Raw genomic sequence first — 144,179 nt, 5'->3', positions numbered from 1 at the left:
AGTTAGTGTTGCCTCTGTTCATAGTATTTCTCCTTGACACATTCAATTTGACTAAAATGATTAAAGTAAGTTCCATTTTTTTTTTTTGGTGAAGTTATTACTAGGGCATCATAGAGAGAAGGCTCTGTATTGAGAAGGTTGAAAAGCTGATGTTCTAAACATGCCAATGAAGTGCTAGGATTTTCTATGCCAGAGAGGCAAGAAAAAAATCATCAGTGAGTGTGGCCTGATACTCAAACATTGTTACATTCATTCTTCTTTTTCTAATTTCAACTGTATTCAATACAGATGACTTTAATAACTTACCAAAATTTCCAAGATTCCTATGTACAGATTAATAGGGAGATATATTGGATTTAAGACAATGGCATCAGCAATAAAATTTTTAAAGATCAAGGTGACAGGATTTGTTTACCCAATTTAACACACACACACACACACACACACACAGGTCTTAAGACTTTAGCAGGAGTTTATTGTTCATTATTCAATAGTCTCTTGGGATTTTCTAATTTGGCATCTATGTCTTTGATCATTTGCCAGAAACCCCAAAGGTCCAAGACACATAGTAATAAGACATTTTGTTGAAGTATAAATTTGAACCACAGAGTTGATGAGAAATATAATTTGTAGAATAAATTATATACCTAGAAGTGAGGTCAGCCTGAAGCTTAATATTTGCATCTTGACCTGGCTGTGTTTTGTACTCTTCACCTCAGCATATAGAAATAACAAAGCAAATTATATTCTATAGTAGCAACTGAGAATTGGTGAATTAAATCTATCCTTATTTCTTTTCATATTGTTCACCAGTGGATATGGAAAAAGTATTTAGGACTTTTACTAATATTTCTGTTTTAATTCAGGGGTTGACAAAATGTGGCCCACAGGCTGAATTCAACCCACCACTTGTCTTTGTAAAAAAAGGTTTTTTGGAATATAGCCATGCCTATTTGTTTACATATTGTCAATGGCTGCATTCATGCAACACTGGCAGAGTTAGTGGTTGTAGCAAAGATCATAGGGCCTGCAAAGCCTGGAATATTTACTATTTGATGTTTTTTTAAAAATAAATAATTTATTCATGAGAGACACATAGAGAGAGGCAGAGCCATAGGCAGAGGGAGAAGAAGGCTCCTTGCGGGGAGCCTGATAGAAGATTCAATCCCAGGACTCTGGGATCACAGCCTGAACTAAGGGCAGATGCTTGACCACTGAGCTACCCAAGTGCCCCTGCTATCTGGTGTTTTTTTATTTTTATTTTTTTATTTTTATTTTTTTAAATTTTTATTTATTTATGATAGTCACACAGAGAGAGAGAGAGGGAGAGAGAGAGAGAGAGGCAGAGACACAGGCAGAGGGAGAAGCAGACTCCATGCACCGGGAGCCCGACGTGGGACTTGATCCCGGGTCTCCAGGATCGTGCCCTGGGCCAAAGGCAGGCGCCAAACCGCTGCGCCACCCAGGGATCCCCCTATCTGGTGTTTTAAGAAAAAGTTTGCTGGGATGCCTGGGTGGCTCAGCGGTTGAGTGTCTGCCTTTGGCCCAGGGTGTATTCCTGGAGTCCTGGGCTCTAGTCCCATGCCAGGCTTCTTACGTGGAGCCTGCTTCTCCCTCTGCCTGTGTCTCTGCCTCTCTCTCTCTGTCTCTCTCTCTGTGTCTCTCATGAATAAATAAAATCTTTTTTAAAAAAGAAAAAGTTTGCTGTACCCTGTTTTAGTTTTATTCTTTAAGTTTTTTGACTGTTTTATATTGTGTTTTCTATAGCATATAATAATAGTATCTGTACATAATTTACAAAAATATATATATATATATACATACTGGAGGTACATTTAAACATCATTTACTTATATGCAGGCATGTTCAAGAAAGTTTGGAGACCACAGGTTTGGGCTAACTATTTAAGGGATGAATGATTGACTTTGTTGTGGCGATTGGTGTCATTAAAGACCCACATCTGGTTTTGTGAGATGTTTGTATTTTTATTATGCAAATTCTATGGGAGAAAGAATGAGTAGAGTGGCACATGAAGAGTGGCTAATATGAGATGGGAGGGAGGGAGGGGAGAGAAGAAGAGAGGGAGAGAGGGAAAGAGATTGAGAGAGAGAAAAAAGGAAAAAGGAAGGGAAATAATGAAAAGAGACAGGCTACCTGCCATCAGCAGTGCCTGTTCAGAGCTGTTGAATACACCTGTGTTAGGTTCAAAGTCAAAATCAGCTCTAATCTGATTGCAGTATGCGCTGCCTGCATGGTGCGATTTGAAGCATTTCTGAAACATTTGAAAAGCTCCTTCTGTCCACAAAGAAAGAAAAAAAAATCTTCAATTGCTTTTTCTCAAAACCTGAAATTTTCCCAGTTAGTCTACCTCTCAGATTATGGGATTTAGGGCTCTCTTAAAAATACATTTGTATGCTGATACTGAGGGACAACACAGTGCATATTCAGCCATGAACTCCTTTTGTTAATTAGCTCATTGGATTACTTGGTGTTCACTTGCTTAGTTGAAAAGTAGCTGAAGAGGCCCTGAATACAAATCCTTCTTTAGTTTTGGTAAGAACAAACCAGTTTAGGATGGCAGAGTTGGACCAGAGGTGTGGTCGCTGGGGGCAGAGAGTTGGATGGGGAAGCATGTTCCAGATAGCTCTGATCCCTGGTCCATCTGCAATGGAACGTGGATGATCACAAGTTGCTTCTCCTGAGCTTGAAGGTTCATTAGTCAGCGAGGTAATAAGGACTATATATCACCAAGGACTCAAGGCCCACTGAGAATTTCTTCTGTATGTATTCATCTCGGCAAAGCAAAGCCATGCACAGCTTAAAACTAATCTGCATTAATGAACAGCCTCCTTGATTTCCATTTTTATGATGTGTACGGCGTGGAGATTTGTTTCCCCCCTGCTCGCAATGGGATGGCTGACTGATGAATCACCTTCTCTGAGAAGATTGTCTGTGCACAGTAACGTTGCAAATGGGTGCAAATCAAAAAATCTTTTATTATTTCATTAAAATGATAACACAGGCTCCTAGTTTCCAAAATTATCTTGTCTCTTCACATGACCACCTGAGGTTTCTGTCTTGTTGTATGGGTGGGTGTTGAATGAGCCTCTGAGCTAGTGCCGTATGTCAGAAGATGCAGCTACTTGGGATGGTTTTGACACATCCTAATTTTGCTAGTGAAGCAGGAGAGGAGGCTGTCAGAGATTATTAAGAGTAAGATGCAGGTATCTGGAATGAATTGGAAAGAACAGTTTGGAACTAGGGCCAGATCCAGAAAGGCTGGGAACAGTGCGACGGGATTGTGGGGAGAAAGAGAAGGGGAAAAAAAAAGAAAGCAAAATGCACATGGATCACTCATAGGTTTAACATTTAGGCCTTAAGCCTGTGAGCACAAGATCCTCCCTGAGATGATGACCCCACCACCACCGCCACCATGATCATCGCCACCGTTATCATGCATTCTGGCACTGTGCTAATTGCTTAATAGGTCTTTATTTTTAGTCTTCACAGCAACCTTTTGAGAGAGATGCTGCTATTATTCATATTTCTTTCATTCTTTAAAAAGTTGAGATATAATTCACAAATCATAAAATTCATTCTTTTAAAGTGTGCATTTCAGTAGTTTACTGTATTTACAGAGTTGTGCAACCATCACCACTATCTGATTCCAGAACACTTTCATCACTCCAAAAGAAACCCTGCACCTGTTAGCAGTCATTCCTCATCTTTCCTACCCACAGCCTTGCGTAACCACTCATCTATTTTCTGTTTCTATAGATTTGCCTATCTGGACATTTCATATAAATGTAACCATGTAATATGTGAGTTTTTGTAACTGACGTCTTTCACCTAGCATAATGTTTTTAAGGTTCATCTATGCTGTGGCCTGTATCAGTACTTTGTTCTTTTTATGATGAATAATATTCCATTGTGAGAATATATCATATTTTGTTTATGGATTCACTGATGAGCATTTTGGTTTTCCCCTCTTTTTGGCCATTGTGAAATGATATAAACATGATATAAACATGTGCTAATATAAACATGAATGGACAAGTTTCCGAGTAGACATATGCTTTCAGTTCTCTGGGGTATATACCTAAGAGAGGAATTACATCATATGGTAATCCATGTTTGACTTTTTGTGAAAAAGCCAAAATGTTTTCCATAGTTGTTGCACCATTTTACATTTCCACCAGCAGTGTATGAGAGTTTTAAGTTCTTCACATCCTTTCTGGTATTTGCTATTGTCTTTTTCTTATTATAGCCATCTGCGTGGATGTGAGGTGGTATCTTATGGTTTTGACTTGCATTTCCCTAGTAACTAATCACATGGAGCATCTTTTCATGTCTTATTGGCCATTTTTATATGTTATTTAAAGAAATAATAATATAATTTAGATTATTTGCCCACTTTGTAATTGCGTTATTTACCTTTTTATCATTGAGTCATAATAGTTCTTTATGTTTTATGTATACTAGATCTTTATCCATTATGTGACGGTCAATTATTTTCTCCCATTCTGTGGGTCTTTTCATTTTTTTTCCTTTTTTTTTTTAAATAGGAAGTATTCTTTGAGCAAAGAAGTTTTTTAATTTTTGTGATGTCTATTTGTTGTTTTCTTTTGTTACTTGTGTTTTTGGTGTCATGTCTCAGAAACCTAATCTAATATGAGGTCACAAAGACTTGCTCCTATGCTTTTTTGTAACTGTTCTACACTTTTAGCTCTTCCATTTACATCTTTGACACCTTTTGATGTACTTCTAATATGGTATGTATATAATTTTTGCATATGGTGTGAGGTAGAAGTCCAATTTCATTTTTTTTTGCATATGGATATTCAGTTGTTTTAGCCCTATTTGTTGATAAGACTTGTCTTGGCATTTTGTTGAAAGTCAATTGACCATAAATGTATGTATTCATTTCTGGATTCTGGATTCTATTCCATTTATTTATCATTATGTCAGCATCAAGCAGTGTTGATTACTGGACCTTTGTTACAAGTTTTGAAATTGGGACATTTGGGTCTTCCAAATTTTTTTTTTTTCAAAGTTGTTTCAGTTATTCTGAGTTCTTTGGATTTCTGCATAGATTTTAAGATCAGCTTGTTAATTTCTCCAAAACAGCAGCTGAGACTTTGATAGGGATTGTGCTGAATCTGCAAACCAATTTGGGGAGTATTGCTGTCTTAGTAATATTGTCTTTCTCTCCATGAACATTGGATGTGTTTCCACTGATTTATGTGTTCTTTAATTTTTCTCAATTATATTTTGTAGTTTACCAGTGCAAAGGTTTTACTTTTTGGTTAAATTTTATTTCTAAGTATTTTATTCCTTTTGATAATTTTAGAGATGGAAGTGTTTTTTAAATTTTATTTTTGGATTGTTCATTGGTAGTGTATGGAAATACAGTTGATTTTTGTACATTGATCTTGTATTCTGTAATTGTGCTGAACTCATTTATTAACTCCAGGAGTCTTTTTATTTTGTGCACTTCATAGAATTTTCTATGTGCAATTTTCTAATATGAATGTTTTTTGTATCTATTTCTTGCCTAATAGTCTTCACTACAACTCCAGTACAATGTTGAATAGAAATAGTGAGAGCAGAAATCCTTGTCATCTTCACCAATGCCTTTTAGCTTTTTACTTTGCCACCTAGCCCTATTGTCTCATAAATTATATATGTATATGTATAAGTTATATATAAAATATATGGTTTAGAGACTGCTATATAATTATGTACATAAGATGATATGATTATGTATATATTTGTACTAATGACTCCACAGAGCTCTACTAGCTTGAAAAACAATTTTTTTCTGGGAAAATATGCTTAAATTTCTTATTAATACTGAGTAAGAATTTCTTCTAACCCCAACTTGTTGATGATTAGGTTCATGGCTTAGGGCTGGGATTTAGGAATGGAAGGACTGAGGAGTAGGTTTATTTTTAACACACACACACATACACACACTCACAGAGTCAGGCATGGTTTTGGCACTTAGTTGCAGTCTATCATTAATTTATATATATAAAAAATAAGTTAGATACGATATAAATTAGATATTATATTATATATAATATTGTATCTATTATATTTATTACATATATGTTATATATAAATTTGTGATAGACTGCAACTAAGTATAATTTGTATATACACCAAATCACCTACTTCTCAGTTAATACCCTCTTCCTGTTGTCATCCCATGGAGTCAGCTCTCGAACATGCAGGTTTTACCAGACCTAAAGGAAATTGCAAGGTGTTGTACTCTGACCTAAGAAAATGTATGAGAGGGCAGCCCCGGTGGCTCAGTGGTTTAGCGCCTGCCTTCAGCCCGGGGTGTGATCCTGGAGTCCCAGAATCGAGTCCCATGTCAGGCTCCCTGCATGGAGCCTGCTTCTCCCTCTCTCTCTGTGTGTGTCTGTCATGAATAAGTAAATAAAATCTTTTAAAAAAAAAGAAAATGTATGAGAAAACTATAACTAAGGCTTTTATATGTGTGGTGACCATATAATTTGTAATCAAACTGGCAGTTCTAAGCATGAAAGGGGAAATTAGTAATAATTAACAGGTGGCAGCGGATGAAAGGCAGGGCTTTTGGAAGAAAATAGACATAAGTTAAGGCTACTTATAAAGAAAAAATAAAATGTGTTTTAAATATCTATTTAATGGGGATCCCTGGGTGGCGCAGCGGTTTGGCGCCTGCCTTTGGCCCAGGGCGCGATCCTGGAGACCCGAGATCGAATCCCACGTCGGGCTACCGGTGCATGGAGCCTGCTTCTCCCTCTGCCTATGTCTCTGCCTCTCTCTCTCTCTCTGTGTGTGACTATCATAAATAAATAAAAATTAAAAAAAAATATCTATTTAATGATTTGATTTGATGTCATAAATGTATGTCACATGCTTTATCATACCAAGCCCCATTGTTTGATGAGATGTGAGTCCAGAATGATGTTCTAGCTTATATAAATCTGAGGGAGAATTTCCAGGAGTGGTTCAACCTGCCCCCTTGCATAACAGTCTTAGATGTATGTGTGCTTCTTGAGCAATGTGATGCACTGATTTGGATTCTCAATATGGTACTCAGTGATATGCTTATTGAGACATTTATTTTTTCTTTTCTTTTTTTAATTGGAGTTCAATTTGCCAACATATAGCATAACACCCAGTGCTCATCCCATCAAGTGCCCCCCTCAGTGCCTGTCACCCAGTCACCCAACCCCCACCCACCTCCCTTTCTGCCACCCCTTGTTCGTTTCCCAGAATTAAGAGTCTCATGTTCTGTCTCCCTTTCTGATATTTCCCACTCATTTTTTCTCCCCCTCCCCTTTATTCCCTTTCACTATTTTCCATATTCCCCAAACGAATGAGACCATATAATGTTTGTCCTTCTCCAATTGATTTATTTCACTCAGCATAATACCCTCCAGTTCCATCCACGTCGAAGCAAGAGACTTTTTTTCTTAAGGAAATGTCCTGTCTGGGCCTAAGGTTCATGCTGTGTTCAGGCCTCTGCTAAAGCAGATGTTTTTTCTGAACTAGATCACGAGCCAGGATTTTTTCCCCTTAGGATTATAAACTTTTAGACATCAATAGTGATTTGGCCTCCTGCATGTCTGGAGTCTGAAACTGACAGCTCTCATTTAACCATCTGCATAGATCACAGACACCATGCAATCTACCAATGTGAGGGATTCCAAATATTCATTAGAAAGTAAACTGTTTGGCACTATTTATCTTCTCAAAAACAATGATAGTTGGGTTCCCAGGCTTGCCAACAGAGTTCTTTAAAGCCCAAATGTGCTATATTATTGGGCCCACAGAACCCTGCTAGCTAGCCCCATTTGGACAACACAGTTTTTTTTGTGAAAATGTGATCAAGGGTTTCATCTAGTTCCAAGTTGCTGATGATAGGGGTTATATTTTGGGGCTGGGGACTTAGGAAGACAAGGCTGTGGGGTCTTGGGTGCTGTGTTAGTTTTCTACTGCCATGGTAGCAATTTAACACAAAGTAGTGTCTTAAAGCCACACAAATTTACTATCTTACAGTTCCTGGCATCAGAAGTCCTGCACAGGTCTCCCTGGGCTCAAATCAAGGGGCCCACAGGGCTGCATTCTTTTGAAAGCTCTAAGGGAGAATTTGATTCCTTGCCTTCTCTAGCTTCTAGAGGCCACCCACGTTCCTTGGCTCAGAGAATCCTCCTCTATCTTCAAATCCAGCAATAGCAAATGAAGTCCTCCCCAAGCTGCCATCTCTCTGGGCTTCTTGTGTGTGCTTTCCCCTTCTCCTCAGAAGGAACTCTGTGATTACATTGGACCTGCTTGGATAATTGAGGTTCATCTCCCCATTCGAAGATTAGTTGAATAGCGGCCTTACCTCCATCTGAAACTTTAATTCCTCTTTGCCATGGAAAGTAACATATTCACAGTTCGCAGGGATAAGAACATTGACACATTTGAGGGGCCATTATTCTGTCACAGGTAACTAGGGACAAGGGTCCTGTCTGAGTATTGGATTCAAGTAGTGGTTCAATGTTACCAATATTTTGCAACTCTATGTAGAACCATCCCTACCTTTTAGTTCTTTCTGGATGTTATTGCCTTATTGCCTCTCACCTAATTTCATAATTTTCCAATAAGTTAATAGCTATGGAAGTCCAGCTTTTGGAAAAAGTAAAAATTCTTGTATGCTCTAAAGTGACCTAGGTAGGCTCATGGAGGAGACTGGTCTTAAAGAGGAATGATGAGTATGTGGGAGAATTTTCCAGGGGGTAATTTAGGACCATTTGTTGGGAATGATGAGGGGTAGGTAGGTGATGAGAAGAGAGAGGCTGATGTCTCTTTTGCCATGTATAAGAGATGATTCTGGACACTCTTGAGTTCCATTCTTACTGTTTTGGGTTTGATATGTAAACTTTCTGGCATCAGAGAGAAAATACATCCTGAAGAGCCTCCGATTATGCTGTGTTCTGGCCAACCTAATCCTGCCTGGGAAGAGGAACTGCAAGGCCCTAATACTGCTCTGTTTTGCGCCTCAGATATGGAATGGAAATGTATTATGAACCTTTAGCTTTATAAAGAGCCTGCTTTGTAAGCTACCCTGAGGCCCATGCTCTTTGTGGCATCTCATTCAAAGAAATTCCGGTCCAACATATAATAATACTTGAAAAGCAATTAAATCTTGACTTCTCTCTTGAGAACATGCCAGAGAAGGATTACCTCCAATGCACAGTGCCGAATTTTCAGAGCCCTGTTCCATTTCCTTCTCTTTCTCTGACTCCTGTGCAGAGACTCGTTCTCCCCCTCCTGCTTCAGTTCAGAGGACTCTTTTAGGTCACATAGACTTTTTTTCCATGTCCTTTTCTCTCTCTTTCCTGTTTCTCTCCAGTTTGGTGAAAATCCAGCTAGACTCTTGCTTCTTGATCCAAGGAAACAAAGCCAGATTCTCCTTAGTAGGTGGCAAGGGGACAGGCTGGTGACACTCATACATTAATTTTCCTGCCACATTTAGTTCTTTCAATCAAGGGAGAGAGCAGGGAGGCTAGGGTTGGTGGGTATGCAGGGCCATTGGCAGGGCAGTCCCCAGGCAGCAGTGGCCTTCTTGGGCTAATGGAATCAGTGTTGTGAAGCAAGGGGGCTCCACAGGAGCGGAACGAAGGCATCACAGACGGGACTGCAGGAAGAAGCTGACCCTTGCTGGGGGTTCATTTAAATGGATGCACTTTACAAATATTGGATTTTAGCTCACTCAAGAAACAATTAAACTCCAACTCTGGTTGTACATATTAAATTATAACAGTGGTAAGGCAAATGAAGAGGTACTTAGCAGATTTAAGTAAAGAATTAACAGAACAGAAATTGGTAGCGTGAAATGAGGGCCACGTTGATCTAATATAATGGTGCATTACCCACAGCACCAAAATAGATACAGTAGGCATAGCACTTATCTTCCTTGTGGCACCTGATGGCTGGAGGTCTTAAAGAACTTTGCAAATTACCCTTCTAAATTAATTAAATCTCTGCCTGGAAGTAGGGGGAGGAAGGAGAAGCCATCTGTAAAATAAAATGCAAAGACTTTCACTTTCTCTGTCCTTTTTAAATATAGGCAGGAGTGTTTGTCTCTCTGTCCCAGCGTGCATTTTTGTGGAGCTGAGAGGTGATCCCTAAGCTTGGGTTGCATTCTTTGGGACTATAATGAATCCTACCTAATGGAGTTTTGTTCATCAACCCTTCTAGAAGTGATCACCTCTTCTGACCCAATGAAATATTTAATACACAGAAGTAAATATTAAATATCTTGTGTTATTATTGATGATCTGAGTTCCCTTAATCAGGCTCCTATGTTTCTGGGAATGTGGGCCCCGTCTTACAGATCTCTTTTTTCCCCCTGTAGTCCCAGTACCATATTTCACACATAAATGGTATCATGTAGAAACTCAAAAATATTTAATGACTACTGCAATTGGGGACCAACCACCCAGAGCAGATGCTGGAGACTGACACCCAGTATAGCTGTGCCCCACAAACTCACTGACTTCAGCCCTGTGGGTACAGAATTGTTCATTAGCTCATAGCGTCAACCCAGGCCATGATCAACTTCTTCTGGAGCGGAGGGTGTTGCCAATGTGATTAATATGGTTGGAATTATGTAGCACCCTGATGTTATAAACAGACAAACATTTTAAACTAACTTCCTGAAATTATACTGAGGCTTGAAAATTGCATTTAAGTATCATACTTAATAATAATGAGATGGTGACACTAATAATGACAATGCCATGCATTTTTTACGGTTCTTTATGCACTTTAAAAAAAAATGTTCCCACCCATGATGTCGTTTTATTTTCTTAGCAACTCTGAGATAAATAGGACAGGTATTGGAATTCTCAAATTACAGAGGAAGAAACAGATCCTCATAAAGTTTTTGCCCTGCATATTGCATCATGAACATATACACATGTCCCCGTGTGCACTTGTGTGCATGTACACGCACACACACACACAGACCTATGCATAGAAGAAGAGATGCCTCTGCTCAGGAAGCAGGACAGAAAGCTAAGTAATTACTGGATTATTGAGAATATGTACAAAATAACACATGAAAATTTTGAGGATGCACAGAAACATTAGACTTCATCTCAGGTTGATGGAGCTTCTTACAAAAGGTATATGTAGAATAGAATTTTTGAGAACCTCAAGACTAGAACAACTTCAGGACTTCGGGGTATATATTTATACTATAAAATTGGTTAAAACTACTCAGTCTAGTGCAAGGTCCCACATTCTGGGATCTAGTGATAAACTTTCAAAAGGGTCTTTGAATACCCTGAAAATATATACAGTTACTTTATGTATATGTGTCCATATGAACTTATCTAGGGACTGGATCCACAGCTTTCATTGCATTTGCAAAGAATCAGTCATCCAAAATAGTTTACTAATCACTGCTTCATGGAGTCTCAATTATTATCTGAAATGAAAACTAGAGAAGCATAAATTACAGTTGAGAATTACCACCACTCATTTGCAAACCCATAATGACGTATGAGTTTAAGTATTTCATTAACCTGTATACTTCTTATGACCTAAGAATGTATTGATCTTTTAATCTACATCCTTTTCATGTTACTTTTTTTTTTTTATCATTTCATGCATCCTCAAATCTTTTTTTTTCCAAAGTCTTAATTTTACAATCTTCATTACCTTCAGGCTGTCTTCCTCTTATAAGTTGGGTATCCGAAGAGCTTGGGTGACCAGAGTAGAGAAAAACCATGTGATTGTACCATAAGCATTTTGCTAAGAAAATACCATCACTCAGACTCTCTGATTCTCACCTGGCCTTTCCTGTCTATATTGTGCACACGAGTAGAATGGGCTGCACGTTTCTTTCCATATTACCCAACTCATTAATTTTCTGATCAAAAGTAACTGCTACCAAATGATCACCTTGCTGGTGACAGTAACATATTGATTGGCTTAGCTTTCAAGTGGGAAGTAATAGAGGTTAATGGCCCACGTTTGATTATATCTTGTTAATAGGTGAGTCTATGGGGGATTGTGGAAAAGACTAGAAATCAAGGTATTTGGGTTTCATCCCAGCTTTACCACTGCATGCCCTCACTGTGACGTTTAACCTCTTCTTATCTGTGAAATGGTGAAAGGTCCCTTCTGGCATACCATTATACGATTCTTTAATAGGCCACTGAAGCAGATTGGCAATCATATTGGATAGATCCTCAATAAATCAGAGATATTTTAGAGTTTTCAAGATGGTTGCCTCATCTATCACTTCATCCGTGGTTTATACGAAATCACTGTGATTATCGAAACCCAGGGCACCGTTTTTACAACTTCCATTAAGGAGTGAAGCCAGGCTGTGGCCAGACTGGCTCAGTAAATCATTTGTATTGGGAATATATTTGTCAGTTTTCCTGCAGATTGTGTAATTATTGCATCGTTTTATTTCTAGCGCTCATAAGTGGGGATTAGAGCTGACATTTGGTAATTGAAAGACCCTTCTCCCTTTCATGGCATAGTTAGCAGTGATTGGTAAGAACTTGATTTCCCTTGGAGGGATTTTCTCTTGCCTCTACCTCTGAGTTCCTGGACTATCATCAGGTCTGCTCTGAGCGAGCTCTCTGGGCTCTCTCTCTCACCAGCAACAGCCACTACAAGTTTAGAGCATTTAGAAGAAGGAACAGATTACAGTTTTCTCTTGAGTTTGTTCCCTAAATTTTGGAAATGTTGAGAGACACAGAGTAAAACAATTTTAAGATTTTAAGTCTGTCAATGCCTACCTTCTTCAGGTCTGAGGGGAAGGGAGTGAGGTGTTCTTTTCCTTTAGTATTCCTTATTGCTGGCCCCTGCCCTGCCAGCATATTCGAGGCCAACATTCATTAAGCCCTCGCTGTGCGCCAGACCCAGGGCCAACCCAGTCAGTATTCAGAACAATGACCCTCCGAGGTACCCAATACAATCGTCTGAATTTTCTAGGAGTGTGAGCTGATTGGCCTCAAATCAGGAGTCTGCTTTTCCTACTGGCACCCTATTGCTTCACACATTCATACCACTTTTAGAGGGATTTCTTTTCTCATTTTTGTTAATGCCTTTCTACCTATAATGGCATTAGAGTTGACAGTTATTCCCAATGCCATTTCATCTCACCCTCACCACACACATGAACATGCACACAGGCGCATATATAATCCCTCACACACAGACATAAGCACAGATCCACATGGAAATAAAATATCATTGAGGCTCTAATGCTTGCACATTCGTGCATGAGTGTGTGTGTGTGCATGCTGACACACCTACAAATAAAACCCGCAGAGTCTCAAGTGGTGAAGATTCCCAAGACTTCTTTTTCCTCTGGCCCTGGACTGTGACTCCGCATGTGATCGAAGCCACCCCCTCCCATCCCTGCTTCTCCTTTTTTGAACATGCTAAGGATGGAGGCATGAGGCTGAGGGGTTAAGACCAAAGGCTCTGTCTACGTGCATGTGAGAGTTTTTAGGGAGGTTCAGATTAGGGATGAGGTTGACTGTGCTGCTCGTAGGCCAACACTGGAACATAAAATATTCTACTCAGAAACTCTAGGAATAGGGCTGGCCCAGCAACCTGAGTTGTGCGCAGGCCTGGGGATACATGGAAAAGAACCCTTGGCTGTTTGTCCCACTCCGCTGGTCCACCTTCTTCTCCAGAGGTGCTCCACATTGACTTGGCAATAACAACACAAGATTCATAAAGGTATGATTTTAGAAGCAAACACTTCTCCCTCTAGATGACTGATGTCAGAAATTCCCTTTGATATGAACAAAGTCCTACACCTGAACCCAAGTTTAAAGGTGGGGGGAAGCATGTGAGTATCCTTGGAGAGTTGACAAAGTCGCTTTCATATGCATCAAAGAGCACCAGGGTGTGAACTCAGAGCGATGGCTGGGGCTGGAGACAAGGGTGTCATCTCTGGCAGCCTTGGCCAAGTCACCATCCTCTTTCTGTGTCAATTTTTCCCATCCTTAAAAAAATAAAAGGGTTGAATTTGAAAATCTCAAAAGCTCTCCATTGCTAACTCCAGATATGTGTATAAGGATAAATTGATAATGCAGCACAGGTATATATTATTGTGGAGATAGGGATGAGGTGAGAACACAGGGAACCAGCACCTGAAAGGGACCCAGATGAAGTAGGGTCATTGGCTTTGAGGTCAGCCAATTCAGGCATGTTCCTATCTCCATGGGGAGATGGCTGCTAATGTTTGATGGGGAGCAGAGGCTCTGGAAGGGTAGGAAAGGGACAAGAATAAGAGCCTATTTCACCGTTTCATCAAGAGTCTCCTAGATGCATTACATTAGGCACCATAAGAATTACAGGCATGTGTGACTCCTGCCCAGTGGGTTCTCACAAGCTGTGTGACCCTGGGAAAGCTAGTTAACCTCTCTGAGCCTCAAATGGTTCATTTCTAACGTGGGGATAATAATTCCTACTTGAGAGGTTGCGCGAGCTAGAGTCTGCAAATGCACCAATTGGTGAGCAGAGCATAGAAGAGGCTCTTTGTGAATGATCTCACAGGGACGGAGCCACGGCACAGATGCTTGACCTGGGATTGCAGCAAATTCCATAGAGCAGAAAAGAACACGAATGGGTAACATTTAGCTCTTTGGTACTTGGAAAGTATTTTGCTTTTAAATGTTTCTGCTTGCAAGAGGATTTCTAAAGGTCAGCTCTTCCCAGCTTAATAAGGAAGATGATTAAATCATCTGGCAGTTTGAGGAAAAAAAAAAAAAAAAAGCAGTTGGAGTTAAACATCACCCTACCTGTGATTGACGTTTTCTTTTACAAATCAAGGTGAGATTTGCTTATGTTACTCTCCAGAGGAGACTATGGCAGTGCTTGACCATGGCTTGGGTAGCTTGTTCCCTGTTTACTCCCAACTATTAGCCTTGTTCTGTCCCTGTCAGTTACTGAAGAATCCATCATGCCTGTGACTCATGAGGGGGCTTCATTTCCACTTCCCAAAGAGGAGTGGCAGGGGGCAGATAACTTCAGGAGGTGAGCAAATTGGATTGATTACCGTCTGCAGACAAGGTGAGAGCCTTGGTCCTAATCATGCTGGTGGGACTGCCAGGCTGTCTGGTTCACTCAGAAAAAGCCCCGAGACCACACACAGGGTTAGACTTCCATATGCTCACCTGGACGTTGGCAGCCACTCAGGGTTGAGCAGGACTTCAGAAACATGGAGAGCATCTGTACTACTCATAAAACCCCACAAACGTTATAACCAAGGCTCTGGATTATGTGCTTTGCTTTATAAGAGACATCCAGAAATCCACTTCTGTGTACTTGGATGTGTGATTTGTCTGATTTCGATGGAGATATTAATTGGTTCCTGTCTTCCTTTTTGTACTCCCCTTCTTGCAAGCAAATGGCTCAGCGCTTCATTGATTCAGGAGAGCCACAATGTGATTTTTTTTTTTTTAAACTTAATTTCTCAGGAGAATCTATAGGGTTTGTTGAGGAGACAGAAGGAAAGGAGAAGTAGTTTTTGAGAATCTTAGAGAAACAAGAGGGATCACAAGACTCTCCCCACTGATCCCCACCCATTCTCTCTGTTACTAAGCTGGGGGATGAGGGAGATGGCGTCTTGGATGCATTGAGATAATTTACCCACTAATCCTGATTCGCTTTTGCTCCAGGGTATATATTCCACTCTCTCCTTTCTGTGACCAATGCCTTTGGCCCTCCTCAAGAACGTATGTATTGTCTAGTTACTCTGTTTCTGGCAGATAGTGGTTTTATGAAATCTCTAGAATTTCTTGTATTGCAGAGAAGGAATGCTCATTTCTCAGAATGACCAGGGGGTCTGTATCACATGGTACTGAGCATTACTGGAGATATTAGAACAGAAGACATGCATAAAGTGCTTTTAAAGTAAGATTTTATTTTAAGGTGGAATGAATAACAAAACGTACAATGTTTCTTATGGACTCCAGCATTTCAATTTCATTATAACTTTATTGAATATTCAGTAAAAGAATATGACACCCTTTCAAACTGTGTTCTTGTAACCTGCTGGGAAGCTAAATGAAGACAGCAGATCTGTGTTATCAGCACAAGTGGCATTAAACTAATTCAAGGACTTGTAGTTTTCCTGTACTGAGCATATTTTCAACGTACAGCATTAAAGTCCTTGGTTCCTGGTGGCTCAGTAATTTCACTTGCATATTACATAGCATTCGACACTTTAGCATTTTTGTTTTAGAACATGTATGGACTCCAATTGGTTCTATTGTTGGCTAGTAATGATACTATTTCCTTCATTCATTCCACAAAAATTTATTGAGTCGTACTTATTGCCAGGCACTGCATTTGGCAGTAGAGATGAATAAGACATATTATCTTCATTGTCAATGATTTTTCAGTCAACCAGGTAAGACAAACTCAGCTGATTCCATCCTAATGATCCTTTCTAAGCTCTCTAGCAGTGTAAGGCAGAGGGTGATGTGATGGTCACCCAATCCTGGCTTGTGCGGGGCAGGCAGGGAAGGCTTCCCAAGGGAGAGGAGTGGGAGTTACCCAGGGGCAGGGAGAAAAGGGAAAGAACAAGAACATGTTTCCTTAGGTACCTGATGATTGGCTAGGACAGTGTGACTGAGGGACATTTTCAGATTTCAAAACTCAAATCAGTAACTTTTGGCTGAGTACTCTATGTGATAGACAACCCAATCCCAGGCCCTAACCAAGTTCGTAGTCCAGACTCTATCAATTAAATCATACTTTCTTTACATAAAAGGAATAAAAAGACTTTGAAAAAAAATGTGTGTGTCAACATGCAGCATTTAACGTTTTAGGATGATGACTACTTTGTCTCAGCTTCCTGGAAAATTGTAATGCTTGCTCCATAGAACAAAGCCTCGAGGGATTCCAAGTCTGGAGCCCTCCTGCCCCTTCCAGCCACTGGAGATGGAAGTTATTCTTGCCCTCCACAAGCCTGAAGTAAATCTTTAATTTCATGATAGGGAAAGTCTCCCTTGAACTGTCAAGTTTCCCAAAATCAGAAGCATGTCAATGGAGTCTTTGAAATACAACAGAAATGGCAACTAGAACAAATATGTTTACTGGATCTGACAGTTAGAAGGCCATCAGTGACCTTGGCTCAGAGAAGCCAGAGTGGGGTGCGATGAGGAATGAATGAGAGATGTGGAAGTGGGAACTATGAATAGGAGTTTCTTAGTCAGGACTTGGCTTGATATAGGGCAGTGGAAAGGCATCGGGAAAACAATTATAGACGTTCCCCGCGGTACCTGCTGCAACTGTCACGTTCTTAAACCTGAAAGCCACTAAAAATATGCATACATTTCAATTTCCCCTTACTCTCCACTTTTCCTAAACAGAAAAAACAGTAACACATGTTGCCTATCATTGACATCCGGAAAGAAAATGTGGTTCCTTTTTTCCCCTTCCGAATCATTAGGAGTAATACTTCAGAAAAATTGTTGTTGCTGTCAGCTTGCTTAAACAGGCTGTCGTTTTGCAAATGGGCATCGTGTTAGTGCATGCATTTATCCTGTCTGCTCATACGCAGGGATCCCGGGATGCCTGTTTCTGCACAATCTGCCTGTCATCTCTTATGGGACCTTCACACATCAGTGGCACCGATTATCTCACGTCACAGCCCATCAGTTGGCTGAACTCCAGAAGAATGTGAAATTGTCTAACAAGCCTCCAAATGTGAATGGCTCCATGTTGGCCTAATCACACATAATGTTCGCCTTTGTCATCCGTTCCCAAAGAGTGGCTGCAGTGCTCATCTGTTAGACAAATACAATTTCTAGAGCTCTTCGCCATGCCTGTTGTAAGGGTTTTTTTTTTTTTTTTTTTTTTAATCCCCATTCCCTTCTTCCGGGGGTGAATTCCATTCATTCTTCTGACTACACTCTGCTGTGCCCTTCTTCCCATCCTATAATCATGACTTCTTTCCATGGCCTCATTCCTTAAAATTGATCTAGGTAATTGCCAAAATTGTTTTAAGCACAGGCTTTTAACTGTGTTTGGAGCAACAAAGCATACTGAGACACGAACATCAACATGGAATAATTCATATGTCCACGTATATATATGTCCAATAAATGTTGCCAGTTTGAGAGTATATATACTACTCCCTTGGTGCCTACCCTCTCTTGCAGAACTCTCATGCCAGGGTCTTGTATGATCCACCAGCTGTCAGTAGGGATGGTTGTGGTCAGAACTGCCTCCTTTGAAGAGGTGCACATTGTATGAAGTGCAAGGAGCTATGGTGGGTGCAAAGATGATTAAATGGTGAGCCCCCTTAGTTCAGAGGCAAATCAGCAAGGCAGGGGCCATAGATTGTGTCAGAGTTGCATATGTTACATGAAAATTGGAAATCTGGGAACATAGTATCCTGAAGGAGACCAAAAGGGTTAGTCTGACCATTTCTTTTTTTTTTTTTTTAAATTTTTATTTATTTATGATAGGCACACAGTGAGAGACAGAGAGGCAGAGACACAGGCAGAGGGAGAAGCAGGCTCCATGCACCGGGAGCCCGACGTGGGATTCGATCCCGAGTCTCCAGGATCGCGCCCTGGGCCAAAGGCAGGCGCCAAACCGCTGTACCACCCAGGGATCCCTGTCTGACCATTTCTTAAGAGAAAGAGACAAGCATGCCTAGGATAAGTACATGCTTGTCCTGTGGTCCAGGGGGCAGCTGTTTCTTCACAGAGATTGTGTTAACTACGTTTTCTCATTTTCTCTATTCTTGATGATCTGGTGTTTGAGGCCTCACTGACTGGGGAGAGACTGCCCCTTCCAGGGCTAGTCAATTCTTAGAGATGCCAAAGGGCTCACCCCAAAGAGCATGATTTTCATTTGCCAACTAGCTAGTCTAGAGCCCTCACTGAGAACCACCTCTTCTATCTGACTGTTACATTCCAGGTGGTAAGAGTCCTCTGCCTTAATCAGTCAAGGCCAAGAGCCAGACAACTATAGATGACCTCTATAACTCATAATATCCCACTGATATTATTCAAATGAGTTAATCCTAACCTGTTCCTGTGGAAAACACAATAAAGCTCTGGGTCATGCTTTCTACTTGCCCCTTTGGATTCCTGGCCAGAACTGGTCCTTCTTCATGTGGCCCTGCGTGGTGTGGCATGCCCTATCCCCTTGAGAAATGTGAATAATGAGATAAAAATTCTATATTGAATTCTTTTGACAGCATTAGCCTCTGTGTTGTCACTCAGTCGTGTCTATAAATTAAAATCCTACAGGTACATTTTGAGACAGAAGTGGTTCTGAGGAGGAGGGTGACTGCCTAAATTGGAAAGATGCTTGGATCTTGGGCCATCTGCTTCTTAGAGCCTGTGGGGGTGAATCTTTCCTCTTATCATTAAGTTCTTTACAAAAACATGATTTCTGGCAGTGGCAAAATATTATGCCAACATTTATACAATAATTTGTTTAATCAGCCTCTTGATTTATATAGTGGCATGTTTTCATTTTTTTCACTCCTATATATCTCTGTGATAAGCATACTTTTAGATAAAATGTGAACATTTCTTGCTTATTTCTTTGAAAAATTTTAGAGGTAAAAATGACTGGATCCGAAGATATGTTTTTGCTGAGATGGAATGAGCTGAGAAGAGGTGTGTTCCCAGAAAAATTCTGAAGATGTAGTCTATTTTTGTTATTGTTTCTTATTTTTAAAATAAAACTTAAAATCATGGTTTCCTCGGTAAGAAAAACAAGTTTCACACTCCCCATCTCCCTATAAACTGGGCTAATTGCCAGTGGACAATTTAAAGAGTCACATATTTGAGTTTTAATAGTTAAATCAGTGTATGCAAGATATGGCCACTTTCCATGTGTTCAAAAACAGAGAGGAAAATGTTAGACGGCAATTTCATCCTTGTCACCACAGTTATTTTAAACGTCTCTGTGGGCAGACCTTGAAGACTGTGCTATTTGATGCAGACATTGTTGGGAAAGCAGAGGCAAGATAACAACAATGGTCAGTACTCTGGAAAGGTGTAGAAATAAAATGAGGTCCACAATGTGACTATGCCATGGCAGGAGATGTTTTCTGGAAGCACAGACACTAGAAATTCTACATCCAAGTGAACATGATCTCATTAACAAAGATTCCTTAGAGGCTGTGTACCCAGAAGAGTGGCACTGTTGTTCTTTTGGGAGCATCCACGTGGCCTGCAACATCTATAGCCACATTTCCTTGATGGTCTTTAGTTGCAGCAAATCTTTGTCCTTTCAGGGTGTATTGCTTATTGACAAATGCCATTTGTCATCTGGACCTCAGTCTGAAGTCATTCTGGTTGAAAAGAATCATGACTTCTTGAAAGGCAAAATCATTGGTTTTTCTTACAGCTTATAAATTGACTCTAATGACTGTTCCCAAAGAAAAGATTTCCAAACTATTTTATGCAGTGGCAGCATTGCTGGCATGAACCTTTGAACTCCCAAAAGGGTGACCTCAGATGTAACATTTTTGAACACATGCACATACAGGGTTATTGACCAAAGGGCCAAGGAAGTGGACTGGATATCTGCTAAGGGCCTTTTAAACTCTAAGATTCTTGGTTTCTCTTCTCAATTTGGTTAGTCAAAGAAAGTATAGAAAGTGTCAAAGCTAGCTGTGTGCCATCTACCATCCCCGTTTGTTTCTATAATTAGCACTAGAGGGCATTTCCTTTGTGGTAGGTAACCCAGATGATAAAATCCCGTGGGAATAATTTCTGGATATTAGTAGAAACTGGTTTTGCCTAACATAAGCTGTGAGTGTTATTTCCAATTTCAGATCATTGTCTATGTGAAATGGCTAAAATGAGATTTTCTTAAGTATCACAGGAATTCACGTGTCCTCCAGAGGAAGAGTCTGTGAGGGAAATGGCTTATACTCCAAGTCTGAGACACCCAGGTTTGAGTTAGCTAAGGCTCTCAGAGAAGCCGTGTTTAGTCTCCCCAACTAGTCAGACCAGCAACTGCTCATTTTACTGTTGACTGAAAGAGTTGGTTGTATCCTTAAGCCACCAACAGGGAATAAATCCCGGTCTTGCCTACCTCGTGGTGTTATTGTGAATGTCAAGGGAGGAAACACAGATAAAAGGCCATTTTAAAGTGTTTTATATTTATATTATCTTTATTATGTTATGAGTTATCTTCTAGTATTAAGAGCATTTTATAGTTTGGGACATGGACTAGTAGAATGTTAAATGTCCATCTGAGAATCTAGAAAAGGTGCTAACAACTTGGGGAAATCATAGCCAACATGGTTTATGAGATGGATGCAAATGGCACAGCAGCAGGTGTTATAGAGAAAACTCAGTTCAAAGACATGAAATCCATTCCTCAAGGCTTCACCTTCTTGTGACTGCTCATTCTCATACTGGCTTTGTATATTTAAGGTTAATGCTTGGGGGTAGGGATAGGGGACCCTCCTCCACCCCTCAGGAATCTCCAGTTGTGATCTTAGGGCCACTAGGCCAGTTCTGTGACCTCTGTGTGTGTGCCTATGTGGTGCAATGTAGGATGAATTGAATTGGAAGAATTTTATGGTGCAGGGAAGAGCATAATGAAAGTGGGAACTACTCATTCATAACACAAATAGACGTGGAGCCTTTATTGTAAAGTATAGTACTAAAAGCTGGTCCTGCAGTGGGGAGCATTAAGCAGGCAAAAAAATCGATGTAGATGGAAGTAAAGCTATTTAGAAGGGAGGAATGGAGGGTGTGGGTTGGGCAATATGGAAGTGGCCAGGAGAAACTGTCTCACGTCCACCCACCTTCTGCTACTTCTACTTCTAGTCTAAGCTACCATCATCTTTTGCCTGGGCTCTGAACCTTCTAACTGATCCACTCATGGACACTCTTCCCCCCCGCCCCCCACTTTTTAAAAATATTTTATTTATTTATTCATGAGAGACACATTGAGAGAGAGAGAGAGAGAGAGGCAGGCAGAGACACAGTCAGAGGGAGAAGCAGACTCCATGCAGGGAACCCGATGTGGCACTCAATCCCAGTCTCTAGGATCAGGCCCTGGGCTGAAGGCTGCACTAAACCGTTGAGCCACCCAGGTTGCCCACTCTGACCCCCCTTTAATCTCTTCTCCTACCTACAACCATCTTTAAAATTTCAGGGCTGTTCATGATACCACCATCCCTATAACCATTGGTGGATTCCCACTGCTGCTGAATTGAAGACAAAATTCTTAAGCAGATTAGTAAGGCCTGCATGGTCTAGTTTCTCCCCATCTCCACCTCACCTTGTACCATGCTTTCCTTCCCAGGTTGTGTTTTAGCCCCACATCGGTCCCCTTTTTGTCCCTGGTAGTCACCATGCTCTTTCCAGTGATGGACACTTGTACCTCTAGTTCCTTCTGCTTCAGCGCTCTTTACATGCTTCATTTCCACATCTCCAGAGTTAACGACCAGAGTCCCTTCTTGATCTCCTTGTCTTGGTCAAATCCCCAATCATGGGTCTGCCCTACAGCATCTCTACAACAGTTTTACATGCTGGACTATGGTGTTTGGTTAGGATTCTCTCCCCACTGATATGTTAGTTCCCTGATGGGAGGGACCTCATCTGGTTGGGGTCACTGTGGTATTCCCAGCACCTGGTACATAGTAGGCTCTCAAATATATATGTTTAAAAAATAAATTAAAATGAAAAATGAGAAATAATGAAATGTTACTGTAAGATTAGGCCAGAGAAATCTTCTCAGAGGTGTTGTCCTGACAGGGATGTTGGTAAGTTTATAAGGTAACTCAGCTGTCTGCCCTTTCTGCTTCGGGTGAGCAGAAATTCTATTTTCTAACTTTGAGTCTTTCTCCTGTATCAGAATTTATTGCTAAAATGGCACTTTTAAAATTCTTTATTAAAACAGCTTAAAGTTCTGGGTGGAAAGTCTTTTTTTATGAAAGCAAATAATTTATTTTAGATGATATTCAATTTGACCTGCAAACCAAGAAAATGCCCAGACTCACTCAGACTTATCCAGGGCTCACTGGTGGTTTTTCTCCAAAGCTGTTTGTTTCTCTTTCTTTGGCCTCACAGATGTGACCATGGACAGACACCGATATGATAATACAGAGTGAAATTCATGTACTGCAAACAGATTTAGCTGTTTGCTTGCCAAATGCTGTCATGTCCATTAAGACTGAGCTATCAACAAAACCAAAGAAGAGTCATTCGAGAGGCAAGTTTGAAACACAACCTGGTACAGACTGTTCCTTTGATGGTTAGACTTACGACTTTTGATTTTACAATGGTGATACCCATTCAGTAGAAACTGTACTTGGAATTTTGAATTTGGATAGTGATGTGTGGTAAGATGTTCTCCTTATGCTGGGCAGTGGCAGCTCCCAGGCCGTCATGTGATCATGAGGACAAACAACCAATACACTTACAGCCACTCTGTACCCACACAACTGGTCTGTTGCTGACTTTCAATAACAATACTCAGTTACATGAGATAGCCAACACTGTTATAAAGTAGGCTTCATGTTAGATGATTTTGCCCAGCTGTGGGCTAATATAAGTGTTTTGAGCATGTTTAAGGTATGCGAGGCTAAGCTTTGTTGTTTGGGGGGGTTAGATGTAGTAAATGTATTTTCATCTTATGGTATTTTCAACGCACAATTGGTTTATTGGGACATAACCCCATCTTAAGTTGAGGAAGATCTGCATTATATTTCTGATAACAAGAATAAATCCCCATTCTGACAAGTCCCAGTAAATAGGTTTTGACTTCCTTTGTAATTTTTGAATGGCGCCCTTAACTTATTACTTACATGTGATTTATTTGAAGGGATTACTACCAATATATTAAAGACTCTGAGTATGAGAATCTTTAATCATCTCCCATGTCATCAATCACTAAGACAGGATGTTGAGAGAAAGCGCGTACTGCTTTCTAATAAACCTTCTGAAGGCCTGGAGAAGCTGTGGAGGCAGCAGCTTTGGGCTTTTATATGGCATTTGCTCAATTCAGTAAGCACTTGTGGGGTACCATTAAGTAGAAATCACTATGCTATCAAAGAGGGAGGTAAGCAAGACTTGCAGTCCTAGCATGACCTGAAGTAGCTTCTTAAGGATTATTTCATGGACTTGGGTTTCATAATCTTCTCACACTTTGGTCCCAATGCTGTCATAGCTTAGACTACACTAACACTAGTTTCTTAGGACTGATGGCCTAATGCGTGAGAAAGCACCCAGCACATTCCCTGGCACCTGGTAATAGTAAAAGTTGATCATAAATGTTAAGAGCTAGAATTTGATGGCAGCTTCTTGTACCAATTTCCCCAAGGTTTATTTTAGGGGTTTTTTAACCTAGGAAATCATACTAAGGTCCTTTTTTTTTTCCTTATAAATCAATTTCTCTAAAAATGGGAGCTTGCAGATTCATATCTTTTTCAAAACTTAACTTTGCTTCTAAAGAATTATGATTTTCTCTGATGAAGGAAACCTTAAACATACAGAACTAATTGCAGACCGGATTTTGCAGTATTCACTAAAGTCCAAAGTTTTAAATCATTTTCTAAATTATAGTGGAATAAAGGAAGGGAAATGATGTGAGGACAGAGATGGTTATTTTTGTGACTTATATGAAAAGTGTTTTATTCTTCACAATTACTCATCCTTTGGAAGCAGGATCATTCCTTTATATGGGAAAGGTAGCCAATCATAGTGTGTAAATGGAAGGGCACAGACAGGTCTCTTTCCTACCTCAATCAAGAAATAGCCTTCTGATTGGTCTGCTACCATCTCTGAAATTCAAACTATGAGGACTGAATCTAAAGACAAGAATATGTTATAAAAATGTAAATATACTCTCTAGGAAAGGTAGTACGTTATATCTGTCCTGGATACAAAGGAAAAAAAAACCCCTCATATTAATGTTGGTTCATTAGGTTTTCCCTGAGGAAATATGTTCCAGAGGAAGATCCAGTCCTTATACTGGATTTAATCACAGCTGGATCACCACTCATTAATGATATTACAAGGATGACTCTTGCAGTGATCAGGACATTATCTGTGATTCCATGAGTACTAGCCTGTGTGTTCTGAGGAGGGGGCCCCTATCTGGCATCCCCAACACATAGCCTATGGTTTGGTGCACATAGTAGGCTCTTTAGTCATTAAAAAAATACTATTTTTTTAGAGAAGTTCCTGGTTTAGAGTAAAATTAAGAGGAAGACACACAGATACTCCCAGCCCTTACGTATGGATAGCCTTCCCTTCTTATCAATGCCATTCACCAGAATTGTATTTTTTTTTTTTAAATCAAGGATGAACCTACATTGATGCATTGTAACCATGCAAAGTCCATTGTTGACCTTAGAGTTCATTCTTGGTCGTGTACATTCTATAGGTTTGGACAAATGTATCATGACATATATCCGCCATTATAATATCACACGGAGTATTTTCACTGCCCTAAAAATCTTGTGTGTTCTGCTCACTCATTCTCATCCTTCCTTCCTCTAATCCCTGGTAACATTTGACCTTTTTACTCTCTCCATAGTTTTGCATTTTCCAGAATGTTGTATAATTGGAATCATTCAGTATGTAGCCTTTTCAGATTGGCTTCTTTCACTTAGTAATATACATATTCATTTTTTCCGTATCTTGTCATGGTTTGATAGCTCATTTATTTTTAGTGCTGAGTAATATTCCATTGTCTACATGTACCACTGTGATCCTTTTTCTCAAGTGAAAACGAAACTAATAAATTCAGTTGGTGCATGTTAAATTTTCTACTTTTTAAAGAAATTCATTGCTTTTCTTCAAACTAGTTTATGTGCATACATGCAATCTCCTGTTCCTTGCCACACCACCTTTCTAAGCATAAGGTAAATTTAAAAAATTGATGTAAGTAAATGTGGTATGATTAGAAACACTTCACAGCGCTGTTATTGTTTGCTGCATATTTAAGGTCACTTGGTATAATCAGTGTGCTGAGTATGTGGCTGGTTGACAATCTTGTCAGGAATCCACTTTCCAGAAGTGGACCCTTCAAAAGCTTCAAATATTGCTATTTCTGACCTGCACTGGGGAGTTTCATTTGCCTGGGGAACGCTAGAAGAAATTTTTCACTGGGGTAATGATTTGTGTTCCAGGAATGTGATCGGCTAGAAAGTATAAGAATCTGGCAAATTCAGTAATGCATTACTTATGCTCTGAAATAAAAGAGCCCTGAAATAAAAGACCACCTACTGGAACTAAAATAAAAAGAGTCTTTGCTCATTGCTACCTGGAGGGTATCTGAAAGGAAAGAGCCCTCTTTTCTGGTGTTAGCACAGTTTCATGGGGGTTATGGTCTCCCAAGTTAGGAAAGGAAACAACAAAACAAAAATGTGGTATGTGGAGCAAGACAAATGTTCAGTTTTCATTTCTTAGAAGTGGATGGTCTGAGGATAAGAAAATTGAGGGAAGTATACTCTGTGGGTTCAAGTTTACTGAGGAAAGTGGGCATTTGAGGAAGTACAGGAGAGCACATTTCTGGGTTTTGAGTTTAGTAAGAAACACTTACGTTACAGTCTTGCAAATCTTGGTGATGGTGATGGTTGTTGCTGTGGTGGGGGCATTGCAAATATGTATGTTTTAACCCTTTACGCACCATGCAAGGTTTGGTTCTAGGTCTGGATTGGTCTTGGTCTTGGTCTTGCGCTTTCCTCCCCTCCTGGGCATTGTCACCTGATCTGACAAGATTAGCAGATCCTGCTTTCGGAGCACTGTTGAGTCTGACTGGGATTTCCACTCTCCATTCTGGGGACTTGACAGATTGCTCTACGATAGAAGCAGGGACATCCCCAATTTTACAGAAACAGAAAGTGAGATTGATTTTGTATTTACTTACTATATTCACATGAGTAACAGAATTCCATCTGAAACCTTTGCTTTTCCTATAGCATAGCCCCAGGTGACAATTTGTCTGGAGCAGCGGACATATTTATGTCCAATCACTGGAGGGTCCTGGTATTTCACAGAAAGCCTGCACATGATTGTGGGTCAGTTCACAGCCAATATGGCAAGGGAAAAGACACTAAGAGACAGTGGGTTTAACTGATGCTGACACTCTTCTTAGACTATTAGAGTCTTCATAATCACCCTAATGATAAGAATTATAACCCCATTTTACAGGTGAGAAAATCCAGACAGAGAGGTTAAGTAATCTTTGAAGGGAAAGTAGCAGAATTATAGCTTGAAACGAGTTCAGTTTAACATTCTCTTATTCCAAAGCCTAAGCACTTCCTGTAACAACACTTTCCCCCTCAGTCTATAGAATAAGTGATGTTGATGATGTCATCTTGTAGAATAAAATTATGTAAAGCCTAGAAGGCATTCTGATTGTACTGTTCACCCTTACTTTTAAGATATTTATTCTCCATGTAAATGATATTATGAAAAAGAAAGTTATAGCTAATTTCATGTTTGTTGGCTTGTTGACATTTCATGATGTGGTTAAAAATAAACTGTGTTATTTTACTATTTATGGTTTGAATTTAAGTTGTTTGGGAAGTCTGAATTGTTTGTGGTTTACAAAGCCCTTGATTCTTTCTTGCTCATTTTCACTAGGTTTGAAATTGAAATTATCCAGAGCAGCAATAGCCTTGAAGTATATTCTGTATTCCATCAAGAAACACAACATGTCCTTTCAAAACTTAATTGAGCAGCACAAAGCTAATTAGATGTCCGAAGACACGCCATTTAATTCACAATCCAGCATTAATTTGTTCAACACAATGAGCTTATCTTCCATATAAATGCCTTTGCCCTATGGCTTCTCAAGCAGCTGCAATATACAAGAATGACTGATAACTCTTTTCATTTAAATGTGATGGTTGTTTTTTATTCTCTCTTTCTTCATTTGGCCAAAGGGATGAATAACGTGACAATTGTAACGGGAGGGTTTGTGTGTGTGTGTGTGTGTGTGTGTGTGGCAAACTTAAAGAAAATAGATGGCTAGAAGATCATAGCATGTAGTCATCAGAGAATTAACAAAACTGTTAGGGGATGCAGTGTCCTGCATGGAGCAGACTAGGAAATTGATGCTTAAATGAATTATGAGTGTTGCCCAAGGTCACTTAATAGGGTGTGACATATACATATTACAGACTTTTCCCCCTTGGAAATAAGAAATTGCTTTACTCTAAAATAAAGACCTAGTTTATTGTTTATTAGTTGGTAACTAAATATATGGGCATATTGAGAAACTAGAGAGAATGGTCCAAAAGTGTTCATAGCCAGCAGAGTGATGTCTGTAAATGCCATAAGCTCACATCTCCCCATCCTTCAAGCCGTAGTGTGAGGCGTCTCTAGTTTCTGCATCTTCATTAATTTCACCTCCTCAATGTTTTAACTACTCACTATGGAGCTAAAAAGATGCTGGGAGCCAATTTCAATGTGGGGGAGGGAGGGTTCCCCACACCAGCAAGCAATTATTGGACACCAGCTGGGTGTCCCAGAATTCAATTCCATTCTAACACTATTTACCCAGAGATGGCATCAGGTCTGACAGTTTGAGGGCTCAGTCCTGTAAGACTTACCTCACCTCCCTTCAGATGTCAGTCTAGGTTGCTCCTGTTCTTCTGACCGGCTGGCTATAAGTCAGATGTTCTTATGATCCCCTCTTTGAGTTCAATTAATTTTCTAGAACAGCTCACAGAACTCAGGAAAACACTTTACTTACTAGATTAAAGGCTATAACTCAGGAGCAGCCAGATGGAAGAGATGCACAGGGCAAGTCATGAGGAAGGTGTGCCATTCTTCTCAAATCTTCCTGTGTTCACCGACCTGGCAGGTCTCCTAATTGTATCCTTTTGGGTTTTTATGGAGTCTTCATTACATAGAAATGGTTGATTAAATTATTGATTTAACATTGGGCTCAACCACTAGCCCCTGTCTTCTCTAAGAGGTGGGGGCTAGTTTGGACTCACATAGTTCGGTTTCCTGGCAACCAGCCCCCATCCTTAGGTGTGGTCCAAAAGGCACCTCATTAATATAACAAAAGACCTCCGTGTTGCTCTCCTCACTTCAGAAATTCCAAGGCTTTCAGAAGCTCTATGTCCCAAATGGGGATGAAGACCATATATATTTTTCTTACTATAAATCACAACATCAAAGGAACCTAATCCCCAATTTTGTTAATAATCAATTGTGTATGTGTGCATGCACATGTGTACCAGATTTTAGTAAAAGTTTGGAGTTTATAATGCACGTCATTACAACCAGCCCAGTTCAACTCACAGGAATAAGCTTTTGGCAAAGTTCTTATGTATATCCAAACCCCTTAATGAGCTTAGCATCTTATGTCTGACAATAAGCAGAGGTAATGCTCAGGGTCAACAAACAGGAGACAAGTGCGTATGGACCAGCAGGGCAGGCTTGGCAGAGAAGGGAACACAAGCCTGCTGTGATACTGCCTACACAACCTTTGCACTCAGGTAGAAAGTTTGCTTCACATGTCAAAAATTACCTGCTGGTGGCCCAATTCAGTGGAAGTTCTCAAGCCCCTTTTTTTTCCTTGCCATAAGCTGTGACTTTTGCCAATAAGACTCCTACACTGAGTCTCTGTTCTTCATAGAATTCAATGCACTTTTCTGCACGTACACACACAGTAATGCTTCCAAAGTACTTGTGGAATCGAGCATGGAGCCGATGGAATCTGCCAACATTCTAACAGTAGGGTCTGTTCAAAGCTCAATTAGTCACCAAGAGGTTTGTTTATGTCATGTCCTATGACCTCATTGATAGCTATTAGACAAAATCAAGAGCTGGGTTTTACTGTTTGAAAGGACTGCTTAAAGAAAGCATTGGTGATGATGCAATTAGGCAAAATTATGCTACAGTAACCTACCGAATCCTAGAGGCGTTTTACTGCAAAATTTGATCTCTCGTTAGTGCTCCATCAGCATTGACGTTCAGCTTGGGTGCTCTACTCCACGTCTTCTCACTCCAGGACAGCCATTATACATAGTTTCTGTCCACCACATGGGAAGAAAAAGCTCCAGAGGGCATTTCACTGGCCATTTAATGTTTAGCCTGGAGGTGACACATGCCCCTTCTTACAGTTCACTGGCCAGGACTATATAGTCTCCCCCAGTACAAGGGGCCAGGAAGTGCCAGGAGGCCCTGGGCCCAGGTGGCAGAGAACTAGTCATACTCGATTGGCAGCAGCAGTAGCTACTGTACTGGCTGCGGGCTGATTCGCCGTGGACTGGTCAGGTCCCCCATACTCCAGTCTCCTTGTGTTTCAACAAAAAGTATTCTCACTCTCGCAACTTTTTGGCTCAGCTTTGACTCCACTGGAACCATACCATCGGGGGGAAGCAATGGAAGTTGCAAATATCGGAATCATTTAAGGCCAAAACTGGGGCCCCCCATCTCTTGGGATACTGGTGGCAGTATCCAAGAAAAGAAGTCCTTGTCAGAATACAGGCAGGCAGGATTTTGGCCCGGTCCATTCGAATAGACAGGAAGTAGACAAGATATCATTACTCCAAATTGATATTTTTATATCCTCTTGTAAAACCATAGTCAATATACCTAGTTATTTTTCTTTACATTAAAGAAAATATAGGTTGAAGTTCTTTTTTAAAGGTAGATTTCAAATAGTCATCGGTGTTCACAGAGATTATATTAATATTCCCAGAGAGGGGGAAATAGATTTTGAATTTAGATGTTTTTGAACCACTCAAACTTGAACAGAGAATAGAAATGCTAAAGTGCAGCCACGGAATTTGCCTGTAGGCTTTTTTTCTGCGTAAGTCACACATTTCATCTCCTAGGACACCTATTGTGGATAAAAACCATGGTGCCTCGCTTAACCTAACCAGATGTGTCACAGCCAAACTGATTGGTAGGGCACTGGTAATTTAATGACATAGGCCTGCAATGTAAAAATCTGTTTTGCTTTATGTCTGGGTGATCCTATAATGCTAATTGCAAGTGATTTGTGGCAATTGTCAAGTGCATTTGATCTGGGTAGATCATTCCTTTCATCTTGTTAAATTGAGAGCTTTTCAGCCTTTAATCTCACATCCTGCCTGACAATTGCCTTAAAATCTAATTCTCTGGGTATTCCTTAGTAGACATTCTGATATATACCCATAGACATTGGTCATGCTACACTGAACACTTCGGTGTGCTGCTTTGCCATTTCTTCCGTCATATTTGTAAACGCTTTCAACTTCTTCTGAGATGCTGAACTTTGTGAGCTTGTCTTCTGTTGATCTCGTATGCCTTTGGGAGCTAAAACATCCTTCAATCACAACGGAGAGCAAGTCATGTTGTTAAGTGTTTTTCTAGTTGCAGAGCATCAGATACTCTGGCCAACTTTAACAGAAAAGTAATTTACTGCCAGGATATTGGATAACTCATAGAAAAGATAGGAAAGCTGGAGAAAAGGGTTTAAAATGGCAGGGATTGAGGTAGATTTGGAGACCCAGAGGGAGAAACAAGTTGTCTCTGCAGAGCCCCACTGCCGGGGATGAATGAGATTCAAAAGATATCTTTTCTTTCTATCACAGTTCAAAGCCCTTGGAGAGTTCGTCTCAATCATCCAAGTTCAGTCAACTGCTCAAGCTTCGTCTGGAGGTCAGGAGGCACCTGGTTTTATAGCACCACCAGGATTACACACGGTTAGGGAGAGTGAGGCCCCCCAAGGAAAGCTGGGGTACTGTTACTGGGAAAGAGAAGAGAACAAAAACAACAAATGCTTATTACAGGAGTGAGAGGTTTGAGGATAAATGATTTAATCTGACTGTCTGCAGAGTAACAGGTCTACCCGCTTCAGCCCTGCAGACCGCACTGGGGAAAACGAGTGGGCTCTGGCCCAAACTTGATATTTAGCCAGATTTGATTTTCCAATTAGTGATGATTTCGATTGGTCTGTGATTTGACTTTGCTGCCACCCTTGTGATAAATTTATGTTAGTGATGGTACTATCTAGAAAGCCGCAGAGTTATTTGGTTATAAATGAACACTTTTCATTAATATTTAGAGATTAAACTCATTTTTTATAAGCAGATAGAAACAAATGATAGCTTGGCCTTTATTGTGCAAAATTAATAGCAATTTATCAACGTTTGGACAAACTTGAGGCAGGTTCTAAGCGCTAGAAATTGTTGATTAACATCGTTTTCTTTTGTTAAATGACTCTTTAGACAACAGAGGTCCATTTCGGTGACTGTTTTCTGAGGATGTGGCTGTATCAGGGTCTTCAGTGTTTCCTGGAAACAACAGCTGTGTCGGCTCTGAGATTAATGAGTGAAAAGAACCGTTTCCAGCAAAGGCACTGGTGGGTGATCTCTGACAGAGAGCTTGAGATTCAAGGTTGATTGTCCTGAGCATTCGAATTAGCATATAGGCTGTCATTTCCGATTTATACAACACAATAGCATTATTTTAAAAAATATTTTATGTATTTATTCATGAGAGACACAGAGAGAGGCGGAGACATAGGCAAAGGGAGAAGCAGGCTCCATGCCAGGAGCCTGATGTGGGACTTGGTTCCAGGACTCCAGGATCACTCCCTGAGCCAAAGACAAATGCTCCACCACTGAGCCACCCAGGTCCCCACACAGTAGCATTATTATATTCCATAGGATTTTTTTTGGCCTGCCAGTCATGGTTTCTGCACAGTCTTATCGGCCAATTTGTGTGTGTGTGTTTGATCAACAGAACTTGATTTCTCTTTTTCAGGGAAGATAGGAAATTGGGCCAGTTTTACAGTCCTGGGACCTTGTGGTCCCAAGGAATCTCATGCTCTAGAGGGTCTCACATGCAGTTTAATGCTCTGCTATTGCCATCTTGACATGCTTAGTGATTTTTGAACAAGAGGCCCTGTGTTATCATTTTTCGCTGGGCCCTGCACATTCTTTGGTTAATCTTGCTAAAATAAAGGCAGGAAAAATTGCAGTGTTCTTCTCCCATTTGTGTTTTCTAGTTTGAAACGTGTACCGGGTTCCCTCAGGTACCTCCCTCTCTTGCTGCCATCATGGGTCTCTGGAATTTCTCCAGGTTCCCAGAATCCTTGACTTAGGTGTAGAAGCAGTTCTTCCCCTGCAGTTCTTGAAATTTGAAACAAATTTCAAAATTTGTTGAAAACTTCAACAAGTTTTCATTGTTGTGGTTTTTGTGTTCATGGCTGTTGTTTAGGGAACAAGAAGGTTACAGGAAAAAAAGACAGATGGAAAATAAAGAAAGTATAAGAAAACAGTGAGGACAAGCCAAGTATCCATACACTGAAGTACTTGAATAAGATTAATGTTAAAACCCAGCTGCAGGTTCCTCGGGCTGGCACATGTTTATAGGGCATCGGGCCCCATTTCTTTTCATTCTGGGGCCATCACTAGACAAAGCTTCTCAGCGTCTCAGCTGTGGGTGCAATCATGTCAGGAGAGATTAAGGCCTTGGGTTCTTGGGGCAGAGAGACCTGCATTACATCTAGGTTTTTCATGAGTCTTTTCCTTATCTGGAAAATCTGGCTTTTATGGAACCATGTGACATAAATCAGATAGAATGCTACACATAGTGCTGCAGGTGGATGTTCTTCATGAATGGTAGCTTTATTGCTGGTCCTGCCCCTCCAGACTTCTTTTCCCTCTAAAGAATCAGTTCTTTCGCTCCTTAGCCAGAGACCCTACACTCTGCTCCCTGGGCAGTCTCTGCAGCTCCAGGAGGTGGAAAGGCAACTGCTTTTACTGTCATTTATACCCTTGCTCCTCTCTTGGCCTTCTTTGACCTCAGTGCCCACCTCTTGCTATCAAGAATCTTGTTAAGGGTGCCTGGGTGGCTCAGTCGGTTAGGCATCTGCCTTTTGCTCAGGACCTGGAATCAAGCTCTGTTTTGGGCTCCCTGCTTAGTGGGAGTCTGTTTCTCCCTCTCGGTCTGCCCCTCCCCCTGTTTGTGCTCTCTCCCTCTTCTCTCTCTCAAATAAATAAATAAATAAATAAATAAATAAATAAATAAATATCTTTTTTGAAAAACTTAAAAAAATAAAAAAAAATAAAAATCTTGTGACATGTGGTATAGTCCTCTGGTGTCCTGGTCAGGATTCTGACAAGATTAAACAAAGGAACCAAGGAGAGCTTAAAGATTGTGTGGCTGAAGTGCAGGCAGTTCTCAGAGATACCAGCAACGGGTAGTGAAAAATGCTGAGCTAGCACAGTGGGGAGCTGACACTAGCCCAGGGCTGAAGGGGAGGGAGGCACCAGTCACAGGGTGGGACAGGCACCAGATGACAGCTGCCCTGCAGGTGCTATGCCACATCCTAGGGGTCCTAGGGTGAACACCAGGAACTCACCTTCCTGGCTCCCAGCATCCTGTCAATGCCTGTGGACAGGATAGGAAGCTGGAAGGCAAGAGAGGCCTTTGGGTTAGTCCATCAAAAGTCAGCCTCCAGGGCATTGGATAGCAAGGGATGGAGGCTGGCTCTTCAGGGACAGAGGAGGGGCATCTCACAGGGGGAACCAGGTCTCCTCTCCCTGGCCACCACCTTTCTTTACCCCAAACTCACATACACTTTTGTTTGTTTATTTGAAATACATTTGACACATAACATTGTGTAAGATTTGGTGAGATTAAGATTCGATACATTTACATATTGTGGTAGGATTGCCATTGTCAGTACCTTGATCAAATCACACAATTAGAATTTCTTTTTTGTGGTGGGAATAATTAAGATCTAGTCCCTTAGCAAGTTTGGTGATAGTTAAACAATATTTCTATCTCTGTTTGCTATACTGTGCATTAGAAGTCCAGGATATACATTTTTTTAGAATGAAATAGGAGAGCAGGAAATGAAGTAGCAGAATTTTACTTGTAATTGCTTTGAAGTCTATATTTTTTATTTATATCAGTTTTGACTATAGGTTAGATGTTAATTAATATGATACTGTGTGTGTGTGTATGTGGCCAACTCTCAGGTTATTTATGTGAAGAAAAATAAGAACAAGAGAAAACCTATCATCACAGTTTCTCATAAGGTGCATTTTTTCCCTCATATACATCTCTATTGAGTTGATCTGCTTCTTGTTTTGTGGGGAGACTGTTCTTGTTTTGGGGGGTGCTTTACAGCTCAAGCAGACGCTCCCTTCCCTACTTCCCCATATGCAGGCTCGGAATCCCTGTGGGATTACCCACATCCATTCCGACACTTCTGGGGCTGGTGGCTTGTGGGTCTGTGGGCCTGCCTCTCTGATGAAAGTCCTCCAGGTCTCTCTTGAAAGCTCCCCAGGGCAGCCCTGGTGGCTCAGCAGTTTAGCGCCGCCTTCAGTCCAGGGCCTGATCCTGGAGACCTGGGATCGAGTCCCATGTTGGGCTCCCTGCATGGAGCCTGCTTCTCCCTCTGCCTGTGTCTCTGCCTTTCTCTCTGTGTCTCTCATGAATAAATAAATAAAATCTTAAAAAAAAAAAAAAGAAAGCTCCCCAGACCTCAGACTTGCTAGGCTGACATCTACCTCTGGCAAGTGTCTAGAAGTTCAGTTATGATGAAGATTGTCAGCAGGTCAATGGTTAAGCAGATTCTTTTCCTTACTGGAGCTCCACTTTATGGCCTGTGCTTTCAGACAGGTGTCTGGGACTAGGCTCTTTCAAGGTCACGTTGTGAGGGTTCTTCATGACTTAATGAATGTCTATTTGACCTAGGTTTTGCCTAAATATCACTTCCTCAGAGGAGTCTTCCTTAATCCTCCAAACTAGGCGAAAACCATGGTTTTCGTGGTTATCACAATCCCCATATTTCCCTGTATTGTAGTTACACTTTCTATGTTGGACTTTTTGGCATTTGAAGTCCACAAGGGCCGTGTCAGTGTCTGTTTGTTCACTGCTGGATCAGGCTGTCTTGGCGAACCCCTGTGATTTAACAAATAATTGTGCTTGCTTGACTGACTTTTGTCTCCTGGAGTCTATCTGAATCCTATCAGCTGCTTTCACTGGCCACAAGCAGCATCTCTGTTTTTGCCAGTATCAAAGTTGCTTCCCCGGCTAGACCGCCCTCCTCAGTTTCTGTTTCTTGTTTGATGGTCGCTGCTTCTTTAGCTCATACACAGAGCAGACATGCTTGACAAACTCGCTGAGCTCCACGATTCTCAGAACTTGGCTGGCCAAGGTTATGACTTTGTCAGGTGCTCTGGGTTTGGATGATTAATCTTCAGGTCTCCTCAGATCCCTTGCTGGGTTAGGAGGCAGGGAGGTCTAGCAGTCCAGAACTATCTTAACCAAAGAAGATGGTGTCTCTCAGAGGTAAGCAGAGCTGTTGTTTTACACGTTTGCTGGATGGGGAAGGAAAGCAGTTTATCCTACATCCGGGGCATTGACAAAGTGATGAACTAGTGCAGGTGCTCTTCTCTCTCTCTCTCTCTCTCTCTCTCTCTCTCCCTTCTGCCCTCCCTCCCTCTCTCCCTCCCTCTCTCCCTGTTTTGCTGATTCTAGCAACCACTCCAAGCTTGACATGCTCAAGGCTCATTGGCTCTCAGTTCCTCAGTATGACATTGTACTGGAGTAGCCTCTTGTCCAATAAATGGATGTCTTAGATTAAGATGATTTGTGATAGACTTTTAATAGACTTTAATAGACTTTTCAGATTATCAAACAGGGATAAAGAAAGCTGAATATTAATTTATAAAGAATAAATAGGAAGCTAAATTTTGGGGGACTGCTGTCCTGAAAGGATGCCTTGGCATATGGTGTTGTCATTCATGTACATGTTTGAGCCCTCTATAAGCTCCTTGAAGGCAGGGACCATTACTTGTATTTCTAGTGTTGAGAGTGGCTCCTAATATACAGCAGGTGTTCAGTACATGCATACCAATTTGACTCAAACTGAACTCCCCCAGATCAGATATGCTCATGGATGAAATGCTATGAAAAACCAAATGTTCTCTAAAAACACCTGCTTTTCTCAGTAGGCTATATCGCCATTCCTATGTTGGACATTGAAGAAAATAAAGGAGCAGATGAATCTAGCGTTTTATAATTATGGATATCTTTGAAAGTGGACTAACAGGAAAGCCATACTGGGAACTTAGTTTTCTTTGGAGGCAATATAAGTAAGATTCTTTCTTTGTGGTCTTAAACCTCCTACTTCTCTTTATGATCGCCCTATTCAAGACAGCTAGAATCATGAGTTTGGAGTGCTGTATCAGTTCCTCACTGCTAACTCACCTCTAGGGTCGATACCTAGCTCAAAATCTCAATACTCCCTGGAAATCTCTGATTTATTCCAGTTTGTTTCATTCATTTCTTTTCTCCCTGGTCCCCAGCATTTAAGTACTGTGTTTATTGATAATCATTAAAAATAGTCTATGTATATAAGCATATTCTAATATTTAGTCTAGTATTTAAACACTTCTTTGTAAGTTTAATTGCCTTTTTAATGTGTAAATATTAAATCGATCATACTAGTGATGCTAGGTATTGTGATTGTTCTCAAGTTGCTGAAACTTTCTCTATTTCTTGGCTTCTATTTCTTCTAAGGAGGATTTCCATCCATTTATTTATCTGCCCATCTATCTATCCACCCAACCAACCATTCATACACCTACCAACCCACCCATTTACCCATCAGTCTATCCATCCATCCCTCTGTTATCTAACACATCTATGTCAGGTTGCTTCTCTGTGCTGGCACTACTGGGTGTTAGGAATACACCTACCTATAAATGAAAAGGGAAAATCTTTCCCATTCAGAATATTTGGGAGAAGTTGTCCAGAAGTTAAGCCCTGATGTTGATTCCTGGATCTCTTTGATGATCCAGGGAAATTTGATGTCCCTATTGTAGCACTAGCCTTTAATTTATTTATACAAGCACTTTTGGGAAGCTCTTCCTTCTGTAGAAACCATCCCCATTTATGCCCCTATGCTGCACCCCCCCCCCCCCCCCCCAGTGAGTTGAATTTGCCTAAGATTGATGAAAAAGGTTCCTAGAATAGGTGTGTTGGATGGGAGGGTAAACATTTCTGGTACAGAGTAGGAGAAGCTTTTTTTTATTCCCAGATGATGCTTAATATTGTTTCTCTGGGATAGCAGTTCAGAAAAGTTTCATTTTCAGGAATCATTACACTTTTAAAAGTTATTAAGGAAATTGAAGAGTTTTTGTTTTATGTAGGCTGCACAAAATTTACTGTTAGAAACCAAAATGGAAAAATGACATATTTATTAATTTATTAAAATAATGAGTTAGGGTGTGCTATTTTTAAAATAAAAATTTTAAATATAAAATAACTGTAAAACAAAAAATATACTGCAAGGAATGGCATTATTTTACTTTAATGAAAATCTTTACTATTTGGCTTCATAGAAGACAGCTGTATTCTTACATCTGTTTCTGCGTTCAATCTAGTGAAGTAGGTTGATTTGATTGAATCAAATGCAGAAAATCTGGCCTCACACAGATATGTAGTTGGAAAAGAAGTGTTTTCACAGGTTTTTTAGATTGTTGTGGATGTTCTTTGATATTATATCAAAAGTCAACCACTGGTAATTTCTCAAAGATTAGTTGCAATGTAGTATCTGAAACTATCGATCTGTAAATGTTGGGAAGCTGTTAAGCTCATAGAGATGGATACAAGTTTTCCAAATTCTAATTTTTATTTGAAAACTAAATTTAATCATCAGCACCAAATACATTAATTATTTTGCTGGAAGTGTAACTTCATTCAGTTTTGAGAAAATATCTGCTGGATACCCAGGTCTGAATAATCACATATGCCAGTTGTTCTTTTCTCCTTGAAAACAGTGGCTAGTTCACTTGTAATTTGAGCAATTACACATGTATTTTGTTGTTCTTGTTGTTGTTTTTGCTTTTTTTTTTCATGGAGACAACTGTTGTACTTTGGTGTGTAGCAAAAGTGCTTAATGCATACTTCCCATTTCGTTACATAGAATATTAAAAAGATGTGCCCTCAGAGTTGTGACTTAATAAAATGAATAATGTTTACAGCTTCCTCGTGAACAAATGAAGCCTGTGTTTTTGTTTTAACATGTGTGAATGGTAGGGAAGGATATAAAACTACAAGTTCATTGCCATTGCCCTGGTTTGGGCTAAACTATTGGTAGTTTATTTGGGACCATCAGAGCAAATGTTGACACAGTGAAAATGTCAAAAATGTCTTAGTGTGATTGTGAAAATAGTTTTGATCTTGAAAACCCCTTGGAAGTGTCTCATTAGTGTTTCCTAGGATCTATAGGACTACACTGGACTACACTTTGAGAACAACTGTTCTAGGAAAACAATTTCATAAGTGTTAATTGGGTAGAAAGATTTTTATTGGATCTAGACAACCAACCACCTTGTGTAACAAATATTCATGGGAAAAAATATGCTCTGAATGCTCAACACCTGACTTACTAAGAAACTTTGAGAACTTGCTTGATTTGTAAATTGGGGATGGCCTGCATGCCAATAGTTTGCATAATGCACCTGTCTCCTAATTTAAAAGATGCTTAGGTTTTTGAAAGGAAGCAGGTAATTAAAAAACACTTAAAATAAAATCAATTTTCTCATAAGAATTAAAGGAAGAGAAACAAATTTCACTGAGTTAGACAAAAATCAAGTCATATACATTAGTCATATGCTAAAATTCTTAGTAAAGATTTCTAGATAGAGTTTACATGGTAAAAAATGATTTATTTAGGAAGTAACAAATTTACTGAAAATGTTCAGTTAAGTCCCCCAAGACATTAACCTGCAGGTATTATAAATTCTATTCTCCATCCTCTTTATTTATAGGAATTGTTGCATACAAAGTTTTTGTCATATTCGCTCAGTGATGGCCCAGATTTAGTATATTCTTCAATCTTGGCTGTGTTACCTCATAGTGCTCTCTGACTCCCCATGTTTATTGAACATCTGCTGCTTATATGTCACCTTTCATATGGAATTAGAGATTGCATGCAGGCTGTTGGTGCCCACACAAGTAGAGTTTATTGTGTAATTGGCAGCTGAACTAATAATTTATGGGCCAATCAACAAATGTGCAGGTTGTCAGTTGATACTTGCCCACGTGCAAAGCAGAGGTAACTGCAGAAGCAAAAACTTTTATTGCTTCTTTACATTTATCAGTTTAGTTTAGTTTTTCTTGGAGGTAAGGAAGATATTTGACCTAAGTTTCATAAAAACATCTCATATTTTGTATATTTCTAATAGACTTTGGAAGTAAATAGTACCAAATAGATATTTTACCAGTATTAATAAGAAAAACACATTATAATAATACTTCAGACACTGACATATTTTTATGCCAAATTGCTATATATCTTATATAGTTTTCCCATTTTAATAATTTCATCCATAGAAATGGAACATACCTTTTTCAGTAATTGATAATTTTAAGAATAATAATCTAATCCAAAATAATCAAGTTTGGTATTTTTAGGACTGAGTTTATTTACAAGATATGCATACATGTAAAATGCGGATTTTGCAAGAACACTTACAAAGATGTATACATTAACAAATGAGAATGATTACTCATGTAGAATTGGGGGAGAGAAATGGGAGGGGATAAGCATAAATAAAACAAGTGAGGAAACTTCCATAAACTACTGATAATATGACATGAGCGAGTAGTATGGCCAGCTCACCCCTCAGCATCTGAAATAAAATAAATTTAATATGTTAAATAATTAGGTATGATATATGTGACAATATAGAATTTTAGCCATCTATAACAACTCCCATATTGTCCGATCGCTTTCACGAGGGTAAGCATGTAGAAACTACTGAAAATCCTATTGTTTTTTCTTTTTTCCCCACACACGTTGTTTTATAAAAAAAATTTATTGTATAAATTTTTAAATGCTTGCAAAAGAAGAGTATAATCCTTATGTTCTTATCACACTGAGATTCAATTAATAGTCAAAGTTTTGTCCGACTCGTTTTGCTTTCTCCATATCATACTGTGATTCTCATCTTAACATTTAACTCATAAATCTTTCAGTATGTATCTCTAAAAATAGTATTTACCTTTCACAATGTTCATGGTTAACACCATTTGGCTATAAATGGCGAGTGCCTTTCATTGATTCTTCACCTAGGATCTTCTTTGATACTAACTGATGTTTTCCAGGCATGCTTTTAATTAAAAACAAAGTACATACAATTGCTCAAGAAACAGATGTGTTCAATATCATCTCAGAATATCCAAATGGGACAGTATACAGATACAATGGCCCTAGGTAGGTGGATGTGGGAAAGGGGACTGGGCTGCATCATGCTCTAGGTAGGGACATGTATTGTCTCTCGCACTCTGGGTACATGACCCTCCCATTCTTAATGTGCTTTAATATGTATTTTTGGGGGATCCCTGGGTGGCGCAGCGGTTTGGCGCCTGCCTTTGGCCCAGGGCGCGATCCTGGAGACCCGGGATCGAATCCCACGTTGGGCTCCCGGTGCATGGAGCCTGCTTCTCCCTCTGCCTATGTCTCTGCCTCTCTCTCTCTCTCTCTCTGTGACTATCATAAATAAATAAAAATTTAAAAAAATATGTATTTTTGGCAAACAAAAATTACATATATTTAAGGTATACCACGTGATGTTTTGATATAGGTATAACTGTGAAATGATTACCACAATTAAACTTAACATATCGTCACCTCTTATAGGTATCATTTTGTGTGTGTGCTTGAGGATCCTTGGGATTTACTTTTAGCAAATTTCAGGTATACATTATTATTAACCATAGTCACTATGCTGTATGCTAGGTTTGCAGAATTTTCTCATCTAATAATTAAAAGTTTGTGCCCTTTGGTCAATATCTCCCTTTTCCTCCCATTCTCAGGCCTCTGGTAACCACCATCTACTCTCTGTTACTGTGACTTTAATCTTATTTACATTCCACATATAAGTAACATCATGTAGTATTTCTCTTTCTGTGTCTAGCTTATTTCACTTAACACTTACCTTCCGGGTTTACCTATGTTGTCATAAATAACAAGATTTTAAAATATTTTTAATATTTTTATATTTAAAATTTATATATTTCTCTCTATATATATATAGTTATATGTATGTATATGTATATGTTAAGTTGTTTCCACATCTTAGCTACTGTGAATAATGATGCAATCAATATGAGAGTGCAGATATCCCTTTGAGATAGTGATTTTTATTCCCTTTGCATATATATATATACTAAGAAGTGAAATTGTTGGATCATGTGGTAGGTCTACCTTAAATTTTTTTTAAATTTTTATTTATTTATGATAGTCACAGAGAGAGAGAGAGAGAGAGGCAGAGACATAGGCAGAGGGAGAAGCAGGCTCCATGCACCCGGAGCCCAACGTGGGATTCGATCCCGGGTCTCCAGGATCGCGCCCTGGGCCAAAGGCAGGCGCCAAACCGCTGCGCCACCCAGGGATCCCCTACTTTAATTTTTAAAAAAGATTTTATTTATTTATTCATGAGAGATACAGATAGAGAGGCAAAGACATAGGCAGAGGGAGAAACAGGCTCCCTCCATCCCAGGACCCCGGGATCATGCCCTGAGCTGAAAGCAGATTTTCAACCACTGAGCTACCCATGCATCTCAGTCTATTTTAATTTTTTGAGGAACTTCCATATTGTTTTCCTTAATGGCTATACTAATTTACATTCCCACCAGCAGTGCACAAGGGACTGATTTCTCCACATCCTTATCAATATTTATCTTTTGGCTCTTTGGTAATAGCTATCATAACAGGTATGAAGTGTTATCTCATTGTGGTTTTGCTTTATCCTGGTGTTAACTGATATTGAACATATTTTCATATACCTGCTGGCCATTTGTATGTCTTCTTTGAAAAAATTTCCACACAGGTCCTTTTCCTATTTTAATTGTTTGTTTTGTTTGTTTGCTACTGAGCTATAGTTTTGCTTCTTGAGTTATATTTTATTTCTTTGACTTTGGTGTTATAGCCAAAAAACCACTGTGAAGACCAATGTCAAAGATCTTTTCTCCTATGTTTTCTTCTAGAAGTTTTGTGGTTTCAGGTCTTATGTTGAAGTCTTTATTTAATCCATTTTGAGTTGATTTGGGGTATTTTATAAGATAGGGATCTGATTTCATTCTTCCGCATGTAGATATCCAATTTTCCCATCACCATTTACGGAAGATAATATCTTTTTCCCATTGTATATTCTTGTCTCTTTTGTCATAAATTAATTGACTATATGTGCATGAGTTTATTTCTGGGCTCTCCATTCTGTTCCATTGGTCTATGGATCTGTTAGATCAATACCATACTATAGTTTTGTAATATAATTTGAAATCTGGAAGTATGATGTCTCTCCCTTTGTTCTTTAGGCTCCAGGTTGTTTTAGCTGTTTGGTGTCTTTTGTGGTTTCATATGAATTTTGGAATTGTTTTTTATATATTTTGAAAAATGCCATTGGAATTTTAGTAGGGATTACATTGATTCTGTAGATCACTTTAGGTAAAATGAACATTTAAATAATATTCTTTCCATCTATAAATATGGCATATCTTTCCATTTATTTGTATCTTCTTCAATGTCTATTATGATGGAGATTGGTGGCCAGGGCCTGGTCTGGCATTATGTAAACATGTAGCCAGAGAAACAGGCTGGCTTCTAGGTAGGGTGACTGTACTGTATCCTTGTGGCTGACGCGGCTCTATCAGGGGAAAAGAGATGGGGTTGGAGAGGGTGCTTCAGCAGAGAAAGCTTTTGCCTTTAGTCCAAGGCAACTGTGCTGGTTCCTGTTTTTCTCAGTGGTGAAAGCTGATGTCATCCGCAAAGCAGACAACTGAGAACACACTAGATCTCACCATGTGGCTGATACTGGTAGTCTTTGCCCTCCTTCCTTGTTCCTACCTCTCTCCAGATGTCTCTGCTATACTAGTCTCTGTGTGGTGTGGAACTGAAGTATGTCCCATATGCAATGCCCTAAAAGACTGAAGAAACTGGTCACTCATCATGCTCTCTTTTTCCTGCTCTCTGGTGCTCAGAGCAGTGCTAACCTGAAGGATAGATGATTCAGGCAAAACAAAAAGCAAAAGCAAAACAAAAGTCTTCTTTCTTCCTTTTGTCCAGTTATTCTCAGGTTTTTTTTTTTTCTTCTCTATTGTGTTGCTGAAGTTGCTTTTTTTTTTCCAAGTTTTTATTTAAATTCCAGTTAGTTAACATATAGAGTATTATTAGTTTCAGGAATAGAATTTAGTGGTTTATCAATTACATAGAGCACCTAGTGCTCATCACAAGTGCCCTCCTTAATCCCCATCACCCATTTAATCTATCTCCCTGCCTACCTCTCTTCCAGCAGCCCTGTTTGCTCTCTATGGGTGAGAGTCTTTTAATTGTTTGCCTCCCTCACTTTTTATTCGCCTAGGTTCATGTTTAATTTCTTAAATTCCACATGAGTGAAATCATTTGATATTTGTCTTTCTCTGACTGACTTACTTTGCTTAGCATAATACATTCAGGCTCCCTCCATGTCATTGCAAATGACAGTTTTTATGGCTTCTTAACTGGACTCCTGAGATGTCCCAGAGCTATATTTGTTCATGGGAACTAAGTGTTGTTCTTTATGAGGACAGGGGCTCGAGTGTCCTATTCCTTCCTCTTGGTGATATCCCTCCCTACTCTTTAGGTTATATTAAAACCAGTCAAAATTCACCAGGTCAGATTAGTTATTGAGGTTTCTAGTTTGGGATGGAATCCTTCCCTTGATTTTCTTCTAGAACTCTGGGATGGTTTGAGCAAACACTGTCCCAAGTGTCAGTCCCATATACCTCTTACCCTAAATTGAAGCCCATCACTTTCTGCTGCCCACACGTGTACGGCTGAGGGCCTCAGCAGCTGTGGAGATTGGATGATATCATTCCAGAGGTGCCAGCACTAATCAGTGGTACTCCTTAGTGTTATATTCCCAAGGCAAAGACATGGTACTAGGGATTCTTATAGTAACATCTATTTGTTCTGTTCTGAAACCAACTCACCATAGAGACCCTATCCCTTGAATCCGTTCTAGACTTCCCTGTATCTAAAAGTAATTTTATTCCTAGAGCCTTGTTAATCCTCCTTGTCACTAGAGCTTGGTTGGAGAGTTTGGTTGAACCTATTACAAGTTACCTTAACTCCTTGTCTTGGAATGTTGGGGTTGATGTGTCAGCTATTTTGCTTCCAAATGCTGTGTACTTTATACTTAAATTAATTACTTTTTTTTTTTAATAATGAACATCTTTGCATAGCAGTAACCTAGGGGGATAATAGCCTGATTGGGTCATACAATATTTGTTACACTCTAATCTCAGGATGCTAGCTGACGACACTTTTTCATTTCTAATAGGTGCTTCTTCAAAGAGCAAATAAGTTGAGTTTCTTTACCTTAAAATGGACAAAAAAATGCATATGGACACAAACGAATAAAATAATCCAGTGTATTTTTAGAACACTTAATTAAAAATACATTAAGAGGTAGATGTATTTTAAAAAAGAGGTAGAGATATTTCTTTTCAATAACCTTACATATAGAAGTATGTGTGGCCTAGGTGGTGAACTCTTTGGGATTGATTGGAGTAGTCTCCTGTTCCTTTTGAATCCCCCAGGGCAGCTTGTGGTCAAACCCTATAAAACCATGATGACTGACCGCCTCTGGTGGTGAGATTGTCACCTCTGAAAGTCAAAGTAACTCTTTGGGGAGTCAGATACAATTTTGTTACTTACAACAAAGAGCTCACTGCAGAGTTCTGAAAGACTCACTGCTTATCTCTATGCAAGGGGGTTGCTAAGCAACTGAGAAGCTGAATGTTGAAGGCCCAGACGCTGTAGACCTTTTTCCTCCTGCTGCTGCCTCATAGCCTGCATGGTTTTTGCTGTCTTCTCCTAACTCTACATCTCAGAGCCTCCCTCACCATTTCAGGGCCCAGACTGAAATTGCCATTTCTCTAATGGATAGATCTGTCTTGCTATACATCCTTGAAGTTGCTGCATACCATCGAAATGTATGGACCAATTTCTGGTTTCTATTTTTCTAACTTCTCAATGGAGATAGGGGGTAAAATCCGTGGTTTCTCTGGTATCCCCAAACTAGGGAAACATTAAGATCATGAAGACAGAACCAGTAGCATTTCTTTGCCTCTGCCTTTGTTAGAACTGCTACAAATATATTCCTCAAATCTTCCAGCTAGTTCGGGAAGTACCCAGAGGGCATTGTCTTTGTGTTTGGTGTAGTGTTTTTTATGGCTTTTTACTTTCTGCCATTTTCTCCTTTTTTTTTTGCTCTAAATGTTGGACTTGCAGGTTTATAACTTGCAGATGGGTCCCCTGTGGACCCTTCTATCCTTTACAGCATTGATGGCCTTTGCTATGAGGCCTGTTGTGTTCCTCGAAAGTTATCCCCCACCCTAGGTGTCAGCATGATGATGCTTTGTGTTCCTGTGAACCCTATTGAAATTGTGCACTTTGGTTTCAAATTTGTGGCATATTCAAAGAGTTACTTAGGTCTAGAATAGTGTCACATTTACCAAAGTACACTTTGATAACCATACCATAATATGAAAGGACTTCATTTTTCACTTTTATCTATGGAAGAACATTAATCCCCTGCAGCACTTCTTATACTCACTCTTTAGTTCTCCTGCATTTCATACTGCCTGGGGCTTCTCCTTCATCACTCACTGTTATTACTAGACCCATCTGCCCTTACCTTCTCTGTCCCTCCTCCTTTCTTTAATACTCCTTATTTTGTGGCTCATCCTAAAACTTGGTACTTGCCTTTATTCCTCCTTCAATCAAACCAAAGCTTGTTCATTCTCAAATCCTACAAGATAAGATAATCTTTTATTCTGAGAGGAAAGAATGGGACAAGAGTTGATTTGGCAATTACAGAATTCTCTTGGGTGAGGTGGTGGGGAGGAGGAAGTTTATGGCCAAGTTTGCATGAATAAGTGTTAGCCTGCAACATAGCAATTGCTGCGGTGGTAGAGCAATATGGAAGAGGTTATGAGTAAGAATCCTGGGGTCAAAAGTTGAGCTTCAAACTCTGTCTTCACCACATATGGCTTATCAAGACCCTAAGCAAATTATGTAACATTATTAAGTTTGAGTTTCCTTATCTGTATAATGGGCTTTGGTGAAATAATTCATGTAAAGTGCTCAAAAATGTTAGCTGTGACCTTATTGGTTACCACCTTCTTTCTCTAGGTTCTGACGATTCTGGTCTAGTTGTGGAGACCAGGGGAAGTTGATCTAAAGCCAGAGGGCAATCTGAGGAGTATCGACCCACCTATACTTAAACACTGTCCTTCCCTTTGACCATGATTGGGCTCCTGTGTGTCCTGTGCTCCTTCTTCCCCAGGATGAGCTGCCTGCAAAATACTTTAGTAGAGACACATCTGGGAGCAGGCACTTCAGATTCCCTGCCATGGCTGGACTTCTAGGAATATACATGTCTATGTCTTTCTGGGATCTCTTGCTGCAAATGGGAAAGCAATGGGAAGGCAGTCCTGAATCTGAGATTCTTGTTCTGGGTCCACACTGAATTGACAAATCTCGTTTCTTTGGGCCTCAGTTTCCCAACCTGTAAAATGAATATGTAGGAATAGAACATTTATAAGATCTATCTTTATTTAGTTACTAAAATTTTATTTATTTATTTTAGAGAAAGAGATCATGTGAAGAATGGGGTAGAGGAGGGGGAGGGGGAGGGAGGAGAAAAGAATCTCAAGCAGACTCCAAGCTCAGTGTGGAGTCCAGTGTGGGGCTTGATACGGGGGCCGATTTCATGAACCTGAGATCATGATCAGAGCTGAAACCCAGAGTTGGTACTTACCCAAATGAGCTACCCAAGAGCCCCTATAGGATCTATCTTTGAAATCATTATACCTTTTTTTTTTTTTTTTTAATGGATGCCACTGAATTCTGGCATAACCATGGACTGTTGTAGTCCTGCAGGGGAGCAGACCCCTGGGGTTGGATATTAGTCATTGTGCAGACTCACTCTTCCCTCTTCTTAACTTCCCCTAATTCCCAGCACATCATCAGAAGAATTGCTCTATGCATATATTTATGAACTATGAATCATGAACTTAGTCATGATAACTGAAGACAAACCAGGAAATTTTTATTAAGAGAGGAATAAAAAGTAATTTGGTACAAAACACTTTTTTTCCTGCTCCAATATTTCTCAGCCTCTGTCAGTTCCACTGGGCAAATAATGCACATGGAGTCCTGCCTGCAGCCACTGGCTTCACTGCCTTTGCTTTGTCACGGCTACTGAAAACTGGCCACTGGCGGTTCCTCATTGTGCCCCCGACTGTTTCTGTGCCAGGAGTGAATAATGTACAAGTAGAATATTCTTTCTCCTCCAAATGGTCACAAATGGCCTTCCACAGTGTAATAATGTATGTGAGCTTTCCCATAATGGTCAGAAAAGGTGGTTTGAATTTTGCAATCAATACTTTGTTAGCTTATAGCATTTTACTCTATTAGAGCCTTTTCTCCAGGGGACATCTTCCTCTCCTCAAAATGGCTTTTCTGTTTCTCCTTACCTATCCAAGGCCCAACCATAGTCTTCTCTGATAACTCCAGCCTACTTAGGCTACACCAAACTTCTATTACTCTTAATTTTCTATGATCTTACATTGTAATTTATTCTTTTAGTTGTAAGCCACTTTTTCACTAAGCTAGACTGTCAATTCTCTGAATAAGAATCACATCTTTTCCCTCCTTGTACTGGGTAGTTGGTTGGCAGTCAATAAATGCCTTTTAGGTTATTGATAAATATTTGCATCCGTATTTAAAAGATAGATGAATAGAAGACCAAGATGGTGTATTTTTCAGTTTTTCTATATAACCAGCAATCTAAAAAATCTCAGTAGCTTTGAGCAGCAAACATTTATTTCTCTTTCATAAGTCTATGGGAGGCCTGTGGTTTGGCTGATGTAGACTGGGCTTGGCTAAGCCAGGCTGGATTCCAAGGCTTCTGGCTCAGTCACTTCTTCTCCCCATATCTTAATTCTGGGGCCCTGTCTGAAGGGGCATAGGATCTTCATCAGCTAACATTCATGGGGCATGTTCTTCATCCATAGATATTTCATGGCTCAAAGCAAGTAGCATAGTTTGATTGAGATCAGTGATTAGGGAAGTTTCTCCACCCACTGTGGGAAGAGGCACTACAAAGTTCTTTAATACAGGTTAAGTCAACTGCTAGGAAGAAGAATCAAGCCACCATAGATGGTTAGGTCATTGTCCTTTTGTGTGTTTGTTTTGTTTTCTTCTGCTGGAACATTTTATTAGTTAAGAAGCCTCATGGAGCAGTAGGTCATTGTCCTTTGAATTGGAAAAGATGCTGGAAGATTATCCACTCTAGCTCCCTGCCTCCTAGTGTATGAAGCTGCACTCCAAGCTGGTTCAAGGGTCAGCAGCATCAGCATCACCTGGGAGCTTGCTCGAAGTGCCGAATCTCAGGTCCCACTTCAGACTTGCTAAATCATAATCTTCATTTTAATAAAATCTTCAAGTGACTTATATACACATTGAAATTTGAAATGGTCTAAAATAGCAGTTTTAGAATATTTTCCTTGAAAGGCTAATAGGTGTTAAATCAAGGAAAAATGTTTCCAGATCAAATAAATTAATAAATTAATTAAATAAATTTGAGAAGTATTTCAAAGCTTCTCAAAGCTTTCAACTTTCTTGGATGGAAGGTTTTATTCATTTCCTGGGGCTGCCATAACAAATTACTACAAACTAGGTGGCTAGAAAAAAACATAAATTTATTTTCTCACAATTCAAGAGGCTGTAAGTTCAAAATCAAGGGGTTGCCATTTTTGGTTCCTTCTGGAGTCTCTGAGGAGGAAATCTGTCTGATGGTTTTCTCCTAGCTTCTTGTGCTTTCTGGCAGTTTTTGGTATTCTTTGGCCTGTAGCTACATCACTTGAATCTTTGCTTCTGTTGTTATATGGGCTTCTTTCCTGTATGTGTCTCTATGTCATCTCCTCTTCTTATAAGAACATCAGTTATTGAATTTAGGGCCCACTCTATCTAGTATGATGCATCTTAAGTACTTACATCTGATAACACCATATTTCCAAAAAAGACAAGATTCTGAGATTATGGGTAGAAATGAATAATGGGAGGACACTACTCAACTCACTCTAGAGGTAGAAAAATAGGGATGGAATGAAGCATTTTCTTAACACAATTGGTGTTCTTTTTTCAAAGAGGAGCTTATGGCATAGACTTAGATGAGAATCTAAACCATCTAAGACATGTGGTTGTTGGTTTTCCTCTGAGAGTTCTCTAAGAATGGAACTCCATAGGGTCCTTTTATAACCTATTCCAAAGTGCTCCCAAATCTCATCTGTAATTATTTATAAGAGATGAAAAACCTGTAGCCTAAATATGGTCCTCAGGTAAATTTTGTTTGGCTATTTCATAAGATTCCATTGATAAGTAGCTCTATATTTAGGAAGGAATTTGATATGATTATGAATTTGGGATGTCTGATATTTAAAAGACACTTAAAAAATGATAGTTTCTTTGCATGAAAATCTACTAGAATTTCTCCATCAATTCATACATGAGACTATGACAATATCTAATACGAATCAAAATGATGGGATTAGAAAATGGCAAATATGAATGTCTAGCCTCCATTTTTTTTGAAACAGAACAAATGACTGGTTCTAAAATCAGAGAAACTGTGTTCCTAGGGCACCAAGATGTAGTATTTGGGAACTATGAAGTCTTGATGAATTAAGAATTATCTTGGGAATACAAGGCTTATCCTATCTGGCCATCATCAAACATATGCATTTAAAATTTTTTTTTTTTACTGGAGTTCGATTTGCCAACAAATAGTATAACACCTAGTGCTCATCCCATCAAGTGCCCCCCTCAGTGCCCATCACCCAGTCACCCCATCCCCCTGCCCACCTCCCCTTCCACTACCCCTTGTTCGTTTCCCAGAGTTAGGAGTCTCTCATGTTTTGTCACCCTCTCTGATATTTGCCACTCATTTTCTCTCCTTTCCCCTATAATCCCTTTCACTATTTTTTATATTCCCTATATGAATGAGACCATATAATGTTTGTCCTTCTCTGATTGACTTACTTCACTCAGCAGAATACCCTCCAGTTCTATCCATGTTGAAGCAAATGGTAGGTATTCATCGTTTCTAATGCTTGAGTAAGAAAAATATTTCATTGGTATAGTTGTAAAGTCCCATGCAGCAGTAAGAAATAATGTAGAGACCCCTGTACCCTTTATTCAGTTTCCTTTTAATGTAACATTTTTAAAAAACAAACACATTAAACTTTAGTACAATATCACAACTAAGGTATTGACTTTTATATAATCCTATAATCTTATTCAGAGCTCCCAGTGTTATTTGTACTCTTGTGTGTATGTTTGTGCATGTGTGTATGCATGTGTGTGTATTTAGTTCTATGGAATTTTATCACATGAGTAGGTTGGTCTATCTACCACCACAGCCAAGATTCTGAACAGTTCCATTACCACAAGGAGCCCTAATATTTTTTTAAATACATGCACTTTGAATTTAAATTCTCCCAGCAAATTTTCCTGAGTCATCTATGCTCATGGAACCCTGGAAATTATTCTGCTTGGAATGAACAGCCTCCCACATGAATTGGCTGGTAGGGAGTGCCAGTCAGCAGTTGTGCAACATCACAAAGTCAAACTGGAGAGCACAGGAGGCAAACCCATGCCCTTGGCCTCCTTAGCACCAGGCACTAACTAACTGAGCTAACTGGCCAGAGATAAGGACTTCATTTCAAATAACAAATTAACAGTTTCCCATAACTCCATTAATGCATGGCTGTGATCCCATGAAATTGCATCTCTGACAAACTGGCTGCACTAAAATTTACTCTATGTAAAATGATTGTGCTAATTACTTTCTCTTTATGCTTTTATAATCGGCTGGCTGGCAATAACATTTGCAATGTAGTCATGCACTAATGAGAAAAGCCATCCAATCTCATGCTGCAGGTCATTAGTAAATGGCTGAAGAGGTCAAAGGGTAACTTCCCCCTTTGGTGCAGTTGAAGAGGCTGGTGGAGCAAATATCTTTCCTTTATTTTTTAAAGTATTTTGCTAACTAAATCTGGATATTGATAGGGGATCGAGTTTGTCAAAGCCTTGTGCTTTTTATAAGCATTCTCGACCTTTTTGTTTTTAGAAATAGACCTCAGAAATATTGTGAAATTCACAGTTCCTCTTTGCTGTTTTCCACATCCTTCCATTTATCCTCTTCCTTCCCTAACACACACACACACATGCACACACACACACACAACGGGCTAGCTTTGCTGGTTTACATCCCAACAACTTTATATTAATGATTCTCAACAGCAGTGATATTGTCCAAAACAGTATTTCACAACTTTGTTGGGACATAATTTTTGGACTTCACAATGAAAATGGCACAGAGCCAAGGATGTCAGACATCCTGCAATGCATGGGGCAGTGGTGTTCATCAATAAATTGGTCCCCAACCCATGAGTCCTTCAAATGCCCCACCAGTCATTCACATAGGTTAAAAATCTGGTTACGGTGATCTGAACCTGGAACGTAACTTCATTATGCTATGAACATGAAGTATTCTTGCATGCTTTTAATGGACACTGACTTTTCCAGGAGCGTAACTGTTGTGTAAATGGACAAAAGATTGCATTTTGTCTTGTTGTGGAATTTGAATTGTTCAGTGTTTTGGAAAGCTCATATTACAATGGTGATGGTTATTGAGGGGCTTAAGTTGCTGACTAAACATATTTATATCGATCTACGTCTGGAGCCCATGCCCTCACAATGATTCTGGGTATAGGTACTGACTACTTCATTATATTCTCTAGTCTAGCTGTGTCTGGGTAGTAAAATATTTACCAGGGGAAGGTAAGGGAGGAAGTGGGGAGAAAATATGAGGAGAATCCAGAGAGATGAGTAAGGTCGTATAGGACATTTTTGTGTAATGTCCCACATTTTTAATAGTGTTTCTAAAGGGTGTTTTTTTTTTTTTAATTGACAATCAGGGGAAGATCTAGGCTTCTCATCTACACTGATGTGGGGTGAAGTCAAGGCAGTCTGCAGTAATGCAGGTGCACGTTGGCTAAGAATAATGGGGAAAAGAAATCCCTAGAATTTGCAAAAGCTAAAGAGATAGTTCTAGGCTTTCATTAAGTCTTAGGATTGTGGCTCAAGTAAATCTTGACGAGACCTAAAAGGGGTAAGAAACTCTGCCTGACATCTGAGTTGTATGATAAAAGATACACTTGTAATGATGTCCTTCATAGGCATTATCAGAAATAAAGGACTGAGATCTCTTTGACATTTGTTCTTATATTCTCATTCTCAATGGTTTTCACTGCTTAAAAACAAACAAACAAGCAAAAAATTTTCACTCTGATTTCCAAAGGAGAAACTCGTCTAGTAGGGTATTTCTTCCCTTTGTTAGTCAGGGTAAGGCTAGGCTGCTCTCAGAGAGAAATAATTTAGTGGCTTAAAAAAAGTAGAAGTTGGTTTTTCTCTCATGAAATGGTCCAAGGTGGATTTGTGAGGCTGCTGGGCAGCTACATTCCGGAGATAATTCTGAGGAGTCCATGTACTACTTTTCATCTGGTTTCTCTGATTCCCTCCCTAGTTCAGTGTTCCTCAAATTTCAACATGCAGATGGATCAATGCTTGTTAATGCAATTTCTGACTCTGGAATAGGGCTCTAGGTTCTGCATTTCTGGTAAGTTCTGAAAGTAGCAAGGCCAGAAGGCCTTGTCTTCTTTAATTCCTTGAGCTTGGGTCTTTCAACTGAGTTGGTGGCATGGGGGAGACTACATGTAGGGTTTCAAGGACCGGGCCTGAAAGTGGCACATTATATCTCTGCTTGTATTTCACCAGTACAAAGTTAGTCTTGTGGCCACTGCTGCAGGGGAGCCTGGGAAATGCAGACTTAGGTGGGCAGCTATATTCTATGACTCTGGAAGAAGAGGAGAACCTTCTCCTCTTCTCCACCTTGGTGATGGAGAACCAACAGATCCTGTTGCATCATTTCTGCTGAGTCCTTCCCTAGAAGCAAATACTGGAAATCATTACATGGAGCAACCAGCCTCCATCTGCTCAACCTTGGTGTCATCATGTGCTGGTTACTAATAATTGCTAGAACATGAGAGAATTGAAGTTTGAGAACACTCCTAAATTTGTATATCCAAACTCATGCTGTTTCTTAGGAGAAGGGAATTTCATCACTGAAAAGTCTGCTGAGTTCAAATTACATCTCTAGCACTTGATCTCGTGCCGATTGGCTGACACTTCAGTCTCAGCTGTAAAATGGTATAATAGTGGCATCTCCTTGGTTATTATGAGGATTCCGTGAGATAATGAATCAGTCATATTATTATTCAGATTGTCCTCAAGAAGCTTACACTTTACCATTCTTTATCATATGTGTCCCAGCAGAAAATAAACAGGGTCACTGCTCTAGGCATTGCCAAGACAGGGACTCCAAGCAGTTACATGCCTCCTTGAAAGCAAGCAGTGGGAGCCATATGGGCTAAGGCCTGCTTCCACTTTATACCATTTCCATTGATGTTGAAGTGGCTCCTTTAGTAGGAATAGGCTCCATCTAACCACCAGCTTTCAAGTTTCTTTCTGTGATAAGGTGTCAACATTTCGTCAACCTTTCATATCACTTCAATTTTGTTCCTGATACTGGAGATTATTCTATCAACCATACTTACTTGTGAGCTTACTAGTAGCCAGTGGTCTTTGAATTCTCCTATATCTCTGAAGAATTTCCTCTTATTTATAGGAGTGAAGTGACCTTGACTTGCAGAGATCTTCACATCCATTTGAGCTCAAGGCTTCTTTATGCCACCATCTCTCACATTGCTATAGTTCTTACTTAGAATTCTGTACTTTTCTTCCTTTTATATTATAATTCCAGTGATTTGGAATACTCATTTGGACAAAGGTTGCAAAATAAGGCACAGCATCATTATAGGTGGCTCTTAAATGAAATGCCTTAAAATCATGTGTCAATTTTAAGGTTACTTGATAATTTTCTGATTTATTTTTCTAACTTACCTATAAAATGGGGAAAATGCATGTTGGACATTGTCTTTTATATATACCCCTGTGACAGTCTGACAGTTTCCATAGACTCTTCTCTCTCTCTCTCTCTCTCACACACACACACACACACACACACACACACATATAAACACTTGTAGAAACATATATAAATTTATATAAAACTCCAGGGGTTTCACATATCTCCTTAACTCCATATACTCCAAGCCAAGAAAATATCAAAATGGAACATCTTCAGACATGCAGGGCTAATGGCAAATACATTATACATTTGAGCCTGTATGTCAAAGGTTTTATTCTAAATAAAACAGGTCAACTGAAGCAACTGTCAACATTTATTTATTTCAGTTGTATTTTTTTTAAGATTTTATTTATTCATGAGAGAGAGAAAGAGAGAGAGAGAGGGAGAGAGAGAGAGAGAGAGAGAGAGAGGCAGAGACACAGGCAGAGGGAGAAGCAGGCTCCACGCAGGGAGCCTGATGTGGGACTCGATCTCAGGTCTCCAGCATCACGCTCTGAGCCCAAGGCAGGTGCTAAACCGCTGAGCCACCAGGGATCCCCTTTCAGTTGTATTTTTAAACAATCCTTCAGAACTCATTTTTATTAATTGGGCCCATTAAGTATGATTCTGTCATTTTAGCTTCCTATGCAACTACAGGCCAGTCCTCAGTGTTGTTGCACACACAGGACTGCACATGATAATTTTGTCAGCTCCATTAGTAAGTGTAGTAACAGCTTTCACACTGGTTCATTTAATTGAATCATCCTGTTTTATTTCCTGGATTATCTTCCCATCACCCTGCCTTTAATCAAGTGGAGAACGTCTCCTTCGTACAAATCAGCACTCGTTCCATTAGCTTGTATAGTTGGATAATTTATTGAAATTTATTTTTAAGTCTTCTTCTGTCTGCATTCAAAGGAATAGACAGTGTTTTGACCTCCTGTGCCTTAGAGAAGGTTGGTTGCAGAGCAGACAGTGGAAGTTGCCTGCAGTGTTGTTTTTTGAGTTTTGTACTCTGAAAATAGGAGCAAGGGAATTATGTTGGCAATGGGGTGGGAGGGAGGTGAGCGAGCAAAGCAGTCCAACAGAGTGGAGATGATTTCAACAAGACAAAGGGAGGTCGGCATGGCCTGTGGTCCCTATAGTCATCTCCCCCTCAGTAGCCTGGTAAGGAGATAGTAGCTTGGTTGCTCCTTGGAGACAGGGGCAGGAAGAGTATGATTTCTTGGTCTGCCTTCTATAAGGATAGACTCAGGACTCCCAGACACCTGTTCTGGGAAGAGTTGGACTTTAAGAGACTATGTGTATGTCATCAGTGACTCCTGAGGTCTGAGGCCAAAGACCTCACGGAATGTTTTCCTCATACCTGGGACATTCATGGGGCTCTAGGGAGGATGGGTATGAGTAATAACCCCTAATGAATTTCATACCAGACTGGCCATGAGAGTGGGGTAAGTGTCAGAACCAGATCTGTTGTAATTTCATGATAATGAGGTTCCATAGCACAGTCTACACACCTGTCTGTGTAGTGAGATTCATACACATTCGGAAGATGCAGATGCAAACCCTGCCTTTATGGAGCTTGCAGTGAGATGGGAGAGGTCAGATGTAAACCCGATGCTGATATAGGCAGCGATCAAGAATTAAAGAATTCAGAAGACAGGAAAAAATTTTGTTGGAGGGGATGGGGAAAAGTTTCATGGAAGAAGTAATTTTTTGAGCAAATTTTGAAGGATTGATACAACTTAGATGTATGAAAATGAGGAAGAGGTCTTTCCAAGTGCAGGAAATAATGTGAACAGGAGCGTAAAGGGCATTGTGAAGAATAAGAGAGTAGTTTGGCCAAATTGTGAGTTGCAACAGGGGATGGATGGGAAATATCTTTGGAAAGTTAAGCTAGGGACTTGCTAAAGATTTCTAGAGGAGATAGAATGCTCTACTAGAGAGATAGAAAGGGGATCAATGTCATGTAGTCTATATGCCCTTCAGTAACTTTCTTAATCTCTTTGAGTCTCAAGATATTTTTTCTTTCAAATCTAGAGTGTGTAGATAATATTATTTTGCAGGATGGTCCCTAGAATTAGAATAATACTGATGATGATGTCTACTATGACCATGATATAGCTACCATTTTTTGAGCTCCAAGCTATCAGTGCCTGGCATATGCTAGTGCTCAATAAAAGTGGTATATTATATTATATTATATTATATTATATTATATTATATTATATTATACTGTATTATATATTATATACTACATTATGATATTGCCACTCAGCTATTCAGAGTGTGACGAATCTGCACAATGTTTGTACTTTACCAATACTAGACTTTTCTAAATCTCATCTAAATTTCTACTTCTTTCCTCCTGAGTATATAACTCCTTGAAATTAGCATGTGACTTGCAACGGCCAATGCAATGTGAGCGAGGATAACGTGCTGCTTCTGTATGGCAGGCTTTAGGTGACTCTGTGGAGCACAACGAAGCATTGTTTGAGGTGGTGGTATCAGAAGGCATTGGAGCTTCTTCTGATAGCCTGAGTTCCTGAGTAATTGCGATGAGCAGAGTCCTCTTCAGTCCTGGGAGGCTGACCAGTGTAGACATGTAGTATGAAAGAGATATGAACCTTTGTTTTTTAAGTCATTGAGATTTGGGAGGACGTTTGTTACTGTAACATAACCTCGTTATGAATAATGAATTTGGTACAGTTCATCAATACAGAGGTAGAGCATAGCTCTGTTTGGCTTGAAAGAGATAATTGGTTTGTCTTAGCTTAATCTAGGTCAACTATCATGATTTCCTCAGACTCTTCCCTTTCACACAGTCCCTGGACACTGTTTATCAATCTTTTTGTTCCCTCACACCTTCCAAGGTTCTCTTTCTAATGCCTTCAACTCATTCTTTAAGCATTTCTTGTGTTAATTTCAAAACTTACTGGCTTGCTCATTTTTCTTTCTAGCTACAAACCTAACTTACCTTCCTTTTGTTTCTTATTCTTTAATTGATCTGTCTATAACAAAAACAACTGAAAGTGAAGCCCATATCACTAGGAGAACTGCTATTAATCTAAGCCAAAATTATAATACTAATAGCATTAGGGAATGTTTACTATGTAATAGGCATATGCTACCCAAGTGCTTTCCACATGTCAGCTTATTTAATTTTCAAAACACCCTGTGAAGTAAGTACAGCTATTTTCCCGACTTTATAAAGATGGAAGAAATGGAAGCACAAAGCTTCCATTAGGAAGGTGGGTAGCCAGAAATCAAATTCATGGATTCTGACTCTGGAGGTCTGTCTTACTTTTAAAATCTCTATCACATTATTATCTCTCCAGGATCCACTGTTATTTTATCAAAAGAATTTCTTTCTTTGGGCATAACTCTTGTACTACCAGATGTCCTACCAGACATTCTTCAATATAATCAGTCAAGCAACAAGCATTTGATGATTTCCTCTCTCCTGTCCCTTTGCTCTCCTTTCCTTCCACATGGATTAATATATACAAAGTCACGTTTTTAAAGTACCAAATCATAATGTAGTTGAAGCTACATCTTTTAAGTTTTATAAAATTATTAGAGAGCAATAGAATTCCACATTTATAGTCAACTGCTAAATTATCTGGTTCAGCCTAAGTCTGGATGAACCAGAGAAGTGGGGAGATCAGTGTGGCCTGGAGGAAGCAGAGCATGTTTCCCAGATCTGGCCCTTGAACAATTGCTGGAAATTAGACAGCAGAAGGGAGTCAGGAGTGACAAGCAGGAAGTAAGTTGAATCTGTGATTGATAAATGGATAATAGGAGATTTTGCTGAGAAAACACGATGGTAGCTAACTGTCTCGGCATGCAGATGTGCTCGTAAGAGCTATTTCTTTGAAACCACTTTTTACTGTATCTTAAAATAACAACAGGGACCCAAATTATAGATATAGAAATTATAGAAATAGTGCTCAGGAAGACAGATTTTTATGGGAAAGTATTATTCACGGGGAGTTAAAAGCTTTTATGCTTTATAGAAGCTCTTAGGGTTGAAGCAAATCTAGTGTTCATTTATAGCTAACTCATTTATGCATTGCTGGGAGATTTTGCAAATGTAACCTCGGTTCTGCCCTTGCCTGAACTCTGAGAATACCCCAGGCTGTATTTGTTCATAAAGGTGAATTTCTTTTTGAAGAGCAATTTGATGTAATTTTTGTTTTTTAAGAAGCCTGTTTCTATGTGAGTACAATTTGCAAGGATCCAGGGCTCTGTTTTCTCCTTCTGTAATGAGAGAACTTTGCAGTCACCTGTGCTTCTCTGACTGCCTGATTCCCAACCACAGTCATGTTCTTGGAAAGAAAAAATAACCACAGTTGGAAGCAAAATTTCTTTTGCCACCGTTTACTACTTAATCAGTTGTCTCATGATGCAAGTGTATTTACTGAATCACCAGGCAGGGTCCAGTAAGCCATTTCTTTCAATGCTCCACCTTTTATTGAGTTTTGAAAGGCAAGGAGTTCCAGGAAACCATAAGCTCCAACTGGCTTATTTTATAGGTGAAGCTCCGGGTTCTGGAAGAGGTGAGCTTCTCCCATTTTCCAGTGGTGACAGAGGTGGGGACCTGGCTCTCAGGCTACCAGCCCACGCTTTTCTGGGTCTCCGGGGTATGTTGTGCTCTGAGGATGGAGGATGGATTAATATCTGATTGATTGTTAAAGACTTTCACAGGAAAGGTAATGTGGGGGAAGCAGATTATGCAGTCAGGTGTTTTCTTTGTTTGATCCTTCCACAAATCAAGCCTTTTTAAAACTCTTGATCGCTTCTCTGTGGAGATAGAGGGTCAGGTTGTTAAGGTAATAGCTACTGCTCTTTATAAAATGATATATTAATCAGCAAGCATCTACTGAGCATGGACTCTGTTCCAAGCCATCTGTCAGGTGCTTCGTGTAGAAGGACAAACCATGGCCCGGGCTGGCTTGAATGGATGGTAGTGTTATTTCAGGGAGGTACAATTGAGCAATAGCAAGGAAGAGTATAGTAATGAGAGAGTCAGTTCCTGCAAAGGGGCAAGATCAGTGTGGTGCTACCAGAGGCAGCTGGAGAGCCTTCATGGAAGAAATGGGACTTGAGGGTTATTTAATTACAAAGACGTAAAAAGAGTCCAAGGGTACCCCCACCCACTTTTGGCTTCTTTCTCTAAACTGTCATCTCTATGTCTAAACATACCCACCTATGTTCATGATTTTCCAGAGCAGCTCTGGTTTCAACTACATTTCATTTCATTAAATTATGTAATTTATTGTCCACCCAAATGTGATTTAATTTTTAATACCATTTAAGGCTTTCCATATACATTCAAAAGAAGAAAGTGCTTTGTCAGAACAAATGGGACATTTTCTCTGGTTTAGATAATTTGGCTGCAGTCCTCATTATTTGCTTTTATGAGTTTTTAATTCTAATGTTTTACATTTCTGTGAGATTTTATAGTTGGAGTGTGATTTCTCAAAAATTATTTTGATCATAAAAGCAGACAGGAAGGTAGAATGTTGTTTATATTCCTGTTTTAGGGATGAAGAGACAGACTCAGTGAGGTTAACTGCTTTGTTCACAGGTATATTACTGAGTGAAAACAGCAGGATGTGAACACAGACCCTCTGAGTCCTGGCCGAGGGTTCCTTTCCTCAACTTACTTGGTTAATCTTTTTAATTGGTATTTTATTCTTTGGTTCATATCCTCTGTTTTCCTGAAGAATGCTGGAAAGGTGAAACCAGCTAATATATTATTGTTTTTATAGTACTATTCTAAGTAAATTTTTCAGAGTCTAGAATCAATGAAAGTTTCAGAATTGTAAGAGGTATTATTAGTTCTAGCACTGGTTTTTTGGTTGGCTTTCAACTACCCTGAACTGATCCTTTTTGTAAACTTCTTTACAGTTATGTTGAATCCATGCATGTATTCCAATTTTACATTTTTTGATTGTTTCCCACTTTGTTGTTTTCACTCAGGCTCCTAAGAAACTGAAATCGCACAGCACTTTTTACTTTAATGGTGGATAGTGGGAAACTTCTAGAGTTTTCAAAAAAATCACCAATGCCACGTCCTGCAATGGTCGACATTGTAGAGATGTGATGTCTGAAACTGAAAACATCACAGAGGAATGTGTCCGTTTTTCAAAGTTTCTCACCACCCATAATCTCCAAAGGCATTTTTTTCCCTTGAGACAAAGTCATGAGACAGATTTCTTGTTTATTGTTCAAGGCCAGTTTAATGCTGTAATTCACTTCTTTTATATAGAGTCCTAAACTGGGCACTTGTTTCTGTGTGGGGAATGAGGGCTAGAAGAGAAGTTGAAGACATGGTCACTATTCTGGGAGAATGCATGATGTAGTTGAGATAGAACACACCGTCTTGCAAATTGCACAAGAATCGACAGTCACTGTTCTATTTACATCAGTAGAATTCATTCAGTCTTTTAAAATATAACGGGTAAGGCCTTTCTGTGTGCCAAGAAGGCATAGATAATATGTTGTTCGACGTCTTGGTGCCTACATTCTGCCTGGAGTTAGTTCTCATTCAGTTTTCAGATAATTATAAGGTAATGTGAAATGAGTAACTAAAAGGGAAACAAGGCTCAGATGAGGGAGAGAGATTTCTGACATCTAATCATGAGGATCTTCTTGGAAAAGCTCAGATTTAGAAAGAATCTCAAAAAATGGACAGAATTTTTGGTAAGTGAATTTGGAAAAGGAAGTGTTGGCAAGTAGGCAACTGAATGAATGAATGAACAAGTGCATATGAAGGTATGTTGAGGCCAGTAAGGCTGGGACAAAGATGCACATAGGGTGGGGGGTGGGGGCTGAGGGATGGAGAGAATAACACATGTCAGAACTTTTGCAACTTGGTGCTTTATCTTTCATGATTTTGGTATAACCAGAAAGAAGTGACTGCATTTATTGTTTTTTTTTTTTAATTTTTTACATTTTTAAGAAAAATTTGTTAAAGAAATTATTTCCCAGATAAGCTGACTAGTTCAAGGGTGGTTGTTAGGGCTTGGGCAGATAACAGGCACATATTTTTTTTGTGTGTTTACATTTTAGGCCCAGGTGATTCTGCTCATTTATCCATCTATTTGCAGAAACTTTCAATAATCCCGAAACATCTCCCTTTATGGCCAAACTAAAAAAAAAGTTATGTTTACCTTCAAAAGGGCTCAAAGAACAGTGTATTGATTATATGGCTGGATTTCAATGACATGCACATGAAGCTTGAGTGTTGATACAACCTTTCAAAGTGACATCTGGCTGGCATGTTCTAGAATGATCATTCTGGATGACTATAGGCATTTGTTTTGTCTGGTCACTGCCCATGCCTGTCAGTTTTTAAATATTTTAATGCCTTCCTCAAATATAGACACAAGTAAAATACTTTTTTTTATCACTACTACTATTTACTATTGGGCCAAAAGCATTCATTTAAGAAAATGCTCTGTTGGTGACATGTCATGGGTAACAATATGTCGTATTACACTGAACGGAAATAATTTTTATTAAAATCCTGATTGTTATATGGGTAAATGCATTAGAAATTCATAATAGTGAGGTCATGCCAGATACTTGAGCGATGTAAACAGGTTTTAAGTTGCTGTTAGGATAATGTGACTAAGATGACAAAACATTGGAACAGCCTCTGCTGTATCTGTGGTCTATAACATGTTGTTTCGGGTCCTGGGGCCAGACGGACTGAGTTCAAATCCTGACTCTGCCGTTTATTAGCTGTGTGATCTTGGGCAAATTTCTTAACTGTTCTGCTAAATGAATATAACAATTGTAGGTAATTTTAAAAACTGTTCAGAGGACTAAGTAATTTGATATATGAAAAGTCTTTAGAGAAGCTTCTGGTACACAGTAAGTGCACAGTAAATGTTAGTATCATATCCTGATGATTACACCTGTTTATTTGGAAAACAACTAGGAAATACATTGCTGTAAAATACACACACACATAGATGAGGAAGAGTGAATATGTGTTTCCTTATGATACTTTTTATTATTACACTATCATTTTTATTATACATGAAGACCTTGATTACCAAAAGTGGCTTACATTTTTACTGAAATTCCCGACGTGAAGTACTGAAGAACTGCTTTTCTAACCTCACCCTCTGTCCCCTACTTTTTGTGGGTGATTCCGACTGGGCTTTACGCACAGTTGCTTTCTCTTGTCCTGGGAATTAAACTGTCTACTCACCGTTGCGTAGCCCACACCCAAATATGAGAGAGTGTCTTCCTACCCTAAAGGGGGTGGATTCTAGTGCTCTTTGCCACCCTGGTGGGACATGGTCTGCTGAGATGGCTGAGGAGAGACACACAGGGATCTAACTGAAGAGCAAGCTCTAAGGCCAAGTATCTAGAAGCCATCCTATGGCAACCGGTGAAGGAAGTCATCGATTTTTCCTGACTGTATTAGAGCAAAACCAACCCTCCGTGGAAGCCAGGTGATAACAATTCTGTCTTCCGATCAACTCACAGAATTCAAGCTTTCTCCTAGAGGGATGAGCATTCTAGGCAGAACGAACTAAATGTGTGCAAATGCTGAAGTGTGGCCTTTTTGGGGATAGCAATGACTTGTGTGTGGTTGGATTGCAAACTAACATTTAAATGAGGGCAGGAGGGAAACTGCAAAGTAGGCTGGGGCAGGTGCAGGAATAACAACACTATCAGATGTTAATTGAACACCGTGTGTCAGGCACTGTGTCGGTAAATAAGGTGGTCATGACCTCTTGTTTTCACTGAGCTTATGGAACATGAAGGACCTTGACTAGCAGGTTAAGCAGTTTGGATTGTATTTTGCAGCAGACATGTGAATGATGGAAATGTTTTAAGTGATGGAATGACATGCCTAGAAAAGCATTTGAAAGACCACTCTGATGGAGGGGCAGCCAGTGAAAGCCTCATTGGCTAGAAGGCCACGGCAAATGTCCACACAAGAAATGGCAAAGACTTAAATGGCAGTGATGCAAAGCAGAGATATTTAGGAAAAAGAATCGATGGGATTTGATGATGAATGTTATTATGTGGAGGGTAAGGTAGAAGGAGAAGGAGAAGACAACTCTCAGGATTCTACCTTGGACGACTGGTTATGCACTGAACAAACATGGGGAATCTGTAACATATGAAGCTTCTAGAAGCTTCAGAGCCTATTAAAGAATATATGCTCATAAAGCTGGCTGTGCTTAAATAACTTGCCCAGTGCTTGACCCAGAATAGGAACTTAATACCTGTTACTAGCAGGAAAGATAATATTCTGTATTTATTAAATTTCAACACTTCCAGGGGCATCTGGGTGGCGTGGTTGAGCATCAGTCTTTGGCTCAGGGCATGATCCTGGGATCCTGGGATCGAGTCCTGTATCGGGATCCCCACAAGGAGCCTACTTCTCCCTCTGCCTATGTCTCTGCCTCTTTCCGTGTGTCTCTTATGAATAAATAAATAAAATATTTTTTAAAAATTTCAGCGCTGCCAGTTTAACCAAGTAAAAAAACCTAAGCACCATATCCCAGTATTTAAGAATGAAACAATGCAGCAAGAACAGCAAGAAGAGAAATTGAAGACATCACTATTCTTTAAGAGTGTATAACCCAGTAGGAGAGACACAATATACCTTTTGGCAAGTGGCATGAGAATCACTGGTCACTACTCTATACACTTGGGTAGAATTCAATTGGATTTGCAAAATATAACACGTAAGGGTCTTCCAGGTGACAAAAGCCATAAATATGCTGAGTACTTACAGGAGCTCAACATGTATTAATTACATGTTTAAATCTGCTCAATATTGCAACCATTTCATTTTAAACTTTGCTCTGAAGAATAGCATTTCAGTCCCCTCTTCTGGGCTGGTGTACTTGTTAGTTCCTAGAACTTTTCTTACTTGGATTATTACGTAATCCCTCTACCTGGGATACTAGTCAATATTTCTATTTTGCATTAGAGTTCACAAAATCCTTTCAGTATTCACTAGTTAACTTGCCACTCATTTGACAATTTCCCACCACCTGGAGATATCTCTTCCTTCATTTCCTTGATTTTATTTTCCAAAATTTTCTTGTTACTGGCTTTTTGCACATTATCATCTATTCACAGCCCCACAAACCAACTGTCTATAAAGTCAGGGTCATTCATTATATAAAAGGAACCAATCTTGGGTGCTCAACTCAGAGGAAGTTTTCTAGAATTTTCTGAATTTTTCTGTAGTGCTACTATTTATATTATAAGCTCCTGTTCTACCAGGTGGCAGAGATGTCAATCAACTTGGAGATGTCCTTGCATCTGATGTCTAGAGGAGATCACTGGGTCCTTGTTGGCATTTTCGCATACTGGAATTTTCTGAGATGTCCATTATCCTATTTGGTCTTGAGTTTCTCAGTTCACATAGGTTGTTGCTACTGCTTTTTCCATACTCTTAAGATCTCTCATGTCTGGCAACTGTCCTTGAATGAGACCTGCTGTCTCTCATCATCCTGGGTTTTTTGAAACTCAGTGAAAGTCTATAAGTCACAACTGCCCAGACCCAGCACATAGTTACCATGCTCTGGTGTCTTGGCTATCTCCCTCAAGCCAACACAGAGAAAGGAGCACATACCCCCTCTTTTATGGATTTTCCAAACCTATGTGGGTTTCTATCAGGCATCTAGCTCTGCTTAGGGATGGTGATTAAGACAGATCATAAAACTCCCTTTCTTGGGGACCTGTAATTGGTAAGCACCCATTGTTTTGTTTTTGCCTCTATTTGTTCCTTCCTGGGAGAATCTTTCTTTAAGTGTTTGGGATTCTAAGCTCTTCTCTGATTCATCATGTCTCTGATTCGGAAATCTAATATTTGTGCTCTGAGTTCTTTTTATTTACAGTTAAGGACTTTGCTTTTGAAATTCTAAAGAACCAACTCTCCTTTCCTTCCCCCACCTTTGTGGTATTGTCTAGCTCCTGGAGTATTAATTCAGAGTGCCTTAATTGAGGAAAGGGAGCCAGGTATACTTGGAAGTAGAGATTTTAAAGAAGGCTTGCTTAATATATCAAAATAATATTTTGCCCATTTATCTATCTCCTCTCTCTTCCAACAAGCACTGGGCTGGTGATTAGGAGAGAATCTAGGCATGGTGATAATAGGGCTGTCATATTCTAAAATCTTTAGCAATATGCCTCTTCTATGAGACCCACAGCAGTGATTTTCAAATGCAGGCAGTTTTCAGAGACACCCTAGGAGGCGCTGAGTCAGATTCTTGGAGAGGAATTGGAGAGCAAGGAGTTGGTTTTCTAGAAACATCTCCTTAGGTCTAGATCAATGAATTCTTGAACTTCGGTGTGTATTGGAACTGACGGGTTTTTGGAAAGAGATTTCTGGGCTTCACCCCCAAAGTTCTTATCCAGTAGGTATGGATAGGGTGAAGCCTGTGATTTTATTTTCAACAGGTTCCCAAGGGATGCTACACCTGTTGCTAGTCTGGAGACCCCACGAGAACCACTGCCCTATGTTAGTGGCTCTCACACTTTGCTACATTTGGAATTCATCTGGTTAGCTTCTGAAAATCTCAACAGTGAGACTATCCCCTCTGCTAAATCTATCACAACCTCGGGGGTGGAAAGTAGGCATCATTAACGCTCAAAGCTTCCCAGGTGATTCCCAAATGAACACCGGTTCTCTAGTCCTCTGATGCCCAAACTTCAGTGAGTATTCAGATCACCTAGGTGTTTAGTTAAAATGCAGATTCTGATTCAGTAGATCTAAGGTGGAGTTGACAGTGGGCATCTCTGTCTTTTTTTATTTCTTGAGGTATAATTTACATATAAGAGCATGCACTATTTTTAAATGAACAGTTTGATGAGTTTTGACAAATGTGCGCACCTATGTCAGAGCTACCACAATCAAGGGTATAGAACATTTCCATTACTCTAAAAAATTTGTCCATGCCCCTTAACAACCAATTCCCTCATTCCTGACTCCTAGCCCCCAGGCAATCACTAATCTGCTTTCTGTCACCAAAATTGAATCTTTCCTGTTCTAGAATTTCACATAAATGGAATATACACTATGTGTTTGTTCTCTTATGTCTAGCTTTGTTTGCTTGCTTAATAGAGAGTCTTTACTTCCCATAAGATCTCAGTTATGCCGACCACATTTGCCTCTTTACAGTAAGACACTTAAGGATTTAGGTAAGAATTTTGGACTTCTGCATTTAACCAGAGACTCAACCATGAGTGGTACTTGTCAAATAAGATGTATTAAAATGATTTTTAATTTTTAATATTGAATATTCACAACCAGAGGCTGTGATGCCTAGAAGTTGTGCAGGGAACAAGGCAAGTTCAGCCTGTGAAAAGTGTGAGGGCCCTGAGAGAAGAGCGGGGAGAGGAGTGGAGTGTAGGCAGCAGGAGGAGTGCAGGAGGGCAGCCCACGGAGAGGTGGAGGTCTGGCTGCATCTGCAGCTCTGCAAGGGCTCTGCATCCTCAACATGGCACATGTTTGCCCTCATTTCCGCTTTTATGCCTCTATATCCAGATGATAAGGTACTTCTTTTCTTGGCTTTGACAATTTAGGGAATTGCAAAGCTCAGGAGAAGGTAAGATAAGATGCCTGCGACTGCGTTTTAGAAAAATGATGTGTAATATCCACTTTATGACATCTAAATGAGGTCCTTTTAACTATTTTCCTGGGTCATGCCCATGCTAGCTTTAAAACACATGCATGCTTGCGCTCATCTTTCATCATGTCACCAAATTTAAAGAATACTTTGTTTGTTTTTATCTATCATGTCCCTAGTTAGATGAGAGTGTATTTTATATTTCTTATTAAATGGCAACAGTTATTTCTGAAGGTTGGTAATTTATAGCTTCACGACTAGGAACTAACTAACGGGGGTTGGGGGCAGAGAAATAAGCCATTTGTTTTATTATGCTCTGGGAACTGATTATGGGTATAAAAAAATAAAACAACTCATACATCCACCAGAGCTTATTGTATTATCAGGTAATACACCTGCCTCTCTGATAAATAGGACTCAGTAGAACAGTTAATAAAAGCCTGAGAGTTATTTGGTGCAGAAATACAACAGTATAAAGCTACTCAAATGCAGTCTACAATGATTTTTTTCATCATAAGAAAGGCCTTGGAATTCTAACAGTAATAGAAGGCAGTGCTTTCTTCATCATCAGAACAGAGAGAGGACTTTTCATGTTTCACATGGAATCTTTCAGGGAATCTAAGACTCAGGAGTTGGATCCTTTTGCAAACACACAAAAATATAATCCACATCCCTCCATCTGTCCACCATCATACTCATGCATGGCTTTGCATTTTTACTGAGCTCTTCTGCACACGTGATCTCTGGATTCTCACAAAAACTCTGTGCATTAGGCTATGCAGCCACCATCTCCATTTAGCTGATGGAGACAGGAGACCCAGAGACATCAAAGGACTTACCTCAGCCCACAGGCTGTTTTTTTATGGGAAAGGGGAAGGACAGAGGGAGAAGCCGACTCCTGGGGAGCCTAACCTAGGGCTTGATCCCAGGACCCTGAGACCCTGACATGAGCTAAAATCAAGAGTGGGATGCTTAACTGATTGAGCTACCCAAGTGCCCAAAACTAGTGCTCTTTCTATTTCTAGGATTTGGTTTCTGTTTCTTTTCTTTCTTTTAATTGTTTCCTTTTTACTTGATTGTTTTGTTTGTAATTGAAACAGTGCTAATTGTAAGTTCATTACTTAAGGAACTTCTTTCCTGATGATTACTTTTCTTCTTTCCTCTTGATTTTGTGGTCTAATAAAAGAATAGTTTTGTGGCATAAAAAATGACAACTGTTACATTAGTCACTAAAGAAAAAATAATAAAATTTTAGTTTGAAGTTTAAACATGCGCATGGACATGCCAACTAGAACCTTTGAAATGAAGTCTCAGTGAGGAAGGGTACACGGTGCCCTCGCATAGGGCAGCAGCTTGAGATGAATGCTTCTGTGAGAATGCCACTGTCAGTGTTCACTCTTATGATGGAAGCAAGTGACCTTGATGTCTTGTGATATTTAAAATCTCCCTTCAATTCTCGAAACACATCCTTGCTCTGATAATTTTAGCATTGGTCTGAAATTCGGTGGGACATAGGTGGCACCAATCTACAGATTTCAATTATTTTCACCAATGTCACATAGCAGAAAGAACCCAGGCTTGGTAACTAGAAGATTTGGAATCTTATTTGGGTTCTGAAGCTCTATGACTCTTAAATAAGTCATTTACCTGCTTTGAGCCTTGATTTCTGTGGAGTCATTTCTTCCCTTAGCAAGTGGTGGTTCTGGAATTTCTGCTGCTTCAGCCTGTCGGGTGGGCCTAGAAAGGATGCAAGGACCTGGAGCATGGTGCATCTGGGTGAGTGGAGGGGAAATTCTGGAAAGAATTTCATAAGGAATTCATATCATAAGGAAATGCATAGCTGGAGCCAACAAAAATAATTCAGAAACACTTTGTGTATCATGAAAATTGAGAGATAGGTAGAGAGAAAAGGAAAGAGAAAAATTGTATGGCAACAGTAACCGAAGGGGTTTAAATAGAGTTAAGATCAGAATTTTCCAGAGTTGACGTGGGATATGATGGTGATGGAATGTGCAGCATTATGAAAGCTATTGGCATGGCAATGAGTTCTTTAAAAGAAATGGGATTGGCATTGTCTTTGCCTATAAAACAAGGCACTAAACAACTCTCTCATTTGCAAATACTAAAAAGTTTAATACCAAGTGTTGGTGACACTTGGAACAAGAGTAACTCTCATACACTGCTGGTGGAAGTGTTAATTAGTACCACCATTGACATTATTTAATAAAGTTGAAAATGTGCATACCCTATGACTAATTTCACTCTCCAAAAACTGCAAATGAACACAAGGCTATATGTGTAAGAATGTTAATAGCAGCAGACTGTTCTTAACACCTATGAATGGGAAGAGAGGTCCCTACCAGTAATAGAATGTTCTTTATTAGTACAATGAACAAAGTGAGCTCTAGTCATTGGATAGATTAATCTATCAAGTTATGAAAATATGTGAACTATAACTACATGCACGAACATTCAGGTATCCCATAGACACAGCATCGAGCAAAAAAAGTAAGATGTTCCCTATATTGAGATTTTGAGGTAAAGGTAAAACTAAATTATATTTCTTAGAGATGCAGAGCATACAGAGGTCATAAAACCATAAATAAAATCCAGGAAATAATTGTTATAAAAGTTAGGATTTCGATTACCTCTAAGGAGAGGGGTCGATTTCGATTGGAGAGGGACACGTCATATGGCCTCTGGAAACTGGCAGTGTGCCTGTTTTGTGGTTATCTCAGTGTGCATTTTTTATATTTATAGTCTTTTTTTTTAAGATTTTATTTATTTATTCATGACAGACACAGAGAGTGAGATAGAGGCAGAGACACAGGCAGAGGGAGAAGCAGGCTCCATGCAGGAAGCCTGATGTGGGACTCGATCCAGGGTCTCCAGGATCACACCCTGGGCTGAAGGCAGCGCTAAATTGCTGGGCCACCTGGGCTGCCCTATTCATAGTCTATGTATGTGTTCTATGTCCTCTTTTCATGTTCGGTATGCTCACTTTCCTAAAAGAGAAACTAGTGATTGCCTCTAAGTGTATACATTTATGTGTCTGTATATGTATGTGTTCAGTGCATAATGGAAGTTCATGCATGGTTTCAAGGTCACTATTCCACATATTCATACATTTTGTACAAGATGAAGGATGGAGAGAGAGAATATGTTGGAGACTTGTTGAAGATACGTGGACCCCAAACATTTTGTGGAATTTTAAAAAATGTCAATAATATCAATATTTTCAGTTTTCCTTTGTCACCATTCCACTTTTTCCTCCTTTGAAGTAGAAGGAAGATAACAAAACTTGGACACTGTTAACTCTGATTATTAGATAACCAGATTACTAGAATGTTAGTATGTTAGACTGACAAATAGAAGATCAAAAATTTTATTATTCAATTTGGGATACTGTTGAAAGTGAAAGGTGGCACCATTAATAATCACATTGGATTGTGACATAAACCAAAAATATCTATGGCAAATGGGATTGTATGGTTACCCTATCTAGGACTACCTGTGAAGAATCCATTGTCTTACCTCACATGAGAGAAAAGTTTTCTTTAATCAAGCAAGAAGTATGATTTTCCAAAGAATACTGAGTAAAGATCCTGAAGGAAGCTTCTTGTTTTTCCCCAGAATTATCAACTCTGATGCCAGTTATGGCAATTGTGCCTGACTACCTGAATTAGTTTCCTAGAGCTATCTTAATATTAAGTGCCACAAACTGGGTGGCTTAAAAACAACAGAAATTTATTGTCTCTGGAGTCTAGAAGTCCAGACTCAAGCTTTTGGCAGGGCCATGCTCCAGCCACAGCTTTCAGGAAAAGATCTTTTCTGTCTCCTCTAGCTTCTGGCACCCCCAGGCATTTCTTGGCTTGTGGCAACATCACTGCAGTCTCTGCCTCTGTCTTCACATAGCCAGCTTTCTGTGTGTTTTTCTCTTCACCTGGCATTCTCTTCTTCACAGGACACCTATCCTGTTGAATTAGGGCCCACCGTAATGACCTCATTTTAACATGATTACATCTGCAACCACCCTATTTTCAAGTAAGGAGGACACATGCACTGGTACTGGAGGTCACGACCTCTACCTATAACATTATCCTTAAAAAACTTTTTTTTTTTATCTTTTTGTTTTTTAGCACAGCTTAGATGGGTTAGGATTTCAAAAGGAATTTTAGGGAATTTTAAGTGGGAAAATAATAGCCAATTTCCAAAGAAATATTTTCAGTAAAAAGCAGCAAAGAGTTCTTTATGTCAAGATAATCAGATTATCAGGGACAATGTCAGGGATGCTTGCCACACTCTTCCCTCTTGAGCTTCTATCTTTTTCATGGATGAGACCTGTGGGAACCATCTTGTTTTTCTGAGAGTAGACACTCTTGTTCTTTGATATATCACCCTATTCACAGTCAAATCCCAACCTCCCCAAACTAATCCTTTTTTTCTCTTTCAAATAGTCTTTTCTGACTAAGGACATCCCACTGAGTTCTATAGGAGGAATCTGTCTAGGTTACCATTAATTGACATGTGTAAATTCAAAGTGAATGATTTTGTTTTTCCTGACCCAGGTGATAAGCACACTTCCTTCTGGAGAGCTCTGAGATAATACAGTCTAATTTTCTCTTCTTTCTCCCCCATTTCCCAGTAGAAAAGTCTGCATTATAATACTATGGAACAGTAGGACCCTTATTTGATATAAAAGGGTGGGAATTGTAGCTCAAAAAGGGCAGATGGTAAAAATTATACATGTACATACACACATAACCTTAAGATATACATATAGGTACATATTGATATAATAAAATACAGAATTGTGCATTGTCTAGCAGAAGTAACTTGATTTTTATAATATGGTCCAATACATTAAAAATGATAACATTAACTCAGATTATTCAACATAAAAATTACTTCTAATGTATCTTTATTCACTGTATTAATAACTATTGACTGTAATATTGATATGATATCCCTTATCCTCCTCTATCTCCCTCATCCTTAGATTCATTTGTTTCTGTCATGGAAAGTAAGTTTTTTTCTTATCATCTCATCCATAATTTCACTTTCCAATGTTCAGTCTCCATTAATCTCTTGTTGTTTGTTATCTTTCTTAAATATGTCACAAATTAGGTGGACTACTCTAAAATTTCTCCCTGCTTATGCCAAATAAATAGATATAATACTTCTTGTTTCCAACATGAAAGCTACTTATCACTTACTTTAAAACTTCTAGTCCTATTTTTTTTTTTGACATATGGGTACTTTTTTTATTACATGGACATGGGTTTGTTGGTTGGAGTTCCATTTCATCTTTATTGCATTTACCGTACCCACAATACATCCTTTATTATTTACAGTTTGGATTATAAAGTGGGTCTAGAGTTAATATTGTGCCAACATCAAGTCCCTGGTCTTGATGGTTGACTACAATTATGTGTGTTATTATCATTGAGGAATTGGGTGCAGGGTACATGGAAATACTCTGCATGATTTTTATAACATCTTATGAGTCAAACCATTTCAAATGGAACTTGAAGGCCCTGGGATGACATTGGAGTGTAGTATTCTGAGTTTTTATGTTTTACACCAAGTTTTTAGAACCTCACTTGATTTTACTATAGAGATTTATCTACGCATTTAACTTAAATTTTGAGAAACAACTCTCTTTTTCCACTCTCTGGGACAAAGTGAAAATTAAAGGCTATAATTATAGTCATAATCACAATTGGGATAATAAGGTTTTCAAACAAGTAAAATTCAGTATAGAGCCAAGCATGAGGCTGGCATACTCAAATGTTCTTGGTATACTATGGCTTGCGGTAGGAATCCATCCACACTTTTTTCTCCAGCTAATAGAGAGTATCAATTTATACTCACATGCCTACTACAAACAAGACGCTTAAGAACACTTTTATTGTATAATAAGTGCATAATCATTTAATGGCAAGTCCCTATCACCCTTCTCACAGACCAGGACATCAAGGCCTCAGGAGTTTTAGTGACTGCCTAGAGACATTGTGACTTGGACCCAGCTCTGAGCTTAAAACAGATTTTTCTAGTCTCTGAGTTCATGAATATTCCCATACGGGTATCCTTTGGTTAAGGTCCTAGAATGAACAGTCTGGCAGGAAGTGTGGGGCTTTCACTGAGTGAATTTGATTTGTAGGCTTGGTGACAACAGTGATTTTAGCTTGAGGAAATTTATAAAATTTTTATTTTTTCATTTTTTTGGCTGAAAGGTATGGTCTTTCTTACTTGATCTTAAAAACTATATTCGGGTTTGAAAGCTTACACACTCTAGAGAACCTTCCTCAGCACACTTATGAAGAATGTTAAGCAGTCCAAAAGTCCTTTGGGCTTCCACATCAATTATTCTGGTCCCCTTCCATTGAACATGGAACTTCTCTAGCAAAGATGAATTGCTTCTTGGGAGGTTTTACTCCCATTTTGTTTTACTAGGATTTACACAGCTGCCTTCTCCAGGCTGTCAACTTTCTCTTCCTGAGAGTTCCCCAGAAGAAGAGTGATAGAGCCAGGAAAGGATAAAATCTGGGGAAGTACACGAAAAGTAATAGGAAATACTCGTATTTGAAAACAAGATTTTGTGTTCCTTTTAGAGGAATTTTATAAAAACCAGTAATATTTTTACCAAAGAATGATGTATAAAATGTTTTACCAACAATAGCATTTATTGGTCTTCCTGTTTATTTTTACCATTGCCCTGACTTATTTGTACAAGGATTAAACATCATCCAAATAATTCAGCCCATTATCCAGATGTTCAGAGCATCTGGATGGAGAACAGAACACTTTTACAAGGTTTTAACCATCCTCCCTCCATAACTTAGCATGCTAACTGGGGAACTGTAGTTTAGGAAAAATTCAAAAGCTGTCTACATTAGGACTTCTAAACCCTGGTGATTCGAGGTTCACTGGGATTTGTAAGAGGGGACTGCAGTATAGACTCCTCAATTATTCTTGGTCAGGGAACTTTTTGAAATTACTGAATATTTTTTGGGATTACTACTGCAGAGAGATTAATTTAGGAAATGGTGATTTTCAAGTATCTTCAAGGGAAATGATTTGTCCCCCCTCTGATCTGATTCTTTAAGCCGATGCCTCAAACAGAGTTGGAGGGACAAATACTTTGAAAGTTATTTTCGCTACTACTCTTCCAATATCATTCCCAGAAAGAGTCATCATTTCTCACTAGACCAACGCATCAACCACTTTTAGGATCCACTTGGTGCATGAGGTCTGGTTGATTAGATACTTCACTTAATTTGATGTGATGATTCATCAGTCTCATCCTTCCTTTGAAAAAAATTACCTCTTAAATGATAATATTTTCATACTCAAGAGACTCCCTCCCACCTTGTAACTGATTTTAAAGATGAAATTGCATCCTTATTTGCCAGAATATGTGCAAGAGATCTGAACAACAATATGAAACAGTTATAAAAGTGTGCCTTAGTAGAATTGTCTGGAATCTGAAAAACAAAACCTCATTATAATATTAGTGTTGGAGAATCATGATGACACCAATACTGTCCATGCATGAGGTATTATTTCAGAAAATTATGCTGTGACCTGGGGGACGGCAGTTGGACCTAGAAGTTTTGGTTTGACAGATTCTGCTATCACAAAGCACAGTATGAAAAGATCATACCACATTAGCTTTACATTTATCAGTTTTCACCATTTTTAACAGTTACCTATAACAATGTAAGGTTGTTGACATTTTAAATCTCTCATAGTACAAATGAGATAATGAGAATAGTGAAATGAGCAAAGTGTTGGGCATAGTCGACACTCAATAAAATGTTTAGTGCCTGAAAAAAATTAATACGTTGTAAAGAACCCGTAGGAATCTTCTTGTAGTCAAGAGGGCCCTTTCTTAAATTGGGGAAGTACATTTTAAAAACTGTCAGTTCCACCAGGACAGCCTTGACGTGTACTGAGAAAGGTGGTTTTAATTAAAGCAATGATGCTTCATCATCTGAACTTTGTTTATTGCTTCATGCATCTGATTTATGGAGAGCGGGGGATGAATAAATCCTTAAATGTGAAACTTAGGTTGGAAGAATTAGAAGGAAAATTAATTTTAAAGTGTAACTAGGAGCATAAACATATTTGCTTCTGTCTGGAACCAAATATACACTTGGTTTCTGCTTGTGAAGAAAGCAAGCCTGTTGCTGCATAATGCCAACATATCTGTTTGTCGACACAATGTGAGCACATCTGGATGCCTGCTTAAGGTGGAAACATTTCCAGCCGGCTCAGTCCATACATAAGATATAAAGACTGCTAGGATGCAAAGTAGCATTCACTATCACAGGTCATCTTGGTAGGGTTGCCGCAAATCTTGTCTGATTGGATTCTCTGAGATGTTTAAAATGTCAAAACACACTGGGATTTGTTTGAATGCTTGCCCATTGACTGTGTTTAGACACTATCTGAGTCCCAGGCAAAATGCTTATACACAGAAGTTATATAAAGAGAACCGACCTTAGAAAAAGTGTGTGTGTGTCTGTGTGTGTGTGTTTAGGATAAATAAAGGATATAGTCCAAGAGGAAGGATCCTTTCTAGTAGCAGAAACTGGGTCCAGGCTTTTTCCATGGGTCTACCTCAATGTCAGTCTCCCTAGTGATAGAAGAAATACTTCTGAAGTGTCATTTTTGAGGTGTTCTGCTCTGAACAGCAGAATTTTAGAAACATAGAAAAGCTTTTAGAATTTTAGAGATTAGAAAAGTAGTTGCCAGGTGCTTGGGTGTGGGCAAACTAGGGAGGGGTTGGTAAAGTGGTACAGACCTTCAGCTATAAGATATCGAAAGTCTGAGGATGGTGACTAGAGTTGACAACACTGTTTTGTATAATTGAAATTTACTAAGAGAATAGGTATAAAATGTTCTCTCCCCCACTCCCCAAAATATAAATATGTGAGGTGGCGGGTGTTTTAATTAACTGGATGGGAGAAATCCTTTCACAGTGTATACATATGTCAAATCATCGCAGTGTATACCTCAAATATCTCATGGTGTTATTTGTCAATGATACCTCAGTAAAGTTGGGGAAAAAAAGAGTCTTAAGAAAAATTCTGTTAGTGGATTTTCTTTCCAGCTGCGCTGTTATGTCTCTAAGGGCCAGACTGCTGTCTTAATCAGCTCTGTGTATTCAGTGATGAGCAACCTGTATGTGCACAATAAACATTTGCTGCTTGCACAGATGAGTGAATGCTGGGGCGGGTGAGAAAATGGTCAATCCAGGCCATATGATTGCAACTGTTTTCCCCACTGATCCTTTAGCACAGTGTTAGTCAAATCACGTGGTGGTTAGTGTGGTCCATGGGACACCTGCATCTGAGTCCTTTTGGGACTTTCTAAAAATGCATCCTACGCCTGAAACAGAATCTCTGAGGCTGAGCCTCCAAATCCTGCATTTTTTGCCTTAGCAAGTTCTCAGTCGATCCTCACATATGTTAAGAATCGACAATCACTGTCCCAGTGCATGTAGCTTTTTCCCATCTCTATGTAAAAATAACATTTTCTACATTTGCTATCACCAGATGAAGAGAGAGAGTGAGCATACAGCTGTAATATCCTTCAGCTGGGAGTTGCAAGCATGTGAGATGTGATGAAATCCTATGGACAAAATTCTGGCTTTTATTTTAATACGCAACATCAGCAAACAGTTTAAAATGAAATAATTTTAAAAACCCAGGATTTAAAAAAATAATGTATTGAACATAACAAATAGAAGGTTTAAGCATTTGTCTCTGATTTGCTTTTTTTAAAAAAAGATTTTATTTATTTGTGAGAGAGAGAAAGAGAAAGAGCAGAGGGAGGGGCAGAGGGAGTGAGAATCTGAAGCTGACTCTGCGCTGAGCTTGGAGCCCAACCTGGGGCTCGATCTCACAATGGGGAGATCATGACCTGAGCCAAAACCAAGAGTTGGACACCAAACTAATTGAGCCACCCAGGCATCCCTCCCTTAATAAAAAATCAAATATATATCCATGATTTAAAAACACTGCAGAGGGCCAAATAAAAAAAAAAACAAAACCACCATGTCTTCTGTCTCTACCCAGTGTCACCTCCCAGAGAACATTCCTTTTAACCATTTCTTCTTTTAGGTCTGATATTACCTCTATCTATTGATTAGGATGTGTTTATCTCCAATAGAAAAACCCAACTAAAGTGGCCTCAACAATTTAGATATTTATTATCTCACTTCAAAAGAAGACTGAACATAGGCTGTTCTGTCTCATTCAGCAGTTAGACAATCTAAAAATAATCCCGTCTCTTTCCAGTTTCCAATTTTGCTGTGTTTGATTCACTGTCATTTCATCATTTTGCTTGTTACCTTATGGTCCTCTCCAAAACATGCCTCACTCTCTCTTAGTGTTACCACACTTGCCTCAAAGTGTGCTCCCACCTTCCTCTCCAGCTCCCACACCACCTCCCTGCCAAGTGACCCCCATGTCCATCAAGGGCCTGAGAAAGTCTTTTTCCTTAAGGTAAGGCCTCCTCTCTTCTATGGAACTTTGTGTTTGACAGCATTTGTCATGTTTTTAAAATTTTTATTTCTTTATTTTTAAAGGATTTTATTTATTTGCTTTTGAGAGACACACAGAGAGAGGCAGAGACATAGACAGAGGGCGAAGCAGGCTTCCTGCAGGGAGCCTAAGGTGGGACTTGATCCCAGGACCCTGAGATCACAACCTGAGCCAAAGGCAGATGCTCAACCACTGAGCCACCCGAGTGCCCCATTTGTCATGTTTTTAAAAATTGTTTATGTTTCCTTCCTGGAAATTGTGAGCACCTTGATGGCAAGGGCTATGCCTCCTCTTTCTATTACTCTTCTAGTTCAGGACTTGCTACACTGTATGGTTCATAAATATTTGTAGAATAAATTAATGGCTGCATTCAAATTTTCTTCCCAACCAGTCACATCCCTGCTCAGACTCCAGATATTTCGCTCAGCTGAGGGGATATGCCCGAGCATGGTCTTAGCTCTGCCTCTGAGCTATCTGAAAATACCACCAGTGGCAGCACATAGCCACCTTGCCATCTGCCTTCCCCGCCTCCTGGTGACATCTCTCCATCACTGCCATCATTCCACTGGACTTAACCTTTATAGCAAAAACACAGGGTAAGCCCCATCAATCTTGAACTCCTTTATTTAATCTACTCACACTGCTCACATTTGCTTATTAAAGTATAGAAAGAATAATGAGGTTTTCATGGGTCTTAGAGTCATGGAAATGTTGAACTTCATAGTACCTTAGAAATTAACCAGAACAAGCATTTCATCCAGGGATCAGGAGACTCTGAGTGACCCAAGAGAGGGGGAAGTGCTTCTCAAGGTCACACAGTGGGTCAGTGGTAGAATTGGAATTAGTGCCTGGCTCTGCAGATGCACAATTTAGTGAGTGCTTTTTCTAGTTTGTCTAAGTGCACTCACACACAAACAGAAGCACACACAAAGAGAGGTTTTCCAGTTACATGACTGCTTTTAAAGAAATAGAAAATTGAACAAAATTTAGTGTTACCGTATTTGAATTTATAAAGCATTTTGAAGTTTTCTGTCTTTAGGTGCTCCAATAGGGATGTTTAGGGAATGCGATATTAGCAGTGTTTGTGGGGGAAATTCTCATTATGTGGGACTGTCCCAGGTATGCAGACCATTTGACATCTCTTTCCCCTAAAATGTCAGTAATGCTCCCTGGTGGTTGTGATAACCCCCAGAATGCCTGCTTAACAATTCCAAATGCCCTGCATGGAGGCAGCATTGCCCAGTTGAGAACTGCATTGTGATTCTCAGAGAGAAGGAAGTAGAGTGAGGCTGGCTTATGCTGATTTGCCTGATGAGAAAACTTTTGCCCAATGAACAGTCAGTTAACTGCTTTAAAGCCAGACAGGGCTGTTAGTAGCACTGGAATCACTGGTATTCTGCTGTTTGCGTCAGACAATCGATTTGTTTCCAACCTAACCCACACCGTTGTCCCCTCAGGGGTGCTCATACTTGAGCAGGAATCCCCAGTGCGATGGAGAAATGGGAGGGGAAATCAAGGAGCTGAGGCCCAGAGTAAGGAGGGCATGTAAGGATGTAAAATCCCACAAACCAAGGAAAACAACATCTGCAGGAACTTCCTTGTTACTAAAATTCCCCCAATGTCTGAGAAAAATGGAACATGCCAAATTTGAGTTAGAAACACCTTTAAAAAGCAAGTCAAGTGATCCTTGTCAATGTTAAATGATAGAGGAGAGGTATCAGTTTCTTAACCACAGGTCTTCCCAGTTGGGTTGTTAGATTAGAAATGCCAGTCATTTCCATAGAGGTGGAAACCAAGGCATCCCTGTGGGTAGAAGCAGGGAGCCTGTTTAAACAGGGAATTTGTGGGGAGCTGGCAGGAAGCCTGGAAGGTGTTGTTATGGCTCAAAGAAACAGAAAAGTGCAGAAAAGGTCTGGATTTTGTCCAGGGACAACAGGGTGTTTATGTCCTGTTTCCTGTACTTGAAAAGAACAGGGAGACACAAGCGGCCTCCTGCTACAGGGCAGTGTGGCTTGGTGAGGGGTGGGGGTGGGGGAAGTGACATCGCCAAGGGCTGGGTGGGAAGACAATGTTTAGGAGACTGCCCTTTCCTTGATTCATCTTTGAGGCATCCAGTATCCCTGCAGCTCTGTCTCTCTGTCTATCCTGTTCCTTCCTAGGCAAACATTGAACTCAGTCTTTCTATTAGGGATGTGTGCGTGTGTGTGTGTGTGTGTGTGTGTGTGTAAATAATAACCCTAAAGGGCTTCTGTGTGAATAAAATCCAATAAAATAAAAACTGTGTGAAGTGTGTGCCTCTGTTGTCACACAGCCTCCGGACCAGGGGGATAGATTGCTGGGGTTTGAACCACTAGCTCTGCTCTGCCACTGCTTAGCTCTTTGACCCCGAGGAAGTTATGGAAACTTTCTGTGTTTCCGTTTCCTCACCTGTAGAATACAAATAATAATAGTGAAGATCATTGAATTAACTTTTTTTACATTAAATTAACACAAATTATTATAAATTATAAATTGTTATAAATTAACATTATTTATAAGGTCCTAATGAAAATGAATTAGTATCTATAATGTATGTAGTAGACATTGTATTAGAATTTGTTAAACACAAATAGTAAGACAAATCAAAGAAACCTTCACTCCATCTACTTTATTTCATTGTCTCTCCTTGTCACAGTGCTTTCAAGTGAAAATTCCATATTGGGTTCTCCTTGGATGCTAACTGTGGCTAAATATTGGAGGGGTGATAAAGGGAAGAAAAGGACAAAAAGAAAAAAAAACAAGATGAAAAGATGGGCCAACTTTGGCCTTCATCATGCTATGTCTTGAGTTATCTGAGACGTTAGAATAAACTCATTACATACTGGGCTTTTAGATACAGACTTTTAGGTCATCATGGACCATGCTGGATGGGACATGCATGGCCGGGAATTCCAGAGGCCAGAGTGGGGACCAAGGGTGTTTGATGCCTCAAAGATGCATCAAGGAAAGGGCAGAGTCTCTTTTCATATGAAACACCTGACTGTTTTCTGGAGGGGTCGGGGGAACGTGGACCTACTTGTAAGGAATCTTTCACCCAAAGTGTAGGACCCAGCCCAGGAGAATCCAGTAAATGCATTTCTGATGTTCTTTGCTTCACTATTGTTAGGCTTCCTCATGTAAAGGAGACACCCATCCTGTCTGAGTTCTGGAGAGAGGCCAGAAGCTAACTGGAAGGGGGCCAGATGGATATGGCCTTCAAATTCCCTGACAGGCTCTTTGTAATTGTTATCTTGCACAGAAAAGGAAGGGAACGGGCATATATGGGGGCATCAGCTACATGGAGACACTTATAGAGAGAACGTGCTTGCATTCATACATTCCACAACGTTGTGGAAGCTGAGGTGCTCAGATGTTAAGTATTTTGCCTAAGGTCTCATAGATGTGACATTTGATCCAACCCTATCTGACTCCAGGGTCACATGATTTGCTAGAGTACATTTTTTATGTAGCTTGAGAATTCCAGAAAAATTGAGGAGCTAGTGCAAAGAATTTGCATATGCCCTGTGCTCAGTTTCCTCTGTTGTTATCACTTTACTTAGTATGTTTGTCATAATTAATGAAGGAATATTGATACCTTATCATAAGGCCTGCATTTCTTCAAATTGCCCTACTTTTACCTAATGTTTGTTCCAGGATCCCACCCAGAACACCTTATTTACGTAAGCTCTCATAAGGAGATAGCTCTCCTATCTCCTTAGGCTCTTCTTGGCTGTGACATTTTCTCAGAATTTCCTTGTTTGGGGGAGCTTAAAAGTTTTGGAGAGTACTAGTCAGATATTTCGTAGAATGTCCCTCAACAGGGATTTTTCTGATATTTTTCTCATTATTAGATTGGGATTTTGGGTCTTTGGGAGACAGACCACAGAGGTAAGATGCCATTCTCATCACCTCATATCAAGGGTACGTGTTATCAACATGACTTATTACTGTCAATGTTGACCTTGATCACGTGGAGCAAATAGTGTTTGCCAGGCTTCACTGTAGAGTTACTCTATTTTCACCTTCCTTTCTGTACTGTATTCTTTGAAAGGAAGTCACCACTATTAAAGAAAAAACTCCCATACCTCAAGAGTGGGGCTTACATTCCATCTTCTTTTGAGCAAATTATGTATATAAATTATTTGGAATTAGTTTACATGGGAGATTTGTCTGTTCTCTACATTTATTAGTTTATTTAATCCGGTGTTTATCTCCTTTGGCTATCTGGATATTTATTTCCTATTTTTGGCTACAACTGAATACTACTTTATTTTATTGTTCTTTCTGCTGGCTTTTGTGCTATTTTGACAAACTTTCATCATTGTGGATTTCTTTTGTTAGTATTTACTTACTTTCTGGCACTATAAGATGCTCCTAGGCTCATCTTCTATATTTTCTGGCCCAGACCTAGAATCAGCTATTTACCCAGGAAGTCCACATACTTTTATTGGACACTCATCCTAGGAACCAAGATCTGGATGTTGGGTGTGCCCATTGCTACCAGGTTGTGTTGCTTCCAGGTCAGCTCACTGACAGAGCAATGGCATATGAGTGTATACTAACCTGTTTATATACGCATATCTATAAATATTTTGTATGTAACCATCTTTATGTGTATTAATCTGAATATGAATTTGCACTCATGTCTCCTGCTAATCTATTGCCACATGGGTCACTCTAGCCTTCTCTCTTGGCTTTTCTGTAACCTCCCACTCCAACAGTGAGATACCACCCTCCATTCATTTCCTTAATTGTTCAATTCCAGCATACAAAATATAGTACATTCAGAATTGTTAATCTTAAAAATATATTTTTTAAAATTCCAGGATAATTAACATAGAGTATATATTAGTTTCAGGTGTACAATCTAATGATTTATCAATTCTTTCCATTACTCGGTGCTCATCTTGTACCTCTGTGGGAATACATTTATCAACGAGAGTACATTGCTTCATGTAGTTCCTTTTACCTTTAGTCTTATACACTCCATCATTTCCAAAGTTACTTAGGTCAGCACCTTTTCGTCCACCTCCTTCAGTGTAATTTTTTCATCCATTTGTAATACAATTAGGTTTTTTTTTTCTTGGCCACATCTCACCCTATCCATATATCCATTGGTACCCTAAATTATTATTTTTTAACTTGCATATATTAAAGTTCACTCTGTGCCTTAAAGTTCTATGAGTTTTGATAAATGCATTGTCATGTATTCCCAATTACGATATCATACAAAATAGTCTGGCCATCCTAAAAAATGCCGTGTGCTTCACTATTCAACAGCATCCTCCTCACTGACCCTAAGTCCCTGGCAACTGCTGATCTGCTTATCATCTCGATAGTTTTGCCTTTTGTAGAATGTCTTATAAATAGCATCATACAATATGTAGGCTTTCAAACTGGCTGCTTTCACTTAGCAGTATGTATTTAAGATTCGTCCATGTATTTGCGTGGCTTCATAGCTCATTCTTTCTTATTGCTGAATAGCATTCTTTTGTATGAATGTACCATAGTTTGTTTATCCATTCACCTACTCATGGACATCTTGGTTGCTTCCAGTTTGGGAAAATTATGAATAAAGCTGCTATAAACATTTGTATGCTGTTTTTTGTGTGGATCTAAGTTTTCAAATCAGTTGGGTAAATACCAAGTGGTACAAATGTTGGATCGTATGGTAAGACTATGTTTAGCTTTGTTAGAAACTAAAAAATCTATCTTCCAAATTGGCTGTACCATTTTGCATATCCACCAGCAATGAAAGAGAGATCCTGTTGCCCTGCCTCCTTGCCAGCAATTGGTATCACCAGTTTTTGGGATTTTTGCCATTCTGATAATGTGTGGTGGTATCTCTTGTTCAAATTTGCATTTCCCTAGTGACAATTGCTATTAAATATTTTTTTCATGTGCAATCTCATGCATAATTAAACTACACTTTCTTACTAGTAGTTGGGAAGGGACTCTGTGGCCAGCTGGTGGAGCTACATTTAGAAAGATTGGTATCTGAACATTCAAATTAGTTTCCAAAGTTTGGAGCAGGTAATGAGGATGTGTTTCAGAAGCTGGTAACATGAAGGCATCTATACAGGTGAACAATGGCAATGGTAGTTGCATAATGCTGAGTTCAGAGTCAGGAATCAGGAAACTAACAGGTCAATATCCTTTTAGGGCTCTGTATTGTCTCTTCTTGTACTAGGTACACTAGCCATCCCCTCTTTCTTTACCTTCTCCTTCTCAACAACTTTATTGAGATATAATTGCCATACAACAAGTTGCACAAATTTGAAACATAAAATTTGCTTAATTTGCCATACATATATACCTATGTAACCATCACCAGGATCAAATAATGAACATGTCTATTGTTTCCAAAATTTTCCTCATTCCCTTTTATAACATCTCCCACCTACCTCTTCCTGGCCCCTCCCCACAAGCAATGACTTGTTTACTTTTCTGTCACTACAGATTAGTTTGTATTTTCTAGAGTTTTATGCAAATGAAATTATACAGTGTGTTCTCTCTCTCTTTCTGGCTTATTTTATTCAGCATTTTGACAATCAGTCATGTTCTTTCCTGTATCAATAGTTTATTCTTTTTTATTGTGGAGTAGTATTCCATTGGATGGGGCATGCCATTACTTGTTTTCCATTTGCTTACTGATTGACATTTGGCCTGATTCCAGTTGGGATTCTTCCAAGTAAAGCTTTTATGAATATATAAAATATATGAAAGTCTTTTTTATGAATATATACTTTCATGTCTTTTGTGTAAATTCCTAAAGGTAGAATGGTTGAATCATATGGTAGGTATATGTTTAACTTTTTGAGGAACTGCCAAACTGTTTTCCAAAGTGATATTCTATATCCCCCCTCGTAGTGAAAGAGACTTCCTTTTCCTCCATATCCTTGCTAAAGCTGAGAATAATTATTTGCTTTAAATTTTAGTCATTATGATAGGTGTGTAGTGGTATCCCATTGTGATTATAATGTTAAACACCTATTCATGTGTTTATTTGCCATCTGTATATCTTTTTTAGTGACAGCTCTATTCAAAGCTTTTGACTAATTTAAAAAAATTGTTTACTTTCTTATTAATGACTTTTGAGAGTTCTTTATATATTCTAAACACTATTTCTTTATCATAAATATTTTTGTTTACTTTGCGAATATTTGCTCCTACTCATAGCTTGTCTTTCCATTGTCTTAATGGTCTTTTGAAGAGAGAAGTTCAGATGAAGTCAAATTTATCAATTTGTTCTTTTATGGATCATGATTTTGGTTATGAATCAAAGAAATCTTTGCCGAATCCAAGGCCACAAATACTTTCTTCAATCTTTTCTTTTAAAAATGTTGTGGTTTTAAGTTTTACATTAAGGTCTACAGAAAATTTCAAGTTAATTTTTGTGTATGATGTGAGGTGGGGACCAGTGTAAATTTTTGTTTGCAGATCAATATCCAGTTGTTTCAGCACCATTTGCTAAATTGCCATTGTCAAAACTCAGTATGATAGTTGTCAAATATCAGTTGTTCATATTAGTGTGGGTCTAATTCCAGATTATTTTGTTCCATTGAGCCATTTGTACATCTTTATGCCAATACCACACTGTTTTTATTTCTCATGCTTTATAATAAGTCTTGAAATCAGATAGCATCAATCCTTCAACTTTGTTCCTTTTGATGCATCTGTTTAGCATGTAAACTACTATATTGCTGTCACTAATGGCATGACTGTTTCACCTAGTAGATCAGAGGCCCTGTAGGGAGGAATCAGGACTAACTCATTTTTTTATAGGTGTCTCCAACATGGGGCTTGACTCACAGCCTTGAGATGAAGACCTGATCTGAGATCAAGACTCAGACACCCAACCAATTGGGCCACCCAGGTGCCCCATGGACTAACTGTTTTTTCAAAACATAAACTGGACCATGTTGCGCCCCCCCCCCCCAACATTCCACTGGCATCCAGTCACACTTACACAGAGACACATAATAGAGGGGCTTATTGACCAAAGTAAGGACTTTGGATATTATTCTATCTCTTTAGTTTCATTCGTTCATGCCACTCTCCAGCCATCCTGGTCTCTCTGCCACTCTTCCACACATGCCAAGCACATCCCCATCTCAAGGACTCTTAGAACTCCCTTCCTCCTGTCTGGGAAGCTCTTACCCCAAGAGTCACGTGAGTTACCCCTTTTATTCACTCAGGACTCTGTCAATGTGCCTTTCCTGACTACTTCCTATGGAGTGCCTTTTCTGTCATCCCCATTTCCTTATCCTGCTTTAGTTTTCTTGAGAGCATTCTCATCTAGCTGATGAGACACTCTTAGTTATGTATTTATTAGCTTCCTTGAAGTCTATTTCCCCCGCTAGATATGAAACTTCTGTCTGCCTTTTCCCACTTTTTCTGCATAGCCAGCCTTTTGAACTGAGGCTGGCACATAGTAAATACTTAAAAAATAAATATCTGTAACTCATTCTTTAGTATAGTGTCTTGCATATAAGAAAATGTGTAGAAAAGATAGTGCATAGCAAGTTTGGTTGGCATCCTTAGAAAAGTCTGCTTGCAGGGTTGGCCCTTGGCTGGCATCTGAGAACTTGAGTTTCATCTGGGTTGGGTCCCACCATTTCCAGAACTGATCAGAGTGGCTCACTGTGCCTCAACCATTTGTACAACCAATGTTATTTATGCTGAACATTTGTTTTCCTTCTGAGAGACTTGATTCTGATACATACGATACAGAGGGTACCTGTGTGACCAGCCCCTAGTCAAAGCCCCTGACACTGAGGCTCTAATGATTTCCCTGGTAGACAGTATTTAACATGTATTGTAATTCCATGCTGGAAGAATTGAGTTGTCCTGTCTGACTCCAAAAGTAGAAGACTCTTGGAAGCTTGTATCTGGTTTCCTCTGGATTTCACCCCATGTACCTTTCCCTTTGCTGGTTTGGCTTTGTATCCTTTCACTGTAGTAAATCAGAATCACAAGTATGACTTTATTCTGAGAACTGTGAGAAATTCTAGTAAATCACTGAAACTGGGGGTGGCCTTAGGGATCCCCAACACAGAAATGAGGCTATAGGGTTTTTTAAAAATGAAAATTAAACAAATGATCAACATTAAGGAGCTTTTTCTGCAAGGGAAAGGCACCCCAGTCACAGAGATGGGGCTCAGGAAAAGCTGTGCAGTCACTGGGAGTCTATGCAGGGGGACAAGTGAGACCACAGTGTGAGATGAGTTAGGACACTTGCCAGGGGACTGGATGTTCTGGAACAATAGGATAGTGAGTTTGGCTGCTGGTTTCACATCCTATATTATTAAGAGGATTAAGGGTTAGTTCATGTAAAATGAGAACTTTACACATGAGCTATCATTTTGATAGCATTATGTGCTAGCTCTGCACTAACTGTTTACCAGGTAAACTCCAATGTTGGCTTTGCCTAGCTGCTGAGCTCTGCACTGTGGATTTTCGGTCTTCAGGTATCCTTCCCATAAGGGCCACATTGGCACTGGAGCCTGAAATAAGGATTGAGAGTATCAGATGTAAGGCCCGGCTGTAAGGGAAGGAGCAGATGTCAGGGCAGCAGCTCCACTCTACGGGGTTGCACTCCAGATAAATAGAAGTCTGGATTTTTCCAGGATCACAACTATTCTAAGAATCAGTATAATAATTCATACCTCTTATACTGGTCCCCAATATCAGTTGCCCCTTCCCTCTTTATCCTCATGGTAAGCTCCATGAATGGACTGCATCTTCTCCCTTCAATTACAGTTCCAGTGCCCACATATAAAATCTTCATATAGGCTGATCTAATTGTCAGCATTGCAGGAGGAGTTAGGGCCACAGGATCCTGTGTATTTATGGAGCTGAATCCAGGGAGGGGACAAGCTTCTCAATTAAATGGCTTGGGGGTCAGGGTGTCTTGGTCTCTCCAAAGTTGTTCTGTGTGGTGCTGAGCAATGGCTAGTTCTCTACAACCTCTTTTTCTGCCCTGAGGACTGAGAAATCCTTAATTTGAGATGACAGAGTCATCAGATCTGCAAATCCTGGATCACAAAATTGCTGCATAGAGATCCAGATGCCCCGGAAGAGCCCTCAGTCCTGAAACAGGTGTTTGTAAGAAAAAAAAAAAAAAAAGTTTTCACATGTGGTTCTGCAGTTTGTTACCTAGCAGGGTCCATCCTAGCCTGTACCTATCTTGTTCTGTCTGTCCTATTCCCTGTCCTCTGGCCCCCACACCACCCTCTTAAACCATGCTATTGTAATATCATTCAAGTGCCAAATCTTAGTTATTTTAACTTAACTTTCCATTAAAACTTTTGTCATAAGGATTTAGGAAAAGGATTTTGTCATCAGGAAAGGTGAGGAGGGCACCTTTTGTTTAATTAGTATTAAACGCTTCTTTAAAAATTACAGGTTACATTTCTCGGGTCCTATGAATGACTGAGTACTTAACTTGTCTACAAAGCAATTGTACTCTGGCGTGTCAGGCCAAGTCCCTGGGAATGTCACTGTGCTACAGAGGACAGCTTTCTCTCCCTGCCATTTGTCTACATTACTGATTCATACATCATCTGTTCACATTATCCGTCCATCATCCATCCAAAGTGGGGAAGTGCGCCATCACCAAATTTGGTTCGTCTATTTTAATGTCTTCTTTCTCAGCCCATTTTTCAGGGAGCTCCTTTTCAAATGCTAACAACCTTAGATTCGCTTTAATAGCCTCTCTCATTAATTGTCTGACCAGAGTAAAAATATGTCTTGAGAGACAGATTTTACTTCCACATGCCTCTGATAATGTCAAGGCACTGTGCAGCATCTCTAAGACTGCAGCCGACCTCAGAATACAAATGTTCTTTCCAAAGTATTTGACTCTGTTCTTAGAGTAACTGTAATCTCAGCATGTCAATTTTGACATTTTAGTTAGTAGGCACTGCACATTTTTTATAACGTAGGGAATTATTAATGGTATGTAAGAGGAGACACAGAAATATCACCCAATGTCATTTATATCTATTCCATTGAAAGGATGGGCAACAATCCATCATGGAGGTTTAAGTGCCCTTCTGTCAGGGGTGGAAACAGAGACAGCAGGAGCAGTATTAACCAGACGACCCCTGAAGGCCCTGTTCACTTTTAGGAGCTATAAACTATTGTATTTCAGAGCCAGAAGTACCATTTCAGATAATCTCTTTACATACAAGAAAACCAAGTCCCACCGGGGCAGTAACAACTGTTATGAAGAGCTTGAGCCCAGAATCTGGGTTTTCATTCAACATTCAGTGACTTTGATCACCTACCATATGCCAGGCTGGGGTTAACACTGTAAAAAGAATAGTGTTCCTGACCACATGGGGCTTATGCCTCTACTTTCGTTCACTTCTCTTTAAATCACAACAAATTGCTTCAAATTCGGAAATGGTTTTGCTTCTAGACCATTCTAACTCTGAGATGCGAGAGTGGCCTAATGTTTTTTGCACTTCGGTATTCTTCCCTCAAAAAAATTCACTTCCTTAAATTTTTCTGCCTCTTCTTATTTGTCAATGTAAAAGCTTAATCAATAACCCCTTGCTGTCACTTGGTTTCCCAGACCATTTTCTTTAAAGATCTATTTATTAATTTCAGAGAGCAAGAGAGAGAGAGATGCAGGGAGTGAGCATGGGGGGAAGGGCAGAGGGAGGGAGAGTCTGAAGCAGACTTAGTGCTAAGGGCGGGGTCGGATGTGGGGCTCCAGCAATCTCATGACCCTGAGATCAGGGCCTGAGCCAAAATCAAGAGTCCAAAGCTCAACTGACTACATCACCCAGGTGCCCCCCCCCTTAATTTTTATGGATAAAGACACTGAGGCTCAGAGAGCTTAAATTGCGTGCCCATCTCCTAGAACTAGCAAGCATACGAGTTGCAATTCCAGTGCACATCTGACTGATTCTAAAGTCCTCACCATCTCTTCTTTAAATTCCTTTAATATTTTATCTGCATATTTTGGGGGCAATACTTTCTAGAAAATCATACTAAATAGAGAATCTGCTTCTTCAATTCTTTTTTTTTCCCAGGGCAATTTCATTTGTTTTGGTTAACTTCGGGGAACAGATTTAATAAAATGCTAGGAGTATTAACTCCTCTCAAGGTAGAAAAAGATAATTTCAAGGTGGTAGAGCGGTGAGTGTTAGAAGCGTAGAATTCTAAATCTGTGAGTAAGAAGGATGACCAAAAAGGTCAGACTGTTTGTTTGAGAACTACCCTTAGTGAGCGAATTCTGAATGGCACAATGAGGCTTGTTGCTATGACACCAAATAATTCCATATTCAGTGCAATGGAATCCCCATTTGTGTTCTTAAAAAATTAAAGCAGTTTTATGGATATTAAATGTTTAAGTGGCTCCAGCAGCTAGAAAGAAAAATCGTCTTATGAATAAAACAGGCCAATGCCTGATTGCTTGCATGGAAAGTATTTGAAAAATGTGTTTGCAGATTTCGGGGCCTGGCAGCTTTTGTTTTATGGTGTGCAGTGGAAGGAGGCAATGGATGAATGAATATATAAATGATTTTAGGCAAACCACAGAATGTAAAAATTGTGGGAGGGAAATTAAATTTACTTCAACATGTTTTTCCTGAGCACTTATTATGAGCTCAGCAACATGCAGGGCTTCCTGGGGCGTGCAGAAGTAGCCTCTGGTATGGCGTCTGACTTCATTCTTCTTTCATCCGTGTATTAGCTAGGATGGCACTAACATATTTGACTGTATATCAAATAAACTCCAAAATTGTGTCTTTAATACAGTAGATTTTTTAAAAAATTGGGTTTATTGAGAAATAACATATATAGTGAAATTCACCCCTTTTAAGCATGTGGTTCAGTGAGGGTTGACAAATGTTTATAGCTATGTACTCACCACTACAAGTAAGATACAGAACATTTCCATCACCCCCAAAATTTTCCTTGTGACCCTTTATTTTTTTTCTTTTTTTCCCTTGTGATCCTTTAAAGTGAATCCTCTTCACCCCCAGAGCCTGAAAGCCACTGCTTTGACTTCTGTTCCTATGGTTTTGCCTTTTCCAGAATGCTATATTAATATTATTAAAACTAATATTACACTAATTAATGTGCTCATAGATTCATTTGGTATATATACTTTTTTGTGTCTACCTTCTTCTACCTAACGTGATGCTTTTTGAGATTCATCATGTTGTTGCATATGACACTCCTTTGCATTGCTGAATAATAATAGCCCATTAGACATGTGTATTTATCCATTTGCTAGTTAATAAACATTTGGGTTTTTTCTAGTTTTTAGCTTGTATGAATAGAATTTCTACAAATAGTCATGTATAGATCTTTGTAGGGGTAATAAAATAAATTTTAATTTCTCACTTAAGTAAGTTTTCAGTATGTTTTCCAAATGGAAAAACAGTCTTTTTTTTATCTTCCCCTGAACGGTATTTTGAGGACCTAGGCTTCTTTTGTCCTGTGGCTCCCTTACAACCTAGGGCCTTGGACTTTTTTTGTCTCAAACTATCAGAAGGGGAAGGGATTTGTTTCTACTACTCCAGCTCAGCAAGGACATAGTTCACTTCTGCTTATATTCTACTGGTAAGAAATAGACTTGTGGCCACTGCAGGATGCAAGAGGTGTCCCATGAACAACTCTGAATTATGGACAGGGGTGCACAGATTTTTGGTGGGCTAATATCTATTGATAACACAATTTATTATTTTTTTTTTTTAGCAAATATTTATTGGAAGCCTACCACATACCAAGCACTGTGCTAGGTGCTAAAGATCAAGCAATGACAAAGCAAACTAGCAAACAAACAAAAAACCCCAAACCAAAAAAAAAAAAAAAAAAAAAAAAAAAAGAAAAAGAAAAAGAAAGAAAATCCAGCCCTTAACTTCTTGAGTTTATCAGTTTATCATCTGGATAGATTTCAGGGACATACAATGTGTTTCTCTATCCAGCAAAATGTCATAGAAATAAATGTGCTGTATCAGAAAAAATGGGATATGGGATAGGTACGAGAATTAGAAAAAAAAAGGGAAGGAAAAATCAAGTGGGTGAGGGAAATCTCCCCGGAGGAGGTAAGATTTCCTTTGGCCTCTTACGGATGTTAGAAATGTAGACAGGTGGGACGTCTGGGTGGTTCAGCGATTGAGCGTCTGCCTTCAACTCAGGGCATGATCCCATGGTCCCGGGATCGAGTCCCACATCAGGCTCCCTGCATGGAGACTGCTTCTCTCTCTGCCTGTGTCTCTGCCTCTCTCTCTCTCTCTCTGTGTCTCTCATGAATAAATAAGTAAAGTCAAAAAAAAAAAAAAAAAAAAAAAAGAAATGTAGATAGGTGCCTGGTGGTAGAGTGGGAATTTCAAAACAGATAAATGATGTGAAAAAGGGAATGTTAAACATATGTTGAGTATGCCCTGCTGGAGGTGGGTAAAGAAATTGACCCAAATTCCCTGGTTAAGTTGTCCACACGCTGACCTTTAGGGCGCAGCACAAAGCTCAATTAATTTGCTTTCTGAGAAGTTCTATTCAATTTCACTTTCTTAATGGCTGCTGCTCTGTTTTATTGATGGTGATTGAGTGTTTTCAAATGTGCAATTCCATACCCCGTAGTGGTAAAGTTTTTCATAAATTGAATAAGTAGTCCTATCGCCTAGTGGGTGTTTTCTAAATATTAATAGAATTGAATAAATTAAGATAGCAAGAAGAAACCTGCTATCCTCTTTATTTTACAAAATAGTTTGGAGAGAGATCATGCTGATTACAAACTAAACTATTGCCTGTTTAAATCTAGAGATTTATGACTGTGGTTCATCGCATATGTCATGATACTATTCTGGATTCAGTGTGGGAAACAGAAATCTCTGATAGCTAGGTACTTCAGGCAAGACAAGATTTAATATAGGAAATTAGGTGCTTATAAAATTATTCAAATGGCTGCAAAAACAACAGTCTGGGGCCACTGTAACAGCTGTGATAGGGAAGTCAGAAACTCCTGCTTCTAGTGCAGCCAAAGCTGCCAATCCTATGACACAAGCAGGTGATAAAACGTGCATCCTGGAGTTCGGAGTCCAGTGGCCTCTGAAGAAGACTTCCACCTCTGCTTGCCTTTTAAAGCTCACATGAGTTTATCTTCCCCTCAGAGCCTCTATTTTATCCACATTCTTAGATCTAAGGGGGTCTAGAAAATGTAGACTTTAGTCTTCCAGTGATTGTGACGTAGGGTGAACAGAAGGGGATGGACATCATTGATTGCTAGGGACTAACTGACAATACTGTGGTCAATGATCGTATTTATTTTTTTGATTCTCTCACTTCTCTGTCTTCCTTTATGACAGTTAAAGAGAAAGTTTTTTTTTTTTTTTTTTTAAGATTTTGTTTATTTATTTGTGAGAGACACACAGATAGAGGCAGAGACATAGGCTGCAGGGGAGCCTGATGCGGGAACTCTGTCCCAGGACCCTGGGATCACGATCTGAGCTGAAGGCAGACACTCAACCATTGAGCCACCCAGGTGCCCCAAAGAGAAAGATTTTTATATAGAAATGCCATAGAAAAAGAGAAATTGAAGACATCATAATAATCATTATCATTATTATAAATATGAGAGCTCTTATATCCACATCTGATTATCTTTTTATAAAAACCAGCATTAAATACACCAGCCATTCTTAGTTTCCAGATATCAGCATCCTGGACACACTGGACGTCTCATGCACGGCCTCAGCTGTGCTTCTCACACATCTTTGCTGCACTTCCCCGCAAAAGTTTAAATTGAAAACTAGTGAGCTATAAATATTTTACTGAAGTTTCAGTTATAAGGTGGGGAAGAAGATTGTTATTACATCCTACTTGATAAAATTGCTTGTTGGACCCCTCTGTCTTCCCATGAGGCCCTCTTCCCAGCCTCTTTCCTCCCTTCCCTGGGAGTTTGAGACATTACCTGCCTTGTATCAGAATGTACCTGGCATGCTCAGCTTACCAATATCTACACCATCCAGCAAAACCAACCTGGAGAGTTAGCAGAACTATCGCTCCTAATTGTTGCTCAAGCATGGCCTTTTGCCAGGAAGGTGGCATATAATGGACAGAGGGTTCTTTTTACCTTGTACCCCAAGTGGCTTCTCAAAGTAATCACCCAACAAAATGGTGTTAGTCTTATAGAGAAATTCTAGCCTAAGAAAATGATTTCTACTACTTTTATTGCAGATACTGTAAGACTTTTTCCCTGTAGAATAGGGTTGGATAGTCAACATTTTGGAGACATGATCATAAACTATAACTGTATACAAAAATAATAATTACAGCATAAGGTTTTTTTTGACATACAGACTTTTAAAGTATACATTAATTAGAGAAGATGATACAAATGTAATTAAAATATGATTTAACTAAGATACTGTGACATATTTATATTCAGTGCTTTTCAGGTTTAAAGCACATTTAGGTGTCTGATCCACTTTGAACACTACAATGGTGTTATAAGTAAGTACACAGACTTTATATTTTTATTGAAGTGCTGTGTTTCAGAATACTGAGTTTGGAGGCTATAAAAATTGTGGCTAACTTACTTCCTTTATTGTTTATTATGGAGTATTATAAGGCGTTTCTCTGTTTCTATTTCTTCTTTGTATATATACTTAATATTCCCAGCCCTATCCAGGTCCATAAAATTAGTGATAATAAAAATACCCAACTTAGAGTGACTAGTTTGTACCATTTGCTTTATAGACATTATTAGAATCCTCAAAACATTACAAGGTAGACAATACAGTATATGTATATACTTTTGGAGTTTTACTTCACTTAACCTCAACCAGAAAATCAGTAAATACTGGGAATAGCATTCCAGCACAATTTTTTTTCTCTTTCTTCTCTGTCTTGTTTTTCATCCTATAAGCAGATTCCAGACCTGCAATGGTTCAATGCAGTTTAACAAGGAGTTACAGGATGATAATTATGGTTCTCTTTTGGGTGGGGCCTACTTCAAAATGAAAATGCAGACTCCTTGGTTAAACTGTTAAGAATTTCAAGATAGTGTAGCAGAGCATTATACCAGATTCAGGGTCCCTCATGGGACCCCTTGGGACTGCACTGCTTGCATGTCCATGAAGACATCTGGGAGATGGCCACTGTGCTAAGGCTCTATAGATACAAACAGGAATAAGGCATCATCTTCTGCTCGGGGCACTTCTAGTTATGGGGACTGTCAGGGAGTTTCTCTTTTGGAATTGCCTATGGAGTCAACATCATGTTCTTCTGACTCTCCTCAGGGGTGACAAATCTTTCCTTTCAGAGGGATAAGATTTCTTGAAGCAGCCAAACTCACATTGCTACAGGCTTTTGTCAATAACTTGAGAGAACAGTCTGAGTAATTAGTAATGAAGCCTTCAGTTCAAAACAAAATGTGACTCTAAAGAGGGAAACTTGATTTTCTTGCAAGGCCCTTGACCTAATGCTGGATATCTGGTTCGATAAAAAGGCTCCAGAAATATTGGCAACTGTGAAGCATTCTTAGGATAGGCAGAGTATGTGAAAGCAGTGTGCTAGTAGGCGATAGAAGTTGAAAAATATTATCAGTTTCAACACCTTAAAGTCACACTTTCAGGGGCACCTGGGTGGCTTAGTTGATTAAGCATCTGCCTTCGGCTTAGGTCATGATCTCAGGGTCCTGGGATAGAGCCCCACGTGGGGCTCAGCAGGGAACCTGTTGCTCCCTCTCCCTCTGCTGCTTTCCCTCCTCATGCTGTCTCTCTCTGTGTCAAATAAATAAATGAAATCTATAAAAAAAATAAAGTCACACTTTAAATGCTTGGTGATTGTTACTGTAGTATTTTCCTTTTTCTTAAAAAAATTTCCCCTTAGCACTACGAGTTGCGTTAAGCAACCAGTCTGTTTGCAACTTTACTAGAGACTGGCCTTATTGCAGACAGAACTAGTTCAGGAACAAAGGTGAATGCACGAATGTTGTGCAAAGATAAAATGACAGAGTTGGATACCAGCTTTTGAAGTTGTCTGGGTTCTGGAGACAGTCTCTTTCCCACTAAAAAGGCCGTGAGGGTCAAATATGACCCATTTGGTAATGTGCCTTATAAAGTGCAAAACTAGAAAAATATAAAGAATTATATAGCCACTTCTCATTTTACAGAGAACAAGAGTCATCTCTCTGGCTTGGTCGTCTGTCTTCTCTCTTCTCCTCAAGGTCAAGCTTTTATTGGCTGGGTCCTGCTCGACAACCACTGCTGGGGTGCTTCGTTATAGCACAGCCACTATCTCCTCACCACTCCGGGAGTGGGGCCCTGTTTATTTTCTGGGTGATGAATGGGACCTGCCTAATCCTTTGGCTTCCCCACTTTCTTTCCCTGAGTTAGAGGCTGGGTGACTCACATTTATAGATTAGGTCAGCCATGAACTAGATGTGTGCTGGGAAAATGAGATGAGGAATGGCCTCAGTTATTCTAAGGTTTATTTTCCCAACTAGGCAAGGGAGGACAGTTTCTCCAAGTAGGTAGGACTATCCTCAGTAGCTGGGGCAGCTGTCAGCTTCAATCAGCCTGTGATGTAGGGTCTGCCTGTAAACAACTATAACCCGAGTCTCATGCCAGCCAGGGAATCCCAAAATAATCACCATTATTACAGTTATGAGGTCCTCTGCTCTCTCTCACTATTGATCTCTTTCTCTCTTCATATAAACACTTTGGCTAAAGCGGTTTGTAGACCCAATGACCAAGACCCTTCCTCTGTTTACTTTGTGGATATTTGAATGTGTGTGTGTGTGGCTGTGGCTGTGATGTCCATAATCCGAAGGACTGCACTATTGCTCAGTCAGTGAAAAAGAAGGAAAAATCTCTGCCTAGCATCTTGTTATTTGTTTTGACTTTAATTTTAGGTTTGCTCGTTATTGTTCAGATATCAGGATTGGAATTCCCAAAAGGAAAATGCAGTGTCAACTTATTTAACCTTAAAGGATCAGAGAATTTATATTACTGTTTTAAATGATAAAGTCTGGCCTATAATACGTCTTCCATCATTTCATAAGCTTCTCCCCAAACAAATCCTGTATTTGTAAAATTATTCTTCCATAACTTGGATCAATGCTTTAGATTATTTTTTTCCAAATAGGGGAAGTTCAGTACCTTTGGTTTTGAAATTCTTCATCTTTGTTATGAAGGAGGCAGATTACGCCAACTTGGAAATCTTGGTTTTGAGATAGCAAAACAACTGGCTAAATGATCTCCTCCTTTTCCCAAATAACCTGATTTCTCAAGCTATTTCCAGTTTTATTTCTCTTTGATTTCCCCTACCAGTCTTTATCTTATCTCTCTGGATAATCAAATCCCCATAAATGTAAAAGCCTTCTCTTTTGAAGTTGCTGCCATTGAGAACATGACAGCCCTCTTATCTCTCCCCCTGAACTGCTTTCTTAGCTCCTGCCAAGGCTCCATTGAAATGTATCTTTTCTTCCTCTCTGTTATGACTCAATGCTGATGTTACGGTGTGTATTTGAAGATATGATGTCTGTGTATATTTAACTCAAATGTGCACATTTCAGTAGTCTGAGTTAACAACCTCGCTGATAAGGACTTAACATCAATCAACCAATCAATCAAAAATATTCATTTAGCTGCTGAGAGGACTGGGAGCTAAGCCACATAGTAGGAGGCATGTGAGGCCTGGTCTTTAGCTGCCTCTGAGAAAGGTTTGCATTCTAGTACATGCAACCCTGGAGGTTTAAATTGGGGTCCCAGAGCCCTGGGGAAAAAGGGGGACTATTTGCTACTTTGTATCCCTTGTTACCCAGACACTGTACTTGTGTCTGTAGGAGTACCTTCATTCACACAGTGTGGTAGTGTGGCATTTGCTGGTGGTTGATTCCCTTCCCTATATAGACAGCTCCTATTTATCTTCAGGTGTGTCGCAGCTAGCGCAGTGCGTGGCATGTGCAATTCCTGTGATGGAGGGAATGCGTGCCTAATGCCTAGGTATCCTGCAAGGTCTGTTTTTACCCGTTTCGGAGCTGATACTCATTGTGTGGAATCTGGTAAAATTCCAGCACAGGATAATTCCTGTCAGAGATTAAATTTGTGATTCTGTGTCTTTTCCAGAAAGAGGTGCCAGAGATTTTCCTGGTCTGTTTTTAGGTAGAATTACTCTAGCTCACCCATTATTTCCTCCTCTCCAGCCCAGGGTAAACAAGTGTATGTCTGATATTTTATTCTCCCTTGGAGAAATCAATTTATACTGTTCACAAGAGAGGATGGCCTGGATTGTTTGGGATTTCAGGGTCAAGGGGAGTAGTGAATGGATCCTGAGAGGGAGGGAGAAGGGTGGGCAATTACAGCTGTGTTCCTTATGATGGCAGATTCCTGAGGCCACTTGCTTTCTAAGCCTACTTTGTAAGCCACGAGTGGCTGGCCCTGGGGAGGGCCCAGTACCACAGTCAGGGCACCCCGGCAGTACCCATGCCTCAGTGAAGCCGAGGCCCCCGGCCCATGCTGTGTTCTGGGGAATGGCTCCCCTGACCTGCCTGGAGTCTCACTTGTGTCTGTGCTTTGAACAAGGTGCCTACTCATCCTCTGGTCACTTCTTGCATGTCTGTGGCTTGGTGCAAACACATGTAAATCCCCCCCCTAGTTGCTAAGTTGTGAGTTCTGCCTTATTGAGGCTCTCTTCATTCATTTGATGATATTCCTCACCAATTTCATCTCCTATACATCACTGGGACTGGGGTTTATGCCTCCTATTGTGTGGGTGAAGTTAGTAATGTAAGTTTTGAACCGCCGAGAGATAAGGCAAATGAAAATTCCTATTAAAACAGGATCGCTACATTTCAATGGGACTAAAAGAAAGACTTTCTTCTGCAGCAGAATAGACATATTTGTAAGGACATAAACTGCTCAGGTCCCCAGATGCTTCTAATAAAGGGAATATTTACCTTGAGAGTCCAGTACCATGAATATCCAGTGTGTATCCATTTGCTGTCCTGTGTTTACTCTTCAGCACCCTAGCATTTTCTCATTTCTTATCCCTTTTTTGATCACATGATTCACAAGAGAGGGTGTGAAGTTTGCTTCTGGGTGTCGATTGATGAAAGTTTAAACTGAGGAATCCCCTCCAGGAGTGCCTATATTTTAACAAACACAGACTAATAAACCAAAGAGTTAGAGCTCAGCAAATGATTTTTAGGTGTTGGCCAGTGGGGTGCAAGATATTTTGGAATCATTAGACATTTTTGGCTTTCCCGAAATCTCCAGAAATGTGGGGAATCATCACCCTAACAGAATGGTTTGGAACATCACTAGTCACAGCCATCTTGATTAAAACTCTCACTGACATCAAAATGTATTTCACATGAGTTTATATTCAGTATCTCCATGACATCAACCTCCATAAGTAAAGAATTAGCCTTTATGGTTCTTTTGGGAAATTGCCACCATAATTCTCTCATTCTCTTTCTCACCATGTCCAATGCTTGGAACTAAAGTTGGAAGAAGTCCCCAACATTGGAAGCTGGCATTTATGTTTGAAGCCAACTTGACCTCACAGGAGTCCATGCTCATCCTGGGATGGAGGGACTAGATGTCCTTCCTTCTGGCTCATACTTGGATACCTCAGATTAGGGACGTTAAAAATGGTACGAAGGATAGGCACCTTGGCAGCTCAGTGGATTGAGTGCCTGACTCTTGGTTTCTGCTCAGGTCATGATCTCATAAGTTGTAAGATCAAGCCCCATAAAGGACTCCACTCTTAAGATTAGCAGTGAGTCTGCTTGAAGATTCTCTCCCTCTGTCCCTCCCCCTAGTCGCATGCGTGCTCTCTTTCTCTCTTTTTCCCTCTGTCTAAAATAAATAAATAAATCTTTTAAGAAAAAATGGTACAAAGGAAGGCAAGGAAGGTTGGGAAGAGAAATTCTTAGCTTGATGGTTTTTTTTTTAATATTTTATTTATTTATTTATTTGAGAGAGAGACAGAGAAACAAAGAGAGAGAGAGAGAGAGAGAGTATAGGCCGGGGGAGGAGCAGAGGGAGAGGGATAAGCAGATTCCATGCTAAGCGTGGAGCCCAACACGAAGCTCGATCCTATGACCCTGAGAGCATCACCTGAGTTGAAATCAGGAGTCAGTCTTAACCAACTGAGCCACCCAGGCATCCCCTTAGTTTGATGTTTTAATCAATTCCCTTTTGCCCATTAGGCCACCAACAAAGGTCTGCTCCTTATTACTTTGTGGAATGTCTCTAGAATACTCCAGTTGAACCTTTACACTCCATTGTTTTGTCTTTGCTTACAGAGTCCTGCTGGGGATTTAGTTCTTGCTGTTCATGGCTGTATCAGTTGAATCGGAAGCTTCCAAGTGGCCCTTCATGCAGGAAGATGTTTATTCCCCACAGCATACCAGCGCCAAATCCCAGGCCCTCAATCTGTTTAGAAACCTGTATCCCTACTTACCCAAATAAAGAGGTCAGACCAGATGTGGGAAGGAAAGTAAGACAGTTGTAATAGTTTTCTATTGCTAAGTAACATACAGATTTAGCAGCTTAAAACAACACAAATTTATTATCTCAGTCTCTGTGTGTCAGGAGTTTGGGCATGGGTAAGCTGGGTCCTCTGCTCGGAGTCTCACCAAGCTTGAATCAAGGTGTTGGCTAGAGCAGTAATCTCATTTTAGGTTCAGGATCAACTTCCAGGAAGGCTCACCTGGTGGATCAGGTCCACCCAAGATAATCCCTCGTGTGACTCACTCAGAATCAAAGCTTATTTACAGCTGCCGAATTCCTTTGTTTTATAATGTAATGTAATCACTGAAGTAATAGTCCATCATATTCACAGGTCGCTCATCATACTCAAGGGCAGGGGATTATGGAAGGCAGGTACATTGGGAATGGTGGCGATCTTGGGGGCCGGCTTCGAATTCTGCCTATCAAAGTACTGAAAAGAGCATGATCCTGGGAGTCACATGGTTCTGGGTTCAAATCCTTCCCTTGGTGTTTACTATCTGTTAAGTAAGACTGATACTCTAATCCCTCACCTGTCACCTGAAGATATCAGTGCCTGCTGTGTGGTGGTAGAGATTTGAGGCAATATATGTGAAGATCTAACGCAGAGAGTCTTCCATAAGCAATGATCTTATGATAGGAAGGGAAGATGCTGGTCTTGGCCAAGGAGGTGGGGGTGGGGGAAGAAGCAGAGGAGCAGTGATGCTGATATATTACGGGCCTAATCATTGCTGAAAAAATTTTCAAAGGCGCTTGGAATATTGAGCAACATCTGCAAGTCTATGTAAAGAGTGGGAATTTGCCAAGTGATAACTGGGTAGTTTCACATTTATTTTTATGTTTTCAATTAGTTCAGCCTAAACCACAAAATTCAAACAAAGAAGATGTGAAAATCTGGCCCAAACCATGTAAAACTTAAGCATCTGATTACAGGGGTAGATCGAATGAAATGATTTTATTTTTGTAATAGAGTTTAGTTTTTCTATTTATAAAAGTAATATGTGCAAATGATATAATTTGGGGGCTACGTATAAATATAAAGAAGACAAATGATATTAACATTCGGTTTTTTCCTTCCAGTCTTTTCTCCTTGCAAAGTTTATGTTTTATTATTAGTATCTTTCCATGCATACAATTACATATTCTGCTTATTTATCTTAACATTAGATCATAAGCAGGTCTCTCCTTTTTTGACAATTTTTAAATTAAAACCATCATTTTAAATGGCTGTACCCTTCAGAGGTTGCAATTTTACATGAGTTTCTGTGATTATTTGATTAATGTCTCTCTTTCTCAGTTGGTATATAAATTCCACAAAAATAGGACCCAACTCTCCTTTGCATCATTGTTGTATCCCTAGCACCTAACAGTACCTGGCACCTGGCAGAGAAACAATAAATATTGGTTGAAAGGCTGAAAGAATAAATACATGACTGTATCTTGTGGATGTGCTATAATTTACTTTGCACTCTCTTGTTGTTAAACACTTTTTTCATTATTATAAATGAAGCTGCAGTGAACATGGCATATGAATCACTTTCCGTGTGTAAATTGGTTGCTTCTTTCCACAGTGTGGAATGCAAATTAATCCTCCAGTTCCCAAAATGCAATGTATGAGTACCCACCGAATACTATGCCATTCCTATAGGTATTAAATAAAAAGTATCTCTCTCTCTCTCTTCCTCTCCCTCTCTTTCTATATCTATCTATATATATTTATACACACACATATACATATATGTGTATATACATTACATATACATATATAATAGTCATATATGTATATATGGCTAGAACTATATAATATTATATTATCTAATTGATTAATAATAGGATTTGATTATTAATCGATTAACAATCCAGATTCCATGATTTAATCTCTAGAACCTGTATATATAATGAGCTATCACTACTGTGATTATGACATGTTGCATGGCATGGTTGACTTTCAGGTAGGGAGATTATCCAGGTGGATCTGATCTAAAATCAGCCAAAATTTTTTGTGGTTGGTGGCATAGAGATCAGAAAGATTCGAGGCCCAAGGTGCCTTTGATGTGTTGTTGCTGGCTTAAAGATGGAGGGATCATCTTTAAGAAGAAGGGATATGGGAGGTATCAAGGATCTGAGAAAGTCCTCTGGCTGATAGCCAGCAAGGAGATAGGGAACACAGTCCTACAGCTGCAATTGAATTCTGCCAATTGTCTGATTGAGCTTGGAAGCAATTTTTCTTCAGAACCTTAAGATGAGGGCCTAGCCTGGCCCACGACATGATTTCAGCCTTATGATATGTTGAACAGAGAACCCCAGTCATGCCATGCAGGATTTGTGACCCGTAGAAGTACAAGTGAGTAAACAGGTGCTGATTTAAGTTGCTCACTTTGTGATAATTTGCTAAGCAGCAATAGATAACTAATACAAATAGATACTTTAATGCTAAGCCCAGTGGCATAAATTCAGCAGCATAAATTCTTATAGATATTACATCTGTATCAAAATTATTATTCATCTGATCTCTGCTCTTAATTATTGAAGGGTTTCAATGTATGTCTTCCCATTTTGCAGAGAAAATTCCTGATTGATGTCTTCCTGAGATATCTCCAATCACTCAGTGTAGAATCTCTTGCAATGTCTAAAGGTGCCACATTCAAAATAAAAAAGGAAGTCTTTAAAATCAGGCTTTTGGGATTACATCTGTTAATAATGGAATATCAAAGCATTTGTGCAAACCTGGAAGGTTAACAATGATTTAACTGAATAAAATAAAAAGGGAATGCTGAGAGTCATCCAAAGCAAAGATAGCTAAAGCAGAATTTGGTCTTAAAAAATGAAGAAAACAAAACTTGTGTGACAGAAAGGATAGGGAAGGCTGAGAATTGTGAGTTCATGACTTTATTGACCAAGAGCACAGCCCATCATCTGCTGTGGCTCTGGCTGTGGAAAACGGTGGTGGGTTTCCTCCACAGCCTCATAGGTTAAATATACTTAAATGCAAAAGGAATAAAACTGAAAATTTTAAGAAGAAATCCTGGCAGCACAAGGATGCTGAAGAAATGAGACCCAGTTTTAGAACATAAAATGCCCAAATCTGTGGCTGGCAGTTAACTAAACATGCCTTGGGGGGAGACTTCCAGGAAGCATGGCAGAGAAGCAGGCGGAAAGTAGAGATAAATCTACTCCTGAAGGATAAACCTACGTGAAGCCAGATCTGTGAGTTCCATGCTTTTCTTAATTGACTACGTTTCCCAACCATGCACAGCTTGAGAGGCAGAAATATTAAAGGGTCAGAATACAGAGCCAAAGGCTGACAGTGCAGCTAGAAATGCAGGGAATCCTTAGAAACAAGGTAACTACAGAAGGGTGAACTCTATTTCTATTCAAATCCTTGGCTGACTGTCAAATTTCATAGGCAAGGGGGGTACCCATGGGATTCAGGCTCAAAAAGCAGCAGTGGGAGGACATAAGAACAGGAAATAGATATAAACAGCTGAATATTGTGGGAGAAGATGAGGTTTGCAGTAACATTCTAGGCAAAATAACTTCCTAACAATAGAAATTCAGTAATTTTCAGAAGAACATGGCCAAATCCAGAGCTGTTACAGTGTATTATCTGCAATGCCCAGTTTTCAAGCGATATTGCTAGACATCTATTGCTGCAGAACAAATTTCCTCAAAACTAGACAGCTTAAGCAATAACAAAATATTCTTTAGCACATGTGGTTAGGTCTGGGAGAGGCTTGGCTGTATGGTCCTAGCTCAGGGTCTCACACTGTTGCTTTCAGCATGTTTGCTGGGACTGCAGTCATCTGAAGGCACAACAGGCCGCAGGATTCACTTCCTGGTTTCATCACGTGGTTGTTGGACTCTATTAGTTTCATTTGATCTCCAGTAACTTCAGATGGTGGTAGTCTCAGATGACAAAGCACAAACTGTGCATGAAGCCTGCCCATTGGATATGTGAGCTCAGTTGGTAGTGAGCATCGGAAAGCCTCAGTCCATTTCTTTATAAAACTTTTAATCATGTGTTGTAACTTTACTTTTTAAAAATTTGTTTATTTCAGAGAGAGGGAGAGAGCACATGAGCAGGAGGAGGGACAAAGGGAGAGGGAGAGAGCAAATCTCAAGCAGACCCTGAGCTGAGCCAGAGCCCGATGGGGAGGTGGATCCCAGTACTTTGAGATCAGAACCTGAGCCAAAACCAAGAGTTAGATGCTCAGCTGACTGAGCCACCCAGATGCCTCCATGTGTTGTAACTTTAAGCAAATTAAATGCATATAAAATAGGAATGTGTGTGTATGTGTGTATACATAAATGTGTGTGTGTGTGTGTGTGTGTAATCTTTGTTGGGATTATAGAATATAGTGATGTTTTGATTTTTAAAGATTTTTTAAAAAGTTATTGAAGGAATATATTGCCAACATTTAATCTAGAAATAGATTTGTGAGTCATACAGTCTGTTTTTATAATTTGAATCCCAATAATTCTGGCAATTAATCCATTGAGTCTAAGATTATGATCTCTTTGCTTATTTCAACATATTTTGATAAGAAGATCTCTGCTATTTATTCTGTGGCTATATATAATTTCCCTGAGTCCCACTTTCTACCTCTATATTATTGAGATAATGGTATGCACTCATGGGATTGATATGGAGTTTCAATGAGCTATCATGTGAAGTATCAGTATGTGTGAAATATACCAGCCTACACAGGTAATGACTCATCCAAGATTAGTCTCATTTTTCAATCTCCAGATCCTTATCGTAGTTTTTTACTCCAGGTAGAGCTTTTCCTGTTTCTCAGACGTTATGCAGCAATACAAAATAATTTTGGAGAATCACTGATCCCCTTTATTCCACACCTAAATTATGTGAAGTTATACAGAATCCCTTTCCTGGAAACAAGTGGTATTAATGGAGGTTGTCATTAAACAGGGTAAAGTAATGCGTATTTATACATTGGAATATTTAAATCAATTCTTAGTAGGAGCAAGGTGAATGTTAATTAACTCCTTAACTTATCTGCATGGTGCCACCAATCCCCATTTCTGTACTTTTGGTATTGCATGCCTAATCCCTAAAAAATGTTGATGCTATCAGACTTAACTGTTTTTTCTTATTTCTCCTCACCAAATATGGTTCATTTGGTTATGATCAGATCAGATTGCCAATCCCCCCACTCCACTCACCCTGCATCCACAAAAATGCTTCCATGCTGTTTCTCTTCTCAAGTTCCTGAATCCTGTTGCCTCTAATTCTTTTCTGTGATTAAGGCATGGGTGACTAGATGTTTAGAAAAAAAATGTATTTATTTCCTATTATTCAAGGGGTACTCTTTTTCTTTCTTCTATGGAAAATGCTTTCTTTCTCCATTAACTGGCACACACATGCATGCACACATAAAGCCTCTATCCTCTGATTTCCCCCACCATTGTAAAGGAGGAAAATAAACGTTAAGTGCCATGAATGAAATTGAAATTCAGCTAGAAGACAAGAAATCATGCAGTTGTTTCCCTAAAACCAGTCCCCTTCCCTGATGATGATATGGACATGAGTATAGGAAACAAAAAAGGTGTCAGTGCCTCTCTGGTACTCATATTCTTGGGTAAAGATCAACTGTAGAGTCTAGAATTATCTCACAATTGGCTTCCTCTTGTTTCCTTTCTTATTTCAGTTTTTTAGGACTGATGCATGGATATAATTAATTGTTATACTATTAGAATTGTTTTGGCAAATTTGTCCTTAACATGTGATCCTGACTGGCTGGCTGATGAGCCAGGGTATCTACAGAATGACATTTATTCAGAGGACCTCACCAGTGTTTATGATCTAACTTCCAGCCCTTCATGGGTTCAGAAGGCAGCTTTTGTCTCCACACTAGAAGTGGGTGGAAAAATAATAACCAACTTGGTAGATAATGATGGATGAACTTTATGTGGAAAGGATTCATGGGTACAAGGGAAACATAATTAAAAATGAAAATGTCGAATTTCAAGAATCAAGAAAAAATTCTAAATATATCATGCATTAAAACAATAATAACAATCAACTAACCAACAATTAAAACAGGTATTTAAAAAGGAAAAGGAAAATCTGGATGGCCTTCAGATTTCTTTGTAATGTTAGATGCTAGAAGAAAATGAAGCAATGATTACAGCAATTCCACAGAAAAGGTTATGCCCCCCCCCAAATTCTATCCTTAGCCAAGTTGTCATTCATTTGAAAGCATGCAACAATTCAAGACTATAGCATTTATGCCCATTCTTTAAAAAGCAAAATTCTTTAAGAGGAAAGAAAATAAATGAACTAGTCAAGATAAATGGAAAAGAATAGCAAAACAAATACAAAGGAATAAGAACAACTTGATAAAGAATAAAAGACAATTTTATAAGTTAGAAAACAGAGTAGGGGTGCCTGGGTGGCTCAGTGGGTTGAGCATCCAACTCTTGGCTTTGGTTCAGGTCCTGATTTCAGGTTCTGGGATTGAGCCCCACATCAAGCTCTGTGCTTAGCATGGAATCTGCTTGTCCCTCTCCCTCCCCCTCTGTTCCTCCCCACTATAAATAAATAAAATTTAAAAAGGATACCCTAAACTTAAAAAAAATAAAAAAAAACAGAGTATACTTTATATTAAATTTCAAGAGCTTGTTTTGTGAAAAACAATAGTATAGACAAAAAGATCACATAATCTAATTAGATGAAAAAATATGCAAACTTAGCAACTTATAATATACTTGGTTTATTTAAGCAAATTAAACCAATTATACAGAAATGCTTTGTAAGATTCTAGTCTATTAAACTTCAGAATCTCATTAAAATATATAATTTTGTGACACATTACCAAATTGGCACATAAAAAGATAAAAGGTATTGATTGATATCAGTAACTCTAAATCAAGAGATTGTGTGAAGAACAAGCCCCAGGAAAGATGTCAGCCTGAATGGTTTAACCACTATTTTCTGGTCCTTCAAGAGATAAATAATACTGATATTATTTAAACTTTACAGAACACAAGACAAAAAAAAAAAAAAACCTTACAGTAATTTTATTTATTTTTACATGGATAGTGTAAGCCTAATAGGCAGATTTTGAAAGAGATGGCACAGAATAAAAAACAAATAAAAAACTTGAATTCTCTTTTATACATAAAGCAAATATCTTAAATAATATATTAGAAATACAAATCCAGCAGTATATTCAATGAATAATTCACCATGACTAAGTAGAATTTATTCTAGTAAAGGGAGTATGTGTACAAGATTAAGAAATCTATTAATGTAATTTATGATATTGGTAGGTTAAGGGAGAAAACATTTTCATATTTGTCATATATGCATTTGAAAAAATTTAACATTATGATTTAAAAAAACAAAATCTTGGACTTTAGGAATAAATAATCCATCTTGAACACGAGTGGAGTTGGGGGGCTGATCTCCAGCAAAGACTAGTTCCCAGTTTACCAAAGACGCACTGGATTAGATGAAGTTGGGTGAAGTAAGACAATACCTAATGCCATTCTTTCTATTTAGCATAGTTTTGGAAATGCTCGTTTATGCAAATAGAAATGAAAATAACAGCAAATAAAAGAAATATGAAAATTGGAAAGGATGAAGTCATTACTTACTTATGGGAAATATAATGAGATCTTAATGAAAAACTAATACAATTCACTGAAACCAGGTGTTGGAAGAAATAAGAGTTCAAAAGATTTCAATAATTGTTTTTTAAAATAATTGTTTTACTAAATAACAACAATCATTAGCTAGATAATAAATTGGAAAGCAAATCTCACTTTTAGTAGTATTGAAAATTTAACAGATTACCTGAGAAAATGTTTAACATGTCCTGAAGCCAAAATAGAATTCTACTATGTGGTTGTGTCCTGCTTTTAAAAAAGATCAGTTCCAACTTTAGTTCTTCCCCTTACTTGTGAGGTGACCAGTTAACTAACCCCAATTGCATCCTCTCATGCAAAACCAAGAAACCATCTTATGAGGGTTTTATGAAGGTCAAATGAGACAATGCACCCAAATATGCTCAATAAATACTGGAACATAGATTCTATTATTGAGAACATTCTAGAACTTTATTGGCACATGGTAACAATCCATCCTGGGCAAAGCTTATCAGGCACACAGATATGTATGCATAAAGAGTATGCATAAGTGTGTTCTTTGTGCTTTTGCTTTAATAGAAAAAAACTAGAAACAATTATACATCAAAAATAGATGATCGATGAAATATATTATTTTACATCTAAATCATGTAATATTTACATTCATTTAAAAATATGACAACACATCCATTGATATTATATGAAGATTGTCACAATATTTGTTGTGAAAGGACAAATATAGAATTTATGATACTATTGTGGTACAAATTCTATATATAATTGTATGTATTACCTGTAAAATAAAAAGTATAAAGATATATACTAAAATATTAGTAATAGTTCTCTATGGATTTTCAGATTTCAGTCTCTTGGTTTTTTGTTTTTATTATCTGGGTTTTCCTATAATTCTAAAACAAATATTAATCTCATATTAGTAAAAAAAAAAAAAGTAAGAAACAGATTGCTTGAGGGCTTCTCGTGCACACCACAATCGTTTGTCAAATCCTACAGGCTGACTGACTCCCTCTCTCCTGAGAGAGCTTAGGTAAGAAGTTTCCTGTCAATCTTTCTGTGTGTGTGGGTTTTTTAAAAAATGACATTCTTTGGTGAATTAAACTCCACCCCTATATGATTGACACATTTCTTTACATATGTCAATATCTTTAGTCAAGAATATCCCAAGTCAAGCTCTGCCTTGGGAACCAATGTTTCTTTGATGTGATTTGTACATCTCAGCTCTCATCATTCATTTAACAAATATTGACTGAGCATCTAGTTATTCTGCTAGGTGCTTGGTATGAGCTGTGTTTTGGGTGTTCTAGAAGAGTGTGTTAAATAACTCCTCTCTTCCTCCACGAGGTTTCTGAACCCACTGAGAAATAAGACAAAAGAGAGAGCAGATGGAGGAACAAAACATGTTTGCTAACTTCTTATCTGCGGACAGCTTAGCTGAGGGTAGTGGGAATCCAAGAGCAAGCGGACTCCCTCAGCTCACTGCCTCCCACTGTCTGGGTGGAAGAAAGAGTCCACATCGTGCATGTGCAGGAGTGTGCGGTAGTTCCTCCTGGTTGAAATCCACAGATTAAAAACTCCTTTTAGGTGACACGATCTGCCTCTCCTGAATAAGAGTGAGGAAGGGGGTGGAGAAAAACCAGGGATGTGACGCTAACATTTTTTTGTTTCTTTGTTTTTCCCGTGGAAGAAAAAGACTAGGGTGTGGACACACTACCCAGGGAGATGGTGGTTGTCTAAAAGAAAGTCTGCTTTTAGCTTCAGAGTCATTCTGCTCTTCCTAACCACTATTCTTTTGGGTATCTTCCTGGGATCTCTGGTGAGCAGTGCAGACTATGTCCCTAGAAGGCTGTAAAAGGAGGCAGAGAGTATATTAATTAAAAGAACTCTGAGGCCACTCAGTACTCAAGGCTGAATATTCATTGATTCCCAGTTCTATTTCCCATTCCAAATTATATCTAGCCATATTTTCCAATATGGCCCACCAGAGATGATACTATAAAATTAAATGACAACATTAAGATATTCCTAATAATAAAATGTCAAGAACATAGAAATGCCCCAAATTGAGTATAAACACTCTCCCACTATCAAATTCCTGGGGAGAAATTAGTCTAAAAATTAAATTGCTTTGCAAGTTCAAGTGCAAAAGAATTAAAGTCAGAAATCAAATTTGCTTACCCTTGTGAATTAAAGCTTTAATGAAATCAAAGTTCTCCCCCATTTCTTATTTTGTTCACTTTTAGCCAAAGATAGTCTTTTGGGTGGTATCGAGGTTCTTTCAGCAGATTTTACTAGAATGATTATGATCTCTTCAGGAGCTCAGAAGCTGAATTAGGCCAATGCCAAATCTGTAATGAACCTCACTTCTTTAAAAGGCTCCAAGCTACGAAGACACTGATGATTATTAGCACTGGTCTCATCCTCACTGTATTTAGAAATGGAGCTTAATGGCAGTGGTTGCAGGCAAAGCTTTGTTCTAGAACACAGTCCTCGGTGCTGAGTCCATGGCAGACACTCAATGGTTGCTGAGTAGGACGACCATACATTCCAATTTCCCTGGCAGTCCTCATTTGCCAAAGTAATGGGCACTTTTACTTTCACATCACTGTCTGGAAAATAAATTATACGACCATCCTATTGATGAAGAAAATCTAGATTTTAGCTTTATCTGGAAGCCACTCAATTTATGCCAGTTTTCTGGAATCTACCACCTGTTAATTAAACTCAAGTGGGAGAAAAATCTTCAAGCAGGAGCTTAATATGGGTAATATGATGCTATCATATTCAAGGGAGGAAATCCATCTCCTTACTGTGTCCTCTCTCACCTTATTCAGTTTAGAAATTTACCATGGTGGTATAGTCAATAACTGAAGTTCTTTTTCTTTGCCCCGAGGTATTCTTTCCAGTTTAAGATAATTTTTTGGAGTAATTTTAGATTTACCACAAAATTGAGAGGAAGGTACATTTCTCTAATGTTTACAAATATTAAGCATCTTTTCATGTGCTTATTTGTCATCTGTATCTCTGTTGAAATCATTTGCTTATTTTTTTTGGATTATTTGTTCTCTTATTATTGAATTTTGAGAGTTCATTATGTATCTCGGATGCAAGTTCTTTTGCACACATGTATTTTGCATATACTTTCTCCAAGTCTATAGCTTGTTTATTTAATGTTTTTTTCCATTTTCTTAATACTTATTTGAATAGCAGGCATTTTAAATTGTAGTGAATGTATTTTTGTATGTATAGTTGATGCTTTATGTGGCCTAATAACATTTTGTCTAAACCAAGGTAACAAAAACATCTGTATTTTCTCCTAAATTTTTCTTTTTTCTCTTCTTTTCTTTTCTTACTTGCTTTTGGATGTTCAGTTATTCTAGCGCCATTTGTTAAAAAGACTATTTTTTCCTTATTGATTTACTTTGTACTTTCGTCAAAATCAATATATGCGTAGGTCTACTTCTGGGCGTGCTATTCTGTTATATTGATCTATATATCCATCCTTATGCCAACACCTTACTCTTGTGACTACTGTAGCTTTATAGTAAATATTGAAATCAAGTTGTATGAGTTCTTCAAATTTGTTCATCTCCTTCAAAATAGTTTGGACTCTTCAAGGGCCTTTGTTTTCCTACATAATTTTAGAATCTTGTCTTTGGTCCTTTTTGTTCATTTTCCAGACTCCCTATCAATGTCCCAGAAGCCAGAGTTAGAACTCATCTCCCGCTTCAAGACCAGAAAAGGCCTTCTGATTTATTACCTGGAGGAGAGTAATTGTGAGTAAGCACATGCTCTGTATGAGTAAGCAGGCTCCCAAGGAAGAAAGAGAGGGCGAGGAAAGGTTGGTATATAAGTCAAATGGACTTCTAAAACCAAACCCTAGAATTAGGCAAATTTTTTACCTGAACTATGGATCAGACAGGCCTTCCTCCACCCTAGAGCAGAGAGAAATGCATCTCTTTTTTTTTTTTTTTTTTTTTAGAAATGCATCTTATACCAAGGACAGAAAGAGCTTCAGCTGTTCATGTTTTGCCATTTTCCCCAAATTCACTAATCACTTCTCATCTGGGGGAGCGAAGAATGGGTGAAGGGTTGAAGAGAGAGTGGGAAAGTATGATAATACAGCTGCCACTACTTAGGAGCAGGAGAGGGGAAGCTGTACTCTCACCACCAACACTGACTTAACCCATTAGCAATGAGTTGGCAGTCCTATTTTCCATTTGTACATAGGAGAACGTAACACTTGTCTTCACGTATCTCATGAAATAAAGACTCAAGCGTGTTGAGGGAGAGGGATTGTCCTTTAAAAACAAGTGAAGTTAGTCATGAGTTGTAGAAGACAACAGCAGAGAATTTTATTTTATCTGAATCCAGCTGACATCTTCATAAGTCATTGCCACACAGAAAGACCTCCATAATTTTTAAGGAGTTTTGTTTTTGTTTTAAATAAGGCTTAGCTATAAGATACCGAGATTGATTTTGGAAAAAAAGTACACCAACTACTACTTACAAAAGTACTCGTGGTAGGTTTATCCTCTAATCCCAAGTCAGTTTCATTTCTCAAAACACAGCTTTCCCCCCCAAAATATCTTCCCCAGTTATTTATGGTTTCTGATGAATGCCTGGTATGTTTCTGACTCTGCTCCATTAATCCTCTACTGTGGAGCTGTAGCCGAATTCCTCTGTGCAGATGCCAAGACCTGGGCCAAGGGTGCCATCCATGAGTGTCCCACAGCTGGGCCTCACAGTGCAGGGTTCTCCACAGGATAAAGGCAATGCTTGCCCTGACCTTTGTTTTCTTGGTCCTGAGGAAGCCTTTCTCTTACAGATTTCCTAAAGTTTTTTTTTTGTTTTATTTAAATGAAAGCTGTTCTTTCAATTCCAGAAGCTACCTGTCTTTTATGGTAGCTCCCCACAAACTTCCTTCATCTGTCAGTTCTTCTCTGCACCCCTCCACACAGTCTCTAATGGACACATGCCATACTTGTCATATAGACCCAGAGAGCTCACAGCCCACCAGTTTCTAAAAAGACTTACTTTTTAGGCTTGGATGAGATATTCTTTTACAGTTAACTTCTTTTGTCATCCTACTCTCAAAATAGGAAACAACTAATGAGGCTTATGGTGTTGATTTGTTTATACCTTCTTCTTCTACAGCTACTCACTCTCACATGGATATTATCTCAACAAGGCATTTGTGTTAATCCTCATCACAAATTGAAATGAAAAACCATTCCTTGTTCTTATGTTTATAAGTAACCCATGAATATAGCTGATTGCCAGAAAGCCCCCAAAAGACTCACTCTCTGTTGTGTATTTTTTTTTTTTTTGCTTCAACTTCTTGAAAGACAGGAACCTTAGGGGAACTCAGATATTAGGAATGAAAAAGAATAGATGATAACATTTTGGGAGGTGTTTACTAGAGACTGAGAAGTAACAACATATATTTGGTGCTTATGAAGTAACAGGCAATGAGCTAAACTCTACATTTAATTTCTCCTTTTCTGTTTTATTTTTCTCCATGGAACTTATTGCTTTCTCAAGTAATACTGTAAAAGGTTTTTTTCCATTTATTTTGTTTGTCATTGGTCCTCCCCCACGAGAGCGTAAGCTTAATGAGGGCAGACATTATTATCTTTTTGACTTTTTGCTCTATCCCTAGTTCCCAGATCATAGGAATCACTGAAAAGTTGCCTTAGTGTCTCAGGTGACAGAGTGAATACTGCGACTATGTGTATGTTACACATGAGAAAATAAAGGTTTAGGTAGTTCATATACCTTGTACAAGACCAAACAGTAAATAGTAGCATCAAAGATAAGACTAATGTTTGATTTCTGAATCCATCATCGAACCACTTGTCTACACTGCCTCCCATTTCTCTCAATATTGGCAATGATAACTGTGTGGGACAGATATTGTCCTTACTTTATGGATGAGAAGGTTGAATCCCAGAGAGGTCAAGTAATCTGACTCAGGTCACACAGCTAATATAAAAGGAAGACAGGTCTTCAACTCAGATAATTTTGACTCTAAAGTCCAGTACTTTTCCCCATGGAGCATTGGTGAGAGACTTTGAAATTTAGTATGGTCGTACGTTTAAGGCTCAGGATATGATGCTATTGAGAATAATAAACACTCATCTGTGGCAGAAAACAGACGCTAAACACGGTTCAAATCAGAGGTATGGGATCCTTATGTTTTTAATGACTTAGGATCCAGATTACCTAGGGGTTCTCCTCTTGCCACGTGGTGTCTCAGGTAATAGGAAGGTTGTAAGCTCTGCTTGTGCGCTCACCACTCCTTGTGACAGAAATACACCCTTCCCGCTCTAGCTAGTGCTACTAAAGACAGATTTGTTTGCTGTCCATTTACTACGATAAGTCACTGATCCGAGTCCAGCTGGGAAGGCTGTACGTTAACCAGCTAGAGTTGTGAAGGGTGCCATAAAAATGATGAGGGAAGTTACTGAAGGCACTCTGCATGCCCTGAAGGTACTCAGGACGAATGCTCTGTATTCTGTTTTTGTACTATTGCAGGCATGGGAAGATAAATATCAAATTCATCTGAAATCCACCTGTCCAGATTTCAGCAGACACAAGCTCTTTAGGGAATATGGTCCTTAAGAAGTTAATAATGTTTAGAAATTCCTGAGCTTGTCAGAATAACGAATGCAGCTAATAAACATTCTAATTAGTTAACCTAGAGAAAAATCTTTGCCACTCTAGAGTGGACATTTTCATATTATCCTGAATGTAAACATTACCTTATCATAGACTGCTGTTTAAATGTTACTCTATATCTTTTCTTCCGTTCAGACACTGCTACTGACTATGCAAAAAGCAGCAGAAAAAGACTTAATAAAAAGTGACAGCAGGCAGCTCTCCCTGCCGGCAGAGATTAAGTGCTTAGCTCTTGGCATTTCAATTACCTAAAACTAATGGAATAAATATTTTACAATATTATTGCCATTTGGGGGGTAAAGCACTCAAAGGAAAAAATATACATGAAATGGGATTTTGTTCTTTTCTTAATGAAATAATTGAAAATGGATTTAGTATCTGAATGTGATCATTAAGAAAATAAAGATACTAGAACCAGTATCAGCGTGAAGAGATCAGGACATAATTTCTTGTATGCGTGGCCTTCGCCACTGTCATTTTGCCTCCAGCATAACTTTAAAATAATGCCCTCTAACTACATCCATAAAACCATTTTAGCTGAGCTCAGATGATTTTATGATAGCATAAATTTATTAGGGTAATTTTTTTTTTAAACATGAGGTTAGTCAAGAATTTCCATCTTCAGAGAATATTGCATTTTGGGTATCACGAGGTTGAAGTACAATTAAGTTTACTCTGACTTGGCTCTCAGTGACTTTTTGTGCTTTTGTGCTTTTCCTTGTCCCCTGGCTCATTTAAGGCAGGAAACACAAATAAGCAACAGCTGCCTTGAGAATGTGCTTTCTCAATGAATTGATGTACTTTATTGCCTCGTGTAGGAGCTTCCATACAATGATAATAATGGATCTTCCTCATTGGTGTGAAATGTAGGGCCCAAAGATAAATCACACACTGCTAATTTCAATGCTTGATGTCTTTGGAAATAGGAAAATGGCCTATTTTCCCTTTAGATATGCCATAATTTTCACTAAAGTCAATAAAATAATGTAAAATCTGTATTTGCAAATGGGTGTCATACTCCATAATGTCACAGTGTACCTGATAAAGTCCATTAGTTTATAGCAATTGTTCATAGAATTTATCACTGGAGAGTGTGTGTGTGTGTGTGTAAGTAGGAAAGCTTTATGATGGAACTAAAAATTCAAAAATTGACCTCTCCCTATTCAGTTGTCTTGCCCGATGTTCCTGGCATTCTCTGTAGACATCCTGACAGAGGCATGGATTTTACATATTTTTAAATATTTTTTATATTAGTGATAATAGCAGATGATTTGGTTATTGAAATTACATCTATATACATGGCAAATATTGCTTCAAAAGAGGGCTCTTGATATTTTATCCATTTTTTAACTGAGGATTTGTGTGTATACTGGCCAATACACATGGAATGAGAATTATTTTTGAAAACAATTATCTGAAAAGATTATTTGAGCATTTCAGAAAAAATAATGTATACTTGAAAGAAAAGAACTTGCTGGATCCTGAAAAACTGAGTGAAAACATTCTTGCCAAAGCATATATTAAATTTTGCAAATTAGTATAAAGTAAATTAATGTATACTTTTTATTCTACAGACTAAAAATGAAAGATCCAATTATGGCCCAGTTAGATTAAGGAATCACCTAAAATCCATACCAGAATCCAGACCTTAATGACCTGGAAATCTAATTCATCAGCATGTCTGTTGAATTGGTTTTCTCAGTCTGTCCACTTGTCTGAAACTTGACTTCTATCAATCTAATTCAAACTGCCATTATCTCTCTCCTAAAGTCATTTCAAGAAATAATCTCAGCTACTGTTCTTCTAGAATCATTTCTTAACTCCCCAGCCAAAGTGATCAATTAAAGATGTAAATCCAGATCCTTTGATTTGCCTGCTCAGACATTCCAGTGACTTCTCATTAAATAAATAAATAAATAAATAAATAAATAAATAAATAAATAAATAAATAAATAAATCCAACCCCTAATTATCCTAACAGGCCCTGCCTGTTCTGGCCCTGCTATCCTTACCACCTTGACCCCTACCTCTGTCTAGGGCATTCTCTCCAACCCTTCACCGCCTTGCTTCCTACCTGGAATGCTCCTGTTCTAGACCTTGGAAGGTCATGCTCCCTCACTTCCCTGTGTTCTCAGTTCAAGTTCCATCTCCTCTTGGAGATCTGCTTGACATACACTACCTTAACACATTTCTTTGTAGAATTTTTTAGTATCTGATATTTAATTAATTGATTTTATTGTCATACTTTTCACTACCTATAAGCTCTGCAAAAGCAAGGCTTTATCTATCTTGGTCACTAGTCTATCTTCAGTTCCTAGAATAGTACCTGGCACTTTCTGTGTTATCAATGCATATTTTTTTGATTAATGAATGAATGACCCCAAAATTTCTCCTAGAAACTTGAGGATTTTTTTTCTCTACCCAAGCACAGTGCAACACATTTGTAACTCAGATCACTAGAATATACTCTGTTCTCTAATATGTTGATCTGAGTGTTTAACTGGGAAATGTCTTATCCAATTGAGAACAGCTAACTATAAAATAAAAAAGGATTGAAACTTTTCAAAAGGTGAAAGCTTGCAATGTTAAAATCAGTAACATTTGTTTGTTTTTAATGAAATTATGAATTAAAAATTCTTCTCAACGTGTTATGGATTGCCCCTGGCAGCAATTATCCTGTGAACAGAGTACCTCTGATCTGTTTTGATTTTGAAGCTTCACATTGGACCTCATGATCACCTGTTGGATTCAGAGTTTATTATCCCATTTTATTTGGAAGACTAATTAGGATCAAAATTATGGTCGAGATTCTTCCCTGCACCACCCTCGGTGCAGCCCCACCCACAGAGCAGCCCCACCTTACACACAGCCCCATTCTACTTGCAGATACACCTCCTCTAGCTTATTACTTTTTTCTTGCTCATATTCATAACTTAGGAACTTAGGCACTGATATATGTCTGTTCTTTCTCTCATCTTTTCAAGGTTGAGATCATCTTTCTAGGACCTCTTTCCTACTCTTTGCTCAAGGCTTAAATTACTTCCATTTATTTCCAGAAATCTCCTTCACATGGGTTTCCACACCTGGGACACTTGATAACTTTTACAACTGATGTTTCTTTTATTTTTTTTTTTTAAGATTTTATTTATTTATCATGAGAGACAAAGAGAGGGAGAGGCAGAGACACAGGTAGAGGTAGAAGGGAGAAGCAGGCTCCATGCAGAGAGCTTGATGTGGGACTCCATCCCTGAACTCCAGGACCACGCCCTGCTCTGAAGGCCGACCCTCAACTGCTGAGCCGCCCAGGCGTTCCTGATGTTTCTTATTTAATGCTGAACATGTGGGTTTGAGTGCCCTAAAATATTGAGGTCTGAGTACTTATAAGCTCTAGGAACTCTGTTTTATAAGGCAGAGACATAGATTGTCTATGAAGACTGAAGGAAATAAATGGGATCAGAAGTAAGTTCCAGGGAAGATCTATATTTGTCTCGTCCTATGGATGAGTTTATGCCAGGTGCATTTATTTTCACTCAAACATATTAAGATTCTGTGCCCCCTACCTTCCTCAGCCAATTCACTAAGAAATTCTCTATCTCTGAATTGCTTTGTTATATGGTCATTTGGACCTGTGATTTCAGTTGAGTGTTCTCTACATCAATTTATGTCAATAGTATTCCACTTTCATATCCCTGAGTCTCATAGGATTTGATAAAATCTTTTGAATATTTCTAAAGGTTTCATCACATTAAATCATATTTATACTATTGGTAACCAAACCATGTCGAATGAAAAAGTAATAAACTGATAAGTGAAACAAAACTCAGAATCTAGAAATGGTTCCAAGAATATTTGAGAACAGTGTTTTAAGTGAGTGGAGAAAAAATGGATTATTCAACAACTAATTATTCAATAATTTATGTTGAAATAAGTGGCCAGGCATTAAAAAAAGCTGAGGCCCCAAAATAGATCTGGATGAATCAATAACTTAAATGTAAAAATTACACCATATAAACACTAGATGAAAATATGGATACTTTGGTTATTTTGAGGCTGAAGAAGGGCTTTTAAAGTATAAACCACAGAAGACAAAGATGATAGATTTGACTACTTAGATAATAAACTTTTGTATGGAAAAAATATCATGAAATAAAGTTTGAAGAATGAAAAAGTGGGGTAAGTATTTGTAACATGAATCAGGATGAATTTCTACAAAGTATTTAGGAACCCACAACCCTTGTAAGGCATCAAGAAAAAAATTGCAATCCTTCTAGAAAAAATATAAAACAGACATAAATAGGTAATTCACAACAGGATAAATAAAAATGACCAATAAATATAGAAAATATGTTCAATATTCTGTAAAAATAACAACAGCTCCCCTCCACCATGTGTTAGATTTGCATATAAAAAAGATTGATAGCACAACATGTTAATAGAATACAGAGAAATGGACATTCTCATGCACTGTTAGTAGAGTACAAATTAGTACAATATTTCTCAAGGGCTATTTGTTAGAAGGCAACAGAAAGAGAAAACTTGAATCATCCTTTTTGAAACAATAATTCTACTTCTAGGGAATGGTTGTAAGAAAATAATGAACTAAATGTCAAAAGATAAATGTTTAATAATGATCTAATGCATGCAATATTGTAAAAAATAAGTTTCAAGGTCAATGTCCATAAATAAACAATTAAATTGGAGGTACCACATATGTTTTAGAATAGTATGTAGCTATTAATAAGGATGTCAGTGTACATTAAATAACAGAACAACAGCCATAATATAGCATTGAATGAAACAGTTGGTTGCCCAATGGCAAGTATAATATGGTACCATTTATTTAAAAGTATCCCCCCCGACACACACACAACAATATGACTCATTTTATGGGTTTGTGGTTCAAAATAAGATATCATATTTTCTTAAAAATTCTCAATTAATTAAAAGGCCCCAGTCTCTAGTAGGCCTCTAATCAGGAGGCCTTTTCCTCTTGCTAAGGTTCCTTCTCTCATGTTGGCCTCAGCTAGTTATCAGGGTGCTTTTTCTCACCCACAGGGTCAGTTCAGATTACTTCTGGCTCAGAGCCATGTTCCCTTGAGATTAGAGATGCCTACAAATACCACTACACTAAAAACTGATTCCTTTGGATAGAGCCTTCAGTTACCAAGCCAAAGACTTGACGGTTGTAGCTTTAGCTTTTTTTCTAGATGGTTGACATTGTCAGATCCACAACTGAAATATATCATAATTCCTTTCAGTCTTATGTGACTAAGGCTAAATCTCTGGTTTTGGTTACTGCTCCTAGCCCCAGAGCAGGTTCCTTCAAGGAAGAACAAGTTAGCCTCCGGTGAGTGAAGGAGGACTATGCCTACTGACTCAGCTCTGGATATCTCCTCAACCTGGGCCCCCACAGCCACTTGGGGAGTAAGCCAGGTTTGGTGGGTTCCAGTGTCCACCAGTTGATGGCCCAATCCCTGGTGCCTGGGAGCACCCACTGGTCTTGTTTTTCTCTATTCCTGCAGGGATTTCTTTATAGTGGTCTTGGGGCCAGAGTGGACCAATCCAATGTTTCTGTATCTTTCGATATTAACAAAAATTGTTGAGCTTTGAAATTTCTCCTCCAGGATGATTTATTTATTTACATATCTCAGCAGTGTTTAAACTCTGAGTATTAATAATATATTTGGCAAAAAGCAAATTGTAACTAAAGTTTTGCTTGACACCTATGTTGTCCAATGGTAGAGAAGGGGTGTTGTAGAGTGAAAGAGAGAGTTTTATTTAGAGATCATTTCATTTTTTTTATATATATTTTATCTATTTACTCATGAGAGACAGAGAGAGAGGCAGAGACACAGGCAGAGACACAAGCAGGCTCCATGCAGGGAGCCAGACGTTGGACTCGATCCCAGGACTCTGGGATCATGCCCAGGGCTGAAGGCAGGTGCTAAACCACTGAGCCACGCGGGATTTCCCTTGAGATCATTTTCAACCAAATTTCTATTGTATTTTTTCTAGGTGATAAGATTTCCAGTTATTTTTTTTTGTAATATTTTCCCCCTACATTTTAGTTTCAAAAAATGAGTGTGTGTAACATTAAAAAAAATAAACTAAATGTAATTTCTCAGACCTCTTCATGCGAATTCTTGCTTACCAGAGTTTAGATAAGTGGTTCAATGCTCCTAGGCATCAGTTAGCCCATATATAAAGTAGAAGGGTGTGATTATTTGTTTGTGGCTCAAAAAATGTTCTATTTCTCTAAGAGAAATAATCCACGACATTATCAATATGTCAAGGAGTTCAGAGATGGATCATATTTTGAAGGGTTCACTATACAGAGGAGGAGACAGAGACCTGGAGAAGGTGAGCAACTTCCTTAAGGTAACAAAGGTCATCAGGTTAGAGTCAGGCTCACACTCATCTTTTGATGGACCCTGGTGAGTGATACAGCATTCCACCACTCTGTGTGTATTTTTCACTTTAAAAATAAGTAGTTTGCACAATAGTATTCAAGGTTTATCTCTGCTTTAAAAGTCAATGACCCTTGATAAAGTTAATGACCTAGAAGACACATGAGACAACTTGGAATATGCTGGCATTGCTATTTCTTATTGACTTAAATGATCACATTTAGTCTGACCTACTTCAAAAATAAGATCTTTTGTTTACCGGTTACAAAGATTTATTTCCTCTTTTTTTTTTTTTTTTTTTTTTGTTTTTTGGTCTAGTTAAAAGGCATTGTAAAAAAATGAGGCCAGTCTCTCACTATTCAAGGGAGCTCTTATTGCCTTACACTGCCTATTAGTCTGAGGACAGTTGTAGGCTTTTTCACTGCTGTCACTTAGGATGCATTTGTAGAATGTATTTTACCTAGATTGTTTCAGCAAACTCTTCAACCCTCTCAGCAGTCATTAACTTGTTCTGCTCTTTTGCTTGTCTTGTCCTTTTCTAGTCTCTCTATGTGAGACCACATGCAACTGAGGTGGTTTGATGTATCTAGCCACTCTTTCTTGGTTTCACTTATATACTCTACAGAACCTTCTTTTCGTGATGATTTTTGGGGCCATTTTTTTTGGTCTTTCAACAAAAGTCATTCAAACTGTTTCATCTTATTATTAGATTTCTCTCAAACATGAATGTCATTATAATACTAAAACATAGAATCCAAACTTTTCAAGAGCAAAAGCTTTCAAAAATCACCTCAATAAGTATTAGGATTTAAGCTGGGAAGGAAACACACGGCATGGCTTGAGACAGTCGGTCACCCTACCAGAATTCAGATGTAGTGAAATCTGGATCCCAAACTTTTGTTCTGCCCTCCTCCACACTTCTCTCCTCCCTCCTTCCCTTTTATTCTGCCCTTAACTTTTTTATTAAGAAATCCAAACTGTGCACAAATAATTGGAATAAATGTGAAATTAGACTTTAGAGGGTCTTCTATACTCTTCAGCTGTAGACATTAACATTTTGACATGTATCCTAGAAACCATTTTCCTATTTATGTCATCTATATATGGATATAAATGTATTTAGAGATTTTCTTTTTTGTGTTCAAGTGGATTGTGATAGGCATATAATTCTGTGACTTCTTTTTTTTCATTTAATAAGCCCTGCATTTTCTCAATAAGTAGATATAGTTCATTCTTTTTAATCAATCTGTGATACAGGTATACTATAATATATTTAGTAATTTCCCAAATAATGGCTATTCAATCTCTTTAGTTTTCTTGATAAAAAAATAATGCTACCATAATGTCTGTTAAGATCATGTGCAAGTATTTCCTTACAATTGTGCTAGAATAGATTTATGTTCGTCATCAGATTTGCTTGGCTGTAGTTTTTACCTGGAAGCTGCTGGGTGACCTCCCAGTTAGCTTGTCACTAACTGCATTCTTACAGATCAAAAGGGGAGCCTTTATCAGTGCCAAATAGGGGACATTATGGAGTTCATGGATAATTATTCTCCCTTTGTCCACCTAATGGATTGTTGCCAGATACAGTGTTTTCATATGTCCTCTCAGAAGATGTGTGGTGAGATTGAGCAACCAGGTGTGCTCTCTGGTAAGGCGGTGCTGTGGCCAAATTCATAATATACCACTCTGTATTTGTTTTCCCTCCTTGCTCATTTCATTTCCTTTATTCCATATTCTAGCTCCCTTGGGATTGTACCCCTGTTAAAACATTATGTGTATATTTTGCCTTGGGCTTTTCTTCTGAAAACTTGGATTAGGAAAAGATATATTGTAAAAAAAATAGAATTTCTAAGTCAAAGATATGTGGATTTGTGCTCATTTCATTACACCACCCTACTTTTAAATCAGATTTACCAATTATAAATATACAAACAAATATATTTGTTTTCATATTTCATTAATTTTTCACATTTCCATCACAAAAAAGTTATGTTATGAGATGCTTAGATGGCTTAGTCAGTTAAGTGTTTGCCTTCAAGTCACGATCCTAGAGTCCTGGGATCAAGTCACATAGCAGGCTCCCCGCTCAGCAAGGAGCCTGCTTCTTCCTCTGCTCCTCCCCTCACTTGTGCACTTTCACTCTCTATCAAATAAATAAATAAAATCTTTTAAAAAACTGTATTATGATTATATATTGTAAAAAATATATTATTACTTTTTGAGCATTCAGTGTGATAAAGATATCTCTGTATATTTTCAGATATAATGTTACCTGAAATCCTTTAAGTGAAGAGTTTCAGTGCTTTAATTTTGTAGCTAAATAAAACAAAGCCTGAATTAGTTCTTTATTCTTCTCTGAATTACATATAAAGCAATTTCTGCTCTCCACAGAAGCCATCTTTCAGAAAATGTGAAGTAGCTCAAAGGAACATCATTAGGATGCTCTATGTCACATTCCTGTGTGCAGTGTACACACCTTCACAATTTCATGATGAAGAGAGAACTTCATTAGCTTTTTCCCAAGTTTTAGTATACTGTGCACAGAGTCGAAGGAACTAAAGGATGTTTTTCCACCTTATTTAGTGTTCCAGAGTGGAGTGGATGTTAGAAGGTCAGAAGGGGTTAGAATCTGGAATAACTAGACTCTCTCAAAACCTCAGCAACAAAGGCTGATCTCTGGCTTGTCAACTCACCATGATGTTCTTAGCATTACCCCCAGCAATCCTAATGCACATCCACATTTGTAGCTTCTGGCAACTTCCTGGCAACAAGAACATGGCGCTCACTTCTCCACATCATTTACATGCTCTCACAGGGGCTAGCAGTCCTTCTATGAATATATTTTCAAAAGGGCATATATGATTTAGGATATTTCCTTTTCTGTGTGATTTTGGGAGCAGTAGATAATGGTTAAGTTGTAGAGCTGGATCTAGAGTGTGACAGGCTAGTCAGGCAAACCCATCACATACTCATCCTGTATGAGTTTGCCATTTGTACAGAGATCAGTTTGTAAAGCAAATTCCTATTGCACTGTAAAGGCCAATTCTATAACTTCTCATCCATCTACTCTTTGGCTGCTCTTCCGAGTTGGCCTCATGGCTGGAACTCTAAGACTTAGCTAGGCAGGGGGCAGGATGAAGAGCCTGGATTTCTGGGAGAATCTCCAAGGGAGATTTATTTAGATGAGGAGAGTGGGCATTAAATTAGATGGATAAAAAATGAGAGTTATATTGAATATCCATAGTTGCTTAAACTAGGAAACTGGATTATGTGCTCCTTTGGTTGATTCCTGAAACCAGTGCACTCAGCCAACTACAAGTCGGGGTCGCAACACAGATGTGGGTGGAAGGGAAATTCTTAATGGAGTGGAAATATGTCAAGAATGCTTATAGTTGCCAGCAAGCCAGATACACCTGTGTTGGCTTAGAATGAGGTCTGCATGGATTTGCAAAATGGGAACCTCATTTGAATTCTAACCAGACTTAAAGACACTGATGGAGCCAGGCCAGTTTCATCCTGTAAATTGGGAAAACTGGGACTCTCTTCAGCAGTTACGGATGAAGCACACTACTTTGTAGTGCTTTATTGAAGAAACAGCAGCTTTTGTCTAACTGCTAGCAACCACCTGAAAACTACGTCTTGCATCTAGAGAGTTGTCACTTCTCAAATTGCAACTTCCTGCTGGTGACTTAGCCAGTCAGGTCATATAGCAAAGGAGAGAGAAAACTAAAAGCGCAAAGCACACATTCCATGATTCAGCATTCTCTCTGACCACTTCTTGTTTCTGACATAAACAGAAACTTTATGGCAAAATCTGAAAAAAAGTGTCCTTATTTCATCTCAAAATAATTCATGTACATGGTTACAGAAAAGAGAATGTAGTGGAAGGGCTTATAATAGGAAACAACATTTATCTTTGAGGTATTAGCATCTGTGACTATTCTGGAATAATTATATATAATAGATAACTTTAATGTATGCAATTTTGGCATTCTATTTTGGAGAATGTGATAAATTAAAGATGACTGACATTTGTATAGGGGTCTATATGTATATATCTTCCTTTTAAATCTGGGTGGGCTTTGTGACTGCTCTGAATAATTAAAAATAGTAGAAATGATTCTGTTTCAGTTCTAGGGCCCAGGTCAAAAGAGATTATAAGCTGCTATTTCCTGTCTCTTGGCATACTTATCTTGAAACCCAGTTTTCATGCTGTGAGAAAACACAATCATCCCAGTGCAGAGGCCCATGTACAAAAGAAGTAAGGCCCTTAAAGGATGGCCCTAGATGAACTTCCCTAGATGACAACAGCTAGCATTAACTTGCAATTGTGTGAATGAGCTACCTTGGACATGGATGCTTTACCTCCACATGAATTACCCCAGCTAATGCTATGTGGATTAAAATAATTGCCTAGCCACAAAATTGGGAGATATAATGAAATAATGGCTCTTTTGAGCCATTGGATTTGGGGGTATCTTGTTTGCAACAATAGATGGCCAGAACAGAAATTTTGGGATAGTGGATGAGTATAGATCTTGGGGACTTAGAGATCTGGTTTCAAATAATGACTTCAACATTTAATAGCTTTGTTACTTTGGGGACAACTATTAAGTACTTCTCAGCCTTCGTTTCCTTATCTGTGAGATGGCAGTAATAATACATCTTTGAAAGACTGTGCTGAGAATTAAACATATAATATGTAAAGTAGCTCTTAAATTTCCTGGAAAATGATTATAACTCAACACAGAAGCAATTATCTGTTATTCATCAAATTGTTAACCCACTTCTTTATACCTTCTTTTTCCTAAGCAGTTCTTCCAGATTAGAGTAGTGCTGAAGGGAATATAATTTTTGAAAGTCAATTTGGCAGTGTGATCTGAAGCTTTAAAATGTTTATATATCTTTCATTAAGTAGTTCCAATTTATGGCCCTATTCTAAGGAAATATCCCTAAATACTGGCTATAATATATCCATCCATGAAATAAGATAGTTATGTAGTTTCCTGATCTCTGCATAGCACTTAAAGAGATTAATCCACTTTTTTCAAGCAAGGTTCTGGACAGCAATGGCTGAACATCTCTCTTCAAGGTAACAACATCCACAACATACTCATTAGGAAAATGTCAATAACTATTAGGAAAGTTAAAAACATATAAAATATTTTGGTAAGAAGTGTACGGTTTAAGAAGTGCCTTTCATTCAACAAATATTTATTGAATATGAACAAAGTACTAGGTTGTGGGAAGATCCGAGGTGAGCAGATGAAACCAGAACCTGTGCCCTTTCCTGGAGAGTCTGGTGAGAGGCCATTGTGAGCAGTCAACTGGTTCCCATACATTCTATGAATGTCTTCACCTTGATGGCTTCCTTGTCAGAGTCTTTCTAGTCAGAATAATCTCTCCATGTTACGAGTCAAAGAATTCTGCATGACTCAGTTTGAGCTCTACCTCCTCCAAACAGTCTTCCCAGGATCTGTGCTACCCACTTTCTATTATTCCCATAGTGCTGACTTCTTGCAGCACTCAAAGTCCACTTATCTATGGCTTATTGGTGTGGTTAGTTTTATTTTTAAGTGTTTGTGTGGTATTTTCACCATTAGATTGAAAGTTCTTCATTACGTATCTCAAAAATGTTAATGTATGTACGAAACACCTAGATTTCTTAAAATACAGATTCTGATTCAGTAAGTTTGGGATGAAATCCTAGATACTTCATAGCTAACAAGTTTCCAGGTGATGTCTTTGCTGCTAGACCTCAGACCACATTTGGGGAACAAGTAGCAAAGTTGTAGAGGGTAGGGGCCATCATATTGCTATGTTTATTCAGAACCTTGGACAGTACCTTGGCCATCAAAGGTATTCAATAACTATTTATGGTGGTGTGGGATTAAAGAATGAATGCAGACCTCAGAAAGTGCTGATCTAGGTTATAGTATCAGTTTTACCACTTAATACTCTGAACAATCATTGGCATTGTACTTATTTATAAAACACTCTTTCAGCGTTTGTAGAGTCAAAATTAAATGATGCATTTTAAAGCACTTGGCATAGTAATAGTATATAGCAAGGGACTGACAAAAAACAGTTACTATTAAAGGTGGTGGAGGAAATTTGTTGCGCCTTTTCTAGACTTGGAAAGATTTCTGTAGTGGTCTTATTCTTGCTATTGTACAGAAGCAAGTATCTTAAGGATAAAGAAGGTAGCAATATAAGCTTTGGCATGATTTTTAAAGATTGTTGCATGTCTATTTTATCCATTCTGACATGTACCCTAAGAGTGCTAGAGAAAGAAATCATGCTAAGTGAAAAGGTGCCAGGTGGGCTAACACATGTTGCTTCTAGTCTCTTATATCATAAAGCTGCCTCGAAGACAATCAAACCTGACCAGTAATACCAATGGAGACTGCAATGTCACTGTCCTCTTCCTACTACACTGGTTTCTACACAGCCTTCTTGGCACAGATAGTGCCTTGGTATTCTCCAGATTAAGCCCTGGCAAAGGCTCTCAGTAGGATGACTCAGATGGTGAATATGAGGGTGGTTGGCATGAGGCATTCAGTGCTCAACTAATTACATTGGAAAAGAAATTGCATGCTGAAGAAATCCCCATGCTATACTTCCTGAGTCAGCTTCCCTCATCCACAGGCAGAGGAAAGTTGCAATGTCTCCCAGATTCTTAGTTTGTATTCCAAAGGAGAAAGTCAGTTGCCTTTCTCACATGAATTGTATTTCAGAGCAGGAAAGTAATTAGCAAAGTGAAGTTTTTGTTTTGTTCTATTTTTTTTAAAGAATCATACATAAAAAGATGAGAAGAAATGATAGAAACAGAAAACCACATTTACAAACCATAATGGATCTAGACGAAGGTCATCAATAGTTGCTAAAACCATTAGGTAAGAAACATTATAGGGGAAACTTTATAACAGATGGATCAAGCAGTCATGACCCGAATGCACTAATTAAATCTTTGCGTCACTAAAAGAGGGGCAAACAGGTCATTACTTTTCTTTTGGTGCAAGGCAATAGGAAGTGGACAGAAACACTGTAAACTATTGATGAAAGAAAAAACCCATATCTGACCTGGCCTCTAGATCAGAGGAATGGGAAATGTAGACCATGTTAAATGATATCACAAGAATTTAATCAGCCAAATCCAGCTATTCTTTAAGACAAAAAACTTAGCTTTTTCAAAAAATAAATAGCACAAGGGGGAGGGAAAATTATTATATATTAAGAGAGATTTATGATACCTATAATCTAAATGTACAGACCTTGTTTGGATCCTGATGCAAGAAAATTAACTTTTAAAAGATATTTTAAATAATAAGGGGACATTGAATTTGGATTAGTTATTAAGATGTTACAAAGAAATTATAGGTATTCCCACTCTTCAAAAGTTTGCATTAAACTGCTTTGCGTTTACCAAAGACCTACATTAGTACCTGTTTTTGCTAATCGAAAGAAATCCAGAAAACATCTTTACTTTTACAAAAAAGGTGAGGAGCAAAAGTAGCCGTCAATATTTGTTTTGCGGGTGTTGGAAGGGGAGGAGGGCGGGGGGTGGGAGTGAATGGGTGACGGGCATTGGGGGTTATTCTGTATGTTAGTAAATTGAACACCAATAAAAAAAAAATATTTGTTTTGCAGTGAGCTGCTGTGGGGATAGTGTACACCAGAAGCAGTGAGAGTGGCCCTGCCCAGCTCCTTTCCTGGGAACTACGGGATCTCAGCATCAAGCTGCCAGAGTTTTGAACTGCGTGAGCATCTGTGCTTATCTTGATTTATTTTGTGCATCCATTAGTAAGATGTGTCCTTAAGGTATCAGAAAAACCTAAGAGATTATTTTTGGGGTTTGAGAACAGTCAAAAAATTCCATATAAATTAACAGTGATTGCTTCTTTGTTTTACCTAAACCCTTTGGTTTACAAAATTTTTCATCAGTATCTACATTCCAATAGCCTAGGAAAGCTGTATTGTTAACTTTATGATAGTATTATTGGAGTCATATATATATATATATAATGTATATATATATAATATATATATGTATTTAATCCTTTATATGTAAAAAATATATATATATAAATATATATATGTTTAATCCTTATCTGCTGGAATGCTGACTGAAGTCTTTATTGATAAAAGATGTCGTCCATCTTTATTAGAAATCAGCCACATACAAGTTCAGGGAAGTAAAACACTTCACTGGTTACATTAGCAGAAATTAAACCATTTGTGTTGCCAAGTGGTAGCAATAAAGGGAGCAGATAAAAAAAAAATCATGCATTTGGTGGGAATTTAAGTAGCAGGACCATTTTGGGGAGCAATTTGGCAATATGTAGCAAAGTTGAGGTTGCATGTCCTCTATTTTAGAAATTCCAATAATTTCCAGAATTTCCTTTCCATCTGTGAGTCGGGTCATTTAGCCTGAGTGGAAGCTCTGCCTCCTGCAGTGGGTCTGGCTGGAGCTGGTTCCTCATTAGATTCAGGGTCAGATCTGTAGCATGTTTTTAAGTTTTTCTATCAATAGGCTTTATTTTTTAGAGTGATTTAGATTTACAGAGATAGGTCTGAGGACCCATACAGCACTCCTTACACAATTCCTCCCATTTCTAATATCCTATATTAGTATAGTACCTTTGTTACAATTAATGAAATAATACTGGTACATTGTTATTAACTGAAATCCATAGTTTATCCATGTTTCCTTAATTTTCACCCAGGGTCCACTATCTCTTCCAGAGTCCTATCTGGGATACCATGTTACTTTTCGTTGTCCTGTCTCTAGGCTTGTGGCTGTGACAGTTTCTTAACTGCCCTTATCTTCAGTGACCTTGACAATTTTAAGGAGTTCTGGTCAGGTATATTATAGGATGCACTTCTCCTGGAATCTTTCTGTTTTTTTTTTTTATGATTAGTTTGAGGTTATTGATTTGGGGGAAGGAACTCACAGAAACAAAGTGGCATTTTCATTATTGCTTGAATTTTTCCAACTTTGCCTGTTGGGAGCTCTTTCACTTGATTGTTGTCCCCTTTGATATATCCCCATCAGTGTGCTTGCGTGTTCTTTTTTTTTTTTTTTTTTCCTTTGACCACTTCCTTACCTTCTGGGTTGTAAGATGCTCCAGGTTTACCTTATATATTTCCTGTCTTAGTCCTCGAATCTGCCATTTCTCCAGTACACCCCGGTCCCTTCTTGGAAAATGGTATTAGAAACCAAGATCTGGGTATTAAGTGTGTTCATTTCTACTGTGGTGCCATTTCTTGTAGTTCCTTTTATCTGTTAGAGCAAAAATACATGTGTATATACTAACCAGTATTTATTTATATGTATAAATATATATACATATATCTTAAGTGAAACCTGAGTTTTTACTGAGGTTTCTAGCTCTAATCCATTACCACATGGGTTAGGCTAGCTAGTTACCCTGGCTGGGAGGTGACCCCCCACTACGAAAGTAAGAAACCTGGTTCCCATTGTCCACTATCTCTTTGATGTTCATTTCCAGTGGATGTGCACAGCACTTCAGATTTAATAACCCATACCTCATGGGACACAATTTTATTCACTATAGTGTTTATGTACGGTTCCTTTTGTCTTTAGTCTCAAAGACTCTACTCATTTCCAGGTGTACTTTGGTGAACACATTTTGCCCTAAACCTTTTCAGTAGGTTTGTTTCATGTATTTTTAATGCAATTAGGTTCTCTTGTCACAGTCTGCACTGTTTCTTGGAATCCCCACCCTCCTAAGTGAATTGTTAAAATTTTCATTAATTAAGGTTCATTTATTGTGTTATAGAGTTTTATGGATTTTGATAAATGCATAATGTCATGTGCTGTCATTACAGTATTATACAGAACAGTTTCACCACCCTAAAAATGCTCTGCGTTTCACTGATTCATCCTTTGCTCCCTTTTTCAAACACCTAGCAACAATTGAACACTTTACTGTCCTTATATTAATTTTTCCTTTTCTAGAATATCATATAATTGGAATCATATAGTATGTAGCCTTTTCTGACTGGCCTCTTTCCCCTAGCAATATGCGGTTAGGTCCCCTCCATGTCTTTGTAGTTGGACAGTTTGTTTATTTTTATCATTGAATAGTATTTCACCATATGATGTACCAGTTTGTTTATATATTCACCTGTTGAAAGATATCTTGGCTGTTTCCAGTTTTGCGTGGTTATGAATAAAACTGCTATAAACTTTTTTGTTTAGGTTTTTCTGTAGACATGTTTTCAACTCATTTGGGTAATCAACTAGGAGCACAACTGCAAAATTATATGGCAAGACTATAATTATCTTTGTAAGAAAGTGCCATACTTGCTTCCAAAGTGACTTTAGCAGTTTACATCCCCTCCAGCAATTAATGAGAGCTCCTAGTACTCCGCATCTTTGCCAATATTTCAATTTTTTTTTTTTGCGTTTTAGTGATTCTAATAAGTGTATGGAGGTATTGCATTTTAATTTTCAATATCCTAATGACAAATGACGTTGAGAGTCTTTTTATGTGCTTATTTGCCATCTGTGTATCTTCCTGAGGTATTTGTTCAAATTTTAGCTTATTTTAAAATTGGGTTGTTTATTTACTTATTATTGAGCATTAAGAGTTCTTTCTGTAGTTTGAATACAAACCTTGTATCAGAGAAGTGTTTTGCAAATATTTTCTCCTAGTCTGTGGCTTATCTTCTTAGTCATTAAGCACCCATTTTGTTTTTACTTCTGGGGATACATGATGGATGATACAGTTACCTGTTACTTTTCTAATAGCAATGGCAGAGCCTAGAGAGAACATACCCAATCTGTATTATTATTATTATTCCAGTGGCATAATCACTGGAACCCCAGATTATGACAATTTTGCTAACATTGCACTGAGCAAAGAAAGTCATGTGGTCAAATTTTGCATTAATGAAAAGGGACAGTACACTACATGGGTGGAGGATGGGGAAGAATAGATATTTGTCAGCAATAATATAATCTGCTATACCATGCATGGACCTACATTGGCTTTCTATTACTTTATTCTATATTATATTAAATGATGAGTAATTCTTCAATCCGTCTGAAAGATCCTAATCTGAGAAAGCAATAAATCTCTACTTATTTATTTTGCATAATTTTCATGCCTAGACATTGTTCTCATTGATCTCTCTCTCCTGAGTGTTTTAAGTATTTTTAAATTCTTTTTTTTATCTGACTGTAAAGAGCAGCTGCAAAGCAGAAAACCCATCTAGCCACATCAGAACCTCGTTCCTTGAGAAGATAGCATGCCTCTGATTTCCTCCTTTGTTCTCTTAACCCTCAGAGGAACATCAATAGCCCTCTTAACCCCCTTACCTTGCTGTTCTAAGTAAGACAATTGTACTTTGGGCTCTTCAAGGCCTTGCTACATCACATGGAAAAATTTCTGTCAGGTGAGGATAAAAAGTACATGCCATAGTTTTGGGTATTTCACATATTTGATGAAAAGGTAACATATGGGTTGTGGATATTTTCTAACTTCAGTGAGGATGGGGCTTGCCTCCTCTCCCCCATCTATCTCGCTCTCTTTCTTGCTCATTGCATGGTTTTGCTTGTTGGTAGATGTATATTTATTTCACTGTGTCTAACTAGATGTCTTCCTGTTTAAGCTTTACTAGTCATGTTTTGTTTTTTTTTTTCTAGAGTTGAGGAGTAAAAAGAAAAAGTCTACACAAGATACTTGGAAAAAACATTAATGCACAGAGATAAATAGATAAATATGCCCATTACCTTCTACCTAGAGATAATAGTACTTATAGAACTTTTCATACTTTAGTAGTCTCATAAGTCATAAGAAGCTCTATAGATAGGAAGCATGCTTAATTTAATGTAACTAAATGTTTAGTTGTTCACTTGATGACAATAAAAACCCAAAATATGGCCAGGTACAAAAATGATTAGTTAATTGATGAATCAAAAAGTCTCAGCCTGAGCCTATTAGTGATATGAAAATTGCTAAGAATAACAAAAAACCATTAAGAAAGGCAAAAATGGATACTTCAGGTAGAGAAAAGGGAGAGGTCAGATAGGACTTGTTTTTTATCCTATGTCTTTCTGTATTATTTGATTTTGTAACCAAGTAAATGAGTTACTTATAGTTTTGTGTGTGTACAAAATTCTTTGCATTTTTTGAAATACTTCTATTATCAGAAATTTCAGCTTTTAAACATTACATTAAGTTATATAATGGAAATTAAATAAGGAATAATGCCTAAATCTCTATTTTGGTTCTGTATTTAAATAACATCTTTCTTGGGGCCTCTTGATACACTGTGGCTTATTTACCTAATACTCTCTGATTCCCTGGGTTCTAGATCACATGCCTCATACTTTATGCTTTCAGTTATGTTAGCTTAAGTATATAACTTTGTCATTATGGTCATATAACATCTCATTTTCTGTTTCTCATAGAATCTGTTTGGGGAACATGGACAGACTCCTTCATACCCAGTGGATTTCATGTCTCTGGATTTCTACCATTGGGTTTTCCAGGATCTTCTATCACTTCTCTCGGTAACCCACAGTGAGGCACCTCCCCTTGCTATGCTCATTACCCAGGGAAAGAATCTGGAGAGGAAAAGAGAGCCATTGTAAGTGAAACACTTTCCAGGTCCAGATATTAGGCAAGTTTTGAGCCTCCTTGGACCAAGTTTTCTTCACCTACTCATGCACTGTGTCAAATTGGGTAATTAGGAAGGTTCATTGGGAATCCAAAATGCTCAGGGTCTATGAAAAGGTGGGAACGATGTCATCTATGTCATCTACTCTGCATTACTCAGTGACGTCAGATTATTTAAGGCCTGTGTGTCACACCTGTATTTGACAAGGACCTGTAGAAGTACACAGATGTACTTCTAGAGAGTGCTTGAAATGAGAGGTGAAAGTGGACATGGATGTCACTGAAAAGGGAAAATGCAGAAGCAAGATAGTTTGGCTACTATCAATTTCTGAAATATAAAGATGTGAGACTGCTTGGGTGTTGCTTCGGCTTGAGAAATAAATGGTAGGTTTACTCCACAAATCCAATATCTTTAAACATCTGGAGACACTCCAAGATTCCTGGGGCAGGAGAATAACAAAATCACTTGCTTAACCTTTCCTTCATTTCAGGATCTCCATAATTAGAGCAAGGTGTGAATAATGAGGAACTCTGCGAGGTCACATCAATCATAAAAGAGGAGAAATTCAATCCCCTACCCTCTGCAAAAACCTGTAGCAATTGGCTTAGGCCATGTCTTGACATGTTTAGAGAATTCATTATTCCTTCAATCAGTATTCTAAGTTCAGAGGATTCCAAAAGCCAAGCAAAACTAAACAAAACTAAAAACTCTAGGCATTTGTGCCATTTGTTTTATAACCTTTATTATCTTCTCTGGTCCTCTCAGAAACCATCTGAGGTAGGCACAGCAAAGATTTTTACTCCCATTTAGTAGATGGGGAAGATGAGGCACCAAGTACGTGACTTGCCTAATAATGCGGCAATTTTCACAGATGTAGAATTAGAATCCATGGTTCCTGACCCCTTGGCAGTCTCTTCGTCTGCCTATATTGCTGGTCCTCGATTTTATTCAGAGAGGTGACTCAAAGCAGGATATATATATATATATTTCAGCTACCTGTCATAGCAGAGAATAGGTGCTCAGTAGTGCTAGCTGCTCCTTTAGTTTAGCCACTCTCTTTTAAGCTCCACTACCTGGAATGCAGACCCTCACAGGGAGGAATTTTCTCAATGATCCCTGCAGTGAGACAGAATTTTAAAAAATGGACTAGTTAGGCACTTTATGTGGGAAAATGTACACTATGGAGCACGCAAAATGTTGCAGTTGAGGCTGGCAAAACCAACCCCATTCTTATTTTGTCAGCCTTGTGCTCTTAGGTTTCACTTCTTGCTACTTCACCAATGCTCACCAAATATATGCAAACAAGATATAACCATTAGCATTAACATTACCAAAATGAAAGTTTTGCTTTCCTGAGTAAATGAGAGGACTCCAGCCAGCATTTGCTTTCCTTGAACCTTATTATTTTTCCATCAACTTCTAATCACGCACTCTACACAGATGCCATAGATTTGTTTTATTTTCATTTTTTTCTTCAATTATTTTATGTTGGCTTTGAGGCTCAGAAGTCGTAATGCTATCGCGTGATTAATTTTGCTCCTCTATTACAATGGAGTTTTCGTGAAATTAACTATGCTGTTTTCTTCCCAGTAATGTCCTCTGATGAATATTTTATTTTTCTCAATTGCTGTGTGGTCAGCCTTGCTTGGTATTTTATGGTACCTTTTCAAATAACAAGATGTTCCTGAGACCTTTCAGACCCTCTGCTGCAGCAAAGCAGAGCTTTGTGCCTTCATAGGAAATCCAGAGGTCAGTCAAAGAAGCTCTTCCCTCTAAGAGCATAGAAAATGCCCAATTTGGGGGCCCACAGAGTGCGAACAAGATTCGCCTGACTTCTCAAAGGCCACACATTGGAAATCCACAGCATCAGCAGAGAGAAGGGGAAGCAAATGCATCTCACGATCACAGAGAGAGGATACCAGGCCAGTACAGGTACATGTCCTGGGACTACAAAGAACTACAAGGATTTCTTATTTATTGTCCTGTGAGCACAGAGATAGCTCTAGAATATTCATGGTAGAACTTCCTCCTGGCTACTCTTAGGACCATGCAGCAGCTACTTTGCTCTCTGAGCGGGCACAAGTTTCACAAGAAAGACCTTGCTGAAAAAGTGACAAGGGCAGATGTAAGGCCAGAGAAAGGGAAACGGAGCAGCTACTGATTGCCAGACATTGTGCTTGGTACTTTACAATTATGATCTCATTTCATTGTCAAGGTCACCTTGCAATGGGCTTATGATCCCCAGTGTACAAGTGACACCTCTGGCAATCAGAGAGGTCAAGCAAGTTGTCCAAGATGCTCAGTGTCTGGCATTCAAACATTTGTTGAATCAATTATGAATGAAGGCTACAGAGCCAATATAAGGAATTGATGAAAGGAGCTCATCTTCTCTCTGATTTATAGGAATCAATATTCCCTGTGGCTGAGGGGAAAACTTAGCAGTCTGGGAAGGGGAGCGTATTAAACCAAGTTACTGGCAGGAATGGCTGGCAAGATGAGAGGGTGCCATGTATCTGCTTTCCCATTGTGCCTCTGGGAGTTCACAGCATTCAGCTGAGATACTTCATGTGAGCCAATTGTACATCCTTTTATGTCTGTCCAAGAAGTGGGCACAGGAATCAAGGTCCTTCCTAAGTGTTTTCTGCCTTGGGGTACCTAGAGGTGAGGGGAAGAGTTGGGAACTTTAGAGCCAGGTGATAAGCCTGGGTGTCACATTTAAATGACGTGGGCTGTGTCCGGCAGGCAGTCCTGTTCAGAAGCCCTCATTTCTTTTTCCGGCCCTATTTCTACTAAATCTGTGGTTTTCCAAATTGTATTGAGAGCAAATCCCACATCCCCTTTGAAATGGTTTGATTTCTGCACTCAAAACTTCTACTTTTGTGCCAATGGTCTGGAGGGCAAACCACTGAGAAAGCTTCTTCCCCGCGAATTAAATGCTCTGGGGCAGGGGAAAAGAGAGTGTGAGGTTGTTGCGCCTGGTTGAAAGCAGGCAGGTATCTCCAGCATCCATATCAAAGCCTTCTGTGCCCATGGTGACATTAATAATAAATGACGAGTTTCTTGCAGATTTTCAACTAAGCAACATTGCTTTTCCTGTGGTTAGGTCAGTTCTAGCCTGTTTGGCTCTAGTATTTCAGACATCTCCTGCCAAACAGATGCAAAAGAATTAGCATGCAATGGCATACTTTTGCTCACCTTAAGCAGTCTTTCTATCAAACAAAATAGTTTTCAAGTGAATCTTGGATGTGAAAAGCTTTTTGGGGATTACTAATCCAGGTAACTGTTGAGGTGGTCTTGAGGTCTTTTCTCCATCGAATGGAACTGGGTGATAGCAATTGGGATGGATGCCCCAGTGGGGATTGAAAGTGGTGGTTGGGTGCACTCTCTTTCTCTGCTAGAGCAGAGTGCAGTTGAAAAATTCCCTTTAGTTTCTCTCTATCCCGGCTGACCAACCTCAGCCCAAGCCACCATCAGCTCTCATCTGACACTGTAGAAACCTCCTGACTACTCTCTTAGCTTCTACTTTGTCCCTGCTACAATTTAGGAAGCCACGATGAGCTTTTTAAACAAGTGCCAGTTTTAACAATCTTACAAACTTAACAATCTTACAATGGCTTTCCATTTCCTTTGGCATAAAATCCCAAATCCTACCATGGTTTTCAATGCCCTGAAGGTGTCTGGCCTCTTGACACCTTGCTCTCCCCTCCTTTCTGTGCTCTGGACTTCTATTACATCCCTGGATCCAGTGAGCTCTTCCATCATCACAGCCCCTGCACATGCGTTCTTACCTCTACGTTAACTCTCTTTCTCCCTTCTTTTGTCTGCCTGACATCTACCAATCCTCCATTTCTCAGTTAAAAGTTGCTTCCTCACATAGTCTTCCCAGAATCCAAAATAAAAATATATCCTCATACTGTTTCTTGTATTTTCCCTTCACAGCACTTAAGACTATGGCTACTTTTTTAGTGTATATTTTACATATGTGATGATTAAAAAAAAGTCTGCCTTCCCACTGGTTTATAAACTCAGTTAGGCAGGAACCAAATCTGCTTTATTCCTCACTATATCCTTAGCACCTAACAGAGTGCCTGACACATAAGAGGTGCTATAAATATTTATTGAATGAATAAAAAGCTGTCTTCTCATGCCATCTGTCAAGTTTATCTACCCTCATTTTTAAAACCACTTCATGGGGTGTTTGGTTTCAGCCCTTGGATCAGTGGGCACAGCCTTATTGTGTGTCCTTATGTGGCTGCTTCCTCTGAGCTGGTCTTGGTAGGCATGTTGCCTGGACCGTCCCTGTTGGGCAGCTGCGTCCTGTCTTGATCCAAGCTGAACCCTTGGAATCTGACCTCATACTGCGTGTTCAAAATCGGATATCTGACTGCCCTTACCTGGTGATTTGAGCCCTCACTCAAAGCCTGTTTAAATGAAACTCTTCAAAATCTTTATAAAGTTGTAGTGTTCCAATAGACTTCTCTGAGGAATAGCTATAATTCTTAATATATAATTAAAAATATAATTCTTACTTGAGAGTCAAGCTGCACCTCACTCAACTTCTTCTCTTGGTATATACAAGTAGGAAGTCCAAGTAGAAATATTTGGAAATTAAATATTATTGAAAATATTATGGTTGTTGCAATTTATAAGAAGTCAGGTTTGGGGATTCCCCAACATCATGAAACTTAAGAATATAAAGGATAAACTTTGGGATAAAAGTATAATAGAAGCATGATGGATGTACCAACTGTATATTTATCTAACATTCCTCTTACCACTGCTGGTACTAGCAATCATAAGAAATCGCTTTTCCACAAAGTCATTATGATATTGTGACTTATAATAAACACATATTGGGTCATTAAGATGACCAAAATATATATCATGTAAATTTGGTTTCATCCATGGTTCCTGGCTCACTGTCCCCAAAACCTTGGAATTATAAAAGGAATGGGAGCATCTTTTGTTAATATTTAGTTTCTTATCTTCACTTCCTGAAATAGCTTTAAAATGATAAAGGTAAAATGGGTGTGTTGTTATTCACCACTGGCTCCTTTCCAAGGAGGTGAGGTGTTAATGTTAATGAGGTGTTAATGAGGTGACTTTTGGAAGGCACTTAAGGAAGGGTGCTGGTTGCGAAGGGAACCAACCAAGAATAGAGGGGTAGAATTTCAGTTCCACTCCCCAATTTCCTGGGAGAAGGGCTGGAGGTTGAATCAATCACCAATTGCCAATGATTTAATCACTCATGCTTATGTAATGAAACCTCCATAAAATCCCAAAAGAGTGGGCTTGGAGAGCTTCCACATTGGGGAAATGGAATGTTTTCAGTGCCACCATGCAAGGCCCCATACTCCAAGAGGACAGAAGCTCTTTTGCTCCGGACTTTGTCCTCTGTCTGTATCTCTTCATCTGGCTGTTGATTCATATGTCTTTTAAAATATCCTTTGTAATAAATTGATAATTTAGTGAATAAATACAATATTTCTCTGAGTTCTGTGTGCTACTCTAGCAAAGTAATTGAACTCAAGGAAAGAGTGGTGGGAACCTCTGATTTATAGCCAATTGGCCAGAAACACAGATAACAACCTGGGTCTGTGGTTGGCATCAGAAATGGAAGGCAGTCTTATGGCACTGAACCCTTAGCTGTGGAATATGCTGCTATCCCTGGGTAGATAGTGTCAGAATTGAGCTGAATTATAGGACACCCAGCTGGTGTTGGAAATTGCTTGCATGTGTTGAGAAAACAAAACAAAACAAAAAATTCCACATTAGAATGGGAGAATCTAGGCCTGATTCTAGAACCTGTAGTCCTGATTCTAAATTTTATGAAAACTTAAATTGATTTACCTTTAATTTTCCATTCTCTAACTAAAGCTGACCCTCTAGAAGAGCCCAATTACATACATTCTGAAGTATTGTGCAAGCACAGCAGTGTGTTTAATACTTACAAGGCTAAATATGCTGATTCTGTCGCAAAGAATTCATCATCACCTTAATGCATCATTATGAGCCAAAGGGCAATGGTACAGAACATTGAAAAATGCTACCTTGATACATTTTTTTTTTTTAAACAAAATAACCCTCAACTTCTTTCTTTCTTTTTCTTTTTAATCCTCAACTTCTTATCAATAAATGTTACGTTCCTGTTAGAAAGAGTTCTCTGGCTCAAATTCATCTGATGGCATTTTCTATCACTGCAAACAAAATGTTAGTGAAAGGTTGAGTTTCTTTCTGCCTTCCCTTTTGCCAATTTACAAAATAAACATTTACTGATTTGGTCATTAGGGTCTAAACGATTGAACTGAAGACAGATGTTCTTTGAACAAAGATTGAAAAGAGAAGAGTGATCAGAAATTCTCCCAAGGCCAGAACTTAAAACACTGATGATTATAACTTCTCTTACCTGTCACCAGAGTCTTTCAGGGAAAAATATGGCTCTAGATTTTCTGAAGATGCATGCAGTATATACCATCCAGCAGACTTTGGAAAACCTTTCTTGTTTTCTTTTATTAAAAAGAAAATCAATTCTGAGTTTTGCTTTGTAAACTGAACTTTGCCAAAAAGTATATAGAACTGAAGCAACTGAATGCCTACGTCCCTGTTCCTTTTAGGAATTCAGCAAGCATTACTCAGAAAACAACTCAACTCAATGAATGTCAGCACCACCAAAAGAGATTATAATAAAATAAAATTATCTGCCTCTTTCTCCTTTCCTCTCCTCCTCCTTGTCTCTCCTTCTCTTCCTTCTCTTCTTCGTTCTTCAGTTTGCATAGAAAAGGAGATTTTATTATTAGGAGAAAAAAAAACAGTGCAGGAAATGAAGATTTTTTGCTATATTCCTTCCTAGAAAAATCACAAACAATATGTAGGGGTTGGTGAGAGTAGGGGATGGGAACTGGAGTGGGAATGGGGGAGATAAAACTGGAGCCATAGTAGAGGTGGGAAGGAGTGAAGAAGGACCATGATGGTGAGGCACACACTTCTGAGGGGAGAATTGAAGGATGGAAATGCACGAATCACAAGGCCCACCTTCCTGGTTTTATCAAAATCAAGGACATTTTATCTGGGTGAGGCAGGGAATTAATACTATCTCTTTGGCTCCCCTAGAAATGCTCTGGACAACTGGCCTGAAAATTTTGGGAAAAGACAAAGAGAGGAAGGGTAATTCAAATGCAGGGTAACTGAATTGGATTTAGCAGAGAGCTATATACACAATTTTACCATACATTTGATGAGAAATTTACTTTGTGTGATAGCACTTTCCACTGAGGCCAAGGAGTTCTGGGGGACATCTGCTGGCTCTATGCACAATACCTCCAAAGCACTGTGAGGGGAGTGGGGAGAGGGAGGTGCAGTTAGACAGTGAGGCCTCAGAAGGGTCCACATCTATGTGCAATATCATCCAACTAGACAGATGAGAGGACAATTTGGAAAGAACAGCCATATCCCAGAGCTAAGACAAAGTTTTATAAGGTCCTCCTACTCTTCCTCTTATTCTTCCTCTTTTACTTCTGTGAATATTTACAGAAAATTACAATCCTGTTCTGTATTTTGAGAGCAAATGTAAATCTACCAGCTTCCAACATGTCACAGCCACCATTTACCACTGCCAGCCACCTATGGATTTCCTATAAGCAGGGTTCATTCATTGTGAAAATTAGATAATTGAAACAATCTATCTGCTTCAGGCTGCTGGCTTTAGGGTGACGCTTGCTTGTTGCCATGACAAGTAATTTTCAGAGTGAGATTTTACCCACAATAACTCATCGAACAGTATGTTGTTGTCCTGTTCTGTTTATCAGGAAGACAGGAGCATTTTAAAGATAAAATTCTTTCTTTCTTTATTTATTTTTATTGGCTCCTGGAGATGATAAAGCAATCCCTTGCCAATTAGTATTCTAGCCAGACCCCTTTCTTCTGCATTATGATCATCTCCCTTGCTACAAAGGAGGATATGATAAAAGAGTTCAATTCTGTTGGTGGTAGTCATCTGGGATTCCTCAGTCATACCTTCTGGATGGCAGGATATTGATTATAGCGTAGGTCTCGAAGGGATGAAATCAGAGCAGGTGGGAAATCCATAGTTTATGTTGCTTCGTAAATTTGCATGTGGCTTCTTCAACAAGGGGTTAATTATATTTCAGTATCTTTCTAATCAGAAAGAAAAGTCTTAAAACAACAGTGACACAGGCTTGGAACATTATTTTTTCTCTGCATTTTATAGGATTAAAAGTTGTCAGCGAAACCAGAGACATCAGTAGAGGATGAGACCTGGGGCCTCCATTCTTTTTGGTCTCTGCCTTGTCATATGGCTGGAAGAGTTTGTGGCCCATCATATACACTTGATAGATATTTTCTGAATGAATGAATGAATGAATGAATGAATGAGTGAGTGAAATTGCTCTCTCCCACTTCACCTAAGACACATTGGATTTTGGTGTCCTTTCCATTTTCTTTCTCATCAAAACCTGCTCTTCCCACTTCATTTCCATTTAAGCACAATTCCCTGTAACTTATTCCATGAAAAAAAGGTTATATGTCCACATAAGTTTGGGAAACTATGCATGCTAGATTCTATTCTTGGTAAATGAAAATAAACATTAGAATACTAAAGGCTCTTTCTCCTGCAGCTAAAACATCTGGTTAACCTTGTCTAACTCAACGTTTCCTAAACTGTATTCATTTATTTCATTTTATTTGGTAAATATTGAACATCTACTATGGGCCAGGAAATGGTCTAGGTACAGGGAGTGAACCATCAGCAAAGAGCCCTTGTCTTGTGAAATTCACATTCTAGTGGGAAGACAGAGAGTACACAAATAAAACATTTAACCTATCAAATCATGGTAAGTACAGAGGACAAGAATAGAGGCAAGACAGATAGGGAGGAAAGTGATGGGGAGTTGCAATTTTAAGTTGAGTGGTTATCACTGAGGAGATGGTTGAGCAGAAGGAGGTGAGGGAGTGAGCTACTAGGAGAAAGGCATTCAAACTAGAGAAAGCAGCACGAGCAAAGGTCCTGAAGAAGAGCATGTCTGGAGTGTGTGAGGAAACTAGGATGGCCAGGGCTGCTGGGTGAATCTAGGGTGGGAAGAAAATGCTACCTTGATACATTCTTCATGGAGTTAAGAAGAATGAGGATGAGGGTCAGGTTATATAGATTATATCTAACCACAAAAATGTTATTCTGGCTTTTAAGTGGTATCTCTTGAAATGCTGACAAAGAATTATCGCCTTTGCTCAGAACCCTCTTTGGTCTTTTCACACAGAACTAAACACACATACACAATTAGATCTTTACCTTCTTTCTCTTTCTCACTCTATCTTCCACAATCCATGCTGTCTGCCCACCCCATTATCATGCTGCTATAGTGTATGAGCAATAAGCACAAAGTGCAGAATCTAAGTCATAGAACAAAAGGCATGAAAGTGAACAGATAAAACCCAAAACTGTCATGGAAAAAAAGTAGATTTCACTAATGAAAAAGATGAGGATAAACTAAAAGTTCCCACACAAAAGTATCAAGACTGCAGACAAGGCAGCAGGGAAGGGGATTCTAAGCTGTAAATTCTGGACTTTCTTTGCTATGTGTGGACAACAGAAAACTAGGAGGATTCTCATCTGGAACCAAGTCTGCCCTAACCTTGATCTTGGCCTTCTCAGCCTCCAGAAATATGAGAAATGAATTTATTCTTTCTGCTTAAGCCACTCAGTCTACGATATTTTATTACAGCAGCACAAATTGATTTTGGTACTGAGAAGTGGGGTGTTGCTGTAACAAAGACCTAAATATGTAGATGCAGCTTTAGAACTGAGTAATGGGTAGAGGCTGGAGGAACTTGAGGTGCATGCTAGAACTATAAACATGAAAGGTAATTCTGCTGAAGACTCAGAGGTAAAGAACCTGTTATTGGAAAATGAAAGAGATTCGTGTCATAAAGTGGCCAATAGCTTGGCTGAACTGTATTGTAGTGCTTTGTGGAACATAAAATGAATGATAAAATTGGTTGTTGAGATCTAAGCAAAGGGTTGAAGGAATGCCTTGGTTCCTCCT

The 144,179-nt window shown here is 38.8% G+C and overlaps 1 long non-coding RNA gene across 1 annotated transcript; it reads left to right on the top strand.

The window, feature by feature from the left end:
* Nucleotides 1-45,771: 45,771 nt before the first annotated feature.
* LOC144291732 (uncharacterized) lies at nt 45,772-100,746 on the top strand. The gene is made up of 2 exons (XR_013359188.1): nt 45,772-45,980; nt 100,549-100,746. It is a non-coding gene; the product is annotated as an uncharacterized LOC144291732 (long non-coding RNA).
* Nucleotides 100,747-144,179: the final 43,433 nt, after the last annotated feature.

Source organism: Canis aureus, chromosome 20, assembly GCF_053574225.1.
Source record: "Canis aureus isolate CA01 chromosome 20, VMU_Caureus_v.1.0, whole genome shotgun sequence".
NCBI classification, from domain to species: domain Eukaryota; kingdom Metazoa; phylum Chordata; class Mammalia; order Carnivora; family Canidae; genus Canis; species Canis aureus.
This window is presented reverse-complemented; position numbering and strand designations above follow the sequence as displayed.